Consider the following 144,179-nt stretch of genomic DNA (forward strand, 5'->3'; position numbering starts at 1 on the left):
TAAGATATGCATTTGATGTGTTAGGAACTGGAAGTGACAGGAGAAATGACTTTTCCTCTGTCCAAAAGACTTGCAATGTTTAGTGTTAAATGCTTAATATATAAAAGTGAAAATACTGAGGGTGGGGGATAGGCTGTTGAAGGAGTGAAAATACTAAATGCTTAGAATAATTTTAGCAGCTTTGTTGAGACACAATTCACATGCAATGTGCTTTATCCATTTAAAGCATGTTCTGGTAGTCAGCAGAGAGTTCACCTGGTTAGTGCCCCTGCTTTGTTGTGTGCTTGACCCAGGTTCCAGCCTACCACACCGGAAAAAGTATCTATGTTGTGATATCTCTCCTTTAACTCCGTCTCCCTGTCTATTTCTTCCTATCTGAAAAAGTTGGCGGAGAGCAATGAAACCCCAGCAGTGACAAGGGCCAGGCGGTGGTGCCCCTGGTTAAACTCAAACATTAAGGTGCACAAAAACCCCCGGTTCAAGTCCCTAGTCCCCACCTGCAGGGCAAAGCAGGACTGCAGGTGTCTCTCTGTGTCTTTACCTCTTTCTCTGTCAAATAAATAAGCATTTTAAAACAGGTAAACAAACAAAACCCCAGCAAATTATTTGTATTTATTGAATTTGAGTCCAGAAAAGTAGGGCCCATGCCTTTTCATGCATGTGGCCCAGAGTCAGACCTCAGCACCACATGGGAATGCCACAGCATCAAAGACATCTCCAGTACCTCTGGGGTCTCTGGGTTTGATGCATCTGAATGGCTAAACCTAGATGCAAAAGAAATTACTGAGAACAGGTCTAGGTAGTTGAGCATCAAATAGAGCACTCATGTTGCAATGCACAAGGACTCAGGTTCATGTCCCCAGTCCCCACCTGCAGAGTGGGGAAGCTTTACACACAGTGAAGCAGTGCTATAGGTATTCCTTTTCCTCTCCTTCTCTCTCTCTCCTTTCTCTTTCAGTGTCTCTATACAAAAATAAATAAAACAAATCTATATCTGTATCTATATCTATATGAAAGGAAGGAACAAAGGAAATGAGGGAGGGAGAAGGGAGGGAGGGAAGAAATGACTAGTGAAAGGGCAATAGCATACTTGTTATACAAAAAGACTTTCATACCTGAGACTCCAGAGTCCTAGATTCCATCCCCACCACCATAAGCCAGAGCTGAGCAAATGCCCTGGGATCTCTTCCCCACCCCCACCCCCATGCGCACATACACATTCATTAAAATAAAAACAAGTGGCTCAATGCACAAGGACCAGCTTAATAATCCCAGTTCAAGCCCCCGGCTCCCTACTTGCAGGGGAGTTGCTTCACAAGCTGTGAAACAGATCTGCAGGTGTCTATCTTTCTCTCCCCCTCTCTGTCTTCCCCTCCTCTCTCCCTTTCTCTCTGTCCTATCCAACAACAACGACATCACTAATAACAACAATAACTACAATAATAAAAAGACAATAAGGACAACAAAGGGAAAATAAATAAATAAAATAAAAAATTAAAATAAAAACAGATACATTTTTTTCCAAAAAGGAAAAAGCTTTAAAAAAATAAATGACTGGCTTTTTTTTTTTTTTTTTAATATAGAGTGGTAGCCAGACTTGGTCTCTTAAGACTCAAATGGTGAGGAATTCTCTAAATATAGGAAGACAGTTTAGAGAATGAGCAGCTGAAGAAACTGCAAATGTCCCTGACACGTAGGAAGCATCTGGTATCCTGTACACATCTGAATCAGAGCTTAGTTTTATCCATCTTAGAAAATTACTCTAAAGCTTGCTGTCTTGCCTTTTTTTCTGTTGTCAGGATCAAAAGTTACATTCGGTCAATTTCTTATAACAAATCTTTTTACTGGGATATATATATACATATGTGTATATATGATATATGTATGATAATAATAATTATTATTATTGTTATTATTATTATTATTTTTACCAGTGCACTGCTCAGCTCTGGCTTATGGTTGTGTGGGGAATTGAACCTGGAACTATGGAGCAGCAGGCATGAGAGTCTCTTTGAATAACCATTAGGCTATTTCCCCCACCCGCAAATCCTTTTATTAAGTTAAGAATGCAGACAGCAAAATCTCAGCACCTGATCTTCTTTTTCAGTTTTACATTGTTGTGTTTACTTTTTTTTAATTGTGTGTTTTTGGGTTTTTTTTTGGTTTGGTTGGCTATTTATTTATTTTTACCAGAGCACTGCTCAGCTCTGGCTTATAATGGTGCAGAGGATTGAACCTGGGACCTCACAGCCTCAGGCATGAGAGTCTCTTTGCATAAGCAGTATGCGATCTCCCCCTCCTTGTAGTGTTTACAATAGAATTGTGAAACAAGTCTTTTCATAATTGCAAGATTAACTATGACCCACCTCCAGGACTCTATAATAGTTTGATTCTTATTCTGAGCCAGTACTTACAGGTTGATCGCTTTTCAAAGTTTATTTGCTGTTACCTTTCTTCCTCTAAACTGACACAGTTAGATTTTCTTTTTGAAAGTATGTAATTTGTGGCTTAAGGAGATGACTCAGCAGTAGAGCAACCTCTCACGTGTCAGGCCCTGCCTTCCTTCCTCTCGCCACACGCGATAAACAAAAGCCAATGACTAAAGCTTTATGGATGGTGGAGCAGTGCTTTATTCTCTCTCTCTCCCTATCTCTCTCATTAAAAACTAGGTTAAAAACTGAAAGGAAAAATATATATACATTGCTTAGCGGTCCAGGAGGTGACACAGTGGATAAAAGTGTTGGACTCTCAAGCATGAGATCCTAAATTCAATCCCTGGCAGCACATGTACCAGAGTGATGTCTGGCTCTTTCTCTCTCCTCCTATCCCTCTCACTAATAAATAAATAAAACATTAAAAAATATATTGCTTAAATTACTATAAAGTATATATATAATCAGAACAAGAGCAAAGTACAAGAAAAATTCTTTATCATTTGTTAACCAAATCCTGGGTTAATAATGATTTTTTGTTTTGTTTTGTTAGTAAAAGCATCAGTGTATCTAGATTCCTTTACTTCTCATATAAGTAGGAGAATTGTTTATCTGTTAGTTACTAATATATATATATTAATATTTATTTATTCCCTTTTGTTGCCTTTGTTGTTTTATTGTTGTAGTTACTATTGTTGTCGTCAGTGTTGGATAGGACAGAGAGAAATGAAGAGAGGAGGGGAAGACAGGGGGAGAGAAAGACAGTCACCTGCTTCACTGCTTGTGAAGCGCCTCCCCTGCAGATGGGGAGGGGGGGGGCTCAAACCAGTATCCTTACACTGGTTCTTGCACTTTGCACCACCTGCACTTAACCCGCTGCACTACCGCCCACCTCACATCTGTATATATTTTGTTGTTGGCTAGATCCATTCTGTTTATGCTATAAGAACTCAAAATTTCGGCAACGGTTCCAGATGCCACCAGGATGCTGGCTAGGCTTCCCTGGATTAAAGACCCCACCAATGTGTCCTGGAGCTCAGCTTCCCCAGAGTCACACCCTACTAGGGAAAGAGAGAGGCAGACTGGGGGTATGGACCGACCAGTCAACGCCCATGTTCAGCGGGGAAGCAATTACAGAAGCCAGACCTTCTACCTTCTGCATCCCTCAACGACCCTGGGTCCATGCTCCCAGAGGGATAGAGAATGGGAAAGCTATCAGGGGAGGGGGTGGGTTATGGGGATTGGGTGTTGGGAATTGTGTGGAGTTGTACCCCTCCTACCTTATGCTTTTGTTCACTAATCCTTTCTTAAATAAAAAATTAAAAAAAAAAAAAGAACTCAAAATTTTTATATATTGTTTTCTTCCTACTATATTTGCCCATTCAATCTTGGCTGCTTTCGTTAGGCAGGCAGACAGTATAAAGATACTTTTTTCTTGCATCTTTAGTGGAACAAATCTCAGAATCTTATTCAGTTTTGCTAATACTTTAGCTTTTAAATGAAAAAAACTGCATTTGAGTTTTTACTACTGTTTCACATTAAATGTACCTCTTTCCATCTCCTTGGGCTTTATAGTAGAACACACTATATTTACTTAATGATTCTTTATCTCATTTCTGCCCCCTACCCCCACCCTACCAGAATGGATGAAAACAACTTAGCATAGGAATTAGGTACTTGCCTATCATTAGACAACTATCAATTATATAACGGGCTAGATTCCAGACCTACTAATTTTCCTGGACAGAGGAGAAATGATGTTTTAAGTAAGATAACAGACATCATTGAAATAGAACATTGTGGGTGGGAAAGCGGAGGAGATAATTTGTGCAATTTCCTTTCAAATTTTAAAAAATATATATGGCCCAGGGTGCTGCTGAAGCTTGTTCTTGTCTCTTTTTAGGAAAGGCAAACATCTGTGACTTCCCCAAGCCAGAGACTGCAGAGAGAAGGTAATGTGCAAGGGAAGGGGGGGGGGGGGGGACGGACACCAGGCAGATGGCAGAGGCATAGCAGGGGAGGCAGGGGTGGGAGTAGGGGTGCTAATTAGCTTTTTTTTTTTTTTGCTTCACCAAAAGCCAGTGGCAAGCAGATGGTTATACCCTTCATACCACCCATTTTCTGCCCAGTAGTAGTTGTTGATCTTGTGGTCATACAGAAAGTATTAACTTTTTTTTTTCTTTTCAAAATATGGAAGTAGCAGAGGGACAAATTAAATCTAGATTTAAATATTATGTTTATATAGATGTTAGCTCTTCTATCTTTTGCAATAACTATATGCCTATTCTTATTTTGTCGACACTAGCTGAAAATGATTGCTTCTATTTCTATTATTAAAAGCAAACTAAATTGTATTAATCAAATTACACCTGGATATCTTAAAAAAAAAAAAAAAGGACAAGGTGGTAAAACTGGCTATGAAGTCCTGGTTTTTTTTTTCTATGAAGTCCTAATTTTTTTTTCTATGAAGTCCTAATTTAACAATCATAGCATCCTCTGAAAAGTGGGCTTACAGATAATTATAAGAAGATTCTGCAAAGCACATGTAAGAGGTACTAACATTGACCTTTCCTGCTTTGCCCTGCTATTTTCTCTTGGGTGGTGACCCAATTATGATCATTTCATAATTTCTCTAGAGTTGTCACAATAACATTCACTAAAGTTAATTAAATGGAGCCAAATTATAGTAAATCATTTGATACAAGTACTGTTTAATATTTATATCATTATTGATTCTATGCGAGCATAAACATTAGTGAACATGGTAAAGCATGACAGCTAACATTTTCACAATGCAAGCACTGATTTTTCTCAGTATTGGTATAATGATTTTTTTATACTAAATTAAAAGTTGCTTTTAAAATTGGGAATCCAAGTGCCTGTATTTCCTTTTGTAGAAGGGGAAGGAATAAGATTCACTGAGCACCTGTGAACCAGATACATTTTTTTTTCAAAGAGTTTTGTTTATTTATGAGAAAGATAAGGAGGAGTAAGAAAGAACCAGACATCACTCTGGCACATGTGCTGCCAGGGATGAAACTCGGGACCTCATGCTTGAGAGTCCAGAGTTTTATCACTGCTCCACCTCCCGGACCACAAACCAAATACATTTTTACACACATTTCTGTATTTAATCTTTTCAACGGTTGTATAAGGAAGTTCTCTCTTTTTCTTTTCTTTCTTTCTTTCTTTTTTTTATTTTTACAGAGGAGGAAATGGAGGCTCACAGATATTAAGTAACTTGCTGGAGGTCGCATTGTAAGTAACTGAGCCAGATTCACATACAGGCATTCCAGACTAATGGCTGTACAGTCCTGCTTTTATTCTTCCTGAATCTCAGTATCTATATTGGCCACCCAAATAGTCTATTTCATTTGTCCAGTGCTGGTAAAAATCAACCATTATATATTTAAAGCACATTCTCTTTCTCATTCCTAGTACTCTTGGGTGGTGACCCAGTTATGATCATTTCATAATTTCTCTAGAGTTGTCACAATAGTATTCACTAAAAGTTAATTAAATGGGACTAAGTTATAGTAAATCATTTGATACAAGTGCTATTTAATATTTATATCATTATTGATTCTATGCCAGCATAAACATTAGTGAACATGGCAAAGCATGACAGCTAACATTTTTTAAATGTTCCAGAAAGAGGTCTGGAAACCGTGTTACAATAGCTTGACTTTGCTACAATCAAAATCATCTTTGGAGCTTTAAAAGAAAAGTGAGAGATCTGGGGAAACAGTATAATAGTTAGTTCTCAGCTTCAATCCCCAGCACCACCATAAACCAGAATTAAACAGGGCCCTGATAAAAATAAAATAAAATAAAATAAAAATGGGAAATGAAACAGTGTATGCTGTTAACCACATACACAGCAGTAATTCTGTTCCTATAGTGCTATTTTGTAATCCCCTTCTACCAAATTTCCAACCTTCACATTAACCCAGGCTTGATAACATGTGATACTCTTGTATTTGCCATTTATCATATTGACTGCACTTTTTTTTTCTTTAATATCTAGCTATAGGTCTGAAGTTACCTGCACTCCATGTGAGGCAGGTGATGCATCTTCTAGCTATTTTTCTCATTGACTAGTATGTCACACTCAATTTTAAAATAGACATTCTTCACTTCTAGGAGGTAGCTTAATGGGTAGAGCACAAGCTTTACAGGCCTCTGGTTCACTCCCCAGAACTGCATCTGCTTAAACAGTGCCCTGACTTCTCTCTCCCTCCTCTCCATCCCTCTTTCTCTCATGAAATAAATACTTATTTTTAAATATATATATAATTTTAAAGATATTTATTTATTACATGTGAAAAAGTTTCACATAAGATACAGAGAGACAGAGATAGAGATAGATAGATAGATAGATAGATAGATAGACAGACAGACAGACATCAGAACACCACTCTGGCACATGCTACACTGAGAATCAAACTGGGAATCTCAAACATGCAAGTCTGAAGCTGTATCTCCCTGGCTGCTAGATCTGTATTTTAAATGTAGCTGATACATTCCTTTTATTTGGATTCAGTTTTTTAAAAAATTATCTTTATTTATTGGATAGAGACAGAAATCAAGAAGGAGGGATAGGGGAGAGAGAAAGAGAGACACCTGCAGCACTACTTCACCACTTGCAAAGCTTTCCCCGCAGGTGGGGACCAAGGGCTCAAACCCAGGTCCTTGCACATTGTAACATGTGCGCATAACCAGGTTTACAACCACCCGATACCTGATACATTTCTTTAATTTCTTTATCAACAATATGACAACTTTTTCTGGGAACACTTAAGGACACAGTAAATTTGATACCAATTAGACTGTTAGTATAAGGAGAAAAAGTGTTACTTTGTGTGTTGTTATTTACTATATCTTGGTATTATTTTAGCAATAGACAGTTACTAATATCAACATTACATGCCAGACATGTCATTTTCAAACAAGAGGAATAGAACATTATTCTTACATTGTTTAGCGAAACTTTAAGACTAGCTCTGACTCATGCCTACTAGCGTTTTACACAAAAGAAGTATGCAGAAATATCTTTTAGATAAGGTAGACTCATAATGAGAAATTTGTGAAAGGCCAGGGTATTTAGATCATGCATTGTCAGGTATTTCTCTACTTGACATGGGTCCCTGTGGGCCGAAAGGTAACAGAGCTTATCATCTGCAGTGTCGCCAAGCACATTCTGGATCCTTGAAGAGTTTTATGATTTGGTTAAAATGGCAGATCAAAGAGCTGTGTACTGAGTTTCCACATGACTGTTGTATTTATAATGTAGTGGGGGGTTCTTAGGAGGGATGACATGGCAACCATTGTAGCGTGAAGCCGACATTTTGAATCTACTTTACTTAAAAAAAAGAAAAACACTGGACTCACCCTTCTGACTTCCCTTTTCCTTATGACAACTGAGATCTTACTTCTCTACCCTCTCACTTTAGATCAACCCAACTCTTCTTTACGGGAAGAATATAGTAAATGGAAAAAAAAAAAAAAACTAAGATGTTAAGATTAGAGAAATGAAACCAATTTATTTTAAATGGCAACAGGTTTCTGAAGATCTTATGAAAGCTTGATTCAAGTTACCACAGGGTGATTTTTTTCCAAGTTGCCACAGTGACAGAACTATTGTGCTATAATGGCTGTCACGGTGGGTTGTCTGACCTAGTTTTTCTGGTATGCAATTGTATACACTTTTTTTTTTTTTTTTTTTGGAGAGAGGGATTTATTTGAGTTCTAGGCCCATCAAGTCTGTTTGGGAATCTCAGGACTCCCTGATTAGGGCCCCAGCTGGTGGAATGGCCTGATAGTGACTAAAGCATCATTGTTAAAGTATACACATTTTTACAGGTCTGGGTGTAACTCAAGAAGCCCAGTTGAACTAAGGGAATGAGTGATATACTGAACTTCTTTTGGTTCTCCACAGCAACGTCTCAAAACTTTATCACCCCATGACTTCTTTTATAGATATCAAGCTTTCATCTGCCCTCAGATCTGAGAAATCCCCTTAGAAACATGAGGCTTTCTGTCTGCACCACATGCAGGTTGGAACCACAACTTTTTGCAAAGCCTGTCTAGCTAAGATTTATTCAGATGTCTAAGTATGTAGAAGTTAAGATGTAAGTACGTTGAAGACAACAGATAATTACCAATATAAATATAAAATTGTATTATTAAAAGGGTTTACAGATCATCGTACTACCCTAGACTTTTTTTTCCCCTCTTCCTTTCCTTTCACATACCCATCTCCCCCTGAAAAGTCCCGTTCTAATCTTATTGAATTAAACTTGTGGTGTCTTTAGTTGTTGAAAAAAATCATTATATTAAAGAATGTAGATTCTTATATTACTTGAGATCAGTAGTCACTTGACCCACATGAGGCCAGGACCTATTTTCATGTTTTATTTTATCATAGCAAAATTCACATAGAGAGGTTTACAGAATTAGATATAAGTGTAATGTATTTTGATAATGACTTGTCTTTGTGCCCATAGCTCTATCATTTCAAAAAAGTTCCTTAATATCTGCTTCTAATCACTTCTCACTCTTATAGACAAAAGTTCTGATTTCTTTTACATAGATTAAATTACTTGAACTTTATATAAATGTATCATATAAACATCCTCTTTCATAAGGCTGAGCAGTGGTACATCTGGTTGGGCACACACATTACAGTACTCAAGGACCTGGGCTCAAGTCCAGTGTTCCCACCTGCAGGGGGAAAGCTTCATGAATGGTTAAACAGGGCTGTAGGTATCTCTGTCTCTCTCCCTTCTCTCCTTCTCTGTTCCTCACTTATCAATTTCTCTCTGTCTATCCAAAAAATAATTATAAAATCTACTCTTTAATTTTTTTTTAGAGATTTACTTATTTATTATTATTATTATTTTGCCTCCGGGGTTCTCACTGGGGTTCAGTGACAGCATTATGAATCTACTGTTCCTAATGGACTTTTTTTCCTTTTTATTGGCTAGGACAGAGAGAAATTGAGAGTGGGAGGGGTAGGTAGAAAGGGAGAGAAACAGAGAGACCTGCTTCACCCCTTGTGAAACAATCCCCCCTGCAGGTGGGAAGCCAAGGGCTTGAACTGGGATCTTTGCGCACATCCTAGCACTTCATACTGTGTGCACTCAGCCTGGTGCACCACTGCCTGACCCCCTGGAGATTTATTTGATTTCATGAAATAAAGAGAGAGGAAAGAGAGACCAGAGCAGCATTCTGACAAATGCAGTGCAGACAATAATCTCAGGACCTTAGGCTTGCAAGTCTAAAGCCTTGCCACTGAGACACTACTGAGTGGCAACATACAGTCTTTATACCTAGAATCATCTATGTTGTTGTGTATATATATATCTGTAATTCATTCTTCTTAATTTTTGAGTGATAGGACATGATTTATTCTGGTGAGGAACATTTGGATTGTTTCCAGTTTTGACTTATGAATGAAATTATTATAAAATTTTTTTAGATGTTGCTTCATTGTTTAAATTATATGAGGGAAATAGAGTTTCAAGTGTTAGAGAGAGAAGAGAGGCAAGACTGCCGGGTGCATGGGAACCTCAGGCATCTAAGTCCCATGCTTTACCAGTTAAGCTAGTGTCTTGGCCACAGTTATACATTTCTAGTCTTTTAGTAGACATGTGATTTCACTTGGCAGCAGGATTTCAGTACTAAAAGGTAGCTACATTTTTAACTTTATAACAATCTGTAAATAATTTTTCTGAAGTACTTGTATGATTTTAAACTCCCATCAGCAATATATTGGGAGTTTCAGTTGCTCATTTACTTAATAAACATCTGGATCACAGAGGTCCCTAACTACTTTTCAGTATCATCTCTTTCCAGAGACTTTGTCAGAATTTTTTTTTTTTTTGATAATACCAAAACCCCAGGTATGTGAGTATCCAAATTTGGATAATTCTTACTCAGTTTCCAATATGCATAGTCAGCACATACACATACAAATATCTCATACTAAATCTAGAGTCACATATGTTATGGGATAGTTCTGGGAATCTGGTATGCAAGGCTAACCTTTGTAATCGAAACCACTTACTGAATTAAGTCTTTCCCACTTCAAAGTCCAGCTCAAATCCCACTTTTTCAAACATATTCTTTCATGTTATCCTATCCCAAAGAGAAGGTTTAGTAAATTCTAAATATCTAGTTAATGGTATAGGTCTTGGAGACACCAGAGGACCAACAGATGTTTGTTGGGTTGAAATTACAACATCCTTGGACTTGGTGTTGATGCACCTGTAGAATGTGCCAATTACTATGAGCAAGGACCAGAGTTTAAGGGAGTGGTGGGGCGGGGAACTTCATGAATGGTGAAGTGGTGCTGCACTATGTCCTCCTTCCCTCTCAGTTTCTCTCTCTCTAAAATAAAAAAAAAAAAGCCACTTTTGGAGTGGTGAGTTTGACATGTAGGCACTTCACACTACCCTTGGTGGCAAATAAATAATATATTAGCAGCCCAAGTGATTTAATACTTGCCATAGTGTCACTCCTTTTGACTTCTGTTGTTTGTTACTTGATTGCTTAGCTTCTTTACACAAGTTTTTCATTTAAACACAGTGTATTTATTGAAGGAACTACCACTTTTCATTCTTAAAAGTTTCTTGTGTAACATGCAATGCTTCACACAGAAGAGCTGCTAACATTTTTTCTGTTGAGGGCCTGGTGGTGGTGAACCTTGTTAGTGCACATGTTACTTACTATTCATAAGGATCTGGGTTCAAACCTCTGCTCGCCAAATGGAGGAGGGACGCGTCATGAGTGGTGAAACAGGTCTGCAGGTGCCTATCTTTTCTCTCTCCTTCTCTATCTCCCCCTCCTCTCTCAATTTCTCTGTCTTTTTTTAAATGGTTAATTCACCTAAATTTTATTTTATTTTATTTTATTTTATTTTATTTTATTTTATTTTATTTTTTACCAGAGCACTGTTCAGCTCTGGTTTATAGTGGTATGGAGGATTCAACCTGGGATGCTGGAGCCTCAGGCATGAGAGTCTGTTTGCATAACCATGATGCTATCTACTCTCTGCCCAATTTCTCTGTTTTATCCAATAAAATAGAAAGAAAAAAAGGGGCAGGGGGAATGGCTGCCGGGAGCAGTGGATTCGTAGTGACAGCATAGAGCACCAGCAATCAAAAAAAATAAATAAATAAATAAAATTTTTCTGTTTAACTGGTTTTCTATTTCTGTTTTGCCTTAGGCAATGTATAACTACTATGTTACGATTTATCTTAAGTAGTTTACTCGTCTTAATGGTATGGCTAAGGCAATTTTGTCAATGTTCCAGTTTTCTTGACTAATGTAAACCAGGTCAGAAATTAGAATTGTTGACTAAATCTCACCTCCCTGACCACCTTGTTTAATTTCTTGTTTAAAGCATCTCCTATTCATGTGTGGTTAGAAATAAAAGGCACACCATAAGATTAGGGATTCCATCTGGGGCTTCCCTCTAATTATCCCTGCGGACTGCAGGTTGCCACTTACAGGTCTCCACAGTGTTGGATGCATTTCCCAGTCCCCTGAGACTGACATCATTCCAAACTCTGCTCAGAGATCATCTTGTCTCAACATGAGTCCTTCCTCCCCAACACAACAGAACTGCCTGTCTGGTCCTTGGTGCACTCCTTATATTCCTGTCTCTTTAGAACCTGATACTTTGAAGCAAATTTTATTTTTGTAGATGTTTGCCTGTCTACAATTGGTTTGTTGAAATCTTCAAAGGGACTGTGATTTATTTATTTTTTATTTTCTATTATTTGTTTTAATTAATTAATTTATTTATTTATTTGCCTCCAGGGTTATTGCTGGGTCTCGGTGCCTGCACCACTAATCCACTGCTCTTGGAGACTATTTTTTTTTCCTTTTTGTTGCCCTAGTTGTGGTTATTTTATTATTATTATTGTTATTGATGTCATTGTTGTTGAATAGGACAGAGAGAAATGGAGAGAGGAGGGGAAGACAGAGGGGGAGAGAAAGATAGACACCTGCAGACCTGCTTCACCAATTGTGAAGTGAACCCGCCTGCAGGTGGGGAGCCGGGGATTCTTTGGGCAGTCCCTGCGCTTTGCGCCACATGTGCTTAACTCGCTGCTATCGCCAGACCCCCTAAAGGGACTGTGATTTAAATACAAATCTAAACTGGTCCATGATATTATGTGTTTACAATCCCATGTCTTCACGATGTTTGTCTTTACTACTTAGGCTTTTATTCCAACACAGTTTCTTTCTATAAAGCTGATTTCTAAGTATCCCTATTTAAACATTTTTAGTAGCTCATACTGTAATAAATCTAAGAAAGAAAAGATTTGCCTGTTTTAGTCCTGTTCCCAGACCTCAGTTAAGCTATGTCCTATGTCCAGGACTAAGCCCCAAAGTCCACCTCTGATAGACAGGAGCAGAGGAGAGTCAAGAATTATGACTGCTTTCACCAAACTACATGGGGCAGGATTCCATAAAGGAAGACTTTGGGCTGGAGACATCAAATAAATAGTGGTAGCATATCAGACTTGCTATCACTTGAACCTGAGACCCAATCAAAAGCCCCAGATTCAATTCCTACACCATATGTCAGAACAGAGCAATACTCTGATATCTCTCTCCTGCTCATGAAAATCAAACTTAACAAAAGAAAGAAAGAAGAGAAAAGAAAAGAAGGAAGTCGGGCAGTAGCACAGCGGGTTAAGTGCATGTGGCATAAAGTGCAAGGACCTGAGTAAGGATCCCAGTTCGAGCCCCCCAGCTCCTCACCTGCAGGGGAGTCACTTCGAGCAGACCTGCAGGTGTCTGTCTTTCTCTCCCCATCTCTGTCTTCCCCATCTCTCGCCATTTCTCTCTGTCCTACCCAACAACAACATCAATAACAACAACAATAATAACTACAACAATAAAACAAGGGCAAAAAAAGGGAGTAAATATTAAAAAATAAAATTAAAAAATAAAGAAAGAAAAGGAGAGGAAAGGAAAAAAAAAAGATGAGAACTTGAATCCAAAAAGTGATGAAATGATACTGGTCAAACAAAATAACACTTTAACATTGCAGGAAGATAAGAGAATTCAAGTCCTTTACTTGTTTAGATTTCTCCAGAGATTTGTACATTTTTTTTGAAGAGTTAAAATAGCAACCCCGTAGCTGGCACAGTGGGTTGTCTGATTGCAATGTGCTGTTTCAGATAATAGTATATAATGTGGGACAGGGAGATAGTACACTGATTATGCAAAAAAGACTTTTATGCCTCAGGTTCCAATGTCCAAGGTTCAATTCTCAGCACCACAGTAAGTCAGAACTGATCCATGCTCTGGTAAAAACACAACACAACACAACACAACACAACACAACACAACACAACACAACACAATAAAACCAAGCCTTCTTAAAAGAGTACTAGAGTTAGGCGGTAGCAAAGTGGGCTAAGTGCATGTGGCGCAAAGTACAAAGACCAGCATAAGGATCCTGGTTGGAGGCCCCAGCTCTCCACCTGCAGGGGATTTGCTTCATAAGCGGTGAAGCAGGTCTGCAGGTGCCTGTCTATCTTTCTCTCCCTCTCTCTGTCTTTCCCTCTTCCCTCCATTTCTCTCTGTCCTATCCAACGACGACGACATCAATAACAACAATAATAACTACAACAATAAAACAAGGGCAACAAAAGGGAATATATATATATATATATATATATCCTCAAGGGTTATTGCTGGGGCTCAGTGCCTGCACCATGAATCCACTGCTCCTGAAGGCCATCCCCCCCCTTTGGTGCTCTTGTTGTTGTAGCCTTGTTGTGGTTATTATTGTTGTTGTTGATGTCGATCGTTGTTGGACAGGACAGAGAGAAATTGAGAGAGGAGGAGAAGAGGGGGGGGGGAGGCGGGGGGCGGGGAGAGACAAAGACAGACCTGTTTCACCGCCTATAAAGCGCCTTCCCTGCAGGTGGGGATCTGGGGCTCAAACCGGGGTCCTTATGCTGGTCCTTGTGCTTTGCGCCACGTGTGCTTAACCCGCTGAGCTACTGCCCGACCCCCATAAATACTTTTTAAAAAGGGCATTAGAGTGGTCCGGGAGGTGACATAGTGATAAAGCTTTGGACTGTCAAGCATGAGGTCCTGAGTTAGATCCCTGGCAGCACATGTGCCAGAGTGATGTCTGGTTCTTTTTCTCTCCTCCTGTCTTTCTCATTAATAAATAAATAAATAAATAAATAAATAAATAAATAAAAAAAATATTTTTTAAAAAAGGGTATTAGACTGAGAACTCCATTGAGAGTTCATTCATGAAGTTGGGAATTAAAGAAATCATTCCTAAAATCACTTCACATTCCATTTCAGAACTTTAACAAAGGGCAAACATTATTTTTACAGTGTTCAAATTTAAGAATTCTAAGAGACTGGGGAGGTTGTATAATGGTTATCCTAAGGACTTTCATGCCTGAGGCTCTGAGGTCCCAGATCTGTATCTCCAGAACCACCATCAGTCACAGCTGAGCAGTTCTGTGGTCTCTCTCTGTCTCTCTCTCTCTCTCTTCACATCCAAGTACCAACAAGGCCCAATCCTGTTTAGTTTATGAGATTAACCTAGATTGGATGTGTTTAGGGTGGTATGGCCATAAATGGTCTCTCTCTTTCTATATTTCTGTCACTAAAATGAATTAATTAAAAAAAAGTTTGAGGCAAAGTGATAAAAATGAAAACCAAACTTAAATTGTTTATATTTCAATCCTGAATCCCTAATCCTCACTTTGTTGTTTTTCCTTATTCCTCTCTTCCTCAGTATTTTCAAGATATTTTCAATAATTACAGTTAGCCAAGCATCCAAACATTTATTAACTCCCATACCAACTCAGAAATATAATTAAAAAAGATTTTAACAGAAAGATGCAAACTGTAAGACGTGAGAACTATGGTGTTTATCTTTAAGAGGTGGGAGGTTAGGGATACAGAACTTGGGTGGTGGGTGTGGTGTGAAACTAAACACTGTAATTGTACAATCTTGTAACCTACTACTAATACCAAATAAAAAATGGATAAAAGGATTTACAAAAAATAAATGTGTTAACCCATGAAAATAATAATGAAGGTTTTTTGTTGTTGTTGTCGTTGCTGCATTAATTCTTTACAAGGCTAGGTAGGGAAGGAGGTATTTTACATACCATGACATGATATGGAATCATTAATCCGATATTATCATTATCATAAAGTGTCCAAAAATCTCAGAGAATGATATGCAGTCTGGTGCCTTTCACTAATTCTTATGTACATGACTTGATTAACATTTAAAGAACATCCTTTCTTCCATTAGGACAACTAACCTGTAATCACAGATGTGCTTCTGATAGTGAAGTGGCCTTCTAAGGCGAAGAGTGAGGCTCTTATTTGAAATTCTTGGGTTCAAATACAACCCAGTCACCTGCTAGTCAACAGCCTTGAGAAAATTACCACGTAAAATGAATTTTTCAAGGCATGAATCCAGTTTCCACCCCACAGGGCAGCTGTGAGGACGGATAACTCACTAAAATCCCAGTTGTAGGTCACGTAAGTTCCAGTAAATGTTTCTGCCTATAAATTAGGACTCTGGCTAAAATTTATCAAAGGGATTAATGGACATTCGATGAGAACTAGTCAAACACACCTTCGGGGAATTGTTTTGAAAGAAAATCAATTTTAGGGGACTGGACGGTGGAGCACCCCGTTAAGTGCACATATTACTAAACCCTCCGTTCCCCAACTGAATTCAGCGAGGAGGCTTCAGGAGTGGTGAAGCAGGTCTGCAGGAGTCTATCTCTCCCTCTATCTCCCTGTCTTCTCTCAGTTTCTCTCTATCCTATTTAATAATAATAATAATGCCGATAATAAACTAAAAAGAAAAAAATAAGAAAATCAATTTTATGGGGCAAGATAGAATAATGGTCATGCAAAGAGACTCTCATGCCTGAGGTTCCAAAGTCCCAGGTTCAATCCCCCGCACCAGCATAAACCAGAGCTGAGCAATGCTCTTGTGGGGGGTGAGGGGGGGATAATTTTAAAAATTTTCACAAGTTCAGATGTTGATACATCGGACTTTGGGAAGCCTATTAGCAATTCGCGCCATTGTCCAATCACGTTTCTCAAAATCACTTATGGGGTGCTTTAGATTTTATAAACTTAAATGATTTTTATTATTATTATTATTTCCTCCTCCTCACCTCCTTCCATCCACTCAGAAGAGGGCAGTGAGGTGGGGGAGAAGGTTGGAGCAATAGGGGGCTTGGTTAAAAGTGTCTTTATGTATAAGCAGCCAGAAATCGAGAGGGAAGGGAATGATAGACAGGGAGCGAGAGAGACACATGCAGCACCACTTCACTCCTTGGGGGGCTCGAACCGAGGTCCTTGCGCATTGTAAACCTGTGCGCTCAGCCCGGTGCGCCACCACCCAGCCCCAATATTTTGATTTTTTTTTTTTTAAACCAGGGGATTGAACCTGGGACTTTGAAACCTCAGGCACCAGAGTCTCTTTGCATAACCATTACGCTAGCTACCCCCACCCTCCAACCCAGGCTTTTATAAAAGCTTTTAAAGGTTGAGAGAGGAGGGAGGGTCAGGGGTCGCTAACTAGCATCAGTGGCGAGACATTTAAAATCGAAGCTGTGTGTGTGTATGTGATATGTATCTGTCGGCTTCAAGACACACTATCTGATTGAGAAGCGCTTGAATACATGGTTTCCATCCGCAGAGCATAAACACCGGCTTGCAGCTTCCAAACGCTCGCCCAGAGGATTTTGAAATCCCGACACCGGCGCCCATTACGTAACCGCAACCACCCCCCCACCCCCCCCCCCGGCCTCTGCGCGCACGCGCGGCCGGGCCTCAGGGCCGTTCAGCGAGCCCGGTATCCCACGGGGCGGGGATACGGCTGTACGTCCCCGCCGCCTCGGCCACACGCAGTCCGCTGGTGCCGCTTCGGGGACGTTTATATTTGAATCTCTCTTGAGTGTAGGCGCGGACCCGCCCCGGAAACCTCGAGGACTCTTCCCGCCACCCAGCCAGCCCGGCCCCTCCAGGGGTCCCCGCGGAGTAGTGGGAGGGTCCACGGCCGCGGGCGAACGCACAACCCGGAGTGGTTTTTTTTTTTGGCTGCCCTGAAACCAACCCCGCCACGCCCAGCCCGGCGCGCCCAGCCGACGGTTGCTGGAGGGCTGGATTTTGAATTTGTAGGCCTTGCCCCAGAGGCGCCGGAGCGCGCCGCGCGCTTCCCATTGGTCGCCGGAGGTCACGTGCCGGTCGCCATGTTGGGGAGTGCGACTCTGGGGCTGGCGCCACCTCCGCCCCCACCTCCCCCCCCCAGCCGCCCGGCTCCCCTCCCGCCCCCCCCACCCCCGCCCTCCGCTACGCGCCGCCTGCGAGGAAACAAAGTGCTGCGGGCGGGAGACTCGGCGGCGGCGGCGGCGTGCAGACCTTGCTCGGCATTCCGGGTCACCCTCTCCCCTGCCTTCCCCTGTGTGTGTGTGTGTGTGTCTGCGTGCGCGTGTTTCCTTACAAAGGGCCTTTTACGATTGATTGATTCGCAGCCCTCCCCCTTTGCCCTTTGTGTGTTGTAACCCGGCTCCCGCCATCCCAGGTGCTTCTCCCTTCCTCCCCAGGGTCGCAGTTCTTGTGCCTTTGCCGTCTTCCCCCACGCCCCCCCCACCCCTCCCTCCCGTCCCGGCTTCACCCCCATCGCCTCATCCCGGGGCTCCCCGTTCCGCAAATCGCCACCGATCGCTCCGCCGCCCGCCATGGCGACCGCGACCCCCTTGCCGCTGCGGTCGGGCAGCCGCGCCAGCGCCCCCGCCACGCCGCTGAGCCCCACGAGGCTGTCGCGGCTGCAGGAGAAGGAGGAGCTGCGGGAGCTCAATGACCGCCTGGCCGTGTACATCGACAAGGTGCGCAGCCTGGAGACGGAGAACAGCGCGCTGCAGCTGCAGGTGACGGAACGCGAGGAGGTGCGCGGCCGCGAGCTCACCGGCCTCAAGGCGCTTTACGAGACGGAGCTGGCGGACGCGCGCCGCGCCCTGGACGACACGGCCCGCGAGCGCGCCAAGCTGCAGATCGAGCTGGGCAAGTTCAAGGCCGAGCACGACCAGCTGCTGCTCAAGTGAGTGTCCGCCTGTTGCCTTGCTAGGGAACGTGTGTGTGTGTGTGTGTGTGGCGCCGACATCCCGAGGTTCTGGCCCCCCGTGGATGGATGGAGAGAGCGAGAGCTCGGGGAGGATGGGGATATGAGGTGCGCAATCTTGATCTCCAAGATGGAAAGAAAAAAAAAGGGGAGGGGGTTTGCAGAAAGGGGAGCCCAAGAGAGGCGTATAGTGACGAGAATGGGACCAGGATATACATTTCCTCGGTCCTGGGAAGGGTTAGGGGGGCAGTTTAGGATCCGCCGAAATGCGCGCCCCGGGGGTTGGTGAGGAGGCGCGTCCCCGGCTGCGGGGCCTGGACTGGGGGGGGTGGTGGTGGTGGTGGGGCTTCCTCCCGCCGGGGCCCAGGTGCGGGGAGCAGGCGCCCGGGCGCGCTCCATTGCGCCCCCCGGTTTCCGGCGGACGGGGAGACAATGCATCTGGGTGCGGGTCCGACCGGCCCGGAGGACTGGCCGCCGGCCTGCAGAATGAATGAGTTGTGCGCGGGCTCTTGGGAAGGAAGGGGAGGGACCTCTCTCTTGCCTGCGTCCGGGTCTCCCGGGGGTGGGTCCTGCTTTGGCGCGCTCAATTCTTGGCCGGGTGACTTTTTTTTTCCTTCCGCTGAGGTTTCTGCGCCTGCCTTGGACTAGGAAGGGAGGGGAGAGAAGGGGTGGGATCTGAACTGCGCGCCTGCTCTGGGCTGGCTGGGTCTTGCTGTTGGCTTTAGCATTTTCTAGAGGGAAGCTGCTTTTCTGTGAGACACTCTCCAGCCACCACCCCCCTAAGCTGGGGTTTTTGCGTGTTATGGGCACTGATCTGCGGACTGCCTGCCTCCTATCCCTTCAGTTCCCTCGCTACTCCCCCTCACCCTCCCCCCCCAGCTTTTGCACTCCCTTAATATGGTCGATCTTTCTCGTAATTGAGACCCCCGAGGCCTTTGCCCGCGTCTGTCATTGTGCTGACAGGCCAGGGCAGGTGAGAGTGTTGGGGCGAGGGTGAGGCCGTAATTATTCCTCTTAAGTGTGTGAGGGTTTCAGTTCACAAGGATAGAATTACAGTCTTCGCTGATGCATACCTTGAGTTTCTGATGAGCAACGTGGCATACTTGGTATCAGTAGCAGTTAGTGTGACGGCCGGTCTTGGGACATTTGCTAAATTTGTGTTTATAGTCCATGATCTCTCCATCCTTATCGCCTTCCCATTTCTAGAGATAGATGACTCTGGGTTCCGCTGTTTGACACTGTGGGTCTTTATCGGAATCCACATGGATGCCCTTGTTTTTATCTCTGATTTCGATATTGTTCGTCCCCTGAGTGTACCTATTAGTCTATGTGGGTGTCCCTTGCCTCATTTCTGTGATTTTGATATTGATTCTTTTCTTATTCACTTATTTACTAACGAGAGACAGAAGAGCTAAACAACATCATGTGGCCCGTGCCATGCCGTGAATCAAATTCGGGACTTGGCTGATAGTTTTTATCCATTGTGCCACTTCCTAGGCTGCTGGCTAACTTTTTGTTGATAACCTGTGTCAGTGTCTCCCTGTTGGTCTTTGATTTTGTAAGCGACTCTCTACTTCAGAATTCTGTTATTAAATGATACGAAAAGGGGTCTTTTAAAAAAATGACTTCGAGAGAGAGGCCGGCCATAGCACCCTAGCATGTGTGAGTGTGGGAATGCAGCCTGCGGATAAGCATGACAATCTTGTGTTCTATCACAAGTATATGCATTTGGACAAAACAGAATAGATTGGCTTATAGTCAAAACATAAGTTTACTGCTGCTTTTCAGGATGCAGCTACATTTAACTGTTTCTGTTTTAATTTCTTTGAGTATTTAGTTCCATAGAAGAAATTATGATGTGTGTATTTCTTGAATCTGTGACCTTTGGAGTCATCTTTTGACAAAGGTCAGTTCACTCACAGGTCTTACTACATCTTTCTCCAAATTGTTACTGAGTTTCTTCATAGTATCTCATATGCCACTGCTTGTAAGACTTGGGGTTAGTGTGTGTGTGTGTGTGTGTAAACCACCAGGGCCAACTCTGGGATCTATTACCATTTTAGAAATGTTAAAATGTGGTACTGATTATTGATTATATGCCAGTCATTCTCTGGAAGATTTCGAGATTTAACAATACAAAGAAAAAAAACCTACCACCCTTATGTACTGAGTATATACGGCAGGGGAGTTACTCAGCAAACCAAATACATTTTACCTGATGTGAAGCATTTTTTTTTATGCATCCCCCCACCCCCTTTCCAGAAGAAAACACCACTGAAGATTTTTCACATAGTAACAGTGCCATCTTGCTGACTATGGTTGTAAAATGTTCTGTGTGGATTTTAAAGTGCTTACTGGTTTCAGAAGAATTAAAAAGTGCTAGATAACAGTATGTGTGTTGATTCACTGATAACATATCTGTGGTATAATACTAGGAAATTACAGATGTTAAGGGCGTAAAAGTAAAGCAGAGTGAAGGAATGCTATGGTTAAAGAGTGCTTGTCTGAATAGTTGGCTCTTGAAAATAATATCCTCTGAGATGTTAGGTAGTGTGTTGGAATTATGTTTATACATTCTTTTTGTCAGAGTTAGAAGCCATTGGTTATTCAAAATACGCCAGGTAATGGCTTGTTTCATATTTCAACCACTATTTTTCTTATACAATTTCCTTTTTAATAGCCTCTCATTTTACTTATGCTGAAGGCAATTTTTTTTTTCTATAGGCAATATCTTTAAACCCAAGAGTATCCTTTTCCCGCTGGAACTCCTAAGGTGCTGTATAGCTGACAGTCTAAGAATTTACCTAATTCAGGCCCAGTTTCCTCCAGCATTCCAGGTTTTCCTTTGCTTGGTTTCTTTTTTTCATTTTGTTGTAGAAATCTTTAAGAAACTTATTCAGGTGTGATGGCTGGAAGTAAACTTTCAGAGTATCTTAAACTTGCTTGATATTTGGGCTAGGTATAGAACATTTGGAAAGTATTATATTGTTTCACTGTCTTCTAGCACTTCTAGCCAGTCACACTTTCTTTTGGTAATTACTTTTTATTTTCCCCATAGAAGTTTAAGTTTGCTTTTATCCTAGATATCAGGAATTGTGCTGTGGTAGTTAGAGATGCTGATTCTTTTTTATTTTTTTTTTAAGAGTGGTCTCTTTAGCATAGAAAACTTTATTTCATGTTCTTCTCATTCTTTCTGTTTGGGATGTTAAGCCCTTTGGTCTCTTGTAATTTTTTTTTTTTTTTTTTTAGACTTTTCTCCAGCTTAGTAGTGATAACTTTAAGTCAGAAATGACAAAATTTCATGGCCCAGTAAGTATTGCAGTGACTGCAGTGTTAGACTTAAAAGATTAAGCTTCCAAGTTCAGTCCCTCACATTGCACATGCCAACGTGGTGTTCTCATTCTTTCTCTCTCTCTCTCTTCCTTTCCTATCATTAATAAAAAATATTTTTTAAAGAAATAATGTGATCCCGAAATAGTCTTTCCGCCGGGTAATTCTTTCTTATTCAGCTGTTTTTCTTTTTAGCATATGTGGCATGCCTTCAGGGATGCAGGTTCTCCTCTGCTCACTGAGCCCTGGTTGCCAGCTTCTTCCTGTTTTATTTCTTTGTACTGCCCATTGCTGGGGGAGCTCACTGTCCTGGGACTTTTTTTTTTTTTTTTTTTGCCATCGCCTCGCCGTCCCCGGCCAAGCCTTCGGGTCCCCCCGCGCTGCTCGGCCCGCAGCCCGGGCCCGGCCCCCCTTCAGCCGCCCCCCCGGGACCGCGGCCGCTACCGCTGCCGCCGCCGCCCCCTGGGACTTTTTTCTTATAGTGAGAGACAGTAAAGCCCTAACAAGCTTCTAAAAGCATTAAAATGCTTCCCCCAGTGCCATAGAGGTGTATAGTGCCTGAAGCTTAGTTCCATGTTTGGCAAACCAGACACTCTCAGGTGAACTATCTCTCTGGCCCTTTCCTCTTTTTTTTTTTTTTTTAAAAGATTTAATTTACTGATTAATAGGATAAGAGGAGAGAGAAAGAACCAGACATCACTCTGGTCTGGGACATATGCTGCCAGGCATTGAACTTGGGACCTCCTCCTTGAGAGCCCAACACCTACTTTATCAATTGTGCCATTTCCTTGACCAAAGCCCCACCCTCTTTTTTTTTTTTTTCTTTAAAGATTTTATTTATTTATGAGAAAGATAGGAGGAGAGAGAAAGAACCAGGCATCACTTTGTCACATGTGCTGCCGGGAACGGGGACCGAACTCCAGACCTCATGCTTGAGAGTCCAAAGCTTTATCACTGTGCCATCTTCTGGACCACAGCCCCACCCTCTTTTAAGGGTGCATTTTTTTTTTTTTGATATGTTTGAGGATAATTAGTGTTTTTCTGTCTGAAAAATCAGTCTAGGGGTGAAGATCTGGAATAACAAAACAAGCAAAAAAAAAAAAACTCTCAAAAAGTAAAAGTTTTATAATTAGTTCTGCTACTTGATTTCTTTTTCCCTTCCCAGATCACCTATTTTTATTGTATGACTTTCTTTTTTCTTCCTACTGATTTCACTGTCACATTCATAATGAATCACTAGTCGCCTACAGTTGCAAAAGAATGACTAGACAGTAACTGAGCGTTCCTACTGCTGCTTAGAGACTTCCTTTACCTCGTCTCTGAATGGAATAGTAAATTAAGACACCTATATGTGAATGAAATGTTATGTCCGGTAGCAAAACATTTGAAATGTTTTGTCTTTAACCTAAGTGCTGAGGACCAGATACAAAGGCGTTCCATGAATTAATCTTGCCTTTCCCTTTTAAGCCCTTGTTTGCTATTGGGATGTATGTTTCAGTTTTAGGAATTTGTTGCATTTCATTTAGAAACTTGGCTGATGTCTCCTGATGCCTTTTCTTGCATATGCTGTGGGCTCATATTACAGTGTTTATTCTGCTGTCTTACATTCCTTGGGAGGGATATTACCTTGGAAATCAGTTATTTTTGAGCAATGATTGAAGTAGAGTTTGTAAGATGAAAGGAAAAAATGTTTTGTTGTCTGGGGCACAGCTCTCCTATTTTAAGACTAGTTTTCTGTATTTAACTTTTTACTAGGAGTCAAAGTCTTTGCAATTAGTGTGTCATTTATGTGGACTAAGATTAAGGAAACAGACTTGAGAGAATTATAGATTCCAAAGTTTATTTAGTCCCTCTGGCTTCTTACCACACAACAAGCCTCAAAGACAGAATTCATGGAAACACTGTGTCCTGCTGGAGAAAAGTTGACAGTAGCTTCTGGATCTATAGGAAGGCAGACTGCATATCTACAACATAGCTACTTTAATTCAGCCTAAGCATGTTTTCTTGGATTTGTTTAATGATGGAGAGTTTCCAAGCACAATCATGAATACCATCAACTAGCACTTTAAAAAAAATGAAGAAACAATTGACTTTCTTTCAGTTTATCCTCATGATCATATGTTAAGAGATTTAACAGTTTTACAAAATTACATGATTTCAGGGGTTAGATGTGTTTTCTAAGTAAAAGAAATTCCAATATTAAAGCCGGTAATGGGATACGTATACCAACACCCTAGTGGGGTATGGGGAATACTTCATTGTGAAGCAGATTTGTGAGTGATAACCAATAATCATGGTGCTCGAAAAAGACAACTAAAAATAACCTCGCTTCCATTCAGGTCAGATTTTGTTACCAAGTTAACTAAAGAAAATTTTGATTTTAGAACTCTGGAAGTACATGCAAGAGATATTATATTTTAACGCCAGAGCACTGATTGGCTTTAGTTTATGGTAGTGCAGGGGATTGAACCTGGGACTTTAGAGCCTCAGGCACAAGAGCTTGTTTGCATAACCATTATGCTAGCTATCTCCACCCTGTGCACATATACTTTAAAATTGACTATTTACTAGGTTCAGTTGAGTTACCAGACTAGGAGTTGTCTTTTATTCTTCATTTAGTTTACGAAACATGTTAAAGCTTGAAAAACTATAAAATTATCTCTTAAGTGTATCCTTAGGAGATTTACAAATTCATTAGTAAAATGTAGTGGGGGCCTCTTTGGTATGTAACTAGTATATTGGATGCAGTAGGACTGTCGAGCATACTGAGCAAGTTCAGTGTCCATTTATTCATTCATTCACTTGCTGGTACTGGAGATCAAACACAGGGCCTCATACATGCAGGGTGTGTATTTTAAATATATGTTTATTTGTGAGAGACGGGGGAAAAGAGAACCAGAGAATGAATTACTGTGACAGTATGAGGCTGGCCATCAAATTTGGGACCTCATGTTTGAGGGTCCAGTGCCACCTACTGGGCTGCTCCTAGTTTGCATCTGTGTTTTCACACTGAGCTATACCTTAACAACTGAAGATGTTCCCCCGGAAAAACAAACAAGCAAACAACAGATTAATGCTTTCTGGGTGTTGGGTCTCAGAGGTACTTTTTTCAAATTAATCTTTGAGATAATTGTATGAAAATGGCATGGTGGTATAGTGATGCAGAGAATTGAACCTGGGGACTTTGGAACCTCAGGCATGAGAGTCTTTGCATAACCATTATGCTATCTCTCCTGCATTACTCCTCTAATTTTGCTTATGCCAATACATTTGTAAGAATCAGGCGTGGGGGGGGGGTTGGGCGGGATAAGCGCACTTGTATAACTCAAAGCAAAGCGCAAGGATACAGGTTCCAGCCCCCCAGATCCCCACCTGTAGGAAGGCCACTTCACAAGTGGTGAAGCAGGTCTGCAGGTTTTATCTTTCTCTACCCTTCTCTGTCTTCCCTATCTCTCTCGATTTCTCTCTGTCCTATCCAACAACAACAGCTCTAACAACAATAACAGCTAATGACAAAGGCAACACCAAAGGTAACAAAATGGGAAAAATAGCCTCCAAGAGCAGTGGATTCGTAGTACTGTCACTGAACCCCAGCAATAACCCTGGAGACAAAAAAAAAAAAAAAGAGAGAGAGAGAGAGAGAGAGAGAGAGAATCAGGCCCCCAGTAATTAAACTGACTTAACACTTCCTCCCCATGCTTTCAAAGGATGTTTGGTAGATAACTTGGTCTACTATACCCAGATTGAAGGAAGTAACACAGAGCTAGTGATAAAGTACTATAACAATATGCCTGCGAACAAGCCCTGGCCCTCTCAACTTACATTGAAAATGGATTCCAGAAGAATTTAAAGACGGGTGCTGTCTTTGTTGATCTCACAGCAGCCTATGACACGGTCTGGCACCGTGGTCTCCTAGTCAAGATCTCAAAATGCCTGCCTCCATGGGTGGCCAACACTATATCATTTCTTCTCCAAAACAGAAGATTCCGGGTGCATCTGGGTGACAAGTCTAGCAGATGGAGACTTGTCTCAAGTGGCCTCCCCCGGGGCTCTGTTCTGGCTCCTACGCTATTTAATATTTACATCAATGACCTTCCAGAAACTTCTTCAAGGAAGTTCATCTACGCCGATGACATCTGCTGTGCAACTCAGGCATCCAAGTTCGACATCCTCGAGGAAACACTCACGAAAGACATGTCTCTGATATCTGATTACTGTAAAAAATGGCGACTAATCCCTAGCACTGCAAAAACGGTATCATCTGTTTTCCATCTACACTATGCCTCAGCCTCGCGTGAGCTTAATGTGCAGCTTGACGATGCGAGAATCCGGCATGAAGCCCAGCCGGTCTATCTTGGCGTTACTCTCGATCGCTCGCACCCTGTCATTTCATGAACATCTCATAAAAACTGCAGCAAAGGTGGGCGCGAGGAATAACATCATTGCAAGACTGACCAGCTCCTCATGGGGCATGAGCGCTTCCACACTACGATCATCATCTCTGGCATTATGCTATTCCACTGCAGAATACTGTGCCCCAGTATGATTCCGTAGCCCCCATGTCCACTTGGTCGATTCCAAATTATATTCCTCCATGAGGATAATTTCTGGAACCATCCGTTCCACCCTGGTTCCATGGCTGCCAGTTCTTAGCAACATCGCCCCGCCAGATATTTGTCGGGATGCGGCATCATCCAAGTTCATTTCCCACGTCTACGCTCAACCGGACCTGCCAATATGCGCGGATATCTTCGCCCACCCTGTTCAACGCTTGACGTCTCGTCATCCAATCTGGTCTCCTACGCCTACACTGATCTTCTCTGTTCCAGACTCTTGGAAACAGAGTTGGCAGTCAGCTGAGGTCAAGAACAAACACCTCATCACAGACCCCTGCAAGCGTCAACCCGGCTTTGACCTAGCACGTTATGATTGGGCCCTCCTCAATCGCTATCGAACAGGCCATGGCCGGTGCGCCGCTATGTTCCATCGCTGGGGAGCCAGAGACGACCCGAACTGCCCCTGTGGCTCCAGACAGACTATGACCCACTACGACTGCCACCTCTCCAGATTCAAAGGAGGTCTCGAAACTTTATATCAGGCTCAACCTGACGCTGTTGACTGGCTACGGAAGAAGGGCAAACGCTAGAAGAAGAACAATATGCTGCTGACTCTTTCTCCTCCACCAAGTCTGTTATATTCTTTCATTTGTCACCTCTGATATGTCTGAGTTAGAGATCTTTAGAATTTTATTTTTTATTTTTTACTATATTTATTTATTGGATAGAGACAGCCAGAAATCAAGAGGGAAGGGGGAGGAAGAGAGAGAGACTGACCTGCAGCCCTGCTTCACCACTCATGAAGCTTCCCCCCTGCAGGTGGGGACCTGGGGCTCAAACCTGGGTCCTTGCGCACAGTAACGTGTGCACTCAACCAGGTCACTGGCCCCTAATCTTTGGAATTTTATGTCGTCATTGTAGATGTGTTTTTTCTTTTTTTGCCTTTATATCTTATTTTTAAAATTTTTTTTAGTTTTTATTTTATATAAAAAAAGGAAACACTGACAAAACCATAGGATAAGAGGGGTACAACTCCACACAATTCCCACCACCAGAACTCCCTATCCCATCCCCTCCCTTGATAGCTGTGTAGATGTGTTTTATGCAAAGTTGCCATTTGTGTTTAGACATGAATATCTTACATAGAATGACTGGTTTTTCAAGTCTGTTTGGGTGTTACATTTGGAAATGGTGCCAGTGTTTGTTTCTCATATTGGTAGTTCAAAGGAATTTTAAAAGAAATTAAAATCTGTAGATAGTGGCCCGGGAGGTGACGCAGAGAGAGCCCTGTTGAAGCTTCCTCTCTGCATGTGGGGGCGGGAGACTTGAACTCAGGTCCTTGTCGTTTTTTTCTTCTCACATTTGTGGAACAAGTATTATTATATGCCAGGCCTTGAACTAGATAGATACTTGGAATAGAGAGGACACTCAGTCTTATCAAGTTGCATATAGTCTTATGGAGAAAACAGAGCAAATAGGTCAGTATTGTGATACTTGAAGACAGTGTATCCAAGTGTCATAGCAGTGTTCCCCTGGTTCTGTGGAGGAGGACTACCAGGGTCACCAGGAGCCTTGTGAAGTGCAGAGAGGCATCTTAGAGGAGTTGTAGAAGCAGCTGAGAGGGAAGAAATTGACTTATAGGTAGAAAGCGTTAGGAGGTGTTTTGAATGACAAATAGTTGATATAACTGGAGCCATATATGTTTGTATGTATATATATGAGATGTGTGTATATATGTGTATATATATATATATATATATGCATGCATGCTCTGGGCTGACCTTTTTAGATAGAGATAATGAGAGAGGGAGAAGACACCACGGCTTGGAACTTTCCTCAGTGTAGTGGGAGTTGGGCTCGAACCTGGATGTCACTTACGCCAAAGCAGATGCCTTCCCAGGTGAGCGATCTTGCAGACCAAGAAGGGTTGTGTTTTAGGAGTCTCAAGAATTTCAGGCAGAAAGTGACATAATCAGTTTGTGTTTTCTGTGTAGAATAAACAGAGTTAGAAGTAAAAGCACAGGCCTTCACCTTGGGCAGTTAGTGATGAAACAGTGCTGCTGGTGTCTCCTTTTCTTCTCAATTTTTCTCTGTCGTATCAAATAAGTCAATATATATATATATACACACACACACACACACACACACACACACACACACACACACATATATATATATATATATATATATTACCAGAGCACACTGCTCAGCTCTGCCTGATAGCGATTGAACCTGGGACTTTGGACCCTCTGGCATGAAAGTCTCTCTGCACAACCATTATGCTATCAACCCCTGCCCTAAATAAGTCAAATTTGTAAAAGGCCAGAAAAAGAGATATCAGGAGAGAGCCTGGAGTGACTCTTTCCACTCTTGGGTTCCTGTGGAGATAGTGCTGCTTCTGACAGATTGGGGAGAGGTGGGTGTGAACTCTATACCAGATTAGGGTGAGTGAATGAATGGTGTTGACATTAAGTTGGTGCTGTCAGCTAGACATTTGGAATACATCTGTAATAGTGTTAATAGTTGATCTGGAATTAAAGATTAAGCAACATGGACATTCTTGGGGGTAGAGAGAAAAGAAATACAAAAGTCTAAGACATGGAAACCATTTACATATAATTTACATTCCATTAAATAAAGGGAAAAAATCATGGCTGAAGTGATTAATAACGGGGAGAAGTGGGAGTGAGTCAAGTCATGGAACAGAGTGTGTGTAGGGTGGTAGTATGGTTTTGGTTTGGCATGTTTGAAGGTGTTCATTGGTGTTGGTGCCTGGGGGAAGAGAAGGTGTTAGGCTTATGAAGACAGTTGGGTCAAAGCCACTGACTGTAAATACGGAAGGAATGGCAAGGAAGAGATCCCAAGTTTAGACCCATTAGATGACCATGCTGGCTATGAAAGGGAAAAGATGTTCCTTTTTAAAAAAAATTTATTTATTGCAGGAAATTATGATTTACAAGACAGTTACTGTCACTTGGAGTACTTTTTCTTACCTCCTACGATAGGTGTCTGTGTATGCACCACTTTCACAACCAGCTGAAGTCTTCCTAGCTCCAGAGTTTTGCCATGTATACTTGTTTTACTGTGTCCCTTGCTCCGCTCACCTGTGGCCATAAAACAGACTTGATGGATTTTGTTCACTGATGGCGTAAGGGTTTCTAGGCCAGTGTCTGGCATACACAATAAAACTATTTCCACTGCCATCTTTTTCCCCATAAGTAATTTTTTTTTTGGGGGGCGGGGGGACTCAAAGCTATATATGCCCAAGCTGCACTGTTGTGCTTCTGTATATGAGTGGATTTACATTGTTCAAAGAAATAGTCTCATGGTCAGGTTTCAGTCTTAGTGTTTTTCTAGTATTTAGTAGGATTTCTATTAGGACCTGGCCTTGCTCTGATTGTGTTCTTCCCAATTTGATGATAACTCAGTTTATTGTATGGGTAGTAGAATTTTGGCACTAGCAGAAGTTATTCTTCGTAACTTTTGAGGTTGTCCAAATCATTATTACTTTTTTCTTGTGACAGAGAAGATCCTCATTAATGAGAGTTGTGATCGCACGACTGTGTGTGTATTTAGTTATCTTTTTTATTTTTTTTCTTGGAATCTGGATCTCACTACTAATGGGGATGACTTAAAAAAATATGGTAGAGCGACAGAGAAAGGGAGAGACATCATAGCACCAGAGCTCCCTGTTGGAATCTGTGGTGCCAGGGCATGAATTGGGGTTCTGCACCTGACAAGGCAAGAGTCCCTCCCTACCTGGCGAGCTGTCTCTCTGGCACCTTCAATTATCTTATCTGAACTTCTGGGAAATTTGTTAATTTTCTGCTGTAGAACTGTCCTTTCTTCCTTGGGAAGAGAAGATAATTTGAGGACAGTAGAGAAACTGAAGAATAATGTTGGCATAATTGCATTTAATATGTAGTTTGAATCAATCATGACATTGTTTGGTTTTAGGAAGATTTTTATTTGGGTGAAGGAACAACTCTTATCTTAAATTCAGAATGAAGCATCAACCATGACTAAATAATAAAAAGCTGCTGTTGTTTCTAAGCCCTGCCTGTGAAGAAATATAGCCCCAGATGTTGGGTTATTTGATAGTCACTTGAATAATTGTACTGTGCTGTGTGGTGCTCAGCTGCCACCAGACATTTGTGGAGGAGAGCCTTGCAGTGGATTGAGCTCAAACAGCTGGACTTGGTTGGCCTGGCTGTGTAGAGAGGGTTTTGAAACCCTCCTTTTCTGGATGTAATTTGAAATAACATAGACTGGCTTCTGCTTTGTTATGCGATTATAGGTGAAAAGCTAAATGACTTTTCCCTTTCATCCCCTGTAATTTATTTGTTTTTCTAAGTAAGAATAGTTTTGAAGTGAAATGCTACTGATGAGTGCTGAACATAGCATAGGGGGGTTGGAAATCATCAGCATGGAGTACTTGTTCTTTGCTCTTCCTTCATTACCTTATTCCCACTAGGAGTACTGTATGTATGTCTATATATGTTGAGTATTCTGAATTTTTATTTTTATTTTTTATTTTTTACCAGAGTACTGCTCAACTGTGGCATATTGTGCAGGGAGTGTTTGGAATATGTGAACCGGGGAGCCTATAGTTGTTTCTCAAAAACACTAGGAAATGTTACTAGTTTTTTTTTTTTTTTTGTTTGTTTGTTTTTAATCAGAGCACTGATCAGCTCTGGCTTTTGGTGGTGTGGGGAATTGAACCTGGGACTTCGGAGTCTCAGGCAAGAGAGTCTCTTTGCATAACCATTATGCTATCTACCCCCACCTTCTAGGAAATGTTCTAAGCATCTAGAATGCATAGTTTGTTTTTTTTTTACTGACACTATTGTATTTACTGTCATGTAAAACATTAATCCCCCAGTAAAGGGAAAAAATTAAAAAAAAAACCTCTCACTTATAAAATGAGTCTTGTAATCCTTGCACATAGAGTTTTTAATGACTGCTACCTCACTAGACTGACTGTCTCATAGTATTTTTGCTATAGAATATTATGAATGAAGTTAGAAACTTCCTTGACACTGGTCCAGCTTTGATTCCATTAAGTTGTTACCTCTTAAACCAGATAGTTGCCCCACCTTCCTTTTTAATCTTTAGAAAATGAATATTATTTATCTGATTTTTTTCAAGTGTGTAACTTTTGAAAGTATATTCTTAAATATTTATTCCCTTTTGTTGCCCTTGTTTTTTTAATTGTTGTAGTTATTATTGTTGTTATTGATGTTGTTGTTGGATAGGACAAGAGAAAAATAGAGGAGGGGAAGACAGAAAGGGCGGGGGGAGAAAGACACCTGGAGACCTGCTTCACCGCTTGTGAAGCGACTCCACTGCAGGCAGAGAGCCAGGGGCTCGAACCGGGATCCTTACGTCGGTCCTTGCATTTTGCTCCACCTGCGCTTAATCTGCTGCCCTACCGTTCCGACTCCCTGAAAATCTATATTCTTAATTATCAGTATTCTACATAGATGATTTTTTCCATAAAGCACCTATTTCTTTTTTCTTTTTTAAAAATATTTATTTATTTTCCCTTTTGTTGCCCTTAACATTGTTGTGGTTATTGATGTCATTGTTGTTGGATAGGACAGAGAGAAATGGAGAGAGGAGGGGAAGACGGGGGAGAGAAAGACAGACACCTACAGACCTGCTTGTGAATGCTTGTGAAGCGACTCCCCTGCAGGTGGGCTCAAACTGGGATCCTTATGCTGGTCCTTGTGCTTTGCGCCATATGCGCTTAACTCGCTGCACCACCGCCTGACTCCCAAAGCACCTATTTCTAACAGATCAAATTGATTTAGCAAAGTTTATTGAGCACAGAAATTCTTGCCCTTTTCTACTCTTGCATATTTGTATTATAGTAATTATTGGTAAGTTTCATGAAATAATACTTAATAGCCAGACACTAACTCTGTATACTTTTTTCTAGGTAACTAATTAATTTCTCTGCCAACTAAGAGACCATCTAGAATTTAGGACTCTTATTTTAAAATTCTTTGTAGCTATATTTCTGTATATGAAAATCAAAGAATCAAGGACAAAGTATTTGAGGCAAATGAACACAAATTCTTTGCTTGCAGGTATGTTGTAGTTGGTTTACAGTAACTGAACAGAGCTTTCTTTTGTAGTTGGAATATAGGCCAAAGAGACATTTCCTTCAGCTGAGTATTAGCGATATGAACTGGTCTATGTGATAGAAACCACAAGGAATTCTTGATAGGAGAATGATAATACCAGTATTTAATTAAAATGGCTCTAATGAGTTTAATTATGTTTTAAGTTTTCATTCCCTACATTTACTTATTTCCACAGTATTTGTACCCTATTTGAGGGATCAATCTGATTTTCAGTTGTTTTCAATTATAAATTGCTAGTTTAATTTTCATTTTCTTTTTCTTTTTTTTTATTTTGCTAGTTTAATTTTCAAGCAGATACTGCTATGCTTACTAGGTTTTGAATGATAATCTGTTTATATAGATATGCCCTTACTTAAAAATGCACGCTATAGATACTACCTGGTTTCTGTATTCCCCAGAGTTCCGTTGAGTAGCCATTTACGGCAGTTTTATAGTTGCATGCATTTCTAGTCACCTTAATCGGGAGGGGTTAGTCTGGAGTGGGGATGTAGACAGATGAAGAATACTCAGAGGAAGACCAAGTCATCCCGAACAGATCAGGCAAAGTTCACACAAATAATGAGTACTGCATTCAGGTAGTTCAGTCCAAAAGTCAGGGTTGTAATGATGATACTAAAAAAAAAAAAAAAAAAAAAATCAAGATCATAGAGCTGCCAAGTTGAATACCCAAGATAGTTAAAGCAGTGAAATGCAGTGATACTGCTCATGGTGAGAGGCAGTCAGGAGCAGCAATTCAGAAAGTTGCCTTGTAGGTTAGTCTCACAGGCCTTAGGGAAGGCTAGTCAGGGAGGAGCACAGTTAATATACTAGGTCCTGCTGGGAAAGTCCATCCTTAACGGTTTCACTCACACTGTGTCTGCTATTCTTGACTCACTGCTGTAGAATGTTAGGATTGTGAATGTATGCCTTCCAACTGATTTCCTCCTCCTCCTCTTCCTCTTTCTGTTCTTTTCTTTAATAGTGGTCATATAATTGATTAGACCTAGGTGCATGATAGTGACTGTTGAAATTCAAATTATTTACTTAAGATGAAAGTTTGCTTTGTTTGTTAAGAGAGAAATTCTTAGGATGAAGTATCATTTGCATCCTGTGAAGCTTTTTTTTCCTGTTAACCAGTGGAGTTGTGATTCTCCTGTAAACACAGTAAATGGGTATGTTTTCTGACTTAAACTCCCCGGTGTGCATTTTTCTAACACTAGATCCGCATATTGAATTTCAGTGAAAACTGATCTGATTGTAGGAGTAATTTAGTTAGGCAGGTCAGTGATACTGGACTCATCCGGGGGAAATACAGTAAAGGTAAAATGCACTCTAAGTCATTGTTACTCTTTGTTTAGTGAAGGCTGGAGGCAAATCACCTGTGTTTATTTTAGGTCATTAGTTCTGTAAGTTTCTGCATCTTGCCCATGTGCTGACAACTAGAGCAGAAATCTCTGCATTATATTTTATGAATGGAAAAGATTAACAGTCAAACAACTACAAGATTCTCTTCAAGATGTTAACTTGCTGCCCGGTCCCCATATGCCCTTGGTTTTGATAACTCATGTGGCATATAAAACTCAGTGACACATGACTTCTTGTCAAATTAAAGACATCTCTATAATCTCACGACTTTATTTTTTTTCCCCAGACTCCATCTATCAAGGTTAGGAAATTGGTAAGGTGATAGGGAGTGCATCAGGGAATGTGAATTTTAGAAAGTACAGAATTAACGTGATTGTTTTCTTCTGAGTGATTTAGATGCACTGTCTTAATTTTTGGCCTCTCATATTTCCCATATACCACAAGCACATTATCTTTCACTTCTGGTTTAATGATTGGATTAGGAACTATGTATGATACATATATTACTGTTCACTGAGTCAGTGAAATTAACACACCTTCTTATAAAAATTTGGCATGATTTGAAAACATCACTATCATCTTGGTGGACTATTTTGGCTTCTGGGAGGTACAGGTGTCACTCTTCCCATGAATAATATGCTGCATTGAAAAGGAAGGGCCACGTTATTAACAGAGATTTAATTTATTTATTTGCCTGCAGGGGTCGCATGCCTGCGTGATTGTGCTGCTGGCAGTGGACTTTTTAAGCAATAGATAGTTCAGAGAGGAGAGACCATACAGTGCTCCACCATTCATGGAACTTTCCTTTTTTTCTTTCCTTTTTTTTCATGTAACTTGTCTTGCACGGTGCTCGCATGTGGTGCTGGACTCAACTCCAGGTCCCCACGCATGGCCAAGTGCGCTCCCCTGGATGAGCTAGCCTAGCTCTGGACATTAGTTTCACTCTATTTATTTTGGAATACTTAGAATTTCACGTGTAGAAGATCTCACTGCTATTGACTCTTTCATTGGGGTAGATGAGATATCACAGCATAAGCTTCTTAAAAAATATTAACTAGTTATTTTAATGAGAGACACACAAAGACTATGTATATGAGAGAGAGAGAGAGACAGAGACCAGAGCACTGCTCAGCTCTGGTTTGTGGTGGTGCTGGGGACTGAACCTGGAACCTTGGAGCCTCAGGCATGAAAGTCTTTTTTGCGTAACCATTGTGCTATCTCCCCAGCCCACACGAGCTTCTTGTGGTGCCATCAAGCTTCTCATGTGATGCTGAGGTTTCAGCTTGAGCCATGTGCATGGCAGGATGCACTTTACCAGATGAGATGCTTCTCCAGGACCCACGATCAGAGATTTAAAATCTGTAGTTGTAGCCCTCTAGAAGGAGGTGCAGTGACTGACTAGCTTGAGGTGCTGAGTTTTATCCCCAGCATCACATGTGCTAGAGCTCTCCCTCCTGCCAAATAAATAAATATACAAACCAGTGGTAGAGTAAGCTGTTTTGTTATTGCTATGTAAGTGGTTTGAGTCAGTACCTTTTATAAATGTTTGGTGGTCGGTCACCTTTGTTTTAAAACTGAATGTATTCTGCTATGTGCCCAGCCTAGCTCCCCTCATTTATGTAGAGGGGTAGCATAATGACCAGCCCCACCACAAGCAGCATTCTGTGTTCTGAGGGCACCCAGCTTTCAGGCCCAGTATTTGTATGAACTACACTTTTTAAATTCAGATTAATGACTATGGATTCTTTTTTTTTTTCTGCCTCCAGGGTTATCACTGAGTCTCTGTGCCTGCACTGCTAATTCACTTCTCCTGGAGGCTATTTTTTTCCTTTTTGTTGCCCTTGTCGTTGTTGTTGTTATTATTATCGTTCTTATTGCTGTCATTGTTGGATAGGACAGAGAGGACGGGAAGACAAAGAGGGGAAGAGAGATTCTTTATCATGCTAACTTTTCTTCCTCCTAAACAAGCTTTTAATGAAAGACTGCCATCTTGTGGTATTTTTTTAAAATACAGGCCCAATGAAAAAAAACGTTAAGATTGCTGAGATTTTATGCTTTGTGATGTCAAAAATGAGTAAGAAATGAATAATATTAAATGTTATCATTAAATTATATTTAATGATCTTTTACAGTTTGTTTCTTCATTAAGTCATATCTTAAGACATGTAGCCCATTTTCAAATATCAGTAGTGATAAAGACTTATACAACATGTTTAACTATGTGCAGGTATTAAGAATCTTGATAATTATCATTGATTTTTTTAGAGTCACTAGTAAAAACAATTTTTTGGACAAAAGTACTTTTAGTACTTCAGTGTTGTTTTCACCAGGATGGCTTCACGGACGGGTAACAGACGAACAGGGACTCATGGCTGGGTTGTACGCAGTATCTCTTTATTCATTCAGGACACAGCACAATCTAAGCCGAGCTAAGCTAAACTAAACTACAATCTTGTCCTTATAAATATACTAGCCCAGTAAGGTGGGAACAGGATGCAACGCAGAGAGGGTGGAGAGAAAAGTGACTGGTGAAAATCAGGGTATGACAAGGAGAGGGGGGGGAGCAGGCAAGAATTCTACCACTGAACCACCAATGCCCTGGAGGGAGGGTGGTGCTTGTTAACAGAGGTTATGTAAATAGAATGAAGTGGTTATGTAAATAGAATAGTGTTAAGCAGGGGGGATTAAACTAATGAAACAGAAGGGGTTTTTAGAAGTAGAATTAGAAACATACCAACACTTCAGGGTTATCACTGGGGCTTGGTGCCTGCACTATGAATCTACTGCGCCTGTCAGCCATTTTTTTCCATTTCATTAGATAGGACAGAATTTGAGAGAGAAAGGACAGATCAAGAAGAAGAGAAAAGGATAAACACCTGCAGACCTGCTTCACTGCTTGTGGAGTCCTCGCTGCAGGTGGGGAGCTGGAGGCTTGAACCCAGATCCTTGTGCTGTGTGCTTAACTGGTTATACCACTAATAAAATATTTCTAAGAAAACTTTATAATGCAGAATCTTATTTAATAAGGGGAATTTTCTATTATTTTATTTTGGTTAGGGACATAGAAGTTGAGAGGGAAGGGGGAGAAAGGGAAAGAGACTCCTGCAGTACTATTTTACTGCTTGTGAAGCTTCCCCACTACAGGTGGGGGACCAGGGGCTTGAACACGGATTCTTGCACACTGCAGTGTGTATGCTCAACCAGGTGCACCACTGCTTGGTTAAAAGGAAACTTTCATTCAAAGCTCATTTTTGGGGATGTGAGGGCGATCTGGCTGCAACATCTGTCACCCCATTGATCGCCATTATTGATTCAGCTGATCTGACTGGCTAGGTGGGTGTCCCCTTCCTCCCTCACCTCTCTTTGTGCGGCTGTCTCTCCCGAAGCACTCCGTCGAAGAGGCCGGCCTTCCTCGAATAGAGACAGACCGGTCTTCGGTTCAGGGTATATGAGTAGCTGCGCTCCCCTGCTAGAACCTCCAAACAAGCTCTCAAAGCTCATTTTGGGGTAGTTAATAGCATAAACTGAAATAATTTTTCTTAGAGGTATTAGGGAGGGTCACATTTATAGTTAGGCAGAATCTTAAAATCATCTTATGTAAGAAACAAAATGCTTTGCAAGACTGGGAGGTCAACTCATAATAAAAAGGACACTTGGCTCATAGACTCTGAAGCTAATGTTAAACTATGGCAATGTTCAGGAAATGGGAAGCCAGGGATCTGGGTGTGTTTGCTGTGATGGCACAGGAATTTTGGTGGGGTGTGTGGTTAGATCTGTATATATGTTCATAGGTGGAAAGCCAGACCAAAGTTTTAAAGTGCTGGGAGGGGGTGTTGGCACACGTTACCATGTGCAGGGACCCATGTGCAGGGGTGGGGGGGAGCTTCACGAGAGGTGAAGCAGGTCTGCAGGTATCCATTAATCTTTATCTCTCCTTTTCCATCTCCCCATCCCTCTCAATTTCCCTCTTCTATCAAATGAAATAGAAAAAAAAAAAGTGGGGTAGGGAATGGCTGCTGGGAGCAGTAGATTCATAGTGCTAACACTTAGCCCCAGCAAATAACCCTCATGATAATTAAAACAAAAACAGTTTTTTTTACTGTATTACAAATCGATCTTAAAGCGATCAAAATGCTGTTTTTTTAAGAAGATTATTAAGCCACGGGAAAAAATAACTTTGTTAGTTACATTTTATAACTTGATTTATACCTCTTAAGTCTTGGTTTATAATATTGTAGTTAAATTGTAATTTTCTGCCTCTCCAAAAATGCCATCTCTTATTTAAATATGGGCTTTTTTTGTTGAACACAGAAGACAACAAAGTTTCTGGCATGTTGGCTCTATTTATTCGCCAAAAACTCTTGGATTGCTACTCTAAATTTAGTAGGTTGTGCCAGCCTTTGAAAAACAAATTTTTTTTTGGGTGGGGGCCGGGTGCCGGGGATCAAACATAGGGCCCTGCATGTCAGTGTATGTGGTACACACCACTCTGCTACATCCCAGTTCCGGTGGCCACGTTTATTTAAACTGCCTCTTTTGCAGGCTGGGTGGTGGTGCACCTTGTTTCTTGTGTCACCATGTGTGATGACCTGGTTCTGAGCCCCCCCCCTTCCTACCTGTAGGGCAGTGTTTCACGAGTGGTGAAGCAGATCTTCAGGTGTCTGTCTTTCTCTCTATTATCCTTCCCCTCTAAATTCACTGTCCTATCAAGTATAATAGAAAGAAAGAAAAAAGAAAAGGGAAATATAGCCACTGGGAGCAGCGATTCAAGTGCCGACACTGAGACCCAGTGATAACACTGGTGACAATAAAAACAATAAACTGCCTCTGTTGTTTCCCCTTTAAGTAGGGATTGGGGGGGGAGAACTTGATTTTTTACTGTTGCAAATGTTTTACAGTTACGCTAAGAAAGAATCTGATCTGAGTGGAGCCCAGATCAAGCTTCGAGAATATGAAGCGGCACTGAATTCTAAGGATGCGGCCCTGGCTACCGCTCTTAGTGATAAGAAGTGCCTAGAGGGAGATTTGGAGGATCTGAAGGATCAGGTTGCCCAGGTAAGACCTGACTCTGCCCTTGGCTTGAAACTGCCCCATCTCTACTGACTCATTATTGATTTTGGTCTTTTTTTATGTTCACATTTAGTTATGTTACTTGCTTCTTTTTGCTTTTTAAAATTCTATTTTTGTGACTTATCTGAAGGAAAGTAGCTAACCTGGAGAGCATCTTTCTTTCCCGCACTGAATCTGAATCTGAATCATGTAGTCCCGCTGCGGCTTTTGCTCCCTCTGTTCATTCAGTCTCTTGCCCTCAAAGCCTGTTTAGGAAAGAGGTGATGCGGTGTGTTCTTCGCCCGCCCAGGAGAAGTGAAAGTGATAGCTGAAATTGTTGGTTTGAATGTTGAAACGTGAATCACATATTTGTGTGGCATTTACTGCTGCCCATCACCAAATCTCAACAGGGTTTTGATGGGACCAGTCTAATACACAGTTGTGATAAAGATGCAAACAGTGCCCCTAGAGGCGGTACAGATACGACTGCTGTGTCACGTGTGTCATTAGGTGGCAAAGAGAAAGGCTTGTCTAATCCAGTGTTGTGATCTGTGAGCACTGGGTGGTTGATAGTCTGACACTCAACAACAGATGCTTATAGCATTGACAGGTAGATAGAAAGTCTGTTACTTGATTTAATCCACAGGTATCTTGTAGTCATTACTAAATGATTGCTGTGTAAGTTTTTAAATCAATTCTTTTCTCCAATATGATAGTTGGAAGCCTCCTTAGCTGCTGCCAAGAAGCAGTTAGCAGATGAAACCTTACTTAAAGTGGATTTGGAGAATCGCTGTCAGAGTCTCACTGAGGACTTGGAATTTCGTAAAAGCATGTATGAGGAGGTAACTATAAAGATCTGGGAGGATCTCGGGGAGTCGGGTGGTAGCGCAGTGGGTTAAGCACATGTGGTGCGAAGCACAAGGACCAGCATACGGAGCCTGCTTCGGGCCCCCAGCTCCCCACCTGCAGGGGAGTCGCTTCACAAGTGCTTAAGCAGGTCTGCAGGTGTCTGTCTTTCTCTCCCCTCTCCATCTTCCCCTCCTTTCTCCATTTCTTTCTATCCTATCTAATGACGACATCAAATAACAAAAACAATAATAACTACAACAGCAATAAAAAAATAAAACAAGGGCAACAAAAGATCTGGGAGGATCCCAAGAGACTTCTTAAGATTGTGTGAAAAATGGGAGAAAAGTTCAAGGTACATTACCGAGGGTAATAATGCTGAAATTCAGATAAGATTCTACTTCGTCTAAGTTAGCATGACTTGGTCACAGCAGCTACTGTTTTTTCAGCTGTAGAAAGAATTTATTTCAGTTGTCTTTTTACTGCCTAGCAAATCACTCCAGAGTTCAGCAAATTAATATCTCAGTTCCAGAAGGTGAGGAATCAGCGGAGGCAGCCTCAGAGTCTCTCATGATGTTCTGGTCAGCCTTCCAACCTGGCTGAGCAGAACTGCTTCATCCTCATTCATGAGACTGAGGGCAGGAGGTGTCAGTGGGTTCCCCTATAGGTCTATGCATGTAGGATTAGCTCCAAGAGTCAGTGATTGCTGATCAGGCAGAAGCCACACTATCACTTGTAGTCTCACAATGCAAGTGGCGTATCATCACTGTCCATCACACAGACCAAGCATGAAACAGTGGGGGAGGGGATCACAATAGGAGGCAGCAGTCATCAGGGGCATCTTGAAGGTGGGCTATTCCTAACATCTATGGGTATGTAGCTGGATTTAAAATTTGCCACTGATAAGCCATAGCTGCTGTGATCAAACCTTGGATGTCAGCCACAACTGTAGCCAAAAAAGCAGTAGTAAGTTTGAAGAAACAAAAAATGTCTATTTTCTCAAAATTGAAAGAATTGGAATTAATTCAGGTTAGACAAAATTCAGCTAAATAAATACTTAATGTTTAAGAAGTAGTATTTGAAGTACCTAACAGATTTAATAATAGAAATTTATTGTGAAAGGTAGAAAAGTTTAATTGTAGAAAATGTAATTTAGGTCTATCTTTATAACAGTGTAGTATTTTAAGTCACATTTTCCTTCTAATCAGCAGAATAGCTCCTCTGGACTATGTACTTGCCTTGCCATGTGTATAACCCAGGTTCAAACCAGGCCCCCAGTGCCTTAATGGAAGCATTGGTGTTGTGATGCTCTTTTCTCTCCCTTATTCTCTCTGTATCTGAAAAAGTCAACCTAGAGGAGTAAAAAAAAGCCTGTTGCGACAGTAAAATAAAAATCAATAAAATCCCCCCCATCTGCTACTTAGTCTTGGTGTTGCCTGTGAACATCTGTATCTTTAAAGCAGTAGCGGGTTTTTAAGTGTTTTGCCAGTCACCGATTCTACATAATAACTGAAAAGTAATAAGAGGTTTCTTAATTTCAGGGTGTTGGGGTAGCATTTTTAAAATTCATTGTGCCTTTTTTGAGAAACTTAGAAAATACATTTTAAAAAGATGACAGAGGACCTAGTGGGGGTTGTTTGTTCTATGAAAAACTGAGAAATGTTATGCATGTACAAACTATTGTATTTACTGCTGAATGTAGAACATTAATTCCCCAATAAAGAAATTAAGAAAAAGAAAATACATTAAAACACTCCTCAGTTTTTAATGTGTGAGATGTAATTCTATTCAATAACTAGACAACAGATAAGTATTGTGAATGATTAAGAGGGAAAGAAAGAGGAAGGAAAAAGTGAGGAAGAGGAAGGGTGGTAGACAAAGGATAATACCGTGAGCATTTGCTCAGTATTTGTTGAGTTGAAATTTTGGTTTGCGTGTTTTCATAATTTTAGCATCTTTATTAAATAAATGTGAGCACTAGGAGGCTGATAGCAGGATTACAAGTTGTCCTATTCTCATTCTGTCAAGCCTTATACAGTAAGGTGATACAGAAAACAAACTGAGTTGTAGCTCCCTCTTGTGGCGTATTTAGTTATTGCTACTAGCTGGAATGGGAATTTTAGTCTTGGGCATGTATTACTGGTCATTCTAGTTTTAAACAGTTTTTTAAAACATAGTGTAATATCCTATTGATTCTGTTCTTGAATAATAGTGTCATTTGATATAATAAAATAATGTTTGCAAGATTCTATATTGATAGCTTAGTTCCATAAATAAGTTAGTTTGCTCTAAGGTAAATTTTTTTGTTTTTTTTTTAAAGTATTAAATTAAGGTTTATTAATGAAAGAACAGGAATATCACTCTTGTCTGTGTGATGCCAGGGTTCAAACTCAGTACTTCCAGGGACCACACCCCAGACTATGAAAATGCAAAGTGTGTGTGTGTATACGTGCACGCACGCCACCAGGCTTGTTGCTAGGCTCAGTGCCTGTATCTGCCACTCTTGGTGGCCATCCCTAGCCCCCACACTTCTTTTTTTACTTGCTAGACAGAAATATTAGGAAGGGAGGGAGCCGAGAGAGACACCTGCAGTACTGTTTTACCAGTCATGAAGCCCCCCCCCCCCCCCCCACACACACACACACATTTGGGAATAGGGACTTGAACCCAAGTTCCTGTGCCAGGCAACTTATGCACTCAACCAGGTGTGCCACCACACAGCTCCCCCAAATAAAAAAGTTTTAAGCATAAAATCTTTTAGAATTTATTTATTTAGTTAGTCACTTATTCATTCATGAGAGAGATAGGAGAGAAAGAACCAGACATTACTCTGGTACATGTGCTGTCGGGGACCGAACTTGGGATCTCGTGGTTGAGAATCCGATGCCTTATCCACTACGCCACCTCCCGGACCACATAAAGCACAAAATTTTAATCCCCCAATAAAGAAAAAAATTAAAAAAACAATGTTTTTAGTGCAAGTTGTTTTGACTGGTTAGTTTGACTTTACATGTAGGACCCCCCCCCCCCCCACCAATACTGTCCTTAGATCATCAATAAAATCTTGGGGAAATTAAGTGTACATAGTGATCCTTGACTGCGTGGTACTTTAAATAACTCTTAGATACCGGTTTTTGTTTTTGTCTGTCTGTGGAGAAATAGCTATACCACAGAAAAGAACCTCGAACCCATAGGGTTTGAAATGATACCATTGCTCTCTTTTTAGGTCCTTATCAAAAAGTTGTTAGCTGTTAGAAAACAAAGGAGATAAAAAAAATAAGTATTGAAGTGTCTGTGCTAGCATGACACCATAGAAATGTTTGTGCTAGCATGGTGGGTAAAACTCGATGACCCTGTTGTCACTTAGATTTGTACTGGACTAGCCATCGTAACTTGGTTTTATGGTATTTTTCTTGCTTAGGAGATAAATGAGACCAGGAGGAAACATGAGACCCGCTTGGTAGAGGTGGATTCTGGGCGTCAGATTGAGTACGAGTATAAGCTGGCTCAAGCCCTTCATGAGATGAGAGAGCAGCACGATGCCCAGGTGAAGCTGTACAAGGAAGAGCTGGAGCAGACTTATCACGCCAAGGTGGGCACACTCTTTTGAGCATTGATCAGGTGCCTTGAAGAACATGACTCGATGTTTGCTTTATCCTAGTTTTCTTAAATGAATTCTCTGTATTTCTGTGAATATAGAAAATGGATTTTTTAAAAGTAGTTTTCTATGGATTGTTTGGGGTGTGTGTGGGAGAATTTCAGTTTCAATAGAGATAAGTATTTTGCCTTTTTGCCCCATTGGTTAGTCATCTTGTTGTAATAGTTGAACCCAGGCTACCTCAAAATCTTTAAAAAAAAAATGTACTAGGATAATCCTGTTATCATTTAGTAGTAAGTGATTTGGTTTCATCTAGTTCTGACTTACTGTGCTTTGTGGTCACCACACTTTAGGCAGTAGTGAACTGAAGTCTTCTATTTCTTCTGTTGCTACTATTCATATAGACAAGGTTACAGAAACTTCTGTCTTGCATTAAACAGACCATGTAAAAATTCATAAAAATTGTCAATGTAAGTAAATACTTTCCTAGCAAATGTTCTCATTTCAAACACACAATTTGATTAGTAAGAGTTAGTAAAGACTTCTTTGCCTCATGCTGTTCATGCTGATATTGACCACTCTGTGACGTACTAGTTGGTGGAAAGGAACCATCTTTTTTTAAGCCCAATCCTCGGTTGTCCAACATTTACTCAGTACAAAGCAGCAGTGAAGGAACTATAATGGAGAGGAATCAGTCACATAACTTGTGGCTTTTCACTAGGAAGGAAATGCCATACATAAAATTGTGTGTCCAAGACACACACACGAAAAAAATGATACAGGTAATTTGATGAACCAGCAATTACCTGAACATAAAACAACCCCCCACTCAAAGGAAGTATTATTCTTCCATTGTTTCTGCTTATTTCATACACTAAAATAGTTTAATGGGGGTAAAGGTATGGGATATTTCTTTTCCTACAGTTACCACCACAGTCTGATTGCTCTTGTCTTGGCTGTTTATTAACTGTATTATCTGAGACTTTAGACAAAAGATTGAACTAACTTTGGGTAAAGACCCAGGTGTATTAGCAGTGTTAAAGATCAGATACTGGGTTGTGATATGGAAAGAAAGACAAGGTAGTTCACATCACGCTAGTGGCCTCATGATGCTTTTCCTGTTACTTCATCAGCCAGTTACAGGCAAGACTTCAGAATGAAACGAAATGCCTTGACATGAACCATGCTTCCTCATTTGTCTTCACATTCATCAGATAGGACTGACTTGATTTGCTCCTTCTCTTAGCTTGAAAATGCCAGACTGTCTTCAGAGATGAATACATCTTCTGTCAACAGTGCCAGAGAAGAACTGATGGAGAGTCGCATGAGAATCGAGAGCCTTTCATCTCAACTTTCTAATCTACAGAAAGAGGTAAGTGGGGGGGATGGCAGTTGAGCTTGAAGTCCACCTTCAATGTGGTGGGCTATCTGCTTTATGCTGCTTGGTGGTTACATCTCTTTCTGTTGGGTTGTTGGAAAAGTCATGGCTCACTTTTGCATAGAAACATGCATCATGACTCTTTGGACAACCCAGTATTTTACAAGAGGGAAGGTATTCGCACAACGGCTCCCCATATGTTTTCGTTTTGCAGTGTAGAAGCATACTCTGAGCAAAGACCATCATTATTCCTAAATAAATTTGGTTACATACACACAGCTAAGGGAGTTGTTTTTGAGTTAGCAATCTGCTGGTTCGTTTCCACTGCCCAGGCTTTTAGATATATCTTACATAGTGTATCCAAGAGAGAGAGAAACAGCGCCACTCTGCAGTGGGATGCTACAGCGTCCGTGGCATGCTTGAGATCTAATACTTTATCGGGTTGCCACCTCATGGACAGCACAAGAATTCTTTTTAGGTGGTAAATCCTTTATGTTTCTCTGTTCTGTCACTGTCTTCTCATTTTCTCTCTGTCTTGCCATCTATCAATAAGAAAAACAAAAGGGGAAAAAAAGATTTAAATTATTTTACACCTGTTTGGTCCTGATAGTTTTTTGAAGTTTTCATATAACAGCAAAGCTGTAAGAACTTTTGAGTTCATTTAGTCTAATCATAAACCTAAGTGAATTTAGTACCCAGAGACCAACAAATGGATTTTTTTATTAGTGATTTAATAGTGATTGAAAAGACTGGTTAAGAGGGGTACAGTTCCATACATTTCCCACCACCAGAGTTCCATATCCGTTTCCCTCCATTTGAGGCTTCCCTGTTCATAAAGGGATTTTTCTACTAGTTCTCTCTCTCTCTCTTTAAATACTTCTCTTCAAAGAAGACTTTCTTTTAGAAATTTAGTGGATAGTTGTTTCCGTTGCACTATCTTAACAGATGTCTCTTCGTATGCAAGACAAAACAACAAAACCTTTCTCTTACTTTGAATTGATACCACTTTTCTCATTTAACAAATTAATTCCCTACCCTTCTAACTGCTACTTAATCCACTTGGTTTTCCTAGTTACAAATGCTTTACAGATGAGACTGACATGTGCCTGTTGTTAAATACAGTATGCTGTTAACCTTGGTAGCCACTCTTTTGACCCAGGCGTAGTGAGTGCTCTTCCATTTCCCTGCTAGTTTTGTTCCCATCCATGTGGGTTAGTGGTTAGTGGTTTCAAATGATGTCAGGCACTACTCTGGGACTTTTGGCTGGAATAGTTTAGTTTCTCTGTTGGGCAAGGAAGGGTGAATTCTTTCCTTTATTACTGGTACCAGACTTTATGGTAGAAACCATCCCCATTTCTTATTCTTGGTAAGAATCAGACACATCTCTACAAACTCATGTTTACCAATTTGAAGTAAAACTCAACAAGTATTTCATTAATGTGAGTCATACAACTAAACGGAAATTCTATGGCCTAACAGGCAGCATGATGAAACTGTATGACTCAACAAATACTATTAAGATATATACAGAAGGAAAATATTGAGACCCTTTGCTGTATATATATTTTCAGTTATATTTATTTATTTTCCCTTTTGTTGCCCTTGTGTTTTATTGTTGTTATAGCTATTATTGTTGTTGTTATTGATGTCATTGTTGTTGGATAGGACAGAGAGAAATCGAAAGAGGAGGGGAAGACAGAGAGGGGGAGAGAAAGATAGACACCTGCAGACCTGCTTCACTGCCTGTGAAGCGACTCCCCTGCAGGTGGGGAGCTGGGGGCTTGAACTGGGATCCTTACGCTGGTCCTTGCGCTTCACACCACGTGCGCTTAACCCGCTGTGCTACTGCCCGACTCGCCCCTGATGTATATCTTTCTAAAAGCTAAAATTTATCAACTAGTAAAATAATGCCAAACTGTTTCTACCATAAAATCTGATAACAAATGCAGTATTCATGAAGAGCTCCTCTATAAAATTTGGCCTGTCCTCCTGTGAGAAATAACTACTTAAAAAAAAAAAAAGAAAAAAAAAAAACTACTAATGGTAATACAATAATGTATCTGTATAGTGTATAGAGTTTTTTTTTTTTTAAGCCATCCATGCACATTTAATTTTTATACAACAGACAGCTACTTCTCACTCTGCAGCTAATTCTGATGCTAAGGACCGTCTTTAAGTTGATTGTTTTAGTGATAATTCTGTTGGGAAATAACAAGGTAGTTATGCAATGAGCCACAGTTGCTAAGATGAACTTTCTCATTTAGGATGTATGCTTTCACATTGTTTCAATACCAAATTCAAAGCACAGTGTGCAGTCTTTGAGCAGGAGGGATCTTAGTACTCTCCATAGAGTAGCCAGAAGCTTTTGTCTTTGGTTTCTGAATAAATAGTTCCAGGTGATTCTCCAAAAACATTTTCACCCACCCTCAGTCCACTTTTGTCAATGAGATGTATTTTTAGGTCTTCAATTTTGTTAATGTATGCTTTTGAACTAAGCCTCTTAGTGGAACCAAACTTGATTTTTACTAAAACTACAGTTTAAAAATGTTTTTTTTTTTTAAAGTCAGATGGAGAAAAGGTACTTGTATACTTGATGGCATTTATACTGGGTGAATACATTGTCTTATAAGCAAAGCTTCCTGAAAGCTGTGTTTTGCGTTTAAGTAATTTATTTTTTTAATTTCTTAAAAGTAAAACCTCTTACTCTAATGTAGAAATTTGATAGAGTTCTGTTTATTTCGCAGTGTAGAAAATGGTTTAAAGTAGCAGGTTTGTGCTAATGTTGGAATGTTCCTAGAAAGTAAATGTGTTTCCTTGAATCTGAAGTCTAGAGCATGTTTGGAGAGGATTCAAGAATTGGAGGACTTGCTTGCTAAAGAAAGAGATAACTCTCGGCGCATGCTGTCTGACAAAGAGAGAGAGATGGCAGAAATAAGGGATCAGATGCAACAACAGCTGAATGATTATGAGCAACTGCTTGATGTTAAGTTAGCTCTGGACATGGAAATCAGTGCTTACCGGAAACTCTTAGAAGGGGAGGAAGAGAGGTAAGTAATATTGGTGTCAGCCTACTCTGTAGTCATTTTTTTTGTCCTACTCTATTTTTAGAAAATCCATTAATTTATATATATATAAAAAAGTGCTCCTTTTGACTTAAACACAAGTGAAAGGATTGGTTTGCTTTTTCCCTTAGCAATTAAGGTGGCTTTTAAATTTCTGTATAAGTACCGTGCACTAACCGATTGCGCCACTGGAGCTCCTTAAATTTGCATTTCTTTTAACACCTAAGTGTAGAGGTAGTTAGGAGCTGATCTTATTTCTGCTTCAACACGGATGTGCCTAAAGTTAATCTTATTATTTTAAAGACTGGGCGTTTTTAGGATGGAATCCTCTGTTTTTGTTGAGATTTTAAATGTTTTGGTAATGTGTTGTAAAAAAGTACGTTGGGGGCCAGGAAATAGACTTTACCTTTGGGCTTGAGCACCAGGCCACCACGTTACAAATGGAGGGTGGGCTTCAAGAACAGTGAAACAGTGCTGTGGTTACTCTCCTCTGTTCCCGCCTCTGTCTTCTACCACTATCTGAAGGAAAATAGTCTTTTGTAGGTAGTGGTGCTTTTACTTCTCTCTTTCCTTCCTTCTTTCTCTTCCAAATTCCTTCCCACCCTTCTTTGCTATTATGAGAGCACTGTTTAGCTCTAGTTTAAGGTGGTACTGAGGATTGAACCTGAGACCCCAGGCAGGAATCTTTTTGTATAGCTACTATGATGTCTCCCCAGCTTCTTGTAGACAGTGGATTCATTCAGGTATGAAGTCCCAGGGAAGTTTTGGATGACAAAAGCAAAAAAAAAACAAACAAAAAAGCTAATTGTAACTGTTTATTGGCGGTGGTAGAGGAAAGATTTCTCTCTCTGCTCCAGACTTTGTTCCTGGTGAAAATATTCCAGTTATTTTCTTAAAGGAACCTTGATTTTGATGCTCTTAGCATAAATAAATTCATCTTATTGAGATGTATGTGTTCTATCTCATAGATGTTTGGTAACGTTCTGCTTTAGAAATGTATCTGAAGCATGTTAGTATCCTTTTTTAGGATCAAAAGGAGGGTGGAAGTGTTTCCTGTGGAGAACATTTTCTTTTCTCCCTGTAGATTGAAGCTCTCCCCAAGCCCTTCTTCTCGAGTGACAGTATCTCGAGCATCCTCCAGTCGAAGTGTGCGAACAACCAGAGGAAAGCGGAAGAGGGTCGACGTTGAAGAGTCGGAGGCCAGCAGTAGTGTTAGCATCTCCCATTCTGCATCAGCCACAGGGAATGTCTGCATTGAAGAGATCGATGTGGATGGGAAATTTATCCGCCTGAAGAACACTTCTGAACAGGTCAAACATTTTTGGACGCAGTCCCTCCCCCTCTGCCAGCAAAATTTTGCTGGTTGGACTATTTTGTAGTTGTAAGAGTTGCTTGGTCTTTATTTGGATTTAGTGTTCTTCACAGGATAAGTCCCTTTCCTTCCGTGTGTGTGTGTGTGTGCGTGTGCGTGTGCGTGTGCGTGCGCGCACACGCACGCGCGCTGGAACTTGAACCGGGCCTTCATACACACAGTGTGCCCTCTACCATCAAGCTACACCTCTATCCTCTTTCCTCCTTTTTTACTTAAGTCCACCAGGTGAAACACACATTAAAATAGAGGACTTGTGGAGGTGTGGCTATGGAGTAAAATAGGCAGAGAGTGCACCATTTGTGTAGAAGAAAAAAGGATTTCTTTCCTTGTTTGTTCACTGGCCTTCTCTGAGAGGCAGAGCTTTTCACACTTGGTTGTTTTTTGTAGTGGTCTTCCTAGGGATTAGTATTTCTATTTTTGCAACCAGATTTGTGGAAAAATTTGAATGAGTAGGTTTAAATAGTGCCTATTCTTTCATAGCTATCAACTGTACAAAGAAGCTTTGATTCTTAAATATGCTGATAATATATTTTTCTTTAATCAAATGAGTGAATGAAGAGCAGTACAAAGCTTTGTCTTTGATTTTCTTTTTTCTTTCTTATTCTAACATGTCATGCAGTCTCCTCAGCCTTGAAATGATTTGATTAAACATAAGCAACATGGTCATAGGGAATGCTCAAGTTTCATGGCAGGGTTCTCCTGAGCTGAGTAGTGAAGGTCTTCCTTGACTAGGCACCTTGGAACTGGGGCCACAGAGGAGTGTGAGAGAATTCCTGAAGGCAGGACTGGAGGTGCAGTGGGATGGAAACCACTTACCTTTGGCATCATTATGAATGTCACTCCTTTCCTCAAAAGGCTTTTAAAACTACTCTGCAGGGCCAGGCAAAGTGGCACCCCTGGCTAAATGTATACATTACAGGACACAAGGACCCAGGTTTTCAAGCCGCTCCCTACCTGCAGGGGGAAAGCTTCACGAGTGCTGAAGCAGGGCTGCAGGTGTCTGTCTCTTTCTCTGCCTTCCCCTCCCATTTCAGTTTCTTTCTGTCTGTATCCAGTAGTAAATAAATAAAAATATCAAATAGAAAACAACTACCTTGCATGTGGTGAAAAATTAATTTGATTGGCTGGAGGAGTGCCAGAAATTCTGATAGTAAGAGAATAGACAAAAAAATATTGTACTCATGCCTCTCACAGCTGAAGAATGCCTTCCTGCTCTCTTGTACTTTGGCTATTTTTCAAAAGGCACGGCAGCCCTGTGTGGAGCTATCCTGAAGCTGGCTTTTAGCCTGGTTTATTTTTGTCTTGGAGTCTGAGGTGACTAAATTCATTTAATTGCTTTACTCTCCTGCACCTTCCCTCAGATGTCAGGCAGCTCTGGGCAACTTAGGAGCCAGAGTTCATAGTTCTCCCCCAGGACGGGCTTATTTTCTCATGGAGCCTTTTCTATTCCCTTGTGCTTTAGGGTAAGAGTAAAATGTGAGTGGCTCCTGTTCTGGCAGCAACTATGCCCATTTTCTTTGGTGTATATTCTTTTTCTTTATGATTTATCTTCTTTAAAGCTCCCTAATAATTAGTTAACTGCAGTATGGTGAAGGCTACTGTTCTGATGAATGATGTGTTTTTTTCTTACTGATAATGCTATAACTTTCTGTATATCGGTGGTGACCTGTTTTATGTTGTGAATAGGATCAACCAATGGGAGGCTGGGAGATGATCAGAAAAATTGGAGACACATCAGTCAGTTACAAATATACCTCAAGATATGTGCTGAAGGCCGGCCAGACTGTTACAGTAAGTGGTTGTACTCAACTTAGCTTAACTGTCTTAACTGTTAAAATAATTAAATATTAACTTAATATTTTAGAAGTGTTTATTTTAATGCCTCTGACATTAGGGAATTACAGGTGTTACTAAAGGTTTGAAATTTTTTTTTTTTAAAGATTTTATTTATTCATGAGAAATTATAGGAGAGAGAGGGAACCAGGCGTCAGTATGGTACATGTGCCGCCGGGGATTGAACTCGGGACCTCATGCTTGAGAGTCCAGAGCCTTACTACTGTCCACCACCTGGACCACAAAAAATTTCTCTTATTGAGAGTGCTGATTGACTGCTAAAAGTAAAAGAAATTGGATTTTTTTTTTTTTTTTTTGGTCTATAGATAGAAAATAGCTATCTCCTGGTATAGACCAGTATAATTCAAGATATCGCTTGGCATAAAGAACTGCTAGGAAGACAATCTGTTAATTGCTCGAGCATATCTTCAAACAACAAATTTTCAATCTGTGTGACTCATTAGAATTACCTAGACAATGTTTTGTTTAAGTCAGTCATCTCTTTCATGGTGGGGCATCAGGACCTGTGTTTTGAACAAAAGTTATTTGTTGATCGGCACTGTTGTAAAGAATCACTCCTTTAACTCTCTACTTCCCCCCCAAAAAAAATCACTCCTTTAAATGATTAGCAAGGCTAGCAAATTTAAATTGAGAGAGATTGAGGCTTTATGACATTCTGTTTTGAGTTCTGGTTTTCTTGGTATATTTGGAAGAACCATATCTTGAATAGTTAACTGTTAGGTCACCTTTTTAGAGAAGTGTGCTTCATTAAACATATTACTTGGCTTTTACTTAGTAGATTTAGCAAATATTAAAACGTTAACAGTGATAGATATTACTTTTAATACTTCCTACTCTGATGGAAAAATTTACTTATATGCTCTTGAAGTGGTCCATTTCAGGACAGTCCCATCTCTAAGGTGGGACATAATAGCCTTAAAAATTCATTCTAGTGGTTAAAGAAGTTATAACACACACACAGACACACACACACACACACACACACACACACACACACACACACACACAAACTGGCATAAAACTCAAGTGGAGGACATAACATTTTCTCTTATCCTAAAACTTGGGTGGAACTTGAAGGAATCATGTTAAACAAAATCAGTCAGTTAAATGAGATGTCCGGAGGATGTATACAAGGTAATGTCACTCATAAGTGGGACTTGAAAGGGAAAATACAGATAAAACTTAGTGGTCTGTTAAAAGCAGCAGATTCAAGGATTCTAAAGGAGTGGGAGAGGACTGACTACATAGGTAGGTGGAAACTCAGTGACCTGTTAGGGAGGAAGAGGACAAGCTGGAGGCTATGGTGTGTCCATACAATCGTGGGGAATATATGAATGAAATTATGTGTACCCATAACAACACCATTTCCCCAGTAAAATGGTCTTTTTAAAAAATCCAATCTAAATTTTGCCATAAACCAAAGTGGGCTGGCTGTGATCATTTTAAGAAGTCACTGTTTTCATCCTGAAATACTGTAGAGGTGATTGTCTCCTTTTATGGATTCTGTTAAAAAAAAAAAAACGAACATATTTTAAATTTCATCACTGGCACAGACCTAATCTAGTGTTAAGATCAAAGATTCAAAACAAGATAGAAAGTTCTTTTTAAAAAAAAAAAGTTTATAGAACCTGGTGCCACATTATGAGCATACCAGGTGCTAATTTTGTAATAGTGGGTGAGAGTGGGAACAGATACCCCAACGGCACTACCCTTCTTTCTCTTTAGTAATTATTATAGTGAGAGGAAATTGCTCAGTCTTATTATCTGTCTTATGGAAGCTGCATAATGTGGAAAGAACCTGACATTTTAATTCAGAAGATTCAGATCTGAGTGTGCTCTAATGTGAAACCATTATGCCAATCATCTGCTTTTTCCACTGGATATAGTTCTTTGGGGACTAAATAGATACATATTCTTTAGGTCTAGTGGGGAACTAAATTATCATATAAAACATAATGCATTTCCCCCCCTTTAGTTGCTGGCATTAAATGTGATAAGCTCTTTGGAACATGCTGTAATGATGATTAGTCTGCCTACAAAATTGTCCAAGGCAATATAGCAAAGATCAGCTTAAAACTCTAGAACAAAACGAGAGCTGCATATGTGATACAGATTTTCTTAGAGTAGTAACTTTTGAAAAAAGCAAAAACAAAACATATGGTCCCTTTTAAAAGATCACTTTAAAAATATTATTTGTTTTAACGAAAGAGGTACAGAGAAAGATAACAGAGAGAGACAGCACTGTTCAGCTCTGGCTTATGATGCTGCTGCGAATCGAACCTGGGCGCCCAGAGCCTTAGGCATGAACGTCTTTTGCATAACCATTATGCTGTCTCTGCAGTGCCAAGAGCAGTATATATATAATTTTTTTTTTTTAAGTAGGAAGTTGGCCCTGAATCAAGGCTAGCAGTTTGCTGACGGTGTTGGTTTCAAGCAGGAGCCTACAGAAATGTCTTTCTATGGTCTGTTGGCCATTTTAGAACTTTGACAATGTAATGGTCAATTCATTAGGAAGAAACATATGAATAATTGGCAGTAGTTGTGTACTTAACTAAACTTATATCTGTAGCTGATTAATACTGGGACTCTAAAATAAAGAGCTCCTTGATAAAATGTAGAATTCTACCAAATTTTGTTGTTAATTGCCCCCAAAAGGAAAAGAAAAGGTAGAAAAGTTAGGCAATTCACTTGGTTTAACCTAGCAGATCCAGAATATTTGTATTTTAACATGTGATCAATACACAAGTCTCATTAGTTTCACTTTACCTTTTTTTTTTTTTTTAAAAAAATTATTTCCTTTTGTTGCCCTTGCCTTATTGTAGTTACTGATTTCACTGTTGTTGATAGGACAGAGAAATGGAGAGAGGTGGGGAAGACAGAGTGGGAGAGAAAGATAGACAGACACCTGTAGACCTGCTTCACTGCTTGTGAAGCAACTCCCCTACAGATGGGGAGACGGGGATTCGAACCAGGATCCTTATGCAAGTCCTTGCGCTTTGCGCTATGTGCACTTAACCTGCTGCGTTACTGCCCGACACCCTCATTTTACCTTTTTTTTTTTTTTTTACTTTTTTATTGTTGTAGTTATTATTATTATTGATGTCGTTGTTGTTGGATAAGACAGAAATGGAGAGAGGATGGGAAGACAGAGGAGGGAGAGAAAGACACCTGCAGAAGACCTGCTTCACTGTCTGTTAAGTGACTCCTCTGTAGGTGTGGAGCTGGGGGCTCCAATTGGGATCCTTATGCTGGTTCTTGCACTTTGCACTATCTACGCTTAACCTGCTGTGCTACCACCCAATTCCCCCTCATTTTACCTTTTAAAAACACTTGGTTCTTCAAATGTACAGATATCAACGTATCTCAGTTCTGACTAACCACATTTCTAGAGCTCAGTAAGCCACATGGCTGTGATACTGAGCAGAAAAGCTCTAGAACATGTTAGTTCCAGGTTAAATTATCCAGTTAAGACATGTACCCATTACTGACATTTAAGACTAACGTGACTACATACTTCCACAGGGAATAGTAAAAGGTATTGTGAGAAATTAGGAAGACACCAGTGTTCCCTACAACCTTAAGGGCAACTTTGATTTAGTTCTTCTGTCCAGTTTCATTCCTTTCCACGTGTGTTGCTGATGGAAGGCATGGAAGTTTTATGTGAACACCCAGAAAGGACACTTTCCTAATCAGTAATCCATAGATTTTTCTCCCCATATTAAAATACACTTTCCTATGTCATCTTCAATCTTTTTTTTTCTTTTTTCTGCCAGAGAACTACTTAACTCTGGTTTATGCTTAACTCCTGGGGATTGAACCTGTGACTTTAAATGCCTTAAGACATGAAGATCTTTTTTATAACCATTATGCTATCTCCCCAGCCCATTATTCCATTCTTATTATAAAATAATGTATGGGTCACAAAAACTTTCCTATTTCCATATGATTCTTTTGAGAGATCAGGATGGTAGTATTAGACTTACAAATAAGCGTATTGAGTTTCATGGAGGTGAAAAGATTTGTCCAAGACTCAAACCGAGGCTTTCTCCATTCTACTCATACTCTGCTGCCATAACAGTTCATTGAACATGTGGCTGAATTTCCATGCTGATGAGAAGAGAAACAGTCATTTTTGTTCTATCTTAATAGCTGTCAAATTTGCCCTTGACCATTTGTGATTTATACATTTCCTGTATTTTTGGAGTTCAATCTTAGATGCACTCAGGGTATTGTGACATTGTCCTAATAGAAGTAACAATTTTCTGTGCTGCAGATGAGGAAAGTGAGCTCTTCAAAGACCATAGTCAAGGATTTAGAAACTGTAGAATAATAGATTGCTAATAAGAGCTAGTACTTGCTGAGTGACCAGCCCTCTGTGGTAACCACTTGTTTTTTCACAATGTCATGTAAGTTCCATTTTTGTTCCACTTTATGGATAGTGAAAGTAAAATGACCTTGTCAAGGTCATCTGATAGGCAGTGAAGCTAAGATTTTATTTTTAATCTCTTGTTTTTGTAGGAATTTTTTCTCTCCTATTTTATTAGTCATTTAATAGTGTTTTTTCGGGTTTTGTTTTGTTTTTCACAAAATCACAAGTTATCAGGTGTATAATTTCACGACCATGTATGGATAATGTACATCACCCTAGAGAAGGGAGGATTTAAGCATCTTCACTTGAGAGTTGTGTGTGTTCATCTTTATTTATCAGATGATTGGATAGGGAAATCTGAAGCCTTGAGAGTCTGTAGGTTCTAGACATGTAGCTTCTTAGAGCAGGTCTGAAGCTAGGGTATATGGTTGGGAGAGTTTTAGAATCATGTACAAGAGGTTCAGGTGTTACTGTGTTGCTGTTGTTGGCAGGTTGGTGAGCTCTGGGCTCTGAGTAGACTGATGATTTTTTCTTTTTCTAGATATGGGCTGCAAATGCTGGTGTCACAGCCAGTCCACCCACAGACCTCATCTGGAAGAACCAGAACTCTTGGGGCACTGGTGAAGATGTGAAGGTTATATTGAAGAATTCTCAGGGAGAGGTATGATCATTTTACTAATACCTTTGCCAATGGCAGTTGTCCCTGAATTACGCATGTACGGTTTCTTTTCAGAAATCATATTGAAATGTAAAGCAACTTATTGCTTAAAAATGGCCAAGACTGCTGAGTAAATGAAAATAATGTTGTACTCAGAGTTTAGGTGAAACATGAGTGTTCATAGGATACTGGTTATTAGCATGGACTCCAGGATGTGCCCTGTTTTAAAAAATCTGTTATTCACAGCAAAGAATAAGAAAGCAGGGGCCAAAGGGTGGTACACTTGGTGGGAGCGCACATATTCCAGGGAATAAGGACCCAAGTTCAAGCCCCTAGACCCCAGCCTTCAGGGGTGAAAGCTTCATAAGCAGCAAAACAATGCTGCGGGCATCTCTACCCCCTCCTCCCATCTCTCAACTTCTTTGTCTCTATCCTAAATAAATAAATAAATAAATAAATAAATAAATAAAAATTTTGAAAAGAATAAAACATTATAATAAGTATATCACTATAATATATTAGTGTATTAGATAATTTAAAAAATCTGTTATTCACTTGTTCCTGATTTTGAGCAAGATCCTTCACCTCCCGTAGTGTTGTTTTAAAATGAAAGTAACAAGATAATCCTGGGCCAACGCACGCAACTGTATTTAGCCACTAATAAAAGCTTATGCTGTTGATTTTGTTATTCATATGGGACATTCATCAAACTTTGGTGTGCACATCTGTTTATGTTTTTAGTGTCAGTCCTAGAATTACTTTTTCCCCCCTAGATTTAAGTATATCTTATTTATTACATTTGAGACAGTTTCTTGAGAGGGAGAGGGAGAGGGAGAGGAGGAGGGAGAGGAGGAGGGAGAGGGAGAGGCCGAGAGAGAGAGGCCGAGAGAGAGAGGCCGAGAGAGAGGCCGAGACCAGATTATTACTCTGACACTTGTACTGGGGACCAAACGGGAGACTGAAGGGATTTAAGTCTAAGGTTCTGCTAGTTGAGCCACTTCCCCAACTGCTCTGATTGTTTTCAGTAGACTTTACTTTTTGGAGCGGTTTTAGTGTGCGTACTTAAACACGCGCACACACCACGGTCCCACTCAGCTCTTGCATGTGATTGAATCCGTGACTTAAGGTATAGGTCCTTAACTGCTGAGCTATCTCTTTCCTACCTCTGCTATCACTTAAAAAAAACACTGTGGCGCCCCCCCCCCCCCCCATACTGAGAGATGGAAAAGTCTTTGCCAAACAGGAGGGGTTGTTGGTCAAATATAAGTAACCTCCTCGAGGCTCCTCCCAAGCTCCTGACTTGCCAGGTGCTCACCTCATACCCCACACAGTGCTTGCCAGGCTGGCCTCCCTAAAGTGCTGAGCATGCTGAGGGTGAGGACCTGGTCTGCCCTTCCTGGCAGTGTGCCTGGCACTTAGTAAGCGTTCAGTACGAATTTACTGGAGAATACATTTAAACAGCCAAACACTTAACCACTGTTTAAGTTCAGAGATAGAATTAGCAACATTTACTAAAGGAGCCTGACTTGTTTGCATAAGAAGTCCTGTGCCTGGCTCTATTCCATCCATTCTTCATGGCAGCTGTCTGCTGGTGATCAGGCTGCTCTTCCTAAGGAGTTATTTACTGAGTGAACAGTGTCCCATCTCCCGCTGAGGATGAAAATGAAAATGCATTTATTTGTTTTCACTGTGGACCTCACTAATACAACTGTGTGAAATAAATACTTGAGTACATTTGGCAACTTCGCCTCTGATTACCTTTTAGCTTCTAAGTAGGTGAGCAGTTTACAAAAACCTTCAATCATTCAGAAATTTCCAAGTGCTGGACCTTTGCCTTTTCTCTGTGGAAACCCTTTCTTGTCTCTTATCTTCAGTACTGTAGAGTCATTCTGTCTGTTGCTGGTGCTGCCACCCAAAGGCTGGAAATTTTTACAGCTTCCATATGGGGAGAGCCTGATAAGAACTCGAAACATTGCCACGAGTGGTAGTTTGCTCATACTGAAGAGCAACTTTTTTTTTCTTTTTAAAATTTATTTATTTAAAAAAGGATACATTAACAAAACCATAGGATAGGAGGTGTACAACTCCACACAATTCCCATCACCCGATCTCCATATCCCATCCCCTCCCCTGATAGCTTTCCCATTCTCTATCTCTCTGGGAGTATGCACCCAAGGTCATTGTGGGTTGCAGAAGGTGGAAGGTCTGGCTTCTGTAATTGCTTCTCTACTGAACATGGGCATTGACTGGTCGATCCATACTCCCAGTCTTTGTCTCTCTTTCCCTAGTAGGGTGGGTCTCTGGGGAAGCAGAGCTCCAGGACACATTGGTGGCATCGTCTGTCCAAGGAAGTCTGGTCAGCATCATGCTGGCATCTGGAACCTGGTGACTGAAAAGAGAGTTAACATACAAAGCCAAACAAATTGTTGAACAGTTATGGACCTAAAGGCTGGAATAGTGCAGATGAAGTGTTGGGGGGTACTCACTGCAGACTGTTGTGTACTTTTACTGGAGAGCAATTTTTCTTAGGCAGATGAAATGTACTTCCGTAAGCCGTGGAATCTAGTTACTGTGTATAGCATTTCTTTCTCTGAAAACATGTTCCAAGTTAGAAATAGATCTTATAAGAAGATACTTGGAATGCAGCAGGCTTAAAAATCCAGAAAATAAGAGACAGTTTGTGCAGAATAGATACCATGAATGGGATATGTCTTGAGGTCATATTACTGACAACATTTCAGTGACTGAAGCTAACTGAAGCTGTCATTTTAAACTACTTGTTAAGTTTTAGACCACACTTTAACTGACATAACATTGTAAACTTCCTTTATTTGGTTGTTTTTCTTGATTGACCTTACAACATGCTACGGAGTAAAATTAGATGCTCTGTGGCACTCTGTAGGCTTGTTGTCTAATCATCAGGTTAGCCTTGTGCTTAAACAAAAACACCCATACATTTGTGCAAGTCAGCATTCTCTGTGGGAAGGCTATCTGAATTTAGTCTTCAAAAGAAAATGGAAATCGTTACTTCCTGTGGTACCTCCAGTGGATAGGAGACCCACTTCATGTGCAGAACACAATGGAACCCCACCATCGTGTTACCAGTAAATATGTGTCTCTGTGTGGTTCCATTTGGTTCAAGAGGGACCAGTGGCTGGAAAGATTGAAAGGAGCTTACTCTTTTATTTTGCTCATCAGGTATTCCTGTTTCCACTCTGGTTCCTGGGTCCCAGCAGTTTGCTTCATTTTATTCAACATTTGTTTAGTACCTTTTCTTTGCTAGGAGCAGAGATCTTTAAGCCAAATTCATATTGAACATTACAAGGCATTTAGTGTCCCAAATCATTTACAGAATTCTTTTTAGTAACAGAATGGGATGGAAAGCAATGGAAACATCTCAGCAGGTATTTTAAATCAGATACCAGTAGCTTACTTGCTGGGAATACGGAAGATAAGAATTGCTACTGATTATGCAAAAAAATCCCCTGCAGTACCTAAAGCTACTGGTGTGCAAAACCCCCCCCCCCCCCAATAAACCTGATGCTGGGCCGTTGTTTCTTAAAGGTTCCTCTTTCCACAGTCTTAGTGATTTTTAAGGATGACTTTAACTTATGTCAAAAACTGCTCTTATTTTTAGGAGGTTGCACAAAGAAGTACAGTCTTTAAAACAACCATACCCGAAGAGGAAGAAGAAGAAGAGGCAGCTGAAGTACTTGTGGAAGAAGAACTTTTCCACCAGCAGGTATTATTTGAACCTACTACTTGTTTGCTTTTTATTACTCAAACTAGGAAGCCCCATAGCAGTAGCTCCCCCCCCCCCCCGACTTCTAGGTGAACCAGATTAAGGATACACCATTTGGTGCTTGTTTTCCTGAGAGGATAATTGAGATTGTACATTAGGGCACTGGGTGAACATTTCTCTTTTAAATTTTATTTCTCAGGTGTGGGAGATAGCTCATCTAGTGTAAGACCCTGAATTCGAGCCTACGCATCACAGGAAGTCACCATATATGGTAGAAGAGTGTTGTGGTGTTGTATCTCTCTGTGTCCTTAAATTGGACCAAGGTGGTTACTCAGTGGCATTGTGCATGCAGGAGGCCCAGAGTTTATTCTCCCGTGCCATATGAAAATTTTTCTGATCAAATCCACATATGTCAGTTATAAACAGTCATGCTTGGACTGGGATGGATGTTCGAATTTTTCCTGAAGGTTCTGCAGCTGAAGAGTGTAGACCAATGAATTATACCAAACACCTGCATATCAACTTAAAACAAAGGGTTATATTAAATTCAGTAGAAAACAAAGTTCTTGCTATTACTAAGATCTTAATCATCTAATTGCAAGATAAATTTTTTAGCTGATGCTTGGGTTTTTGAGAGCCCTTGAAATAAAGACACTCCAAATTTGATTTAAATTAATTAAGCTGGAATTAGTAATAACTAAGGAGCCTTCAGTTTGTATTCTCAAGCTGAGTTCAATCACTAAGCAAAATCCTATTTTTAAGACTTCATTCTCATATCACCATATTTATATTCTATATTCATTTTACTTTATTAAAGCCCAAAAGTTGAGAAATACTCGAGATGGGTTATATGAGAGAGGGTGAGTTTTTGACTTGGATACTTCCTCATACCTTTGGAAGAAATATTTAATAAATACTTAGTTTCAGCAAGGAACAAGTTTAGGATCTGTTTCTTGCCTTCAGTGGGTAACATCCTAATAGCTGGAAGTGAAATGACAGTAGGTTTCAAAACATGAATCAGGTGCTGGCAGAGTTTCTCCAGGCCACCAGACTGGAGGAGAAGATCTCTAGGAAGGGGTGGTGACATACCCAGTTAAGCGCACATGTTATGATGCGCATGGACCTGGGTTTGAGCCCCTGCTCCCCACCTGCAGCTGGGACACTTCAAAAATGGTGAAGTAGGTCTGCAGGTGTCTTTGTCTCTCCTTCTCTATCTCCCCCTCCCTCTGAATTTCTCTCTTTTCTCTCAAAAAAAAAAAAAAAAAAAGGCTGTCAGGAGCAGTGGATTTGTGGTGCTGGCACCGAGCCCCAGTGATAACCCTGGAGGGAAAAAAAAAAAAACTCTTGGAAATATGGTTGTCCAGATTTTTCTTAAAGTTGTCTAAAATGCTGGGGCCAGATAGTGGCACACGTACTACAGTGTGCAAAGACCCAGGTTCAAGCCTTTGGTCCCTATATGCAGGGGGAACGCTTTGCAAATACAGCACTCTCTCTTTCTCCCTCTCTGTCTCCCCCTACCTTTTAAATTTATGGCTGTCTCTGTCTAATAAATAGATAACAAATATTTTTAAAAAATTATTTGGGACCAGGCGGTGGCACAACGGGTTAAGCGCACACATTATAAGGACCTGGGTTCAAGCCTCTGTTCCCTACCTGCAGAAACTTTATGAGTGGTGAAGCAGGGATGCAGGTGTCTGTCTCCTTCTGTCTATGACCTCATCTCCTCTCAATTTCTTTCTATCTCTACCCAATAATAAATATATAAAGAAAAATAGCTTCTGTATACTTAAGAGCAAGAACTAGAAACAGTATCAGAGATGGGCTCGGGGGAGTTTGCAGAGATGCCTTGGGTCTGTATAAATGGGTACTCACCAAGGCAGAGTGACTGAACAGGAAGGGTGACAGAAGGGAAGGAGGGGAGGGGGGAAGGGAGGGAAATCAAATCAAAAGATGTTTTAGCTTTTGTGATCAGAGAAATGACATCAAGGTTTAAAAGCGGGTAGATGGAAGGGCAGAACAGCTATTTTTACTTAGATTAGAAAATGACTCTAATGGGCTATCCAGTTGATTAGGTTCTTGGTGACCTTCAAGAAGCCAATTTTAGTTCATTCAAGTGTTGAATCACATCACATGGTAAGTGTTTAAGGAGTTAGTGAATGATAGAGAAATGGATAAGTGTTTAAGGAGTTAGCGAATGATAGAGAAATGGATAGAGGGAGTCATTTTAACTTTACATTTGAGGAATAACCCAAAATAAGTGCTTTGGGGTCTGGAAGAACTCAGCGCATCATAATTTCTAATGTTGCTGATAATGGAATATGTCTGTTGATCTCCTCTTTCTGAAATAATACAGGTTATTGTACAGTGGTTTTCAACTGTAGCTACATATTAGTATTACTTAACATTTAATTCAGATAATCTCTAGTTAAATATGACATTCTCACTTCACTGATGATCAGAGAAACTTTGTCTTATATTTTGAGAGGGGGAAAGATAGGGCTTGAGGGTGGTGGGTGAGATACAGATACCAAATCCCTTCTTCACTACCCATGAAATAAATACCCTTAGTGCTATTTGATGCTTCCCTGTGGCACTGGGGCTTGAACTCAGTGTTTTGTTTTACTCAGTGAGCCACCTCTAGCCATGATCATTAAACAACAACAACAAAAACCCTTAGGATATGAGTGTATGCTAGTAGATGAGAATCACTGTGTTGGTATTTATTGGAGATTTCTAAGGGGGGGAAAAAAATCTCAAAAGGGGGTGGGAATGAAGTTAGGTAATGTGGATTTATGGTATCTCTTTTTCTACTTTAAATACTTCTTAGTATTGATCTCCCTTTTTCTTTTTTTCTCACCAGGGAACTCCAAGAGCATCTAATAAAAGCTGTGCAATTATGTAAACTTCTCAAGTCAACCGTCTTCCTCAAAATAAAGAAGTATGGTAATCCTTACCTACATACAGTGCAGAGCCTTCTCAGAAGCACAGAATATTTTTATATTTCCTTTATGTGAATTTTTAAGCTGCGAATTGATGGCCTTAATTTCCTTTTTTTGACACTGAAAGTTTTGTAAAAGAAATCATATCCATACACTTTGTTGCAAGATGTGAATTATCAACACTGAACTAACTGTACTGTTTGGGAAGGGTCCCTCACATTTTTTGACTTTTTTTTAATGCGTATGTGTGAGGTTTTTTTTTTTTGTTGTTGTTGTTGTAGTTTTTTTTTTTTTTCTTTTCTTTTTTTAAGTTCTTATGAGAAGGGGAAGGGAGGGTAAATAAACCACTGTGTGTCTGGGTATTATTTGAAGATTGCTCCATCTAGACCAGCAATCTGCTCTTGATTATTCTCTGCTATATATATAACGGTGCTGTGAGGGAGGGGGAAGCATTTTTCAACATACTGAACTTTTGTACTGAATTTTTTTGTAATAAACAATCAAGGCTACTTTTTTTTTTTTAAATAGAAAAGAGGAATTTTCTAAGAAGGCAATATTAACCTAATCATCATGTAAGCACTCTGGATGAAGGAATCTGCAAAATCTTGTCTTATGGTTACTTCTCATAGATTCTTGATTCAAAAGGGGAGGGGGGAGGGGAGAATGGCTCAAAAATGCATTCATTAGCTTTGTTTTTTAAGATAGTGTAACTTGCTTAAATTTCTTATGTGACATTAACAAATAAAAAGCTGTTTTTAATAGTAATTTACTGTCTTGTAACTTCAAAAACAGATTTCGAGGGGAGAGAAATATTGTTTCTGCTTTTTATAGAAACATAATTTGGCTTGTTTGAACTAGATTATTTTTTTAAGGCTTTTACAATGAGAAAGGAAAACACACACAAATTATTTTGGGGTCTCTCCCTCCCTTCTTACTCTGTTTTCATTAGTACTGTAATAACATTAATGCACTATTTTGAATGAGTTGTTTTACCTTGTGTGTTGCATGGTTAGCCTATTAATAAACCCTTTCAAAATCTATTAACATAGGAAAGGCAAAGAGGAACCTAGGGGAAGTGAGTGAAGACACAGGAATATGATCCTTTTAAGGGAATAAAAACGAGATATTTCTTAGAATCTAGTTTTTCTGTCATTTAAAATAGGGAAAAGATACTGTTTGAAAGATTAATAAAAGAGTAAGGTAAGAATGATATAGGTAGATTGCTTATTCTGTATGGTTATAATTAAGATGTTAGGTGTTATGGGTTCTGAGAATTTTGTCTTGTCATTGCTTTAGCAATGGGAGCTGGCCTTGTAGAAAATGGAATAGCAGAGCTTCTCCTAACAGATGATAACATTTCAGAAGCTGAGGATAGTGTTTGCTTTTCTTTTAAAAATATTCCTGCAGTAAAGTAAGCTGTGTAAAGACCACCAGCTTTCACTTGCGAATAACTCACAAAGCCCCAGAATTACTATACTCTGCAGATTTACTGCACAGTCTGATAACATTACAGACACATGATAAATGCTGGGTTAGAAATTCTGTCTGGTGAAGCAGATAAAATGATAACTTTTCAACACAGATTTATCTTCAGAATGGGAATGGTAGTAACACAGTATATGGCCAGCCTTGGCAGTGAAAAGTTGTGCAACACGATGGAGTCTTGTCATCAAAATATACTCTAGGTACTTTATTGTTGGATTAGGTTGTAGAAATCAACATTCCAGCTACATCTTAAACACTGGCAGTTGCTGTCCAGAAAACAATGTGCTGTAATGAAACTCAGGACTCAATTAATAACTTAGAGTGGTGTCTCTGAATGTGTGGCCATGGATTGTTGACTATATTTACACTTAAACTACATGAGGCTTTCTGAAAGCTGAACTGAAGCTGCAGCACCTCTCATAGACCAGATACAGCACAAACTACCAGCCTTTTGCTACAGAAGGTGGTGGAGGGTGGTGATACAGTGCGGAAGAGTTCATTTCCGGGCCTTTCAGAACCTTCCCAGGCTCTCTGGGACCCTCTCTCACTGAGCCTTTTCTTCACTTTAACTTCACTTCTGTACAGTTTCTACCTCATAGCGTAATAAAGAAGTATGGAACCTGCCAAAAAATAAATCTTTTTAAAAATATTTCTGGGGTATTAGAATATTTAGTAACAAAGACAAATTTATTTCCTTCCCATCTTATTTTCTCTTTAGGTGTTTTTTGTTTTGTTTTTGTTTTTGTTTTTTTATTTTGCTTCCAGGGTTATCACTGGGACTCAGTGCCTTCACTAAGAATCCATTGCTCCTGGAGGCTGTTTTTCCATTTTGTTGTCCTTGTTGTGGTTGTTGTTATAGCTGTTGTTGTTGGATAGGACAGAGAGAAATGGAGAGAGGAGGGGAAGACAGAGAGGAGGAGAGAAAGATAGACACCTGCAGACCTGCTTCACTGTGAAGCGACTCCCTTGCAGGTATGGAGCCGGGGGCTTGAACCTGGGTCTTTACACATACTTGTGCTTTGTGCCACATGCACTTAACCTGCTGCGCACGTGTATATTTAGGGGATTACAATTATCCTAAACCATGTCAAACTTGTGGGTCACCTCCAGGATTTCACCACTCTGGGCTGACTTTCAGATAGAGAGTGAGAGGCAGAGAGAAACATGAAAGAAACTACAGCCCTGAAACATTTTTCAATATGGCAGCAAGGTCTGGATTGAATCTGGATTACATACATGGGAAAATAGTCCAGTACCCAGGTGGGCTATTTTGCTGGCTGTCCTCAATAATTTTTCTGTTAATTTCATTCCCTTTCATCACATCTTACTTTACAGATACATTTGAATGCTTTTTTTTTCTTTTTCCTCATAAAAACACATACTAATTATATGGGAAACTGGGGAATGTTATGCATGTACAAACTATTGTATTTACTGTTGAATGTAAAACATTAATTCCCCAATAAAGAAATAAAATAAAAACATATTAAGAGGAGACATTGAAAAGACTGTAATTCTGGTGGTGAGTGTGTCTCACATGCCATACACTACCCACAAATTCATTTGGTCTGACCCTGCCTTATAGGCAGGACTCAAAATTCAATAATTCTAGGAGTTTCCCCCCCTTTTGTTGCCCTTGTTTTCTTTTTATTGTTGTTGTTATCGTTGTTGTTATTGATGTCATTGTTAGATAGGACAGAGAGAAATGGAAAGAGGAAGGGAAGATGGGGAGAGAAAGACACCTGCAGACCTTTTTCACTACCTGTGAAGCGACTCCCCTGCAGGTGGGGAGCCGGGGGCTCGAACCGGTATCCTTACGCCAGTCCTTGCACTTTTTTTTTTTTTTTAACTATTATGCTTATTTATTGGATAGAGACATCCAGAAGTTGAGAGGGAAGTGGGTGATAGAGAGGGAGAGAGACACTTAGAACACTGTTCTATCACTCATGAAGCTTTCTCCATCCAGGTGGGGACTGGGGACTCGAACCCAGGTCCTTGTGCCTTGCAGCCTGTGAGCTCAATCAGGTGCACCACCACATGGCCTCCCCAATTTTAAAAAAAATCTTTTTATGTGAACATTTTAAGTTGATAATTTTGTAGGGCTCACGAATGTTAAGAATATCTAGATGACCCTTGGTAGGAAGAAAGGCTTCCAGCCCTGCTTTAGATAGTTCATGATTCTCTAGCTTAGATTTCTAAATAAAACGTGGAGCTTTTTTTTTAAAGTTGTATTTTATGAAGTAGCAGCATAGTTCAGAGTTTTAGGGAAGAATGACTCCTAGGGTTCGAACTTTTGAGTTGTATGATTTACTATGTACTTTGCAAAGTCTGATATTCTGAAATGGATAAAAGCCTTACCTCTCCTACCAAAAAAATAGAGAAAGAGGGAGGGAATGCTATGTAGAAGGAAGTAGGTGACCTAAATTAGCATTCTGTATTCCTGCTACTTGCCTGCTTTTTAGCTAATGGGGCATTCAGAGCCAAATTGATAGAAAGGAAAATATTTAGACAGAATATGTAGAAAACTAAAATTTTAGGTTGTTGGAAGGAAAGTTTCACACCAGCAGCGCTGAATATGAAGAATGAAAAGTACTAGCAGGAAGGAGGGAATAATACTGGAAATAGAAGTTGCTTTATTGTTTTAAAGGGTCAGTTTGAGGGCAGATACCATGTCATGTGAGCTAGGCCAGACCAGCACCAGATTACTTTAGAGACATGCTGCGTATCCAGAGTGCCATTCCCTTACTTGCTCCCCCTTGCTCGCAGGTGTCTGCAGTCATGGTTTTCTTTTTCCCTTAGCAGCACAGTAAATCCTACGTTCCGCTGACATTTCTTCAAAGACAAAATGTACCTCTCAATTTAAGGAGACAGCCTGTTAGACGCTCAGTTACTTTATAAACAATAAAACACATATTTGTCTAGATTTATTTATTATGTGAGTGCTTCCTCCACCAATCAGAATTATAATTCTTGGTTTAAATGCTAGCCAAATTTGCTCTGAGAGCAATGTAGCCCCCCGCCCCATTTCAGTGGTCTTGATACTTTGACTGCCTTTTCAAATGGGCCCCATACTCTATAGATTTATCTGTGCTTTGCCATTGTATTGGTTTGTTTGATTTTAAAATAAAATCTTCACTTCATACGCCTTTTTCCCTGACCCCCTTTGATGCCTAGCTTATGTGCCCGAAATCCTGTCACAGTAGTACCTGTCAGCCTTCTGAATTTCTCCACAGATCCAGCTCTGGACATAGATCTCCTTGTTCAATTGCTACAGGCTGGAAGTACCCTCTCAAGTATGTGAGAGGACACTCTGTTTTATGACTCGATCTGCATGGCTATTTTTAGACTGTCTAGTTTGGCCTATTGAATGCACACAATTCTTTTCTGCATCATCCTGTGTCGTGTGACTTAAGTGCAGTTAAAAGGGCTAACTGAAGTGTCCTCTGTACCCACGCCAGGGAACATATGTCACTGTGAAGAGTTCTCACCACTGGCAGAAATGGACCAAGAATGAGCCTCAGAGATTGTTCATTATCCTGCCGCCCCCGCTCCATTCTCCACATTTGAGTCAGGGAAACACTGTTTTATGCTCGAGAATCCTGGTAGCTGGTATTTTTCGAAAGCCTGGGTTGTGCTCTTGCTTCCTCTTTATTGCCAAGCCCCTACCTCTCCTCTTTATTTCTTTATTTTCTGAGCCTTGCACATGCATGCTTACACCACTCTCTGACGATTCTCATTCACGGAGACGGAGTGGGACAGACCAAAGTGCTGGAGCTTATTCTGGTGCAAAGGTCATACAGTGTGGTGCTTGCGATTGAACCTGGGCTGTCTCATAGGGCAGAAGCCTCACCTGCAAAGCTCTCTCTCTAGGCTTCTGTCTTCCAGTCCATGATCCAGGAAGATCAGAAAATTGCTATGGACCATTTCATTTCCTCAGCTGCTCAATTGAACCACTGCTCCAAGTTTTTGTCTTTCTAAGAGAAAACCTGCAGGGAGTTTGAAAACGAAGAGCCAGAAACATTCATTGAATATCTTTTACATAGTTCTTATCCTGTGACTTAAAAGAAAACATGGGTCTGGACTAAACTCAGAGTTTGCCAGGAAGACAGGGCTTGTGTTTACGAATCTTGAAAGTGTCCTTTCATGGAAAAGGAAGGATTGGGGTATCTGAGGGGTGCTTTGGGGTGCTCACTGTGATCTCATGTCAAATTCCTCCAGGAGCCTGAAGCATTTGTACTGTGCACCTGGGGAAACTCGGGGACTCCAATGAGGAGGCTGGCAAGGAGTTTCTGGAAATGTAGTGCAGGTCTGATACTATGAGGGGAACACAAAATGTCACAGAGGGTTTATTTCTCACACAGGAGAAAAAAGGCAATGCATTGATGAGTTTGATAAAAAGGAAGAAGGGTGGGGGTATAGCATAATGGTTATATAAAGAGTCTCTTCATACCTGAGTCTCTAAAGTCCCAGGTTCAGACCCCCACAGTGCCATAAATCAGAGCTGAGCAGTGTTCTGGTCAAAAATGAAAAAAAGAAAAGAATCACACCTTTATTGAGTTTTCTGTTTGTTTTGTTTTTGCTCCCAGGGTTATCGCTGGGGCTCAGTGCCTGCACCATGAATCCACTGCTTCTGTAGACTTTTTTTCCCCTTTTGTTACCCTGGTTTTATCATTGTTGTGGTTACTGTTATTATTATTGATGTGATTATTATTGGATAAGACAGAGAGGAGGGTAAGACGGGGAGAGAAAGACACCTGCAGACCTGCTTCACTGCTTGTGAAGCAACCCCTTGCAGGTGGGGAGCTGGGGGCTCAAACCGGGATCCTTAAGCCCATCCTTGTACTTTGTGCCATGTCCTGTTAACCCGCTGCAGTACTGCCTGACCCCCACCTTTACTGAGTTTTCACAGACAATCTGCTCAGGGTTTTCATGTCAAGTGTTACCTAGTACCTCACTGGTGTAGTGTATTCACTTTGTTTAGTAGATGGGGTAAAGCATCCAGAGATACATCATTTATTCACTCATTCGTTGCTTCTATAGACACTGAGCAAACAGGGAAGTTGGTTTTGCCAGGTGCTACCTATCAAGACACCAGGATGAGAGTTCAGCTTGTAGGGAGCTCACTCAGTCTGTTCACACAGGTCTCTTGTAGCCATGCCTGTTCTACCCTAGGCAGCTGTCTGAATTTACCTAAGTTGACAAATTAAAGTGGCACTGTTCTTCGTCAAAATGAATGGGAATATTTGTCAGGTAATCACTAAATCCTTATTTCAAACGAGTTGTGTCTGTTCCTCAAATTAGTGGGAAATTAAATGCTATTTGCAAAGTACGGTTTAGAAGAAGAGATTCTACTTCCTGCAGATCAAATGTTTGTTGTTTGTTCCTCTAAATCATTTTATTAGGAATTACAGTTTACTTTCTTTTGGGTTGAGTGCACATGTTACAGTGTACAAGGACCGGGGTTGAATCCCCTGGTCCCCACCTGCAGGGGGAAAGCTTCAAGAATGGTGAAGCAGTGCTGCAGGTGTCTCTTTGTCTCTCTCCCTCTGTATCACCCCTTTCCATCTCTTACTTCTGGCTGTCTCTACCCAATGAATAAACATAAAAAATTTGAGAATAAAGGGGGAAAGAGACAGGCCTGCAGCCCTGCTTCACCACTCACAAAGCTTCTCCCCAGCAGGTGGCAACCAAGGGCTTGAACTTGGGTCCTTGCTCATTGTAATGTCAGGTTAACCAGGTGTACCACTGCCAGGCTCCTCTATTTTTTCTTTTCTTTTTTTGGTCTGCTCACTGTAATTTACTGTTCTGGCAAAAGCAGCAAACTTTGCTCTGTGGCCTCAGTGTATTTAAAGATACACTTTTCCTGATAACTAGGAAGAAAAGTGTTCTGACTTAAGCTGTGATATATAGTCACACTCGGTTATTGTAATTATAAAATTAAAGGATTTCAGAGGAGGTGCTGCTTCTTGGATTGGGTTTAGACAATCAGGGTTTATTACACGGCGGCACAGCAGTATGGGCCCATATATATCAGACACAGCAAGATAGGCAATTATCAGCAGGGCTAAATTACCAGGTTTCAGCCACACGTGTACAAGTCATGGGAAGCAGCCATGATGGGCACCAAAGACAGGAAACAGGAAAGTAGGGAGCAGGAAGATGACAGCCGCTTCCACCAGTTTCGCTTAAATCAGGATGCACCCACAATCCCTTGTTTGTGTGAATTTGTATTATGCACTATCCTCCTTGGGCTGATGTCAGCCGTATGCTAATTACATTTGCCAGCCCCCACCATATGCTAATGAAATACTAAAGTCCAAGTGCTGTGTCATAACACCAGGTCGGCTAAGCAACAGCAGGAGAATATCTGACACAGCAGAAAGTTGGGCCTTGGTAAAGCAAGTGTTAAAATGTATCTGAAATCTGTTGGAAATGAAACAGTAAGGCTGGGAGATGAAGCTTTAAGGGTTAATCAAATTTGACTTTCATGCCTGACGCTCTGAGATACCATGTTCAATCCTTGGCACCACCGTAAGCAAGAGCTGAGCAGTGCTCTGTTGAATGAAGAAATCAGAGTGATAATGACCTAGGTGGGTGTTTTAATACACCCATAGGAATCCCAGTGGGCATTGGGGGGAAGACTGAGTAACAGGAATTACTGGAAATGGTGATTCAGTTCTGATTAGTAAGAAGGTAAAATTGTTTAAAAATGATAACTGTTCTTGAAAACATGCCAAGTGTAGTCATGACTTCTGTCCCAAATTTGTACTTTTCCCACACAGAAGAGCCTTCTCCATAGACAGGCTGCAAATAGAACAAACAGTCCTTGAACTATGAATGGAAAACCCCCAGTGAGAGCAAGATGAGTGACTTAAGTTGCTATCACTTAGGGGTGAGATTCTGAAAAAGCTAACATTATGTCTTCTCGGCTTCCTTGCCCAGTAATTAAAAGTTCTTTTGGTTTGGCAGGATAGCTCACCAGGGAAGGCCCTTGCCTTGCCATGGGTACCACCTGATGGGGGGTGGGCCCATTGCCCCGGAAATCCAGGCCATTGTTTCCATGAGAGTTTGAGTGGGTCGACCCCAGCCCCCCCCACACACACACATGGGTTGAGATATGGCAGGTCCCTCCTGACCTGTGGAATTTATGACTTGGACCCCCCCCCCCCAGACATGGGCGCCTCTCTATACATGTCACCCTTTTTAAACAAAGACCATAAATTACTGTCTATGGCTAATTTGAAAACCATCAGCAAACATCCTGATTGCTCAGCTGCCTACCCCCTTACCCCTGCCCTGAAGTGCCTGCAATCTACCTCCAGAAAAATACACATTGTGAAACCTGTATGGTAACCTTTTACTTGTGATCAGATAGTCTGTAGGTCAAAATGTGACTATGCATTGTGTTGCTCTGTGTTTGGGTTAATAATTACCTCAAACCTCCCCCCCCCCCAAGCAATGGGTATATTTGCCTATCCTTTCCCCCAATAAACGAGTTGTCCCACTGAGGCTCTCCCGGAGCTGACTGTTTGTCTCTATGAGCACTTGCCCTCCATACTCCCAGAGGGTGGCTCTGACCTACGTTGCCCAAGGGCTGGGGAGGCGGGGGACCCGGAGCGACCTGCAACCATCCATGTTCAAAACCACCCCCAATGTACTGAGGAAGCCTTTGGTGCCGTAGTTCTTTCCCTTTCTGTCTTCGTGTCTATCTGAAAAAGTTAGCCTGAAACTGTGAAGCCTGAGCAATGGTAGCTTCTGCCTCAGCCTCCCAATTTTCTTTAGTGTGGGGTAAAAATTAAATAGTTCACATGGAGAGATGATACCAGTAGGTCTAGATGAATCGGGGTTTAACACTTAACAACTTCAAAGTTTTTTTTTTTTTTTTTAAGGAACTTGGAAAAGTGAGACTTATGAAATGGGCTGCTCGTTGTGTCTGTTGGCTTTTAAGTGAAAATAGTGGTATTTAAAGCTAAGCTTTTTTTCCCCTGGCTTGCTGTAACTGCTGGACTTTATTTAGGATAAAGTCTGAAAGCACCTGAGAATCTGAAGTTTCTGGGTTGAAAGCTACCAAGTTTGAGAAATAGATAAAATAGATTCTTTAATTTAATTTTTTTTTTTGTTTTTGTTTTGAGAATTGGATATTCTAGGGAGGGGATGGCTTTCTTGGTCTGCTTTGCAAACTGCATTTGGGCTTTTCCATTTTAGACAACTATCAGCTCCCCTGTGAGGTAGTATCTATTGTAGTTACTCTAAATCACAGGTTATGTCTTCACCCGAGGTTCTCCCCCGCCCTTGTTTCTAATAAGTAGCATTTGTTAGCTGTCAGCACTTAAGACTGGCCAAATTGGCATCTTTGTCTCCACTGCTTAAAGTGAAAGATGATAGTGACAGTAGAGGTGCCCCAGTGTGTTCAGGCTGAGATAGGAAATAGAAAGGATTTCTGGAGTGGGTTTGGCAAAGTACTTTGACTTTTCCATTGAGATCCGAACACAAAATCTGGCTTGTGCCAGTTGGCCATCTTTCTGTCAGTGCTCTCCCAGTGCTCCAGGCTGGAGCTGTTAGATCAGAGCTGCTCTTTCTCTCAGAACACCCCACCAGTGATGATATCTTTGACAGTGACTGGGCTGATTTCATATTTTCATTCAAAAAAAAAAAATTCAAAGCCTAAAACCGGGAAAAAGCACTGATGTGACAAAGCCTCTGTATATTAAAGCAACTTGTGACTCAATCAGGGTGGACTTCCCCTTTCTTCCCCACCAGGTTGCTAGAAGTAGCTCTGAGTCTTTGGAAAATGCTGCGTTGTGAAATGAAGGCAGCTGGTGTGTTTTGCCCACCCTTGGCACACAAATCCTAAATTACAGTAATTAATTCAGACCTTTGGGGGGGTGGGGTGGGTATCTCGTGCTCTTTTTGACACTTTGGATGGTCAAGACTGACCTGATGTGAATGACTGGTTGGGTGTGATTTTGAAACAAGTCAGTGTTCACTGATTGTCTCTAGGGGGAGCAAGGAAGCTGATGGGATTCCCAAAGGTGATTGTTTGCAGTGGATCCTCTAGAGTTCCAAGAAGACATGGGAAGTGCAGGAAGTAAGGACAAATGTGTGCTACTTGCTAAGTGATGTGTGTCCCAGCTGAGTGTCTTCATCTTACATCTGTGAGAGCTGCCAGGCAGCTGTGGAGTTAGATTCATTCTCATCTCTGTAGTCCACTGACCCTGATGGGAAATGTGGCCACTTCTTTTCTTTTTTTTTTAAATTTATTCCCTTTTGTTGCCCTTGTTGTAGTTGACATTGATGTCATCGTTGTTGGATAGGACAGGGAGAAATGGAGAGAGGAGGGGAAGACAGAGAGAGGAAGAGAAAGACACCTGCAGACCTACTTCACTGCCTGTGAAGCGACTCCCCTGCAGGTGGGGAGCTGTGACTCGAACCGGGGTCCTTACGCCAGCCCATGCACTTTGCGCCACATGTGCTTAACCTGCTGCGCTACCGCCCGACTCCCAATGTGGCCACTTCTTCCCTGGACCAGCTGCTTCATGTTTGCCCTGTACAAGCAACCCTGCCTGTCTCCAGGCATTTCTTCTTGAGTGATGCTGAAGTAGGTCACATGGCACTGTCATTTGGAGGGTGGGAGCTGGAAGAGGAGGGCTCCGAGGGTTTCCTCACAGTGCTCTCTGTATTTGTGTCTCCGTTGAGAAATAAGTACTTGTGCACGTGTGTGTGTGGGGGGGTATTTTCTGGTTAAGAATAACTTGGTAATTTTTTTTCTCTTGAAGAATTCCACATTTGCTTCTGTCAAGATGTTTTTTAAGTTCACTTTCAACCTCAGGTGGCTTTGATTCACAAAGCTTCTCTTTCAGTGATTAGTCTGCTGTATCTGGGTGGGACTACAAGGCACTCTCTCCTTGTCCCAGGCTGGAATGGGTCATGGTGCACATGCCCTCCAAGTGAGCCTTCCATGAGCCTGCCAGGTCTAGCTCAATAGCTGCTTCTAAACAATCAGAACTCAGAATTTTTTTTTTTTTTTAAATAAGATGGGATGAGACTATTTCATAGAGCTTCCCCTGGTGCTATCCTCAGTACTCCCATGTGGTGCTGGGGCTTGAACTGTGGCCTTGTATATTGTGCATCCTACCAGGGAAGCGATCTGTGGCCACAGAAATCTTGCTTAGGGCAGATTTGCTTGTTGGTGTGCAGCTGCTTCCCATGATAACAAAGTTGACTTTGTGACAGGCAGAATACTAAAAGCAAGCTAATGAAAATCTTCCCTCAGACCACTGAGCCCCCACTCATTGCTCCAAATCAATCCTTCTGTATGGACAAATGCTTCCAAGGAGTTCCAGGGGGAATCTCATATACTTCTCTGTAGTTTTAAAGTGGGGCGGATGCCTCATTTCCACAGTAGGGTGGCTGGTGACAACCTCATGTTCTGAGACCAGTCCATCAGCTTACTTAAGATTGAGAGCATCATTCTTAGTCTTTTTTATTATTCTTTACCTTCTCTCCAAAGCTATGGCATCATTGCCAGTAGTGTCTGAGGTAATTTCATCCCGGTGGGGCAGCATCAAAAAGCTAACTCTCGTACATACAATATCCCAATGAAAAAAATGACTAACAACCTAATAGCCTCTACCTCAAACTCACCCTCTGTCTTGTGTGCTGACGTGGAGCCTCCTGCACCTCCTAACAGCCCTGCCTTGGCTTCCTGACTGAGAAGAACAGAGCTCTTTTTAGAATTGTGTCAGGCAGCTGTGTCCAACTTTTATTTGTTGGAATATTTTTACAGTGCCATAGCTTAGACAGACACACATACACACACACACACACACACACACACACACACACACACACACACGGAGAAGAAAACTGTATTTAAGCTCAGGCACCCATGCATGATCTACTTTTGATAAAGTATCCAAATACTTTATGGTCAGTTTGCTTCATACATACTTTCACCTCTACTCTGTCATCTACTGAGTTACTTTCAAGTCAGTCCCAGATGGGCTTGCAAAATTTCTTCACAAGTCCTTTAGAAAGCATTTCTGCCCCCGGCTCCCCACCTGCAGGGGGGTCGCTTCACAGGCGGTGAAGCAGGTCTGCAGGTATCTATCTATCTCCCCCTCTGTCTTCCCCTCCTCTCCATTTCTCTCTGTCCTATCCAACAACAACAATAACTACAACAGTAAAACAAGGGTGACAAAAGGGAATAAAATAAATATTTAAAAGTAAATAAATAAACAAAAGAAAGCATTTCTGTGTGATCCAGGAGTTGGTGCAGTGGATAAAGCGTTGGACTCAAGTGTGAGATGATCATACGTTCAACCCTGGAAGCACGCGTACCAGAGTGATGGTGTCCTCTCTTTCCTTCTGTCCTTCTCATTAATAAAATAATGTTTAAAAAGAAAGCATTTCTAAAAGGCAAGAACTTTAAAAAAAAAATCACAATTCTGTTCTATGCAATCCAGATAGTATTTCTCAACCTGATTCAGTGCTCCGATTTTCTTGGCAGTGTCAGTCATGATTTTTCGTTTTCTCCCCACACATGGGCTTTCTGAATCAGGGTCCAAAGCTAAGTCCATACTACATCTGCTGGTACAATTATAAGTCTCCTAAATGAGTCATCCTGCTCAAAGTGCCAACAGTGCTCCTGAAACCATGTTGTTATTGAGTGGTTGATGCACCCCTCTGTTTCCTATCAGCTAACAGATAGCAAGCAGTACTTGATCAGATTCATGTTTACTTTTCGGCCCAGAATGTCACACAGGTATCTCTGTGCCCTATTACTTCACAGTAGGCAGTGCCTGAGGTTGGCTTTCCTCTTCTCTGTGATGTGGAGACTGGCCTATGTAATATTCAGGTGTGGAGAATCTGTTTTTTTCCATTACAAAGCTCCCCATCAGCTAGTGGTTTCTGCCATCCATTGATCATCATTACACAGAGTGAATATTCCATTTAGATTCCATCATCGTTTCTCCATTTGTTAGTTACAAGTCTTCAATCTTACTCCAAGATCAGTATACACAATACCTTTTTAAAAAGCAGTTATCAGAACAGCATGGTTTTTTTTTTTTTTTTTTTTTTTTTGGCTTGCTTCACCAGTGACTGGGAACATGTTTATTTAAGTGGCATTATAGATTAATGAATTTTAAAGTTGGTGATGTGTACACTTGGTTGCAGCTGTTCTCCTGGATGCCCCCCCTTAGGCTGATGGGAACCTTTTGAAGTCAGATTCAGATGCAGCCACCCACCAGTCTGTGACAAGATATTCCAGAATCATCCATTTCCTGTCCCTGACCTAGAGTCAAACACTTCTCCAGTGGCACCTGATTCTTTTTAGTAGGAAAAACAGTCTTTAGAGACCACAATTAAGTATACTTAGTTTTAACAGTTTGCATAGTGCACCAGTATGAAGTACATAGGAGGGTTCTAAGTCTTATACATGGGCACAATTGCATTAGACAAAATATCCTGTCCACTACACACACACACACACACACACACACACACAGACACACACACACATACACCAGCATGTTGCTTGGAAGCCCCTTTTTTTGTAGGCTTTGCCTGCATGAGATTCTCAGTCTTCATCAGGGATGAAACTGATTTGCCAACAAATGTTAGTCTTCTTCCTCACCCTATCAGGCTTCACAGGAAGGTAGCTGAGGCTGCAGAACTGCAAGAATTCTCAGTGCTCCAGAGGTTGCTTTTGCCTCTGCATATGCTACCATCCCAGTGGGCTGTACCATCCCCTCATGGAATGGTACATGCCTTTGGGATGTTTTTCTTCAAATCGAGGTCTAATACATGATTTGCTAATATGGTTTTAGGATGATGCTACCCATAAAGACTCAAGTCCTGTCCCTTCGCACAGACCATGAATAGAGCCACCAATATCCAGACAATAGTGATAATAGTCATTTACTATAGACTGTCCCACACTTTTAAGTTGTCTTCATGATCAGATCCAGGTTTGGTGGCTAGCCAGGTTTGCCCCTAGCTGTAGGGAGCTTGCCCCGTGTGGTCAGACACCTATCCACAGGGTGACCTGTGGCTTTCACTGAGCCACCTGGCATCTGTATTTCTGAACTAGAGATGTTGAATCTGGTGGTCCTGTCTACTAGGCAGGAGCAAGAAAATGGAAGATAAGTGATGGAGAAAAACTAGTGACATTTGATTGTCAAATAGCTTCATATATTAGCATACATATATATTGCAAATAGTCCTAAATGCCCATCTGAGGTTCCTGTTTAAAAGAATAGAAAAACAGTTCCATTTGTATTGTAAAAGTAAAGCTACTCAGGTGGGGGAAATATAATGGTTATGCAAACCTTTCATGCCTAAGGCTCCAACGTTGTAGGTTTAATCTTCTACACCATCATAAGTCAGAACTGTGCTGTGCTCTAGCAAAACAAAAAAAAAAAAAAGGAAAGCTACTCACTAGGAGCGCCCTCATCACTGGCCTCTCATCGCCTCCCTGGCTGGTCTGTGACCAGTGTTCTGCCGAGTTGCACTCACAGCAGCTCCTCAAATTTGTCTCCAACAAATCAAAAAATTTACTCGAAGGAAAAAAAAAAAAATCTAACATCAGCAGCCTCTAAGCCCTATCTGAAAACAAAATGCAGTTCATGTGTCTAGTAAGTTTTGCTTATTTGCAGCTGGGTTGAAAGTCATAGAATACTTCTGTGAACTAGGAGGGAAGACAGAGTGTGTGATTAGTTGTTTTTATATAGAGTTGACCTGTGTGGTGAGACCCTTTCCTGCTAATCACTTCATTGTCCTTTGCAAATGCAGGGTCCCTAACAACCAGGAAATTAGATGAGGTAAAACAGAATTTTAGAGTAAGGAAGCACTTCACAGATTTCAACATTACCATTTTTCTTTTGAGTGAAATCGAGGCCAGATTCTCGCTTTATAAGCAAAGGTAAAATGACTGAAGCAGCCTGGGGCACTAGAGCCAAGGCCAAGTACGTCTGTCTGCCCTGCTGTGTCCTTTGCAGTAAGTCCTGAGTTCTAAGGCCATGTGGAGTTTGCCCGTTAGCCCTCTGTGCTTCAAAGGCAAGTGGACTGCTATCTAGACAGATGGGACCTGAAAGCAGAAGTACACAATAGTCTGCAGTGAGGACCCTCCAACACTTCATCTGCACTATTCCAGCCTTTAGATCCGTAATTGTTCAACAATTTGTTTGGCTTTATATGTTAACTCTCTTTTCAGCCACCAGGATCCAGATGCCAGCAGGATGCCGACCAGACTTCCCTGCACAGACAACCCCATCAATGTGTCCTGGAGCTCCACTTCCCCAGAGCCCCACCCTAACTAGGGAAAGAGAGAGACAGGCTGGGAGTATGGATCGACCAGTCAGCGCCCATGTTCAGCAGGGAAGCAATTACAGAAGCCAGACCTTCCACCTTTTGCAACCCACAATGATCTTGACTCCATACTCTAAGAGGGATAAAGAATGAGAAAGCTGTCAGGGGGAGGGGATGGGATATGGAGACTGGGTGGCTGGAATTGTGTGGAGTTGTACCCCTCCTATCCTACTGTTTTGTTAATGTCTCCTTTTTAAAATAAATAACTAAAAAAAAACAAAAACAGATGGGACTTACAAAACAGTGATCAGGGCAGAAATATGCGAATAGTCCCAGAGAGTCACTGCCACAGTGAGGACAATGGAGAGAGCTTGAGTTGAAATGTAGCACTGGAGTCTCTCTCCCCTGATGTGTGTGTGTGGCCCAGGAGGGATCTGACTTCCCCATTCTGATATGCATCACTAGCCAAGGTGGTCAAGGTTCCTAGGAGAATATGAGGTCACAGAAAAGAATAATGAGACATGAAAGTGGGGGTGTAGCTCAGTGGTAAAGGGTATGCGTTGAATACACAAGGTCTTGGTTCAGTTCCCAAAACCGCCAACCGCTCGTGGAAATAGATACATTAGGATCAAGATTAACACAATTATAAAATAGATATTGATGGATCAGATTTGTCAATTTAAGGAGATTTACAGATTACATTTTTTAAATTATATATTTTAAATATCTTAGAATATTTAGTGGTATGTTATCTACAGGAGACAAAGATGATATAGAAATATTTAATATTAATACCAAATTTTAAGCATAAGCATGAATATAGAATATAATTTGGTAAAAAGTGTCAAGATGATACGAAGATACATCCTATTGCTATATTCTCAAATATGCTATATTCTCTACCATATGTACTAATATATAGTATATGCACATATATACTATCTATCGGGAGGAATATATAAATAAACTATAAGGTATCCTTTATAATAGCACAGCTGTAAACTAGGAGGTAGAAACAAAGGATGAGTCAAGAACTTTAATGAAGAAGGTACAAACTCCTTCAACAACAATGAAACAACCCAATTAAAATCAGCAGCCAACATAAAAAGATGCTCGTCATCACTATCAAATCAAGTCACTTACTCTGCACATCAAAACCACAGAGCTGCCACTTCCCATCTGAGGATGGTTTAAGTCAAAATGAATCATAACAAGTACAAAGGAAGATGTGGAGAGATAGGAACCCAGAGTTACTCTTGGTGGGACATGTAAATTGATGCAACAATTTTGGAAGACAGTATGGAGCTGCATCAAGAAGTTAAATTTTTTAAAATAATTTATTTTTAAATTAAATCTTTCTCTACCAGAGTACTGTTTAACTCTGGTTTATGGTGGTGTGGGGGATTGAACTTAGGACCTTAAAGCCTCAGGCATGAAAGTCTTATATAACCATTATGCTGTCCCCCCATAATTTTTAAAAATATATATATTATTTATTTTCCCTTTTGTTGCCCTTGTTTTATTGTTGTAGTTATTATTGTTACTGATGTTGTCATTGTTAGATAGGACAGAGAATTGGAGAGATGAAGGGAAGACAGAGAGGGGGAGAGAAAGATAGATACCTGCAGACTTGCTTCACCGCCTATGAAGCGACTCCCCTGCAGGTGGGGAGCCCGGGGCTCGAACCAGGATCCTTACTCCGGTCCTTGCACTTCGCGCCACATGCGCTTAACCCGTTGCGCTACTGCCCGACTCCCACCATAAAATTTTATGATCCAGCAATTTGACTTCTGGATGTCCACACAGTATTGCTGGTGGGGTCAGAGAGTTGAAGGTAAAGTTAAAGGAATGGAAAACAAGGTGTAACTCCAGGCAGCCATCAGAAACAGTGTTCTAGGTACAGTAACTCTGGATTCCAGGTAGATCGCAAATGCATAAGGTTAAGAGAGGGGAAAGAATGAGATTCGTAGCACAATCACTTCAGTGTAAATTAAGACAAACACAAAGCAAAGTTTTTGTAAAGAGATGTAGACAGTTTAGACACCAAACCTATTTTTTTATACACCAGAACTAACGAAGAAAAGAGGAGATTAGAATTTCAAGATGAAAGGGGAAGTATCAATACAAGCTACAAGGCATCACAACATAGTGGTTAAAAGAAAATGGATTTAAGAGCCAGTTCTGCCTCTTGCAGGTTCTTATCTTGGACACGTAATCGTCTCTGGTTGTCTGCCTCCTTCTCCAGCCCCCAGTTTTCAAAGACTGACCCTAAACGTTTGTCCCCCTCCCTCCCTTCCCCTTCCTTCCCCCTCTCCTCTCCTTTCCAGAGGAAGAGAGACCACAGTATAGAAATTTCCTTCATTACTGTGGGGCTTGGGCTGTGCACCTGCCAAAGGAACATACTAATCAAATGAGGTCTCTTTTTAAATTTTTTCTTCTTCTCCTTTTTTTTTTTTTTTTTAATATTTTATTTATTCATGAGAAAGAGAGGAGGAGAGAGAGAAAGAACCAGACATCACTCTGGTACATGTGCGGCAGGGGATTCAGGACCTCACGCTTGAGAATCCAATGCATTATCCACTGTGCCACCCCCACTTTTTTCTTTTTTTTTTTTCTTTTACTGGCCTTGGAGGTGGTTTGTTAGGCAGCAACAGATGAGGTTGTGAAGGCTAACGGAAATAACTTTCAAAATGCTAAATGATGCTTGGCTCTTGGGAAGTACATACACTGAAATACTGTACATGTCTGTGGAATAAAATAGAACAGGGATCTGTATAGGTGAAGGTGACAGAAATGGTAGTAAGGACTAAAGTGATTAATTCAATTCTTTACATCTGGTGCTGACAGTGATAAGAGTTAAACCTGGGAGTCGGGCAGTAGCGCAGCGGGTTAAGCCCACGCGGCGCAAAGCACAAGGACCAATGTAAGGACCAATGTAGGGCCTCCGGCTCATCACCTATAGGAAAGTCGCTTCACAGGTGGTGAAGCAGTTCTGCAGGTGTCTGTCTTTCCCTCCCCCTCTCTGTCTTCTCCTCTCTCCATTTCTCTCTGTCCTATCCGATGACAACACCAATATCAACAACAATAATAACTATAACAATAAAACAACAAGGGCAACAAAAGGGAATAAATATTTTTTAAAATAGAGTTAAACCTTTGATAGAATTCATATAGTCATTATTCTTTGATGAGTTGACTAGGGATCCAACAGGTGACAAATGGGTCCAAAGAAGTTTCTCAGAACAAATCAGGGTACTCCAAGAAGATCTGTTGTCTCTGCACTGAATTTAGAGCCTCCTCGAAGGCACGAGAGACATGTGCTTGGTAACTCATGAGCCTCTCAGTTCTGGGAACACAGACAACTGATGGACTATATTTGTTTTCCTCAGTAGTTCTACTTCCAGAATGAGCACGTTTTAGAAAAAAATTTAAATCTGTGATGAATTCTCAATTAACCCAGCATCAGGAAATGCAAAGAAATTGAAATCTATACATAATTCAAAGCTCTCAATCAAGTCTGTAATTTTAGCCTCCAGAAGGGTCTCTTCCACTTCTTTCTATTCCCAAGTATAGCATGCCCAATAAATGAATATTGGTTATTTATAAAATCATTCCTCTTTTCCTTCTTTTGAAAAGGGTTTAAATTATCTGTTCATGGTCCTTCAAGTCATTTACCAAACTCATTTGTCAAAAGTCAAAGTCCAGGCTAGAACTGGCAAAATAACCTAGACACTAGCAAAATTGAGTGGAGGGAAGATGAGGAAGGGGAATGTACCACCGTTTATTCATGAATTACTCAGAGCTAAGCTTTCTAAGTCTTAAGGACTGAGGTAGGTATTGTCTCCATCTTGCAGAAGCAAAAACTGAGGTTTAAGTACTTGGGATCATTTATCTACAATACAGAGTTAGGATTGAAGCCCATGGGAGTCGGACTTATGTCTGGTTCTCTGCACCGTTGCTCTGGAAAGAGCCAGATCAATCCCACAATAGCTAAGCAAGCCAGGGAAAGGCAACATATCCACAAATTAACTCCTACACACTGAGATGTGTGCAAAGTAAAAAAAAAAAAAAGAAAAAAAGTGAACTGTAAGACACAAATCCCAAAGGAGTGAATCCTAGACTATAACAACCTTAACATTCCTGCAAAACTGACACATTTTGGAGAACATCACCTGACGTGTACGTGGAGCCATGCCACCGGCTTCGCAGCAGCAGGCCTCAGGCCCGCAGGGAGCCTGCCAGTCAGTGGCAGTTTGTTCCATCCAAACCTCTCATCCTAAAATAATCCTGAGCCCTGTCCCCACCTACTGCCCCAGGCCCCACCCCACTTAAGCTGTAGACCTGCAACCATACCTTTCATGTCCAGCACTGGGGCTTAAAAGCTGTGCGCCTCATCTTAGAGGAACTCCTGGCAACAGGATGGTATAAAGTGGAAGGGGCAGGTACCTACTTCCTTTCCAACATTTTTTCTCTCCCTCAGGTTCTTTTGGCCTTGTATTGCTCCATGGTGAAGGCAAGTTGAAAACACATTCTGGAGGGTCGGGTGGTGGCGTACCGGCTTAAGCGCACATAGTAAGAAGCATAAGGACCCGCGCAAGGATCCCAGTTTGAGCCCCGGCTCCCCACCTGCAGGGGGTTGCTTCACAAGTGGTGAAGCAGGTCTGCAGGTGTCTTTCTCTTTCTCTATCTTCGCCTCCCCTCTCAATTTCTCTCTGTCCTATCAAAGAAAAAAAATCGAGAAAAAATGGTAGGAGCAGTGGATTTGTAGTATAGACACTGAGCCCCAGCAATAACCCACCCTCAAGGCAGAAAAAAAAAAAAAGACACATAATGCATGTGCCATGCTTCTTTGGAAGCTGTGTGGTGTCAGGGACGGCCAAGACAGACCCAGAGCCAGTAGAGTCCCTGCCAAAACACAGACCCTGGGAAGAGCTGGGACCTCCAGCTGGCCACAAGCCAAAGTGCCAGCAGCTGGGTTGCTGAGTCACTCCCATGCTCCTCTTTGGCTCCTTCGAGTCCCCAGATAAGTTACTTTCATTGCAAATGAAATGGCTGTGGCTATAGCCCAGCTGAAAGTGAAATTTCCCCAGCACTCAGGGCACAGGAAGGGAAACCGGGATATGGAATACAAATACAAGTAGCATCTAAATTCTGTGTTTATTTTTCCTTAATTGGGTTTTACAGCTCATCTGAGCTTCTGCTCAGTTCGCTGAGAAGCCATAGACTTTGTATGATGGCACTGTGTTCTCTGTCTTTCCCCAGAGAACATATACCAAAAAAAAAAAAAAAAAAAGGCACAGGCACAGGGCAGGTGAGAACACATTGACTGGGCTTGTTTCGGTTGTCAGCTTCCCCTCCGGCTTCACTGTGATACACATTTATTTGTTTCTAATAGTCACGAGAAAAGTAGCTGGAGGAAGATACAGTAAGGCGCACAAAGAAGACTGTGCTCCATCTTGTTCCTTTCCCACTTCATTCTTGATCTTTCAAAAAAGAAAGAACGTCTGGTAACTTGTGAAGCACTTTAGCACCAGTCAGCAAAAGCCATCCCTTCTTCCAGGCAGACACAGCTAGGCTTGGTGATGACGCAGAGCAGGGACTCCAGTCACCGCCTACCTCCTCCCGTCTTGGATGGCACCCTGTATGTATGCTACTGTTCCCTAGACTCTCCCACCTTGAACAACCTCAGGGTTATAGAACCAAGAGGGAACGAAGTATCCTCCATGAACATTTGAACCCCAGATGGAGGGAGGTACTGGTGTTATTCTTGCTGCTTAGACAATCCAACCTGCCACCCCCCACATGCACCTTCTCCTTGCTTTTGGCCTCTGCCTTATTTCCCAGGGCGGGGGCAGGAGGTGCAAATAAGAGGGACTGAGAAAGGCATGGCACAGGAACAGTACTAATTATGTGCTGCTAGGACCTGTCTGTATTTGATAGTTAACATCATTATATCTTTCTTATCTCATGACCTAAGAGAGCAAGACATCTCTGCAATCAAACTCAACAAGAAACGATCCTGGGAATCTTCAGCTCTTTAGATCATGGAAGAAAAAGGGATGAGAAAGGATATGGCCTTCTCATGAATGCTTGTGCCATTCAGTTGAGAGGTGTCACTGGTTTGCCTGACAGCTCAGGGACCAAGGCTGGGGAGGCATCATTTATCAAGTATATTACAGGAGTGCAATTCACAAGCTCCCAAGTCGGACTCTTGGCTCTGGAAATTTAATGTGTGACAGCTGCGTGCAGCCAGTGGCGTCCAGCATTTTAAAAAGGTCAATTAAGAAACAGTTGATGGTGGTGCGGCTAATGACAGCCCAGAGGGGTGAGCAGGGCCGAGTAAACAGAAGGGCTGAGGCGTATATTACTGGAATTGAAGTGTCGAAGTGAAGCTTGGTGGGGAGGAAATCTATTGTCACAGGCCATAAAGCACATCTGAGTTTTGCAGCATAGAGCAAGCTGTACAGCTGTTTCCCTCCCCAGGCAGCATGGGGAGCAGTCTGTGAATGGAGGGCATAGCAGACAAAGGCGACACCTGCATCGGTTGGTCGGCTTGATCAATCTGCAGACCAAAGTCATCACCGCCTGCTTCTGTGCACTTTCCACTCTCCCACTTGGGGGCCATAAGGCAGACGTTGGAGTGACAGTGAAAATGTGGGTCATGGTCTAGAAATCCATATTTTAAGCATTTCCTAAAAGCTGGGTTCTGCCTCCTCTTTCCAAGCAGTGTGGGTGGGCTGCAGACGGCGGTAGGAGCCTGAATGCTAACCCAAGCTCAGACAACACAGCTGCTCCTTGGCTCCCGTGGACACACACACTAATGCAGGGTACAGTCAGACCCTTTGCGTGGTGACAGATAAAAGGGGCACGAAGCCTTAGAAAAGGTCTATTTCAGTCTCTGACAGAATTGGCTTGTGGCTGGGGGAAGGCACTGTGTGGGGCTCTTTTTTTTATTTTTGAAATTCAGACAAAGGGGTCTTATACTGCTACGACAGTTTTTTGTTTCGCCCCACATCTACCTGTCAAGCTAGAAATTCAATAGAGCAATGGGAATGCTAATTGAAATGCAAAACAGGTCCAGAGTTCCTAGAATGTCTCATGATCCTCCAGTTCATTGTGAAAGCAGAATTAAGACATATACTGAGATGGGAGTAAGAACACCAACATTTTTGCTTTATCTTTCCCCCTTCTTTGTAAAATCTACTTGGGGAAACTTCACAGGTTTTATGATTAAAAAAAAAAGTATTACAATCCATGGGGTTTGTCTTTCACACACTGGATATTTATTATTAGAAAATAGTTTCTATTAGCTGTCAGTACCAAACAAGTTGAAAAGGAGCGTGCTTCTCACCATATATTTTTTTTCCCCTCCTCAATGAAATTTAAATAAACAGCTCATTTTGGGAAGAGTTATCACTCCTTTTTTTTTCCTTTAAAAACTGATCAATTAAATAAAGTTTAGTACAAAACATCCTTCAAATATGACTTATTCTGCGGTCATTATGCTGTTTCCTTGAGTAAGGGACAAGAGAAAAAAAAAGATGAAAAAAACAAAACAAAACAACCCAGAAAGCCACTCACTCAAGCTATCAACCCAAAGAGTCTACAGCAGAAATTGGGAAACAAAAATAACTCAAACCAACCCCATCCAAACCAAGAAACCAGTTTTAACATTGGCTTTTTTGATTTTGATTATCATCTAAGTTTAATATATATATATATATATTTTTTATGTATTTGAAATAGGAATAAAAAAGGAAGAATTGAATTGCATTCTTAGCAGGACAATCTTCCTCATGTGTTAAAGAGGTGATCATAAAATTCCATACAGTATCTGCTAAATAAACATGTTTGGCAGCTTAGCAAATATCATATGATTGCAGCATCCATGGTTTGAAGTAAAACAGCATTTGCTTTCTTCTGGCAGGGTTTGCTTGCTGGGGTGATGTGCTAACACAGCTCCAGATATTCTCAGACCCACAAGCTCAAGAATAGGTTTGTGGGGAGGGGGTTCAGTGCATAGCCCCAGTGCAGAAACTTCCAAACCCTAGACAACAAATCAACTAACCAACCAACCAACCAACCATATAAATATCAAACAATTGTCTCCTTTGAGTTCCTCTTGACAGAATGGAGGCCCAGCAAGGACTGCTGGTTAGAAGGTATGTTGACAGACTTTGGAATGAGAAGAATCACTCTCTGATTGGTCCGACGCCATTCGTTGTACAATCGACAGTGGTACCTAAATGACACCTGGGGTTGAGAGAAGAAAAATAAGGGAAAGTTTCCAATAAGAAGAGGCTGATGATCAATCCAGGAAACAAATATGTCATTTAAAGTAGCTCCGGGGAGTCGGGCGGTAGTGCAGCGATTAAGCGCAGGTGGCGCAAAGCATAAGGTCTGGCATAGGATCCTGGTTCAAGCCCCCGGCTCCCCACCTGCAGGGGAGTTGCTTCACAGGTGGTGAAGCAGGTCTGCAGGTGTCTGTCTTTCTCTCCCCGTCTGTCTCCCCCTCCTCTCTCTATTTCTCTCTGTCCTATTCAACAATGACAACAATAATAATAATAATTACAACAATGGCAACAAAAAGGAAAATGAATAAATAAATATTAAAAAAAATAAATAAAGTAGCTCCGAATAGCCGGCAGCTGTACAGCTGAGCAAGAATGCCTAGTGCTGGGAGACAGGACACTAGCTGAATAGCACCCACGTCTGGACATGTGGGCGGGGCTCCCAGGATGGCTGCCTTATTCCTCCTCATGGTAAATGAAGTCAGGAAAAGAACAGAAAATAAAGTTCCAGGGGGGCTGGGTGGTGGTACACCCAGTTAAGCACACTAGTACTAAGTGCAAGGACCTACTGTGAGGATCTGGGCTTGAATCCCTGGCTCCCTACCTGCAGGGGGGGAAGCTTCACAAGTGGTGAAGCAGGTCTGCAGGTCTCTCTCTCCCCTTCTTCTCTCAATTTCTCTCTGTCTTATGCAATAAAGTGGAAAAAATGGCCACCAGGAGCAGTGGATTTGTAATGCTGGCACTGAGCCCCAGTGATAACCCTGGAGGCAAAAAAAAAAAAAAAAAAAGAAGAGAAAGAAAGAAAAGAAAATGAAGTTTCTCCGGAGTCTGGATATATTTTATAGTATCACTTCTTTTTAAAAAATATTTATTAATTTATTCCCTTTTGTTGCCCTTGTTGTTTTATTGTTGTAGTTATTATTGTTATTGATGTCATCGTTGTTGGATAGGACAGAGAGAGAAGGAGAGAGGAGGGAAAGACAGAGAGGGGGAGAGAAAGATAGACACCTGCAGACCTGCTTCACCACTTGTGAAGCGACTCCCCCTGCAGCTGGGAGCTCGACCGGGATCCTTAAGCCGGTCCTTGTGCTTTGCGCCACCTGTGCTTAACCCGCTGTGCTACCACCCGACTCCCATCACTTCTTTTTTTAAATTTTTAATTTATTTTTTATTATTGGATAGAAACAGAGAGAACTTGAGAGGTGAGGGGAGATAGAGTGGGAGAGAGAGACACACCTGTACCTACCCCTTGCTTTCCCCCCGCAGGTGAGGACCAGGGACTTGAACCTGGGTCTTTGTGCCCTGTAACGTGTGTGCTTAACCACCTAATGGGTGCGCCACCGCCTGGTCCCGTCGTATTACTTCTTAATAAAGTAAAAATTGTGAAGAAGGCTGACTGGAGACAGCTGGGCTTGGCACCAGCTCTTATCTAGCTGTAGAGCCTGTATAATATGTTTTCCAGGTCCCACAGAGTCCTCTGTGCTGAGTAAGAAGAATGAGAAAGCTTGATGTATCCTCCTGCAGGTGGGTCACTATAACAGAAAGGATGCCTTCCACACTGACAATGAATACTGCACAATCTCTACAACCATGTTAGAAGACTTGAATGGGTGAGCCCCAGTCACCTCTAGCTCCAGCACCCTATGGCTTCCAGTGGTCACCAACACCCTTGATATGTTCTTGAGGCTAGGTGCTTCCTAGGTGCCTGGTGCTACCTCAGCATGGTACCTAGTCATCAAGTGCTCTGCACATCAGTGTACTGTTCCTTTTCCCCCTCACACCATGGCACTAGAAGCAGGCTGTATGATATTTATTTTCATCTGTCCAATATCCATCATGAAGCCTGCCACAGAGGAATTTGCTCAGTAGTTTGCTGAGTCAATCAGAAATACCTTATGATTTTTAAAAATTGCGATATTACTTCAATTTATTCAATGCAGGGGAACCTGGCGTGATGACCAACACGGATAGAAACAGAAGGGGTCTTTTAGAAGCAGAATTAGCCAAAGGAGAAATGATGACCAACAAGCTTCTCATGTAACTGTCCTGGGGTTTGCTTTGGAGAAGATGGGCATAAAGTATGAATGGACTGTCCAGGAAACTCAATCTGCCTTTTGAAAATATACAAACTGCCTTTAAGAAGTCAGCTCCATTTTGAGTAGGAAAATTCTGGGAAGGATGGAGCCTATAAGCTTAGGGTGAGCCAAGAATGGGACTGTTTCATCTGAGGTGATGGGTTGTGCTGACTGCAGTACAGGGTCCACAGTGGTCAGAGCTGATAGAACTAATGATTGGACATCAGCCTTTCTCAAAGTAGGGGGGAGTATAGGCCCTTAAAAAAAAAAAAAAAGAAAAATGGGCTGTTAGTCTTCATGGCAGGATCATAACATTCAAGCCACTCACTCAGATTTCTGAGGCTAGAAAGCAGATGCCATAGGCTGACTGCCAGAGAGATTTAGAGATATATTTATATGTATATGTATGTATATTAAACTCACACAGATGTGCTTTTCTCCAAAAGAGCCTGACCATGCCAAAGTGAATCAGATTTCTCTCTCTCTCACTTTTTTTTTTTTTTAACCTTGAGGGTGCTACTCATGAATGTAAGACAGGTAGGTGAGGGAACCTGTAGTTTGGAGCCAAGGATAGGGAAGAGGTTGAATACAAACAAGGACTGATGAAGAGCTTTGGCATGCCATGTGGAACTATGACAGGAAAGCTGAATTTCAGATCAAGAGTCCTCTTGCCCATGACAGTAAAGTGGGGTTTATGTCTGGCATTTACAAGTGGTCAGGCAGCTGTAGATACATACGGGCAGTCGCTTCCTGTACAGCACAGAACAGCTGTGGGCTCTGGGGCTAGGCATGCTAGGTTTAAAGCCCCATTTTAGTGGCTCTGTGATTCTGGGAGGGTTGCTTGCCACTCCCAAGCTTTTGCTTTCCTTATTTGTAAAGTGTGAATAATGATATCTGAGCTAATGCAAAACCAAAAACCAAACCAGTACAGTGCCTCACACATTAGTTTTCTTCTTCTTCTTCTTTTTTTTATGTGCTAAACATGGAAAAAAAAAAAGAAGAGATTTTGGTGACACTCCTTAGACATGAGAAGGGAGATGAGGAGAGGCTGAGTGAGCTTTTTCTCTTATGGCACTGCTCAGTGTGGGGGTGTTGGGTGAAACTGCATCATCTGGGAGCTTGTTATTGTATCAGAATCTGGGGATCCCAGATCTAAGGACCCAGACCTAAGGAATCAGAGCGTGCATTTTAACAAGATCCCCAGGTGAGTACAGTTTATATTCAAGCTTGAGAAGCACTGCTTCAAGGAGCACAGGGAATCAATGACTTAGCAAGTTTCTTGGTTCCTTAGCCCAGAAATGCAAAAATTGGCCCACTTATACAGGCAAATAAAAGAGACCTTATTTGCTTTAATCTGCCTTAATTGCTGTCATAACCATCACTATCTGCTGGCAAATAATAAGAAAACATCATATGAAAAAGACCGCTTATAGGGGCTAGGTGGTGGTGCACCTGGTTACGTTCATGTATTACAGTACGCAAGGATCCAGGTTTAAGCCCCTGGTGCCCACCTGCAGGAGTAAAGCTTCAAAAGTGATGAAGCAGGGCTGCAGGTGTCTCTCTCTGTCTCTTTCCCTCTCTATTCCCCCCACAAAGTTTCTGTCTTTATCCAATAATACATAAATTAAATATTTAAAAAAAGACTGCTTATCAGGAAAAAGAAAGGGGCCTGGTTACAGTGCAGAAGGGGCCACAGTTTTGCGCCTGTCCTGGGTTAATGCTGGCTCCCTGCCTCCATCAGCTCTAAGACACAGCCTTCCTGCAATGGGACAGCACGGAAAAGAAAAAAAGAGAGGAGAGAAGAGAGGAGAGGAGAGGAGAGGAGAGGAGAGGAGAGGAGAGGAGAGGAGAGGAGAGGAGAGGAGAAGAAGGGTGGGGGCAGATGGAGTGGGGAAAAGATTTGGTCTAGACAAGTAAAGAAACACTAGGAGAAAAATAAATCTTAGCCAAAAAGAAATCAGAACTGGGGCTAGGTGGTGGCGCTCCTGGTTGAGCGCACATTACAATGCACAAGACCCAGCTTTGAGCCCACTGGTCCCCACTTGAAGGTGGAAAGCTTTGAGAGTGGTGAAGCAGGGCTGCAGGTGTCTCTTTATCTCTCTCCCTCTCTATCTCCCTCTCCCCTCTCAATATCTGCCTGTCTCTCTCCAATAAATAAACAAAAATTTAAATTAGAAACAAACAAAAAAAAAGAAATCAGAGCCATAGCATAGTTAGGTATTTCATTGAAATAGTTGGTAAATTTCTCCAGTTTCAAAGAGAGAGGAGGGAGAAAGGGCACTGAGTTACCATTATACCTTATGGGATGGGCTTCTTGGAGTGTACTCATTTATTCATGCAAAGGATATATATTAACTTCCTATATGAGCAAGTTATTATTTTTATTTTATAGGACAGAGAGCAATTGAGAGGGGGAGGGAGGTAGGGAGAAAGACAGTTGCAGTACTGCTCTACTCCTCGTGCAGACCCCCCCCCCATCCTCCCCTCCACCCCTGCACACAGGTAGGGACTAGGGCCTCACACCTAGGTTCTTGTACCTGGTAATATCTGTGTTCAACCACCTGGCTCCTAATGGACCAGTTCTGTACAAAGGGTTGTGATCACATGGATGGCACAAGAGTTGGAAGATATACGCATTCTCCTGTCCCCATCACAGAGGGGAAAGACTGTGGTCAAAGGCTTGCTGCAAAATCATGGCAGGCTTTGGGAAATACTCTCTTTATGTATTTTTATTCTGGTCTTTCTCTCTGGAGGTTACAGTGCAACCAAAGCACATCGACAAGTTCAGGCCTTTGTAAGATGCCTTTCTAGAAATGGACCCAGTTCACTGATGCCTGATGGCAACATGGTGGGAGCAAATGGACCATGCAGAAATACCCAGCAGTCACAGTGGACACCCTCAGACTACCTTGGATGTTTGGGTGTGCTTCAACCACCCCTTGGGGCAAGTGTCTTACTGGAGATTTTCCGCCTTTATAATGAGAATATAAATGATTAGCCCAAGGGACTGGCAGTCAGCTTGATGCACAGAGTATTCATTCTGTACTGTGATTTAACTCGTTTTTGGATTGGACACTGGCTTCACCACTGACACAGTGAGGAGATGGGAGGACTTCCGGGGAGTGGGGGTGGGGTGGGGGTGGTCACTGCACTAGGGTGTCCCAATTCTTGCACTCTAAATTAGAAGTAATTCAAATTCCACTAGGGGAACGTGGACACTTAACTAAAGGCTCAGTTCTCATTTAGCTCTTGTGGTGTCTGTCAATGAGCTTCAAATGGTTTGGAGATGGCTAAGCCTTGTTTGGCATCCTGGGATCCCCAACACTTGTTTCCACACAGTAGGTTCTGAACGGGCAGGAGTCCTGGAGTGTGTGTCAAGACAGGGTCCTTGTGACCATGTGAGCTGACAAGGAAGTGGCAAGGCCCTTTCAGGTGCACAGCATGGGTGTACATCCCTCGTCACAGTGCTGCCAACACCACCAAGGCCTTTCCAGAAAGGCTCCTCTGAGGAGCTAGGCTGGATTGACACCGTGTTTGTTTATCTAAGACATTTTCACAGCATATTCTCCTTAAGCTTGACAGCTTGTTTACAATGCGGTGCTGCCGTAGGGCAGTTTCCAAGTGCTGTCAGCCTCTGAATTACAGCTCTTGCCAGGGCGTTCAGTACAGCATTTATCTGGGAAGAAGTTAGTCTAGATTCAGCAAGCTATTGCTGAGCTGATGCTGCCGTAGCATGTTTTTCACATCAGTCAAGGGGGGGGAGATGTGCCTTTTTTTCCCTCCAGCTGCTTTGCGTTTTCTAGAAGGTGGGAGGAAGCTGGGGGAGCTGGGCAGCTGCAGGAAGAGAACCCCTGCCAATTCTAGGCAGTCTGATACGTGTTCCTGATGTTATACTGCCAAGTACTCACAATAGCCACTGACCCAGGGGTTATCAATGTTTCCTCTCCTTTCTTCTGTCTCTCTCTCTCTCTCATCCTCTCTCTCTCTCTTTTCACCAGAGGAACGATGACTTGAGAAGTTAAATATATTGTTTGAAGCCACTAGTATGGCCACAGATATTAGGAAGCTGAAGTTCTGAATTCAGGCCTGTGAATTCCAAATATATACACCTTTGTAATATGCAGCACTACCCTCTCTGAGTCATTTCTGAAATGAACTATATTCTTATTTTCCTGAAAGGGCCACTTGAGGTACCTTTCCTGCCCAACCTTCCTTTCACATGAATCAGATGAAACTGTCTGTAGATAATTCTTTGCTTTCTTCCCTTTTGCCTTCCGCCATGCCCCCTGGACTTTATTTTCTTTCTTGTTAGGTAACTGTGTGCTTTACAAAGCAGGGTTTCCAAACCTAACAACTGTTTGGGAATACCAATGTTGAGGTTTACATCTTCATCTTAGGAGCTGTTCTATGAAAAAACACACATTACAGGAGTCGGGAGGTAGTGCAGCAAGTTAAACACACGTGGTGCGAAGTGCAAGGGCCGGCTTAACAATCCCAGTTCAAGCCCCCAGCTCCCTACCTGCAGGGGTGTTGCTTCACAGGCAGTGAAGCAGGTCTGCAGGTGTCTATCTTTCTCTCCCCCTCTTTGTCTTACCTTCCTCTCTCCAATTCTCTCTGTCCTAACGACGACATGAATAACAATAATAGTAACTACAACAACAAAAAATAAAAAACAACAAGGGCAACAAAAGGGAAAATAAATAAATAAACAAACATACATTAGGGGTGGGGTAGAGAGCATAATGGTTATGCAAAGAATCTCATGCCTTAGGCTCCAAAGTCCTAGGTTCAATCCCCCCACACCACCATACACTAGATCTGAGCAGTGCTCTGGTAAAAATAAATAAATAAATAAATAAATAACGGCAACAATAACAATAACTACGACAACAAAGGCAACAGCAAGGGCAACAAAATGGGAAAAATGGCCTCCAGGAGCAGTGGATTCATAGTGCAGGCACTGAGTCCCAGAAATAACCCTGGAGGCAAAAAAAAAAGTAGCAAAAAAATAAATAAATAAATATTAAACCTCTAAACATGGCAAAAACTTACATTAAATTCTTCACTGAAGTGTTTTCTCCTGTACTCATTCATTTCAATCTCATATCCTGGGGAAAATGGCAGGATGGGTATTACTTTAAGCCCCCACTCTGAGGACACAGAGGCTCAGAGAAATCAAGTGACTTTAGATAGTGCTAGTGAGACTATTTAATTTCTTTTTTTGTAAACCTCCTCCCATCACAGCAACCTTTGGACTTCTGAATAAGCATCACTGTTTGATTCACAAGCAATCAGACATACTATAGAAGCATCGACTTTTAAACGGGGCTACAGTTTGTCTGGGGGCTTCATTAAGCTTGGCACAAAAGCCTGAATTAACTAGTGAACTCAAATAAAGTTGGCAGATCACAGCACTCTCTGTTTACCAACGGAGCTTAAACCTTGTCTCTCTCACTGAGACAGGAATGCGGGTTCCCCACTCACTGCTTAAACACTTTCACCTAAAGAGAGATAGAGACTTGGAAGATCCACAGAGATGAATAAGAGGGAGATGAGCAGGCGGTTGTCTCTGCTGGTGGAACAAGGCTTAGGAGACAGAGGAAGGAAGGAAGTGTGAGTGACAGAAATTTCTACATGCTGACACCGAGCTATGGGATATGGGAATGGTACACGTAAGACAGGAAATACATATTGAGTAACAATGAGATGTGTTTAGATTAGAAATGAGCAGGCACAGGGGAGTAATGCCAGGAAACAGGAGGCCCAGTTTCTGAGAATATTCTAGAGGATGGTGTTGAGGTCCCAGAGACAGCCATAAAAAGAGATAAAATGCCACACTTTGTGGGTGCTGCCAACTGGTGCCCAAACAATCAGCTTCCTCGTGAGCTGAGAGAGAAAATGGAAAGAAATGAAAAATGTGAGATACTTAAAAAATTCTTGCTTGTGTATAGCAGGAACACTTATTGGGAAATGTTTTCTATTTGGTGATGGCTTCTCAGCTAGATGAATTAGTGTTTGTCTGGGCTGTACAGCTAATATCTCAACACATAGAATAATCATCAGTAGGGAGTCAGGCGGTAGCGCAGCGGGTTAAGCGCACGTGGTGCAAAGCACAAGGACTGGTGTAAGGATCCTGGTTCGAGCCCCCGGCTCCCCACCTGCAGAGGAGTTGCTTCACAGGTGGTGAAGCAGGTCTGCAGGTGTCTATCTTTCTCTCCCCCTCTCTGTCTTCCCCTCCTCTCTCCATTTCTCTCTGTCCTATTTAACAATGATGACATCAATAACAACAATAACTACAACAGCAATGAAAAACAACAAGGGCAACAAAAGGGAAAATAAATTTGAAAAAAGGGAATAATCATCAATTCCACTCAACAAAGACTTTAGGCTGTGTCAGAGTATAAGAAGAAAATAACCAGCAGGAGGGACTTAACCAAGAGAAAGAAAACGCCGCATTTCTTAACAAATGGAGTCCTAGACTACTAGGGGACAGAGATGTTCAGGATGTGGGTGCTTAGATTGATGGATTCTCAGAAGCTGGGGTTCTGGTTTTCTTTTCTTTTTCTTTTTTTGTTCTTTCTTTCATTCATTTTTTTTTTTTTTTACTTGATCTGCTCTTTCATGTTTAGGCAGATAGATACACAGTCTCTCTCTCTCTCTCACCAGCCTTTGAGGATCTGTCTTCCAGAGAAGCAATTACAGAAGCCAGACCTTCCACCTTCTGCACCCCATAATAATCCCAGAGGGATAAAGAATAGGAAAGCTTCCAATGGAGGGGATGGGATACAGAACTCTGGTGGTGGGAATTCTGTGAAATTGTACCCCCCTTGTCTTACGGTCTTATTGGTCATTATTCAATCGATTAAAAAATACCTTTTTTTTTTTTTTTTTTTTTGCCTGAGCGCTGCTCAGCTCTGGCTTATGGTGGTGCAGGGGACTGAACCTGAGACTTCAGAGCCTCAGTCATGAGAGTCTCTTTGCATAGCCATTATCTATCAACCTCCCACCCAGGTCTGTCTTCTTCTACCTGGTAGATGAGATGTGCCACAGACAAGAGGGAAGGCTGTGCCAACGGTGATATTGCCAATTCCAGCTGGCCTGAACCCCCAGACCTTGGGCCATACTTACTAGTGTCCAAAAGAGGTAAATGGTGAAGAGTGCGACAGTCAGTGCAATCAGTCCAACGGCTTCAAGCCGACTACTAAAGTGCAGGTGGTCCACGGCGCCCCGCAGGCACAGCCAACCTGAGATGGTGGCCAGGGGAGTGATGAACAAGAAGCACACCATGTCTCCAAACAGAGTCCGCTTCTCATGCTGGGGTCCTGGGTTTCTGAGCCACTGTGAGGGGCGGGGGAGGGGAGACAAGTTAGAAAAAGGTGGAAAGTGTGGAATGGAGAAATACTGCTCTCAAGTTGTTTTTGTCTTTAGAATCTGGACAAAGAGACTTCTGATCTGTTGTGAGATCACTAAGAAGCAGCGAGGGCTTGTTGCCATGCCTGGGTCCCTGAGTAGTCATGATTATGATAATAATATGACAATAGTGATTACAACAACAATAAGAACGATAATGAAAGTGTCCTTGGCTATAAAAGGACTGCTGTTTTGGAAATAGTTTAGTGGTTATTATTTGAATTGCTATGACCCTATGTGGAAAGCAAAGATTTTTCTTTTAGAAGTAACAGTTGAGGTACAAGGAGTTCTGTTATGTAGCCAGTCTTTCAGTGGGTGCAAGTCATCAGGGCCATATTACACAAACCCTGCACAGTCCCAGGAAAGAGTAGTTTTTAAGACTGGGACCTGGGCTAGGAAGATAGTATATGCAAAATTAATTTCATTTCTGAGGGCACCAAAGAAGAAAGACATGAGCTCTGATACCTTATGAGATTAAAAACAATTTTCTTTGAGGGGCCAGGTGGTGCTGCACCTGGTTGAGCACATGTTACATACAATGCTTAAGGACCCAGGTTCGAGACCCTGGTCCCTACCTGCAGGAGGAAAGCTTCCCAAGTGGTGAAGCAGATCTACATGTGTCTGTCACTCTCCCTCCCTTTCTCCCCCCTCCTCTCAATTTCTGGTTGTTTCTATGCAATAAATAAAGAATTAAAAAAAAAAAAACTTTGGTATACCTGAGGCTTTGGATCACATGATGGGAGTTTATATTTACTGTTTATACCTTATTTATGCTGGACATTTATTTTTGCCTGGGGAGTAGGGACTGGAGTCTGAGCAGCTGAAATTAGTCATTCAGTCTATGTGACTGACCCTCGTAAACACCCTGCACAAAAAAGCTTGAGTGGGTTCCCCTGTTTTTTTTTTTATTTAATAGGGGATTAGTGGTTTATAGTCAACAGTAAAATACAATAGTTTGTACATGTATAACATTTTCACATAACAATACAACCCTTCTCCCCACCCCAGAGTCTTTTTCTTGGTGCTATACACCAGCTCCAGTCCAAATTCTGCTTAGAGTTTTCCCTTCTGATCTTGTTTTTCAACTTTCGTCTATGAGTGAGATCATCCCATATTCATACTTTGGTTTTTGATTTATCTTACTTAACATTATATCTTCGAGCTCTATCCAAGATGGGGTGAAGAAGGTAAATTCACCATGAACCCGAGACTTTGGAACCTCAGGAATCTGGATCTCTTTGCTTAAATATTATGCCATCTACCCCTGTTCACATTTCTCAGTTTTCCACATAACAATTCAACCCCCCTCTAGGTCCTCCTCTGCCATTATGTTCCAGGACTTGAACTCCCTCCTCCCCACCCCAGAGCCCTTTACTTTGGTGCAATACACCAGACCTAGCCCAAGTTCTGTTTTGTGTTTATTGTTCAACTTCCCCCCCTTTTTTCCTTTTAATAATTGGATTAATTTCATTGAAGATGCCTTAAAATTTAGATGGAAAAGAATTCTGCCAATATTTTCCTTTAAGTATTTGATAGTTTCTGGTCTAACATCTTAGGGGGGCTGAAGGAAGAAACAGAAGACCTGCAAAGAGGGTAAGAAAATTGGAACAAAACAAAACACAACTCTATGAGTGTCAGCAAAAGCCTCAAGGAGGAGAAAGAAGAATGGGAGGAAACAAACAACTACAGATGAAAAGTGTTTCATACCAAAACAATCTAGTGCAAATACTGTTAACCCTGCTATGTGTTGTCATGCCACATCGGATCTCAACAACTTCAGAGAAATTCAGAGCTCTTATTAGTTAACACTGTCTTGCCTAAATACTATGGACATTGCTACAACGTGGAGAATAGAAGTTGGGTATTAATATCCTAATTTTACAGAGGGTCAGCAAGGTGCAAAGATTGCTGCAGGTGCCGTGCAGATCCAACTGAAAAGAGGTCAAGGATATCTAGCCAAACAGTAGCTGTTGTTGATGATGGAATCATGAGCGATCTTTTATTTTTATTTACTTATTTTTTGTCAGAAAAGAAACTTGTTTGAATGTGCTATTATTTATTATTTAAAATATTTTTTATATTTATTTTCCCTTTTTTTGCCCTTTTTTATTGTTGTTGTAGTTATTATTGTTGTTGTTACTGATGTCGTCGTTGTTGGATAGGACAGAGAGAAATGGAGAGAGGAAGGGAAGACAGAGGGAGAGAGAAAGAGAGACACCTGCAGACCTGCTTCACCGTCTGTGAAGTGACTCCCCTGCAGGTGGGGAGCCGGGGGCTCGAAATGGGTTCCTTACGCGGGTCCTTGCGCCTTGCGTCACATGCACTTAACCCGCTGGGCTACCGCCCAACTCCCGCTATTATTTTTTTTTTAAATTTAAACAAGACTTCACTAGTCTAGAACTTTAAATAGTGGTTCCAAAACGAACTCCCCTGAAGTTCAGATTTTCCCTGGAAGCAGATCTGAAGCCCAGTCTTCGTGTCTCTGATCTCTCCTTTGTTGGAAACAGTAGGTTTTCAGTAAACATGTGACAGATATACACAGACATGTGGACCTTACTGGGTCATTTTTTTCTCAATTTCTTTTGCTTGGGAATGTTATTTGTTAAAAATTAATACAGCACTTTACTTATCTATGTGGCCCTTGACATTATCCAGTGAAATGACTCATGTATGCAAGGAGGTAGTTATGAATCACTAGTTACCACTTTTTGATATAAAGTAAATGGCAAAGGCAAAGTAAAAATTACCATTGCTTGTTTCCAGTTTCCTGCCTGCTACTTGTTCTTTGAATGTCTATCTTTTGGAGAAATTTCAGGCCATATATGTTCACTATCAAGTACTAGGATTTTACCTTATTAGCACACTTTTTGGGGATGGGGTTCAGGTTACTCTTTGTATATTTGCTAGTGGCCAATTTATGTATAAGGTTTTTAAAACAGGTACCATTATGTTAAAAATATGTGACTTCTTCAGAACTCTGAGCACAGATCCTGTGAACAAGATCAGTGATAGTAACCTACTGTCTGGAAAATGAAAGACAACACATCTTGTGCCATGCCAAGAACTTCTACCAGGGCAGAGGTAGATAGCATAATGACTGTGCAAAGAGACTCTCATGCTTGAGGCTCCAAAGTCCCAGGTTCAATTCTCTGCACCACCATAAGCCAGAGCTGAGCAGTGCTCTGGCTAAACACACACACACACACACACCCAACCAAACAAAAAACGTCTACCAAAGTATCCAAATATTTTGATACAGATTTTCATGGATGCAGAATTTATGAGAAAAGAAAATCTGATCATAGTGCAAATCTTCAGCAATAAAGGGCTGTCCAAATAAATAATAGAATTAATTTTAAAATATATTCATTTCAACAGATTACATTTAAAAACTTTTACTGACATGACCTACTGCTGAGCAGACAAAGAATTCTACTGGGTAGAGTGTATAGTTGTATGCTATATATAGAAAGATATTTGAGTTGATATTGGTGTTACAATGACACGCAGATATAGTGAATGGATACAGACAAACACCAGAAAGATATCTAGAAAAATACTGAATAGTAGCTATTCTTAGTGGTCTTGCATAACTTTCTTTTCTCTAGATAATGTCCTTGCTTCTCTATAGTGAGTACAGACCACTTGTATAGATATATGTGGATATCTTAGTTGTGTATAAAAAGATCTTGAAAGACACCCGCACACAGGGTGAGATACCGAAAAAGATGAGGAAGTGGTGGGGGGAGGGAGGTGTCATGCTAGTGCAGAGCAAACTCAAGAAAAAAAAAAAATCGATGACAGGGCAGATTTAGTGCTATAAATTGAGTTTATTATGCAGTATCTCACCGAGTCTTCACAACAACCTGGTGAAGCAGGTGCTAACATTATCCCATTTTTATAGGTGAAGACACCTGGGGATCAGAGTTTACTAACTTGCCAAAGGCTAGGAAGCAAGTGGGTGTTAAAGAGGGGGGGATTGTGGTCTGGGAGGTGGCACAGATATAATGCTTTGGACTCTCAAGCATGAGGTCCCGAGTTCAATCCCCGGCAGCACATGTGTCAGAGTGATGTCTGGTTCTTTCTCTCTTCTCCTATCTTTCTCATAAATAAATAAAGACTTAAAAAAAAAAAGAGAGAGGGGATTCAAACTAGTCTTGGTTTTCTGTTCCTTGTGCTCACAGTTATAGTTCTTCTCTGCATCAAATGGTGTGTTTGTATGTGCAGTAGATTTCTGTAAAATGTCATTTAAACTGGATATGGTAAGTATCCATAGCTCATGGTATGAAAAGGAATACAATAGTTGCCTTGGTTTGAGATATCAACTAATTTATTATGCCACTAATTTATTATGCCCCCCCCCCCATGTCTCTCTCTGCAGTGCTTGAGCACATGAGAAATTCTACCACAACTGAGATGGTTTTTCATTCATTTAAAACAATTTAGATAGAGAAAGAGAGAGCCAGAGAGCCAAAAAGGAGGGGAAAGACATCACAGCACTGCTCCACTATCTGTGGAACTTCCCTCAGTGCTACTGTAGTCCCATGTGGTGCCTGGGCTTGGCCAAAGGGACTCATCCATGGTAAGGCATCCACTCTGCTGGGTGAGCTGTCTCTCAGACCTTGAAGAGTCTTTAGTTGACCCTTAGTGCTCAATCTATAAGGGTTGGTTAGCTGTATTTGAAAAGCTGAGGTCAATGAGAATACTATTTTGTATGGCACCTTTTACCTTGTGAACAGCACACATAGCTGCTAGAGGACCAGTGCACAGCCCAGGGCTCCATTTCTGCCTTTTGTTCTCTGATTCCATCAAAACCACGCAGCAGAGACTATGCTTCTGAAAAGTAGTGAGCTGCCTATTTTTCTGTGATGATCTCATTCCAGTTGCTAGTTTGTTCCTAACTATGAGATCAATCTGCTCTTGGAAATAGGTACAAAAACCAGCTGAACAGACAAAACAGAAACCCTCACCTTAGGGCCTGGGATGGCAGAGGGAACTACAGTGGTTTGTTAGTACCAGTGACAGACAGAATCACTTTGCGGCTGTAAATGTGCGTCTGCGTTAAGCTGGACACTTGCAGTTACTTTCAAGGTGGGTTAACTGTTGGTTCAGATCTGATTACAGTGTCGATTTGTTAAATCCATTACTGGTAGGTAGAGGTGAAGAGGATGCGGTGCTAGAGGACATCAGATCCTGCCTTTCAGGCTTTAAGTTAATCGGCTTAACTCCTCAAGGTAGACAGGACACTGAGCAGGTCAGTTTATACTAGAACCACATTACACTCTGGTGGCTAAAACTGCTGATCGATTATAACCTTCCCCATGAATCTCTCCAGCGAGAAACCTTCATGAGAATAAAAGAAACTGATGGGGTGGGGGGGACTAACAACAGACAGAACTAGACTAAATTTATGGAACCGGAAACTATATAACCTTTTTAAAATGCTGAAATAAAGAGGAAAGATTAAGGGAAAAAAGAAAAAGAAAAAGAAGACCTGTTTCTCACAATGTCTATTCACTTGGATTTATCTGCCTGACTATCTCCTGTTTCTCTGACACTTGGCAGATTTGTGAAGCAAGTGCTTGCCTTTTTGGAATGGGTCTTACTCTTGGTGTCCGATACATTCTATATTAAGCTGTCTTGCTCATCCACGGAGCTGCAATTGAATAGGGCAATGCAATGGTCTGAAGATGTGTGGCAGGTAGGCCCTTTGCCCGATTTAAAACTGAAGAGGAGACCTAAAAGCAGTGTATTTCAGTTACTTTGAAACACAACAGAGGACAAAAACAAACAAACAAACAAACAAAAAAACCCGCCTACCAGTGTTTTAAATTCCCAAACAGCTCTACAAACCGTCAATGAAATTTCAGGGCTGCTGAAGTCACCCAGAAAGAAATTCTGACTCCAAGGGAACTCAGGAGAGGCTTGCTCCAGGTATCCATCAAGCGAGGCTGAAAGCAATGCACCGCAAAGGAAGACTTCACAGAGCATTTGTTCAGAAGCCTAAACTGTCAGTCTCCAATCTTGGCGTCTCTCCAATGCTCCAGATGTGCATATTCAACAGTCCATTCAACATCCACACTTGTGACTAAGAGACACCTCAAACTCAATTTGTCTAACGCAGAATTCTTGAATTAGCACTTAGTTCACAACCCTTTCTTTAATCTCCTCTGTATCGGTAAATGACACCACCATTCACTTAGGTGCTCAGTCATTTTGTTTCCTATCTTCACATATCTAGCTCTTCAATAAGCCTTGTTGTCACACCCTTTGACAAAGATCTGGAACCTGGGCACTTTTCTCCATTTCTACTACCACCATCTCTGGGCCACCATCATTTTCTTTTCTTTTTTTTTAAATTAAAAAAAATATTTATTTATTCCCTTTTGTTGCCCTTGTTGTTTTATTGTTGTAGTTATTGTTGTTATTGATGCCGCTATTGTTGGATAGGGTGGAGAGAAGTGGAAAGAGGAGGGGAAGACAGAGAGGGGGAGAGAAAGACAGACACCTGTAGACCTGCTTCACCGCCTGTGAAGCAACTCCCCTGCAGGTGGGGAGCCGGGGGCTTGAACTGGGATCCTTACACCGGTCCTTGTGTTTTGCGCCACACGCGCTTAACCCGCTCTGCTACCGCCTGACTCCCGCCACCATCATTTTCTATTTGGTGGAGGGGGCTGTGGGGTGGGAGTGGTAAGAGCTCCTCTAGCTCCACTCTGGCCTACAGCCCAGTTGTAAACCGAGTCAGAATGACCTTGTAAAAACAAATCAGATCATGTTGCTCCTTTGCTTAAATTTTCCAATGGTTAGGATCAAGTCCAGGGTCTTTTAAAATTTTTATTATTATTTTATACCAGTGCACTGTTTAGCTCTAGCTTATGGTGGTAATTTGGACCTCAGAACCTTAGGAATTAAAGTCATCTTTTTTTTTTTTTTTTTTTTTTTTAAACTAGAGCATTGTTCAGGTCTGGCTTTTATAAAGTGGTGCAGGGGACTGAATGAACCTGGGCCTTTGGAGCCTCAGGCATGGGAGTCTCTTTTTGCATAACCATTATGCTACCTATCCCCACCCTGAAAGTCATTCTATATAACTATTATGCTATCTTTCTGGGCCCTCAGAGTGTCTCCCCCCACCCCCAATTATGTGAGAAAAAGACTAGAGCACTGCATTTTGTCTTCTTTTTCACTTTCTTTTCTTTTTTGGATAGAAGCAGAAAGAAAGTACAGCATCACCATTTCCTTCAAAGCGGTGGGGGCTGGGTTTAAACCTGGATCACACACTGCTCTGTCATTTTTTCAATGTGTTACCAGAAATTGAATCCAAGGCCTTTTGCATATAAAACATGTAGCCCACTGCTGAGCCACTGCTCTGACCCCTTCAGAGTCTGTATCTACAACAGAGCACTGCTTGGCCATGGCATATGGTGGTGGCAGGCATCAAACCTGGGAATGTAGGCATGCAAGTCTGCTGTGATACTGCTATGATATCTCCTAGACCCCTGCCTACTTTTCTGGCCATGTCTTCCACTACCTGGCACCCTCCACTTCCAAACGTCACATGTGGCTGTTCCTATATGGAGAAGAGACTTCGCCCATATTTTCCCACAGTTGGCTCTTTCTCATCATTAAATCTCTGCTCAAAAGATAATTTCCTCACTGAAGACACTCCTTGTACTTGGAAACACTGTTTGGCTATATTTTCTGTAGAGTACAGAACATTCTGTGAATGACATTGTTTACTTTTCTTTTACTTGTTTGGGTTTATATTTTTGTTTTGCACTTCAGTGAGACTTCCATGATGGCAAAGGACTTCATTTTTGTTTATTCTTGTATATTTTGATCTGAACAGTGCTAGAGCATAGTAGGTGCTTAATGAAAACGAATGAATATTCAATTGAGATAGCCCTTGCCAGAAATGCCAGAAATAGTGACCTCCCCAATTCCTAAACTGTAATCTAGCTGCCAAAGATATGCAAAAATAAAATGTATAAAATATATTTAAAATTAATAATGTTTGTTATATGGCTAATAAAAGTTAATATTTAATAAGTACCTGAAAAAAAAAAACAGAAACAGGATTAGTCAGACTAACTTGATTCATAAGCAGTAACTTTGTATGCAAACTCTGCATCCTCAAGTTCACTGCTTTTAGATATCTAGACTATGGATAGCAATTTTTTTAATTGGATAGAGACAGAGAGATCAAGAGAGAGTAAGAGATAGGGAGTGAGAAAGAGATACCTGTAGCCCTGCTTCACCGCTTGTGAAGCTTCCCCACTACAGATAGGAACTGAGGGCTTGGGTCCTTATGTATGGTAACGTGTCTGGACCTCTACCCTATAGGTAGGGTTGGGGGCTTAAACCCCTGTCCTTGCTCATGGTAACATGTGTACTCAACAGGTGCACCACTGCCTGGCCCCAATAAATCAACTATTAAAGAAAAAAAGGGGGAGAACTAGGGGTAGGGTGGGGAGGAGGGGTGGGCAGCAGTCCACATGGTTAAACACACATAGTACTATGCTCAAGGATCCAGGTTCAAGCTCCCACTTGCCACCTGCAGTGGGGATACTTCACAAGTGGTGAAGCAGGTCTGCAGGTGTCTATCTTTCCCTCTTCTCTCTGTCTCCCCTCCCTCTCTCAATTTCTCTCTGTCGTATAGAATAAAATGATGGGGGAGAAAAAAAGAAAAGAAAGAAAGAAAGAAAGAAAGAAAGAAAGAAAGAAAGAAAGAAAGAAAGAAAAAGGCCACCAGGAGTGCTAGCATGAAGGACCAGCAAATGGAGGCAGAGAGAGAGAGAGAGAGAGAGAGAGAGAGAGGAATCACAGATATTTCATATCATATCCCCACTGCAGCAGGTATCTTGACATATCACTACTTCATAGTCAGCTATTAAATCTGCCACTCAATATGTTAAAGAGGCATTTACACTTTATATCACAACTCTCTTCTAGATATTTGGCATTTTGTTGTTTTGGCATGTGTTTGCATTATTATGTATTCTATCTTATGCAATTAAAAACATGATTCTGAGAAGGGATCAGTGTGGGTCAACAGACTACCCAAAAAGGCTACACCAGAGGCTTTAGCGTCTCGCATCAAACTCCTTTGATCATTCATTGACCGCTTGTCTGCAGTGCTTATTTCAGTTTCAGAAAGACCAAATTGGTCCTTGCTTCATAGTCTTTGCAGTGACTGCTCCTTCACACTGGAACTCATCCCAGGATTATGTCCTTTTCTTTTCTTAAATCTCAGTTTGGTTCAAATATCAGTTTTCAGCAGGACCTTCACAAATACCACACAATTTTTTTTAACCCTACTCATATTTTACTGCAATCATTTGCTTTTCTCTTTACAATTTTTATCACTATCAGAAATAACATATTTTTCTCTCTCCTTTTGTCATTTCCAGGACTTGACAGTTCTGGTCTTTTTCGAACAGAGAGACAGAGACAGGAAGAGATAGGGATATATACTGTAGTTTACCCTAAGTGCAGTATTTGTACTTGGGTCATGTGCTAAAGTAAGCTATCTTGTTGGTCCCAGGAATAACCTCTTTGTTCTCTTATAGAAATAATAATTTTCCCCCTTATCTTATCTGCTCTATACCTAGCAGATAACCTCTGCCTGTATATAACATTTTTCTGGTCTGCCCACAGTTATATCCCTATTTCTTAAAATTCTTAATTTATACTTAAAAGTATTAGTAAAAGAAATAAACACATTCTTCCAAATCAGAGGCGTATTTTTAGTAGAAATCAAATGATATATATATATATATATATATATATATATATATATATATACTCAAACCAACTCTTCTGATTAAATATAAAGTAAAGCATTTTTTTTGCCAGATACATGCTTAGTTCTGGCATTCACAGCTGTGATTTGGCTGAAGCATAAGTCATATTCAAGGATACCCTGAAGATTTATGACATTCCCTGGAGGACTTGGGTCAATAAGCCAATTAATGAGCTATAATGCTCCATAAACACAATCCTTGTGTCTAGGACATTATAATTTGAATCTGGCATTATTTAAACTAATGCCATACAGACTCACAGTAATGGCTTGAAATTTACCAAAGATAAGAATAGCAGCACAGCATATTAGATAGCAAAACAATTTTATAAACTCACAACTTGAGATATAAGCAAACTGGGAATGATTTTACTCTAATTATTTTAGATCATCACTTATTGAAGTGATTATAGCCAAATGGAAATTGCTTATCTGAAATATGAGAATATTCTGTAGAATTGTGTGGCATGTGAGCAGTGGAAAGCCAGAAACATAGGAAAGGGTAGATAAATAAGAGAGGAAGGAGAGTGATAAAACGAATTTCTAGAAGGAATTGAAAAATGAACTACATGATGCTAAACAGAGAAGTTATATATTCTGGGTGACAATGGGTTCATGCTAGGTAGTCGTTTTAGTCATTTGTAAGCAGGACACAAACAGTAGTTCCCAGACCCTGGCAGTACTGAAGTCCAATGCCCTCTCTGTTGTTCTACTATTGGAGCCTAAGTTTCTGAATGTTTAGGTAGTTACTTCCAGAAAAAGCACAAATGGTACCAGAACAATGTACTATGAGTTCTTAGAACAAAGGACAAAAGGTGAGAATATAACAACAACATGAGTTAAGATAATAAATTCTTATTTTTATAATTGTAAGGTTAATAGGAGTAGAAAAGAGGAAACACTTCAAAACTAGAACCTCAAAATAGGACCAATTAAAAAAAAATCCATCCCCAATACAAAAAAGTCCTTTCCACATAGTGAGAAAGTGAGTATGACAACTCTTGTTTGGGGAGGTTGCTCATTTCATGTGGTAAGGGCCTGGGTTTTTTTGACCCCTAGCAGTATATGACTGTGTGATGTTCTGGTTTTTCTCTCTCACTAAATAAATAAATTAGTTAAGGGCAGGACGGGGTAGATAGCATAGTGGTTATGCTAAGAGACCTTCATGACTGAGGCTCCAAAGTCTCATGTTCAATTCCCTGAACCACCATAAGTCAGAGTTGAGCAGTACTGTGGTAAACAAAATGAAAATACAGAAATAAAAAAAATATTTTTAAAAAGAATCAAATTGAATATATATATTCAATATATATTTAATCTTTTATCTTATATCTTTTTTTATATATTGAATATATATATATAAAAAGAAAGAAGTAAAGTCTCTAGGCAGAATGTCGTAGAAAGATTTCAATGAAAGCGGCTGGGTGGTGGCACACTTGGTTGAGCACCCATGTTACAAATGTGCAAGGACCCAGGTTCACGGCCCTGGCCCCAACCTGCAGGGGGAAAGCTTTGCAAGTAGTGAAACAGGGCTGCAGCTGTCTCTCTGTCTCTCTCCCTTTCTGTCTTCCCCTACCCTCTTGATTTCTGGCTGTCTCTATCCAATAAATAAAGATAATAAAAATATTTTTTAAAAGGAAGGATTTCAATGAAATACAATATAGTTGTAACTAGAGGATAAAAAAAATATAATAAAGTCTCACCAAGGCCACATATACCTAAAGTAGGCAAGAATGGGAAGACTCTGAAAAAGGGGAGGAGTGGGGCATTTCTATTAGATGGAAGGACCATGAGAAGAGAGAAACTTTCAGACTTCTAGTATCTATAATCTAAAATTTGCTCTAGGGAAAGAATATTTCCAAATATTCAGGAAGATCTGGCTGATCTTGCTGACTTTAGACACAACCTAGAAAAGAATGAATCTGGAGTCACTCAAAATTGTATTTGAGGCAATGGTTTAATTTCATGAGATGCAGTGCCTGATGGCACCTCTTTTTGCTTATTTGTTCAACACTCTCTGTCTTTAAATATTAAAGGTGCCTATCAGCAGTCAAGTAATTTAGATTGTGCTTCACACTCCATGCCTCAGCTGTTTAAGATTTCCAAGATTACATACATGTCCTTAGCTTCCTCACATCTAGATTAAAGAACTTCTTTTTTTGGGGGTGGCATGGTGGTACGCCTAGTTGAGCACACACATTATAGTGAGCAAGGACCCAGGTTCAAGCCCCTGGTCTCCACCTGCAAGGGGAAGCTTCACCAGTGGTGAAGCAGGGCTACAGTTATGGCTCTCCCTCTCTATCTCCTCCTTCCCTCTCAATTTCTGTCTGTACCCAAGAAATAAATGAAAACCAAAAAATAATAATTTTTTTAAAAAAAGAACTTTCTTTTTTGTCCAGGACAACCCAGTAATTTTGCCCAATCTTTTATACTGAGAGACAGAGAGGAGCAGAGCAAAGGAGGGACATCAAAACATTGCTCCACCAACCATGCAGATTCTCCTGCTTTTGTCTTTGGTATTCTCATGTGCTGGGGATGAAACCAGGCTTCATGCATGTGCGCTACCTGCTACCTCTTAGGTCCACCAGCCATCTGCTTTTCTTGTTCCCCTGGATACCTGTGAGATTCAGATTATCAGAATGCCAGGTAAAAGTATGCCATGGTGTTTTATGAGGGGTGTGTGTGACAATGTTTTCTATTTTGCATAACCATTAGGTTATCTCCCCCACCACAATGTTTTCTATATCATTGGCTGACAGTACTTTGTTTTTTTTAAAAATCATATTAAATATTTGAAGACCATGTTGTTATAAATCTCATGGAGTTGTCTTTAGGAAAATTTTTCTGAAGGAGTAGAGGCCATATCTCAAATGACACAGGTCATGACATCAGGGACTAAGATTTTTATAGACGGACAAGCAGCAGACCAGCTGGATGAAGATAGTTCTTGCCTGTGGGAAAGTTCCCTTTCAACTAGGAGACATACATACATTTTCAGCTTGAGCAATCTCGAGACTTGTCTACCCCTCCCCCACTTACCCCCCTATGTGTCACCATAGCAGGATTAAACCAACCATGGCAGAATCCAAGTTAATAACTAGCCCAGTTCTGTATGTGTGCTAGCTGAATCGTTGGCTTTCCATTCAGTACGAGTAGATCATATCCACTGTTGTGGCACCTACAGAATAATAAATGTGGCCCTTCTCACACAAGAGAAAAGTGCATTCAGTATTGAGAAACTTTCTTCTATTTCATACTGAAAATATTGATCAGGGGTGCTTCCAGAGGGCATATAGTTTTGGAAAACCTGTTTTTTTTTTTTTTTTTTGCAACTGTATTTGACCACTGGATACTTGTGCGTTTCAGGAGCAAGATTCAGGTTTTTATCCTATTCTCAGACCATTCTGAGGGAGGGTGAGAACCACTGTTCTAGAACATTTCTCTAAACTGTAAGATACGTTGTGGTCCAGTCCGACTTCCTGAGCTTTGATGATGGGCAGTTAGGATTTGATTGCCTTCTGAGAATTTCCCATTTTTCCTTAGACCCTGGTTAAAAAACAGCCTAAGGCATGACAAGTGATATTAAAAAAATTATATATATATATAGTTGTAGGGCAGCAGAATTATAAAAGCAATCAAAATAAATTGATGTGTTTAAAGGAAGAAAGGGACTTCCATAGAGCAAAGATGGCAAAAACCTCAGACAAAATAAAAATCAATGTACAAATGATTTTCAAACAGCAAAAGAGTAAAAAATGAACAGATTTTTAATCACATAAATTATAATAAGAAAAAGAGAACTCTTTTTTAGTGGGGAGAAGACTGCTGACATCTTTGTGCTCATTTCCTCATTTCTGAAATGGAAATGGTTAAATACATATGAATAGTAGAATATTATAGTGTCTAGAATAGTAGCACAGGATAACAACTTAATAAGGGATAGTAGGAATAGGAATGGAAGTATTGTGTTAAGTTAAATAGAATGTAAAGAAATAAAAAAAGCACCCAAAATTATAGCAAGGGAAGTTAAATACACTTTCTGTCTTGCAAACATTTTGAAGGAATATGGAAAATGTTCAGAACAAGCAACTCTATGGAGCTATAAAGGAGATTAATGGATGGTTAGGACTGAGGAAAATGTATAGGGGATGAAGGATTAGAGGTAAAGACTGAACTGTGTGATATTTCCTTTTAGGGTGATGAAAATTTTCTAAAATTAATTATAGTGATGATTATACAACTGTGAAGACATATATTAAATACCAATAACTTGTACAGTTCAAATAGGTTAACTGTATGGCATGTGAATTATATATCATTAATGCTATTTTTAAGATCCGAGGCTGGAAAAACCCTTTGGTGTAAAACAAAACTAAACAAAAGTCCTCAAATACTCCAGAGATTTCCCTAGATTCTCTCAATCTTGCATGAATTATTGCTTGTAGATATTCCCTTTTGCCTTGACACATATTTATTTTTTTTAGAGCTTCATGTTGCTTTTCATTTCTTTTTTTAAATTTCTTTAATGGGGAATTAATGTTTTACATTCAACAGTAAATACAATAGTTTGTGCATGCATAACATTTCCCAGTTTTCCATATAAAAATTCAACCCCCACTAGGTCCTTTGTCATCCTTCTTGGATCTGTATTCTCCCCACCCACCCAACCCAGAGTCTTTTATTTGGTGCAATATGCCAATTCCAGTTCAGGTTCTACTTGTGTTTTCTTTTCTGATCTTGCTTTTCAACTTCTGCCTGAGAGTGAGATCATCCCATATTCATCCTTCTGTTTCTGACTTATTTCACTTAACATGAATTTTTCAAGGTCCATCCAAGATTGGATGAAAACAGTGAAGTCACCATTTTTTATAGCTGAGTAGTATATATATATACCACAATTTGCTCAGCCACTCATCTGTTGTTGGACACCTGGGTTGCTTCCAGGTTTTGGCTATTACAAATTGTGCTAAGAACATATGTGTACACAGGTCGTTTTGGATGGGTGTGTTTGGTTCCTTAGGATATAACCCCAGGGGAGGAATTGCAGGATCATAGGGTAGGTCCATTTCTAGCCTTCTGAGAGTTCTCCATACTTCTCTCCACAGAGTTTGGACCAATTGACATTCCCACCAGCAGTGCAGGAGGGTTCCTTTGCCCCCACAACCTCTCCAGCATTTGCTGCTGTTACCTTTTCTGATGTATGACATTCTCCAGGAGTGAAGTGTTATCTCATTGTTGTCTTGATTTGCATTTCTCTGACAATCAGAGACTTGGAGCATTTTTTCATGTGTTTCTCAGCCTTTTGGATCTCTTCTGTGGTGAATATTCTGTCCATGTCCTCCCCCCATTTTTGGATGGGATTATTTGTTGTCTTGTTGTTGAGATTTGCAAGTTCTTTATATATTCTGGTTATTAGCCTCTTTTCTGGTGTATGACATGTAAATATCTGTTGGCTGTGACACGGAGGAAAGATAGAGGAGATCCGGAGTGGAGAGGGAACACAATTCTTTATTCGCGCGGGCACCTCACAGTTGGGTGAGAGCGCAGCAGTTCGGGCCACATGGAGCTAGCCAAAATGGCCACCTCCTGTTATGCGCCGCACCCTTCGATTCACTGATGTGAAAAACAGGCAAGAGAAACCAAGATGTGGTCCAGAGCAAAATGTTCCAGAGACAAAGAAACTGTCTCATGAAGAAGAGTAGAGGTTTTGGGAAACCTTTTCATAAGTAGAAAGGCAGCCCATAGTGGATAGGTAGCCAAACGCTTTACTTATCTGTGGATGGGCCGGTTAGGCCCCACGTTGGGCGTCAGGTGTCATACTGCGATGTGGAGGAGAGAGAGCGAGCGAAGAATCAGAACAGAGAGGGAACACAATTCTTTATTTGCATGGGCACCTCAGAGTTGGGTGAGAGCGCAGGGGTTCGGGCCATGTGGAGCTAGCCAAAATGGCCGCCTTGAGCAGCACCCTTTTCTGCATCTAACCACTGAGGTGAAAACTGGGCGAGAGAGAGGGGCGGAAGAAGAAGGGATTTATAGGGCAAAAACTGAGAGTGATGAGCCAGGACAGGATTGGTTGGGAAGGGCACTTAGAGAATATCGTATTAACTCTCGCGGGAACTGCCACTAGCCTGAGGGGGCAACATGGCGGAACAGGCGCTCCGAGAATGTCCCAACTCTTGCGGGAACTGACACTAGCCTGAGGGGACATCTGCACAGCAAAGATCTTCTCCCTTTCTGTGAGGGGTCTCTTGGTTTGGGTAGTAGTTTCTTTAGATGTGCAGAAGCTTTTTAATTTGATGTAGGCCCATAGGTTTATGCTTGTCTTAGTCTTCTTTGTAATTGGATTCGTTTCATTGAAGATGTCTTTTAAAATTTATTTGGAAAAGAGTTCTGCCAATATTTTCCTCTAAGTATCTGATAGCTTCTGGTCTAACATCCAAGTCCTTGATCCACTTGGAATTTACTTTTGTATTTGGTGAGATATAGTGGTTCAGTTTCATTCTTCTGCATGTTTCAACCCATTTTCTCCAACACCATTTGTTGAAGAGACTCTGCTATACCCATTTAATAGTCTGGGCCCTTTTGTCAAAGATTAGATGTCCATAGGTGTGGGGGCTTACTTCTGGGCTCTCAATTCTCTTCCACTGGTCAGAATGTCTATTCATGTTCTAGTACCAAGCAGTTTTGATGACAATGGCCCTATAATACAGTTTATTATCACACTGGGAGTGTGATGCCTCCAGTTCTATTCTTTCTTCTCTTTCTTCTCAAGATTGTTTTGGCAATTCTAGGTCTTTTCTGGTTCCAGATAAACATTTGTAGCATTTGTTGTATTCTCCTAAAAATGTGCTTAGGATGTTGATGGGGATAGCTTTAAATCTGTATATGGTTCTGGGTAATATATTCATTTTGATGATGTTATTTCTTCCAACCCATGAAGATGGAATATCTTTCCACTTCTTTGTGTCTTTTTCAATTTCCTTGAGTAGTGACTCATAATTTTCAGTATACAAGTCTTTCATTTCTTTGGCTAGAGTTACTCCTAGATATTTTATTGTTGATCTCTGTCCCCTGGTGTCCCTCCCTGCCACTGCTCCAGATTCTGAGGGCAGTAGCAATGGACACTCAGAGTTACACTTAGTGAATCTCTGGGGAGTTCTCTCCTCCCTTCAGCCATCCCCTTGTTGGTGGAACAGACTGGAGGTGGTGTCTCTGATAAACTGCTGGACTGTTACCAGCCACTTAATCTCTCTCTAGGCTCCTCTCTGTTCACCAGCCACACGTGTTTGCACTCACTGGTGATTTGGTGGGTTCCTGAAGTCGTTCTAGTCCTGTCTTGTTTCGGTCCCAGGTGGTCTCTTTTGGTATTCCTAGTTGATACAGGAGAGGAGAGGAGAGAAACAGATCTGCTGCTGCTTGTAGCCCCACCTCTGGAAGTCCCACATCTTCATTTAATGAGTGTGTGTGTATCTATCTATAGTAAATAGCTAAAAATGTGTATGCTTTAATGAATGAATGGCTTCTGGGTTTCACTTTAAAATCACAGATTTTTAAGTAGATGAGCCAATGTTTAGAAAAATACTAGAGTCATTTTATTTCTTCCATATTTTTTGCCTTTTCTCCCATGACCCACTAGCCTTAATGCAAAGAGCATGGCTTTCCTTGCCATTATTTTTTGGGATACTGAGTATTTTCTGTTCATCTCCCAATTTCTGTTTTTATGGGTCCCCTCTCATACAAGTCCATAGATGCCTATAAACAATTTTTACACCTTTTCTGATGCTTCTACTTGCCAACACTTCATATATACTGTATTAGTCATATTCCCTCAGAACCCTAAAAGATTTTGAATCTCACAAGTTATCCCAACTTTCTTTGGAGTATTATTATTAATGATGAGGTAGTGATAAAAATGAGTAGAAAATATTTCCTACTTTTAATCTAACCTCAGTCTTCACAACCCAATCTTTTTTTATACATTTATTTAAGTTACACACCTAGGAATTAAAGCTGGTGTCTGGTGTCCTACACTAAAGGCTCTACTTTCTTCCTTTCCTAGCTTTCCTGTACAGACCCATCACAGTGTGAAATTACCCATCTAACTTTGCAATAATTAATTGCAGGGAAACCATTCCATTTTCCCAAATCTCATATGGTTCCTATTTCTTCAAGAATGAAGTCAGACTGTGGTGAAGTATACACAGAAATATACATTCGTGAAAAACAGGGGAGAAAAGCCAAGTTGTAAACTCAGACAGTGCTTCTTCTATCTGCCTCCAATCTTCTTCACCCTTCTAAGGAGTGAATTGAAGCAATTATACAAATAACTTAGGAGAAAATCCAGTGCTTTCTTTCTGAGTTGCAAAACAAGTTTAACCAATCTGAATTATCTAGCTGACAGTCTTTCAAAAATCACCTCAAAAGTGTGTATAACCACATTATGAGTGATAAACCTTCAGAACCACTCATGAAAGGAAGAAAAAGGCTTTGAGCAATTTTGAGTTCTCCAAATTTTCTAATAACATCTCTCCTCTAGGGAAAAATCTCGGGAGAAACTGATGACATAATTACTTGGGAAAATGAAAACTCATGTGTAGAAAAGGAGTAACTAGGGGAGTCGGACGGTAATGCAGCAGGTTAAGTGCACGTGGTGCAAAGTGCAAAGACCTGCGTAAGGATCCCAGTTAGAGCCCCTGGCTCCCCACCTGCAGGGGAGTCACTTCACACACGGTGAAGCAGGTCTGCAGGTGTCTATCTTTCTCTCCCCCTCTCTGTCTTCCCCTCCTCTTTCGATTTCTCTCTGTCCTATCAAACAACGACGACATCAATAACAACAACGATAACTACAACAACAACAACAACAACAACAACAAAAAACAACAAGAGCAACAAAAGGGAATAAATAAATAATAGAAAAATATTTAGAAAAAAAGAAAAGGAGTAACTAGGTGAGAAGAATAAAAGAAGGGGTAAAATCTCTTGGAAATGAGGAATGACTAGTTTCTCAATTAGACTAGAGTGTAAAGAAGTACAGAGAATTGCTACTATATTATTTCAGCACTCAATTTGGCACAGTATATATTTTTTCACTTAAAAAATTTCTTTATTGGGGGATTAATGGTTTATAGTTGACAGAAAACTACAATAGTTTGTACATGCATAACATCTCCAAATTTCCCACATAACAATACAACTCCTGGGAGTTGGGCGGTAGCGCAGTGGGTTAAGCTCACGTGGCGCAAAGAGCCAGGACCTGTGTAAAGATCTGGGTTCAAGCCCCCGGCTCCCCACCTGCAGGGGAGTCGCTTCACAGGCGGTGAAGCAGGTCTGCAGGTGTCTATCTTTCTCTCCCCCTCTGTCTTCCCCTCCTCTCTCTAGTTCTCTCTGTCTTATCTAACAACAACAACATCAATAACAACAATAATGACAACAATAAAACAAGGGTAACAAAAGGGAATAAATAAATATTAAAAAAAACACAAAGAAACAATACAACCCCTACTAGGTCCTCCTCTGCCATCATGTTCCAGGACCTGAATTACGCCGCCCCCCCCCACACAGTCTTTTACTTTAGTGCAATACATTAACTCCAGTCCAAGTTCTGCTTAGTGTTTTCCCTCCTATCTTGCTTTTCAACTTCTGTCTTTGAGTGAGATCATCCCATATTCATCCTTCTGTTTCTGACTTATCCCACTTAACATGGTTCCTTCAAGCTCTATCCAAGATGGGGTGAAAAAAGGTGAAATCACTATTTTTAATAGCTGAGTAGTATTCCATTTTCTATATAGACCACAACTTGCTCAGCCACTCATCTGTTGTTGGACACCTGGGTTACTTCCAGATTTGGGCTATTACAAACTGGCACAGTATTTTTTTTAAAGGGGTGGGGGTGACTTTACTTTTTAGAGCAGTTTCTAGGTCCATAGTATAGCTAAGTTGAAAATATAGTGTTCTTTTTCAAATTAAAACAAAATATTTTCATTTTCCCTTTTGTTGACCTTATTGTTTTTTATTGTTGTTGTAGTTATTATTGTAGTTCTTATTGATGTCATTGTTGTTGGATAGGACAGAGAGAAATGGAGAGAGGAGGGGAAGACAGAGAGGGGGAGAGAAAGATAGATACCTACAGACCTGCTTCACTGCCTGTGAAGCGATTCCCCTGCAGGTGGGGAGCTGGGGGCTTGAACCAGGATCCTTACACAGGTGCTTGCACTTCGTACCACGTGCACTTAACCCGTTGCGCTACTGCCCAACTCCCAGAGATTTCTTATATATCCTCTGACTCACTACATGCATAGCCTCCTCCATCATCAACATCCCCTGTCAGAAGGGGAAATCTGTTATAAACAGTGAAACTATGATGACACATCAATATCATCCAATGTCTATAGTTTACATTAGGATTGATTCTTGATGTACAACTTAAGGGTTTGGACAAATGTATGACGTGTATCCACCTTTATAGTACTACAATTTTGCATTTAATAGATGAACTCAACCTCAAAAGGAAATAAATATACTATAAACCATTAAGCCCCCAATAAAGTCATTAAAAAAAAAAGAGGAAGTCATGGTTTTAACTATCCTATTAAAATTTTTTCTTTTTCACTTTCTATAACCTGTGCACCACCACTTGGCCCTCTTTTTCACTTTCTGAGGTATATCTAATCCCTTCAGAAGACTAGGTCTCGGTAAGGAGGCCCAAGTTATGTATGTTCTTGTCAGTGAGAGACTGTATTTTCAAACCAGGAAGGAGGAAGCCAGATGTGACAGAAAAAGCATGAACTACAGGGCCTGACAGACTCAGTTCTTATTCTTCTGCTTTCTCCACTTACTTGCCTGTGACTAAAATGTAATCTCTTGAGCCCCAGCATCCTTACTTACAACTTGAATTTCTCTTATAGTGATACCTGAGGCATTGAAATAAGATGATTATGGATGGAGGAGAGGACTAAATATAGCACAGGTAATTTAAACTGACTTCATTACTGCTATTGTATTGGAGTGTCAACATCAAGATCATGTTTATTCTGGGACTTCTGGAGGCAGGGCTACGGAGCAGCAGCAGCTGTGTTTTTCTCCTCTCCTTTCCCGGGTCAACTAGGAATACCAAAGAAGACCACCTGGGACTGCAACAAGACAGAACTGGAATGACTTCAGGAACACACCAAATCACCATTGAGTGCAAACACATGTGGCTCATGGACAGAGAGGAGCCGAGTGAGAGATTATGTAGCTGGTAACAGTCCGGCAGTTTACCAGTTGAGACACCACCACCAGTCTGTTCCACCAACAAGAAGACGGCTGAAGGGAGGAGAGGACTCCCCTGAGACTCACCAAATGCAACTGTGAGTCTCCACTGCTAATATCCAGAATCTGGAGCAGCGCAGGAGAGGCCCTGTGCTTAAACCAGGGGACAGTGAACTAACTTGGAAACTCAGGAGAAGATCTATACCTTGGTGGCCTAGTGGTGGGGCTGTGAGAGTCCCTTTGCATAACCACTGCATAAAACTCTCCCCCACCCTGCTTTATCTCTTGGTCAGGAGTGAGGGATTAAGCTAAGAAGCCTACTTATAGTTTAAAAGCTCTCAGGCTCCCATAGCATACAGGGAAGAAAAAGCACAAAAGAGGCTTTTAAGCCACTGAGCTCCAAATCAGGGATTAAAATACTATTGAAATAACTGTCAATTTCCACAACAGTGAACTCTTTAATTACCTTACCTAGACACAAGTCAATCCAGGAAAGAGTGATCAGTGATTTGAAAAGTACTGAGAGAGAGACCTCATAATATACTATATAAAATGGTTAAACCAACAAGAAGAAATATTGGAGAAATGAGCCAGGACAAGAGTCCTGCTAAAAGCCCCACAAAGGTTGAAGCACAAAATAATGAGGTCAATATCCAATACTAGTTAAGGAAATAATCACAGGAGTGAGTAAAGAGTTTGAAAGAATTGTCATTAGATATGCAGAAACAACAAATGAGACTCTGGAAGAAAACACTAATTATCTCAAGGTTATCAGAGAGCTGAAAGCTGAAATAGCTGAGTTAAGAACACAACTAGCTGAACAAACTGAACAAGCTAAAACAGTATCAGAACAGGGTAACAAAATAGATGAACTCCAGAAAACAGTAGAGAGGTGACAGAATAGAGTCAATGAGGCTAAAGACAGAATTAGCAAGATCAAGGATGAATTTGAGACAACTAAAAAAGAAGTAAGAGATCTCAAAAAGAGATTAAGATATTCTGAAAACAACAACAGAGACCTATGAGATGACTTCAAAAGAAGTAATATATGCATTATTGGCTTACCAGAGGAAGAAAGAGAGGGAGGGGAAGAAAGCATTCTTCAGGACATAATAGCTAAAAACTTCTCTAGTCTAGACAATATCAAAGACATAAAGATTCAAGAAGCCCAGAGGGTCCCAAACAGAATTAACACAGACTTAAAGACACCAAGGCACATCATATTTAGAATGGAAAGGAATAAAGATAAAGAAAGGATCCTGAAGGCTGCAAGAGAAAAACAAAGAGTCACCTACAGAGGAAAACCCATAAGATTAGCAGCAGACTTCTCCACACTCTTCTGGGCTCTTCGACAGGCCAGAAGAGAATGACAAGATATCTATCCAGTGCTCAGTGAGAAAGGCTTTCAACCAAGAATACTGTATCCCGCTAGACTGTCATTCAGACTAGATGGAGGCATAAAAAAACCTTCTCAGACAAGCAACAGTTGAAGGAATCAACTATCACCAAGCCTGCCCTGAAAGATGTTCTGAAAGGTCTCCTATAAATAGTCAGACCACCATAAACATGCCAAATATCAGAACACTCTAAAACTCTACAAGAATGGCATTAAAATATCTTCAATCTTTGATATCAATAAATGTCAGTGGCCTGAATTCACCTATTAAAAGCCACAGAGTAGGAAGATGGATCAGAAAACACAATCCAACAATATGCTGTCTACAGGAAATCCACCTAACTCAGCAAGACAAACACAGACTTAAAGTGATAGGATGGAAAAATATCGTACAAGCCAATGGCCCCCCCAAAAGGGGCAGGAACAGCTATTCTCATATCTGACACAATACACTTTAAAATAGATAAGATTTAAAAAGATAGGAATGGACAGTACTTAATGTTCAGAGGATCAGTCAATCAAGAGGACTTAACAATTATTAACATCTATGCACCCAATGAGAAGCCATCTAAATACACCAAACATCTACTGAAAGAGCTATAGCAATATATTAACAGCAACACAGTCATAGTAGGGGACTTCAACACCCTACTCTCTCAACTTGACAGATGATCCAGGCAGAAAATCAATAAAGACATGAGGGAGCTAAAAGAAGAGATAGATAAACTAGAACTATTGGACATTTTCAGAGTCATTCATGCCAAGAAACTGGAAGACACATTTTACTCAAGTCCACATGGTCATTCTCAAGGACAGACCATATGTTAGGCCACAAAGACAGCATTAGCAAATTCAAAAGCATTGAAATCATCCCTGAGAAAGCATCTTCTCAGAGCACAGTAGAATTCAACTAACACTTAACAATCAACGAAAGATTAGCAATAGTCCCAAAATGATGAAGCTCAACAGTACATTCCTTAACAACTACTGGGTCAAAGAGGAAATAAAGGAAGAAATCAAAATGTTTTTGAGAGTTCCATGAAAATGAAGAAACAAGCTCTCAAAATATTTGGGACACAGCTAAGGCAGTACTGAGAGGGAAGTTCAATGCCATACAAGTACACATTAGGAAACAAGAAAAAGCACAAATAAATAGCCTGATTGCACATCTTACATACCTAGAAGAAGAACAACAAAGGAACCCTAAAGCAACCAGAAGGACAGAAATCACTAAAGTTAGGGCAGAAATCAGTAACATTGAAAATAAGAAAACCATACAAAAGATCATGAAAGTAAATGTTGGTTTTTCGAAAGAGTGAACAAAATCAACAAACCTTTAGTCAGACTCACAAAACAAAACCCAAATAAATCAGGTTGTAAATGAAAGAGGAAGTATCACAACAGACACCACAGGAATTCAACATATCATGCAAGGCTTCTATGAACAACTATATGCCACCAAGCTAGAGAACCTGGAAGAAATGGATGATTTCCTAGAAACCTACAAACTTCCAAAATTAATTAAAGAGGAATTAGATAACATGAACAAGCCCATCACAGCTAATGAAATTGAAACAGTTATCAAAAACCTTCCCCAAAATAAAAGTCCTGGACCAGATGGATTTACAAATGAATTCTACAAAATCATCAAAGAAGAACTAATACCTCTACTTTTATGTCTTCCAGAAGATTGAAGACACTGGAATACTGCCTTTCAGTTTCTGTGAAGCCAACATCACTTTGATACCAAAAGCAGACAGGGACACAACCAAAAAAGAAAACTACAGACCAGTATCTCTGATGAGCATAGATACTAAAATATTGAACAAAATTCTAGCCAACTAGATACAGTAGTATATTAAAAGATTGTTCATCATGACCAAGAGGGGTTTATCCCAGGCATGCAAGGTTGGTTTAATATATGTAAATCAATCAATGTGATCCACCACATCAACGAAAGCAAGACCAAAACCCACATGATCATATCAATAGATGCAGAGAAAGCCTTTGACAAAATACAACATCCCTTTATAATCAAAACACAACAAAAATGGGAATAGATGGAAAATTCCTGAAGATAGTGGAGTCTATATATAGCAAATCTGCAGCTAACATCATACTCAATGGTGAAAAACTAGAAGCATTTCCCCTCAGGTCAGGTACTAGACAGGGCTGCCCACTATCACCATTACTATTCAACATAGTGTTGGAAGTTCTTGCCATAGTAATCAGGCAGGAGCAAGGAATTAAAGGCATACAGATTGGAAGAGAAGAAGTCAAACTCTCTCTATTTGCACTTGACATGATATTATACATAGAAAAATCTAAGGAATCCAGCCAGAAGCTTTTGGAAATCATCAGGCAATACAGTAAGGTGTCAGGATACAAAATTAACATTCAAAAGTCAATGGCATTCCTTTATGCAAACACTTAAGTTAGAAGAAGATGAAATCCAGAAATCAATTCCTTTTACTATAGCAACAAAATAATAAAATATCTAGGAGTAAACCTAACCAAAGAAGTGAAAGACTTGTATACTGAAAAATATGAGTCACTACTCAAGGAAATTGAAAAAGACACAAAGAAGTGGAAAGATATTCCATCTTCATGGGTTGGAAGAATTAACATCATCAAAATGAATATATTACCCAGAACCATATACAAATTTAAAGCTATCCCCATCAAGATCCCAAACACATTTTTTAGGAGAACAGAACAAATGCTACAAATGTTTATCTGGAATTACAAAAGACCTAGAATTGCCAAAACAATCTTGAGAAAAAAAGAACAGAACCGGAGGCATCACACTCCCAGATCTCAAACTGTATTATAGGGCCATTGTCATCAAAACTGCTTGGTACTGGAACATGAATAAACACACTAACCAGTGGAAGAGAACTGAGAGCCCAGAAGTAAGCCCCCACACCTATGGACATCTAATCTTTGACAAAGGGGCCCAGACTATTAAATGGGTATAGCAGAGTCTCTTCAACAAATGGTTTGGAGAAAATGGGTTGAAACATGCAGAAGAATGAAACTGAACCACTATATCTCACCAAATACAAAAGTAAATTCCAAGTGGATCAAGGACTTGGATGTTAGACCAGAAACTATCAGATACTTAGAGGAAAATATTGGCAGAATTCTTTTCCAAATAAATTTTAAAAGACATCTTCAATGAAACGAATCCAATTACAAAGAAGACTAAGGCAAGCATAAACTTATGGGCCTACATCAAATTAAAAAGCCTCTGCAGAGCAAAGGAAACCACTATCCAAACCAAGAGATTCCCCACAGAATGGGAGAAGATCTTTACATGTCATACATCAGACAAGAGACTAATAACCAGAATATATAAAGAGCTTGCCAAACTCAACAAGAAAACAAATAACCTCATCCAAAAATGGGGGGAGGACATGGACAGAATATTCACCACAGAAGAGACCTAAAAGGCCAAGAAACACATGAAAAATGCTCCAAGTCTTTGATTGTCAAAGAAATGCAAATAAAGAGAAAAGTGAGATACCATTTCATTCCTGTGAGAATGTCATACACCAGAAAAGGTAACAGTAGCAAATGCTGGAGAGGTTGTGGGGGCAAAGGAACCCTCCTGCACTGCTGGTGGGAATGTCAATTGGTCCAAACTCTGTGGAGAGAAGTATGGAGAACTCTCAGAAGGCTAGAAATGGACCTACCCTATGATCCTGCAATTCCTCTCCTGGGGTTATATCCTAAGGAACCCAACACACCCATCTAAAAAGATCTGTGTACACATATGTTCTTAGCAGCACAATTTGTAATAGCCAAAACCTGGAAGCAACCCAGGTGTCCAACAACAGATGAGTGGCTGAGCCGGTTTTGATATATATACACAATGGAATACTACTCAGCTATAAAAAATGGTGACTTGACCATTTTCAGCCTATCTTGGATGGACCTTGAAAAATTCATGTTAAGTGAAATAAGTCAGAAACAGAAGGATGAATATGGGATGATCTCACTCTGTGGCAGAAATTGAAAAACAAGATCAGAAGAGAAAACACAAGTAGAACCTGAACTGGAATTGGCATATTGCACCAAAGTAAAAGACTCTGGGGGTGGTATTGGTGGGGTCAGAATATAGGTCAAGAAGGATGACAGAGGACCTAGTGGGGGTTGTATTGTTATATGGAAAATTGAGAAATGTTATGCATGTATAAACTACTGTATTTACTGTCAAATGTAAAACATTAATTCCCCAATAAAGAAATAAAAAAAATCACGTCTATTCTGGAAGATTAAATTCTTAGCTCAGATAGGTACAGCAGGTGTTATTCAGTGAATAAAGGACCGCTCATCTCCCACTGAGTTAACTGAAGATGGTTTGCCACTTCGCTCATTCAAATATAATTGTCCATCAGGCAGCATTTAACAATAATCATATACTGCTCACAATATTTCACATTATTATTTGTTTAAAAATGTGCATTCATTCTTTGGAGAGAGAGGAGGGCTGGGAGAAGCCCTCAGCAGAGAGTTTTATACATATTCTATTACTCTACATCTGAAGCCTGCACTAGGGATTCTGCAATTTCCCTTCAGATCAACCCAGCACCTTGTACCTGCACAGAGCAGCTCCTGTGAGCTAATTGTGCCTTGTTATTTCAGCAAGACAGAAGAAAGATGATTGCCAGTTGTCGTCATTGAATGACATTTCACTCTTCCTCCATCAGATTTGTCTTTGTAAAACTCGCCTGCCAGCTGCTCAGGGATATGTTTACCTTCACTGCTACCATCCCACACTCCCATATAATAACTTCTAATTGTCTGCCTTTCAAAGAAATGGACCCCTTGGTGACCAACACTTGTACTATTTGTTCATGCCTATGCAATTACCTCATAGGGCCCAGAATTTTTCAGCATTATCTGTCTCAATTTGTTCACTCTCTCTTATTCTTGGTCATAGGTACTTCAGGAAAAGCTAACTGAATTTTCTCTTATATTTGAGAACCTGAGGATGAATTTGAGAAGACTAGACACTTCTCTGCTCCCCTCAAGATGCTGCTCTCTTGAAACCTATGTTGCTCATAAAATGCTCACACCTGTTAATTTCGGGTGATAGATACACACCTGTCTCATAGACTAGTCTTTGTTGATATATATATATATATTATATATATATATACACATATATACGTATATATATGCTGGGAATACTGTGAGAACCAGGTTGAATATATATATATATATATATATTCTTCCTGGCCTTGTATTTTAAAATTAAATACAAAATAATTAAAATAAGAATTCTGTGAGAAGTACTTTTTTATGCTTGTCTCTGCTCCTTGGAATTCTCAGATGGAGAGGACAGAGAGTCTACATGAACTGAAAAAGGTGCTTTTAGGAATGTGCATTCTCATTTGTATTTCAACTCAGGTTCATTGAAAGTATCAGTAGAATTTAAAACAATAGAATTTAGTCATGTAACCTCTTTTTATGCATGCAGCTTAATTTCCCCTCCAAATTAATCCTTTACCAGCAGTGTATGGGTTGAAAACATAGGCACCAAACAGCTCACTTCCATCTGGCATGGCCATGTGAACACTTCAGTTGGCTTGCTTTTTTAATGAAGTAATTTTTATTGAAGCAAGCTGTGAATTTAGTAGATACCTTAAGCAGCTTCTATGTAACTAAGCTTTAAGAAACAAAGCAACTGCTAAATTAGCCACCAAAACCAAGAGTGAACAATTGCAGAATTAAGGATTATTGGACTTTGGTTAGTAGACAGGCCCTGCGTACCACCAAGCATGTTGTCCCAAATATGTGTGGAGGCCAGGCTGCTTGCAATGACATTATCAGAGGTTGAGGCTCAGTCTATTTTACCCTGAAAGAAAGGTGTTGATAGAAAGACATGCAATGATATTAGAGATTTCTTTTTTTCTGTTTTCAAAGAGAGGCACAGAAATGACAAGAGAGTGAAAGAGGCCACAGCAAAGAAGCTTTCTTCAACTTGATGGGGGTTGGGCTTGAACCTGGGCCATGCACATGGCAAAGCAGTGCACCCACTACCCAAGTGATCTATTTTGCCAGCCCTATTAGAAACTGTTTTCAAAAGTGAGAGAAATAACCCCATTCTGGAATCTCAAATGTAAAAAAGCAGACAGGTCTTCTAAAAGAATGAGGAGGCTTGGGTAAGTGTAAGCAGATGGCGAGACTTGGGGAACAGGAGAGGGCACGCACCACCTAAAGACACTCATGCTTTAGTTAACTCAATAAAGCACGACTGTTTGCATGAGTGAGGTCACCAGTTTGTGAGCTCTGTTTTATTGTACTGGTGAGGAAACTGAGGCAGAAAGGAAAAATGACAAAACCTGTTCAAGTTCTCACTGTAGGTCATGCGTGACTGAAGTCAGCTCACTGCAAATTGCTACAGAATAGCAGCTACAGTTATGTTTATGCTGGCTGGAAAATCACTGGCCAGGATTCACTTAGTGGGAGGGTCTTCATTCTGTTAATCACAAAACAGACTCAGAGTCTCTCGAAGCACTCCTGTTCTTGATATTTAACATTTTTTTTGTCCTTCATATGGCAAGTCCTTACACTGTCTTTCAAGGACTTAGACTTCCCTAGAGGAGCTGGGAGAATTGCCTCAGGCAGCCAGAGCTGGAGAGGAAGGAACTAAAGTCTGGGCATCAGAACAGGAAGAACCTGTTCTTGCAGCTCTGGAGTGTTGGTGAATGTGGGAATTCTCAGAATATTAAACCAAATCCTCTCATATCCCATGTTTATATGTTGGGGTTTAGCCTTCTCTTCTATCAGGTCCCTCAAATCACAACCAGGAGGAAGGGCATGAATGCTGTCCCTAGAGACATGATTCCTTCCTTACTGTAGGATCCTGAATTTACAGCTTCTTTTTTTTTTGTAATTTTTTATATTTATTTATTTATTTATTTTTCCTTTTGTTGCTCTTTTTTTCATTGTTGCTGTAGTTACTGTTGTTGTTGACATCATTGTTGTTGGATAGGACAGAGAAATGGAGAGAGGAGGGGAAGACAGAGGGGGGGAAGAGAAAGACAGACACCCGCAGACCTGCTTCACTACCTGTGAAGCGACTCCCCTAGGTGAGGAGTCGGGGGCTTGAACTGGGATCCTTAAGCTGGCCCTTGCGCTTTCATGACACGTGCGCTTAACCCACTGTGCTACTGCCTGGCTCCCGACCTTACAGCTTCTATAGCCTGTTTCTTCATCTACCAAGTGGGCAGTATCATCTTCCTCCCATCCAAGATTTTAGTGAAGGGTATGTTCGTGCTTAGATTCCTAAAAGTCTGACAAATTGTATCTGGCCCTGAACCCTTCTTTAAACCACACTTCTCTAACTCTGGCCAATGTTTTCCTGCCAAGACCTGCAGAACACTTTTTCTCTTCACTGATTACAGTGCATACTGGGTTCCAACTACCTGCCATTCTTCAAAACTTGAATAAGGATTGACAGGTGGGCAGAAATGAGGATTTGTAAGAGTCACAGCATTTACTGAGTAGGTCAAAGCAGTGTTGCTAGTTTATACTTATATAGGCTCTGCTCAACTGAGTCTGTGTTGAACTGCAATAGTAAAGAACTAATCTTTTTGATTTACACTCATAAGTTAAAAATTCAATATATGGCTTGCATTCATCCATTTATTTAATGAACAGATGCTTCTTGATTGCCTAACAAATGTGGTGATTATGGTCTAGTTACCTTACTCACTGGGCTGCCGGTGAGTTAGAATGAAGAGGATGATCTTCTAAGAAGTGAAATAGGTATTCCTCACCACTGTGAAGCTCCTTGAATTTATATCCCTTGCGGAGTCATGCCCTCATTAAACTAATGCTACAAGAGTTTGATGATGAAAAGAAATATTATCAAACAAAAAAGCTAATTTTCTTCCTTAAATGAATATATTGAAACCAAAAATAAGGATGGAGGTAGATAGCATAATGGTTATGCAAAGAGACTCCCATGCCTGAGGCTCCAAAGTCCCAGATTCAGTCCTCTGCACTTCCATAAACCAGAGCTGAGCAGTGCTCTGGTAATAATAATAATAATATAAAAAAACCCTTTACAGTAATCAAGCAGTGTCCCCACATCAGTCTGATATATACATATTGTAAAGATCTAAGTGAAGTCTTATGCCTATTAAATAGCAGTGTCATGGTGCAAAGTGGTTTCTCTAAAGCAGTCCAACTCTGTTTACTGCAGTGTAACTGTAGATTACACTGAATCCAGGGCATGCTTTAATATGAATTTCCTTCAGTGACTTAAAAAAATTATAAATAAAAAGTAGAAAAAAAAAACCCCGTTAATCCTCTTCTTCTTAGTTTTACATCCTATTATTCTGGGTAACTGATATGTGTGAAAACATTCTCAGTTTCAATTTAGCTAAATCTCTGACTCACAGGGAACAGCTTTTAAATTGTTCATACAGTTCTTATCAATCAGCCAAACCTGTGTAAAGGAAATAGAAATACAGAAAGATAATCACTCTTTCTGTGAAACATCACCATGCTTCTTGATCAAAAGAAGATCAGATCCTAGGGAACTTTTACTCTAGGTTTCCACTGTTGCCTGGCTGTTTCATTTTAACCACGACATTGTTGATTTGATCTATTACTTCATGAGTTTCCTGGGCAAGGGTGAGTGTTACTGATATATGTGTTAGGAAAGTCTAACGGCAGATATTCCCATCACTAAAAACTGATGTTGCAAGCAAGCTATTTACTTCTCTGGGAAACTGCTCAATCATGGCAATAGGATGAAATCAAGGCACACATTTTGGGGAACTAAGTGCGGTGTTTTTTTTTTTTTTATTATTGGTTTGTTATAAAAGAATAGTATCAGAATTGAACCTGTGGAGAGAAACGAAGACAACTAAAAATGAGTTGGAAGGAGACCATAAAATCACCCAGTTGGTCATTCAGTGAATCCTTTTGTGGACAGTAGATGCCTATTTACTATATTCTACCAAGCTATAATTCTAAAGGCTAACTCATCTGACAGATTGCCAGTGAGTATGTTTTCCATCATCAACAAAAAATATGTAGCCTTCATGAGAAAAGTGCGAGACGTGGAAGTATGAAAGGTGTGTGTGTGTGTGTGTGTGTGTGTGTGTGTTCTATTTGCTCTCCCCTTTTTCTATGTACATTCTGAATCTTTTCAAGTGCAGGAGATTCACTCACCTTTGAGTACATTAGATAGTTTTAGTGTAGCTCTCTTGGGTTGAAACTAGTTCTTGTCATACAGGCTACTAAATACCAAGAAAATATACAGTGTATAGAATTGACAATGAACTTATCAGAAAAGAGCAAATAATTCAATCTGGCTATTAGGTAGGCAATTAGATAAGTGTATGAGCACACACACACACACATACACACACACACACTTACTGAAGTATACATTATATATCATACACTAGTCTCATTTTAAGTGCAAAATGATTTTCTTTTTTAGTGTAAGAATTCTAGTTTTACAAAGGTAAATGTTATCATGTATATCCTCTTGCTTAGTGCAGCTCAGAGAAAATGAGGCACACTTCCCTGATAATGATAAAGTATGGGAGGTGCCCAGTCTGGAGGAGCTAATAAAAACCAATCCAATTTGGGGGGGAGTGGTTGGGTGGTGGAGCACCTGACTGAGCACCCATTACCATGTGCAAGCACACAGGCTCAAGTGTCTGGTGGGGGTGAAGCTTCAAGAGCAGTGAAGCAGTGATGCAGGTGTTTCTCTTCTCTCTATCTCTCCCACCCCTCTCAATTTTTCTCTGTCCTATCAAATAAAAAGTGAAAGAAAGAAAGAAAACAAACCAGTTCAGTGATTTGGTCATTATCAGTAGAAATTCACCTTTTTGGGGAGGGGGGATAAAAGACTTTCCATAGCAGCCAATGTATAGAGACCAGTTCTGAACTCCTGACCTCCTTCAAATGAATGCCCATATTCTAGTTACAGGGAGTGCAGAAAAGTGAAAGGGCCTAGACCTCGAATAAATCCCTCTCTCCATTGTTACTGGTCATCTCTATCAGGAACAACACAATAGACCCCTTTGTGGCCCCCCATAGAACCTTGCCCTCAACTTGGATAAACAATGGTAGAAAATGGTCCATCCTCAGAAGGGAGGCTGGACAATATACTCTATGCTATACCTGAGCAAGATGGGTCCTGATATTGGGGCAGCTTGGAATGTTCCTACTTATGACCACAGAATGTAAGCTCAAATCTACAGTGGTGCAGAGGTCATATAGGCTCCCAAGCTGATTATGGGACCCAGATCACATCATATCGATGGGGTTTATAATCAACAATATTTATACACTTTTCCCATATTTGGGAGCTACTCTCTTCCCTGATCCAGCTTTCTGGTCCTTCTGCGAGCCATGACATCATCTCCCCAGACAATAATTAGGATCTACCTGCATATCAGATTACAGGCTCAGGCAAAACAAACAAACAAAAAACCCCAACAACAACAACAACAACAACAAAAACCATTAGTATAGCCACAGGTCCTTTGGAATATAACTAAAATATGCCTACTAGCTATCTACAAAACAGAGAACCCCCACTCCCAACTTTTCATCTGCACAATTCCAGCCTTTAGGTCCATGACTGATCAACAATTTGTTTGGTTTGTATGTTAACTCTCTTTTCAACCACCAGGTTCCAGATGCTAGCATGATGCCGACCAGACTTTCCTGGACAGACAACCCCACCAATGTGTCCTGGAGCTCTGCTTCCCCAGAGCCCTTCTCCAATAGGGAAAGAGAAAGACAGGCTGGGAGTATGGATCGACCTGTCAACACATGTTTAGCGGGGAAACAATTACAGAAGCCAGACCTTCCATCATCTGCATCCCACAATGATCTTGGGTCCATACTCCCAGAGGGTTAAAGAATAGGAAAGCTATCAGGGGCGGGGATGGGATACAGAATTCTGGTAGTGGGAATTGTGTGAAGCTGAACCCTCTTATCATATGGTTTTGTCAATGTTTCCTTTTTATAAATAAAAATTTTTTTAAAAAGTGAAAGTGAAGTAGTGTTAAGCATTACTTCCAGTAACTGACTGACTTCCAGTTAATCAGTGTAACCAGTGGTGTTAAGGAGGGAGGAGGGTCGTATTGAATGAAAGACTGAGAGAGTTTACTGAAATGTGGGAGCCTGCAGTGTTAAAGCAATTCCAAATAATGTTAATGTCTGGGTGCTGACAAAGAAAATTTATAAATGACTTTTTGACCACTTCCTCTAGCAACATAAGCTGTTATTATCACATTGATTTTGAAGTTAAATTGGGAATTTAATTAAATGTTATGGAATTTTCTTATGTTAATGAGAAGGCAGACCCAACTGGCAAATAAAGTTAATGGTCAAAGCAATTAAAATAGTGAAAACGAGAAATAAAATAACAGTAGTCTTAATGCTTAACTCCAACAGGCAAGTTTTGCTGAGTTCCTAAAAAGATTAATGTTTATCTTACAAGTAGAACCTGAACTGGAATTGGCATATTGCACCAAAGTAAAAGACTCTGGTGTGGGCAGGCAGGGAGAATACAGGTCCAAAAATGATGACAGAGGACCTAGTGTGGGTTGTATTATTGCATAGAAAACTAGGAAATGTTATTCAGGTACAAACTATTGTATTTACTGTTGAATGTAAAACATTAATTCCCCAATAAAGAAATAAAAAAATTAATGTTTATCTTGAGCTAGGGATATTGGGAAGCCATGCACACTCTGAATAGAACTGCCCTTTGGTGAGGGTGGAAAAGTCAATTAGTAATGTTATTTGTTAAAAAAAAAAAAAAATCCACTTGCACCTGGTCCTCATTTGTTCTATAGCTGAGAAATCAAAGACAACTTCTTTTTATTGCTTGTGGTCAAACAGCAAGTTCATTTCACCATGGGATGATGAAATGGCCAGCCTCCCCCAGCTTGAGAAGTTTTCCTTTTCACTCTCAACTTGTTCAATCATCATTAACTCTGAAAAAATGTCACATTACATTTGTGCAATGAAAGTTTCACCACCAGTGACCGTTTGGGAGAAGTTTTTGTAGACAAGGCCTTAAATCTTGCAGAGTATCTCATACATCCTTAAGGTCATTCCCCTTGTTTCCTTGCTTCATGGCAGTTGTCTAAGATCCAGGAGTCTGTCTGCAGCCTGACATAATGTGAAGAAATCTCTGTCTCTATGTGTGTGCGTGCGGGGCGGGGGGGGAGGGATTACATTTCCCTCTCTGAGATTGAAAGGATTCACTGGGTGACTTGACACAAGCAAAGTATCTGGGGGAAACTAAGGCATATGCTTATTCATGTGCAGTAACACGCACATGTGCACACACACCCTTCTTTGTTGTATACTATGCACATACACACTAAGATTTTTTTTTTAATCAAGCTAAAGTACAAGTTGTTGTTACAGGGGAGATACTAGATACAGCACATGATAAGCACTTTTTTTGGTTTTTTTTGGCCTCCAGTGTTATTGCTGGGGCTCAGTTTCAACACTATGAATCCAGTGCTCTTGGAGGCCAGTTTGTCCTTCCTTCCTCCCTTCCTTCCCCCTTTCCTCCTTTCCTTCCTTCTTTTCTCCCTCCCTCCCTCCCTTCCTTTTTTATTCTTTATAGGATAGGACAGAGAGAAATTGAGAGAGGAGGGAAAGATGGAGAGAGGAAGAGAAACATAGACACCTGCAGACCTGCTTCACCACTTGTGAAGTGACCTCTCTAAAGGTGGGGAGCTGAGGGCTCAAACCATGATCGTTGCGCCAGTTTTTGCACTTCGTACTATGTATGCTTAACTCAGTGTGCTACCACTCAAACCCTAGCACTTTTTTTTTTTTCTCTGAGAAACTTGCTTCCTTGGAAAAGCTGCAATATCAATTTGGGGAGGTTCCAAAAAGTTTCTGAAAAGAAGAAGTAGACTTCTTTTAACTTCTGCCACTGAGCTTGAGAAACCTTCATCTTCTTTTCTATTTAATGATATTTCCCCCTCTGCAAAGAAGTTCTGAAATGTAAATCCCAATGAACTTGGCATAGGGCCAAAGCCCTGATGGGTCCTCTACAAATATGAATTTCTGAAAGTCAATATCAAGCAGCAAGATAGTTAAATTAAGAGGTCATTTGATACAGTGTCTTTTTTTTTTTTTTTAAAGCACTGAGTGTATTGGGTTAAGTCAAGTAAATTTTCTGCCATTTGGCAAGCAAGTCATCGCTATAACAGGCCTAGTTACAGTTCCTGCTTAAAATTTCAAGGTCAAAACCAAAATAATATATCTATATCTCCAGAGTTTTAGTGCAGAGACGCAACAGACTATTTTACAATAGTCTCCAAAAGTGGTTTCTTAATTTTGGGCTAGTTGAATGTCTCAGTTTTGCTGTGTCAGTTGCTGAGATAAAGAGTAAATCACCAGCAGGGCTGGATTATAGGCACAGTGTTGTGTGCTTTATATCTAGATGTGACTAATAATATATGTGAATGTTTACCTTGCCCAAGTCTAACTTTTTAATTTTTTTTTTAGGTTTTATTTATTTATTTATTCCCTTTTGTTGCCTTTGTTGTTTTATTGTTGTAGTTACCACTTATGTCATTATTGTGGGATAAGCCAGAGAGAAATGGGAGAGAGGAGGGGAAGACAGAGGAGGGGGAGAGAAAGATAGACACCTGCAGAATTGCTTTACTGCCTGTGAAGCAACTCCCTTGCAGGTGGGGAGCTGGAGGCTTGAACCTGGATCCTTATGCTGGTCCTTGTGCTTTGCGCCACGTGTGCTTAACCCGCTGTGCTACCACCCAACTCCCCCAAATCTAATTTTTAATTGACTAAAAGAAATGGGAGGAGGACTAAGGATGATAATAAGAAAAATACTGATTTTTCAATTCCCTGAGCTAATATAAAACCAGACTCCTGGGCCGAAAAAAAAGTTATGTGGTTCCTAAACCATAAAAGAGAATGTTTTACTACTTAAATGGCTATGTTGATAGCACTACCTTTTAAAGAAAAGAGATCCCAATAATAGGTTAATAACAGAAAGAAAAACAAAAACAAAAACCAACAAACAAAAAAGAAACAATATGAGTAATTTCCCAGGAGCCTTTTTTTAAACTCAAACACTCACACCTGTATCCAGTTATTCTTCTAACTGCCTTATGAATATTGGCTCAGTAATCCTGACAGTAATTCTAAGAAGTAAAGTAACTTGCCCAAGGTCACAGAGCTTTTCAAATTCAGGAAGTTTGGGTCCATATCCATTAAACTTCACAATTAGTTTTTTTCCATGAAGACGTCTCAGAACATGCACCCCAAATAGCCATCTCCCTGATGCGTCAAGATAGCTGAAATGTTTGATCTATTTGTTCCATTTTTGCAGGGATAAAAAAAAAAAAAAGGTGATCAAGCCTCTCAACTTTCCCTTTCTTCTCACACTGATTTCTCTTACTCTTCTCTCTACCTTGTGGAAGTCATCCATCTACAGTTGGCTCCTATGTGAGCCAGCAAACTATTTTGGTCTCTCTCTCTCTCTCTCATTCCCGCGTCCTTCTCACTCCCTCTCCCCCCACCTCATACACATATACACTTTTCTCATCCCTCCCTTCCCATAGCCATTACTGTGCTTCAGTGAAGCTACACAGGGTTTGTGATCCAGGCATAAAAAGCAGACATCATTTGCTCATTAGAGCTAAGTTTTCAGGACGTGCCCCAATTACTGACCTCTACTAACGGCCTGGGTTTGCGCTCCACTGCAAACCTGAAGTGGCAGAGTTCACAGTAGCTGGTGTTTGAGGATGACAGCCAGTGCTCCAGGCAGCTCCGATGAATTGTCCCCAAGGTCCCTGTACATTCACACGGAGAAAGCAAGTCCTCTTGGCTGCTCCCTTCATGGCAGATTCTGCACATTGGCCGGTCATTAAAGGGGCTACAGGAGAAGGAGAAACACCTCTGGTCACCGAGCTGGAAATCATTGCCAAGTGGATGGTCCTCTAGCTCTGTGTCCTATGGACCCTCCACAGTGGCACTGTTCAGAATGAATACATGCTTTAAAAGCTACAACAGGACTGCAGAGATCTGCAGAGATGCTCAGCATATAGAACATGGGATCCAGGCTGTAGCCCTGATACCACATGGGAGGAGCTATGGCACCAGAGGTGCTGTGAAGTCTCTTTATATGAATGAAAAGTGGCACAGAGCAGTGAAATCATGCATATGTGGATTCTGGGTCCATAAAAGTAATTAACTAGATAAATAAATTTCGCCCTCCATCTACATTTGCATTTGGCAGTAGAGACCACTTTCCAGGATACTTGAGCATTTATTTTGTTAACACAGAGAAATAGGGAGCATTCAATCAAAGACACCAGGTGTGGTAGGGCCAAAAGTGAGTGAAACTGAGCAATGTGTAATTTTGCCTTCAACAGCGGTGTAGTTCAAGTTAACTACCAATCAACAGAACAAAATTGACAACAACAACAGCAACAACAAAAAACAATCCCTCATCATCAAGAATAGAAAGTGCTTTTGAAATGACACCAATTGCAGCTTCTAGACAAACTGAGTCTTTTGAATCAGACCAAACTCTTGTCTATTCAGAGATTCCTTTCCTGTTCCTTTTCAACAGGGTGAGAGAATGAGAGGAAGAAAGTTAACTGGCAGCTAACTCCCAGGATATCACACACAACTGAAGTCTGAGCTAGAGCACAAAGCTCGGTGGCAGAATGATCCTTTGAAATTTCCTGGGATGACCTTGCTCTCACCATAAAGCAGCAATGGTGGGGATAGCCCCAGTCTCTTAAGGGAGGCTGGGTCATCCTGCCCTGCCACTCTAGGAAGACTGGTCCTGAAATGAGTGCAGTCTGAAATGTTTCTAGGTGTGGCCATCAACTGTGAGCTCAGACCAATAAGGACTCAGAGGTTACACAGGCTCTGGTGCTAAATATAAATATATATATGGGCCCTGGATCTGGTAAACAGTTAATTTTATTCATAATTATTTTCAAGAATGGGAGCTACTTTCTGCCCTAATGCAACTTTTGAGTTCTTTTCTCTAATCTGACACCATTTTATCAGACAATATTTTTGTCCAACTCCATGTTAGCTATCAAACACAAACAAAAAACTACGATAGTTGTGGGCCCCTTGGAACATGCCTAGAATGGACTTCCAAGCTTCTTTCCACCCCAAGATCCCTGTTCTCATGTGCTGTATCCCTACTTTTTGTTTCCAGTGCATTAATCGTTTTGTCATGCTTTATATTTTGATGCCTTTCAGCCACCAAGTTGCAGACATTATTATGATTCCGTTCTGACTTCCCTGAGCAGGTGACCTCACCAATGTGTGTTGAAACTTTACTGCTTCAGAGCTCTACACTACTAGGGAAAGATAAAAGCAGGCTGGGGATATGGATCAACCTGCTAACACCCATGTACAGTGGAGAAGCAATTACAGAAGCCAGAACTCCCACCTGCTGCACCCTAAAAATAATTTTGATCCATACTCCCAGTGGGGGAGAACTGATAAGGGGAAGCTATCTAGAGGGCTCTGAACTCCAACTCTATCAGGAACCAGAGAGAGAGGAGGAAACATTTGCATGTAATAACGTGTATGTGTGACTTGGAAAGGAAGAGAAGATGGGACCTATATACATAAAAGAGGGCCAAATATATACAAATACAGACAGATGCTTACAGAAACAACAGTTAAGCCATAACAGCAACTTTGTGAGAACTGCTGTAGCTTACAGTGGAGGGAATGGGGATCCAGAATTCTAGTGGTGGGAATGGTGCGGAGTTGTACCCCTGTTATCTTGTAATTTTGTAAATCAATATTAAATCACTAATAAAGAAAAACGAGAGAGAGAGAGAGAGAGAGAGAGAGAGAGAGAATGTTTTCAGGGATGTCAAAGACCTGCACTGAAAGCAAGTAATGAATATGACCCACCAAATTTAGGGTTGTCTCATTCTACAGTTGGGTTTTTGGTTTGGAAAAGCACCCGGCACATTTCATGAGCTCAACATCTTAGTGGTTGATGAGGCAAAACCTGAAGTCCAGATGCCTGAGCTTCAGCCTAGCTCTGCTAACCAGCACCTTTAATTTGGGGCCCATATAAACATCTCTTTGTATTTCATCATCTCAGAAATAGGCACAATGGATAGTGTCATCACCTCTCAGAGAGGTGGAAAGACATGTTGACTCCTTCAAATTTCTTGTCTTTTTGATATTTGCACAGGCTGAAAGTAGAAGGCATATGAACAATGCTTACAACATGCTTGGGAGTGTAAAGTTGTATCTGATAGCCACCTTATCCATGTTGGAAGCAAAAGACATTGCTGTGGTCCCACTAACAGTCCTGCTGTAAGTGTATGCAGGTACTTGCAGGCCTGTATTTATACTGGAGTGGTTGTCTGGATCATTCAGACAGAAGTAAAAGGTTAAGGTATGAGTGACCCAAAACTTCAAGGTTAGAAGGTTATCACTAATATCAGGGAGAAAAGTCAATATAGACATACATTTTCCATGTATCAATTGGTATTCCACTTACTTGTTCTGAAAGACAACTGGAGAAACCAAGGGGCATTTGACTGGAGAGCATGTGACTCTTAGTCAGTGATTGGGCAGCAACATCACAAGCGGAGACCCCCACCAGAAACAAAATGGTGCCCTGCATAGCTTGTCTCTGGCTGTTCAGCACAAGTTCATCACTCATAGGAGATAAGCTGTGGGGGATTTAACAAAGGTACTTCACAGGACAAAACATGTATGAAAGATCATGGACAGGAATCCATGAGGAGCAAAAAAGAAAAAACTTCTAAGTGGGGATATTTCAGTGAGAAAACTCACCCCAGGAAGTAACAAACTCTCCCATCAGGCAGTGCAAATTAGAAATCTAGTCACACTGGCTTCATTGCCTGAAATCAGGTATGTTCTTCATCCTGTTTCTACCTTTGTTAGAGCCCGGAAACAACAAAAGTGTAATTACAGTGGTAATGTCAAAATAACAAATGTAAAGCCTTGTCTCTTGTAAGATCCTTTCCTGCTTGGCTCTCTGCAAGTGTGACAGTAAGAAAAAAAAAAAACTTGGCAAGGGAGTCGGGCGGTAGCGCATTGGGTTAAGCATAGGTGGCACGAAGAGCAAGGACCGGCATAAGGATCCGGGTTCGAGCCCCTGGCTCCCCACCTGCCGGGGAGTCACTTCACAGGCTGTAAAGCAGATCTGCAGGTGTCTATCTTTTTCTCCCCCTCTGTCTTCCCCTCCTCTCTCCATTTCTCTCTGTCCTAACAATGACATCAATAACAACAATAACTACAACAACAATTAAAAAACCAAGGGCAAAACAAGGGAAAATAAATAAAAAAATTAAAAATTAAAAAAAAAACGAAATTTGGCAACATGAAATTTTAGCTTTATACCCCATTGCTATAGAAACTGAGATGATAGAACTTGTGTAGTTTTACTTTGTTCCTTAGGACTTTTTCTCACCTGACACAAAAAGTTGAGACTAACTACATCCCCCTTTAGCATTTTCCATCTGACAGAGTCCTTCGTGTCAATTACAGATTCATTTATTTAAATCATGGTACTACCTCTGGGTGGCTAGAGTCCGCACTACTGTTGACAGCAGCTGCCCGTCCTTGGCTGAAACTTGCATGACATACTGTGGCTGCCCATTCACTAGGCTGCCACAGTCCTCCACAGTCTTCACCACAGGCGCAGCCGAGTTGGTGCAGTCTGGCAGTACTTCAGGCAGGTGACTGCAGCGGCTTGTTGTCATGGTAACAGACAGCAATTACTCTGCTAATGGCTTCCACTTTCATACAGGATTTCCATCTAAGAGAGATCAGAAAACAGTTTGCTTTGGCTGGGTTGTTAATAGAAAATGGAGAATTATAGGCTACCAACAACACCATTCATGTCATTATTTAATATAAATAACAGGTGAGCCTAGACATGGTGCATTATCTTGTTACCGTTTAATCCTTGTATGTGTACAGACACACACACACACACACACACACACACACACACAAAACATGGTAGGTGGCTCTCAAGGCAGTGTACATAAACATTTAGGAGCCTTGCTCTCCAAGAGAGGAGGGAATGAATGATAGCTCTAAAGCTAGCTCTGAAGAGAAGATAGGCAGTTCTCCCACTCTGGGCCAGAGAAGCAATAAGTCTTTGTTGACACTCTCTCTAAAAGTTACTAGAAACATTATTAAAACTAGCCTCAACTATTTCTTCTTGTAGGCAATTTATTTCCCATTCAGCTTCATTTGAAAATACTAAGATTAGAAACAGAGAGAGAAAAAGAAAAAATAAAAATGATTCTGCCCAAGCAGCACCTTTGAGAACATTATTCACTCATTGAACATATCTTCAATTCATGTATCACCTTTATGTCTTTTGCTATATCTGTATCCCACAATGCAATTATCTACCTCAGATATCTTGAAACTTAACTTCCTTTTAAAACTTAACCTATTTTAGACTTGTCTCCAATAAATGAGTTTAGACTTGTCATGAGATGACAAGTTTGTTGAGCTGCTTATATTCTTTTATAATGAATATTACAACAAATGCATTAGCACTAAGTTGTTCAGGGACATGGCATCATCATAAGGGAGCACACAGGAGAACACAAGAAACTGACTAGTGAGATCTCTTCTGCCTATTAAAAGTAATCCAGTCTCAATCAGGGGCTTAGCTCTTTGACACATAGTCTATCATATAAACTGCAAGGAATTATGTTCGTAATCTGTGCAGTGCAGACTTGGATCATGACTGACTTCAAGTTCAATGTATTGCAATCCACAGGAGTAAGGAACCCAACTGCATTCAGTAACAGTAGCTTGTATGTGATATTTAAGAAATGGGGCCTTCACAGAAACTAGCACAAGTAATCATTTCTAAAGGTGAGATAACAGTTTCACAGCTCATAGGGGCCATTTCTGACCAGCCTGAGTTCCTCAACCTATCATGGGTCAGTAGACAACAGCATGACTGGTTGTCAGGCTGAGTTCTTATCGGTAACCAGCCCATGTGGCCAAGGTGCCAGATTCAAAATACTCCATTTCCACCCCAAGAAGACTTTTGGAATTTCTCATAGATCTGTTTTCCCCCAGATATATGTTTCCTTTTTTCCTTTTTTTTTTTTTTAATTTATAAAAAGGAAACACTGACAAAAACCATAGGATAAGAAGGGTACAATTCCACACAATTCCCACCACTCTGTATCCCATCCCCTCCCCGATAGCTTTCCTATTCTTTAACCCCTCTGGGAGTATGGACCCAGGGTCATTATGGGATGCAGAAGGTGGGATATCTGGCTTCTGTAATTGCTTCCCCATTGAACATGGGCGTTGACAGGTCGATCTATACTCCATACCTGTCTCTTTCTTTTCCTAGTGGGGCAGGGCTCTGAGGAAGCGGAGATCCAGGACATACTGGTGGGATCGTCTGCCCAGGGAAGTCCAGTTGGCATCATGGTAGCATCTGGAACACATATCTGGCTGGTACCAGATGTTCCAGATATGTGTTTCTATGTATAACATTTGAACTGTCTTCTTCAGGAGAAGACAGGATCCTCTCAACTTTCAAAACAATGCACATCAACTGGTTATTCTCAGGAGGATGTGGTGTTTCCAGATGAACTTGAATAGACATCCTCCCCCCACCCCCACCTCAACACATGTCAGATAGGCCTGACTGAGACAAATGAATGTGGATGGAACCCATTATACACCCTCAGACATTCCCTGCCTCTCATGCTGCAGTGGCTGGCTGGCCCAATTTCAGCATGTTCCCTTTCCATCCTCTTTGGCTGGTCTTCCTATTCTATGTCATTGTCATGACTTTGGTGACACTGGATACTGAGCATTCAGGAACACAGACTACTGATTTAGTTTTACTTTATGAATAGGATTTGTTGCCTTTTTTATATTTAAAAAGCAAGAAGTATATTTGTATACAAAGAACACAATAGCACAAAGAAAACAACACTCATTCACAACTCCCTCTCCACCCTCCCCCACCCACTCATAGCCCCTGTAAACTTTTTAGTGGATATCTTTTAAATTTTTGACAGGATAAGCAGGATGCAGTTGATTTGTACCTGGGGCCAGAGAGTTTTTCTCCTTTCTTTCTTTCTTTCTTTCTTTCTTTTCTTTCTTTCTCTCTCTTTCTTTCTTTCTTTCTTTTCTTTCTTTCTCTCTCTTTCTTTCTTTCTTTCTTTCTTTCTTTCTTTCTTTCTTTCTCTTAGCTGAGTTATGGTTGCTTTCAGGCAACAGAACAAAAGCATGTTCAAAAACTGTCTTCTAAAACTATGCCTACCCCACCTTCTTACTGCCCTTATAAAATCTCATTGACATGATTTTTAAATTCTCATAATGCCTCACAGTCACAGAGTGTAACTTCCTGGCACAGTTCTCTTGCTTCACAAGGCAGCCATAGATTAAGAGCCAGGGATGTGTTGGCAGGAAAAGCAGACACAGTGACCTTCTTGCTGCATGGAATCATTATGTCTGGGTGTACTCTGAGAGTCTATTTTCAGGTTTTGCATAACTCCAACTCAGAAGGCCAAATACTCCCTCCCTATACTTGATGGAACTGGAAGGAAGTAGGGGAGGGTGTACAGTGTGAAAATGAGACAAAAATGGCCAGTTTTTAGGCTACTCTTAGTGAAGGAACTAAGAGAGATTTAATGTTTCCAAATTCACCCACTTATAATCTAGATTGCCTAGGTAAGTCTTTACCAAAGAAAGTAGCCCTGAAGGTATAACCTGAACCTACAGTAAAATGCTCTTGAAATAGTTTTAGAAGTAGAGTTTCCCCTAAAAGAATTTTGGTCCATACTCCCAGAAGGGGAAAATGATTGGGGAAGATAACCAGAGGGTTCTGAATTCCAATTACAGTGGGATCTCAAATGTTTTTCATCAGGAATCTTTGCTTTTATACCATCACTGAAAGGGAAGCAGATCTGGTAAACACCAGAGGAATTTAGGCACTAGTTCACTTATCTGAGTGAGAAGAGGAAAAAAGGAAGGACATCCTGAAGTATTAATTGGTGTAGATATGACTTAGAAAGGAAGTGGAGGCAAGACCATAGAAGTGAATAAAAATGGACAAAAAAATATATACATAGAGATATAGAGATATAGATATGTAGAGTCAACCTGTCTCTGTGACCTTGGGAGAATTACTGCAGTTTCCACCAGAGAAAGGATGGGGATACAGAAGTTTGGTAATGGGAAAGGTGTGAAATGACACCCCTACTACCTTATACTTGTGTAAATCACTACTGAATTTAAGTAGGGGGTAAGAGTACTGATCTGCTCTGGAATATGTGACAGCGGGGCTCAAACTTGGGGCCTCACCAAGTAAATCCTGTGCTTTGCCTATTATGTTATTAACCCAACTGCTATAATTTCACTTTTTGATGATAAAGTTACCCATTTGAACAACAAAGATTTGACCTGCATAGGTCCATTTATACACAGACTTTCTTTTCTTTTTAAAAAATATTTATTTATTCCCTTTTGTTGACTTTTTTTATTGTTGTAGTTATTATTGTTGTTGATGTTGTCATTGTTGGATAGGACAGAGAGAAATAGAGAGAGGAGGGAATAAAAAAGAGAGGGAGAGAAAGATAGACACCTGCAGACCTGCTTCACCACTTATGAAGCGACTCCCTTGCAGGTGGGGAGCCAGGAGCTGAAACCAGGACCCTTACACTGGTCCTTGCGCTTTGCGCCATGTGTGCTCAACCTGTTGTGCTACTGCCCAACTCCCCAGACTTTCTTTTCTATTCATGGATTTTCTTTTCAAAGATTCAACCAAATGTGAGTGTGTATGTGTGTGTGTTGGTGCCACTAACTCCCACCTGTTCAAGTACCAACTGTACTTCATTTTACTTTTTTCCTCAAAGGCAAGAAGGATGTTATCATCCATCTGATAATTTTATTCCATTCCCAGTGGCTGTCAGCCACTGAGTGGGGTTATAAAGGAACAAAAGGAATCTTTACCTTTCCTTCTCCTGAAAGGAAGTTCTGTGTTTTTTTGTACTCCCTCTCCCCCATCTGCCCTCCTGCCCCATGAGGAGGAAGGAGTTGAGGCTTCACTTATAAACAATTTCACTGTTTCTGGACTGTGCTTTCACTCATATAGGCAGAGAGACACCACAGTCCCAGAGCTTCCCCAGCACTACTGCACCTCCTATTTGCCATTTTCCGGGGTTAAAACATGAACCTTGTGCATGGCAAAGCAGGCATCCTACCCAATGACATAGCTCTCCTGGAAGGATGAATATGGGATGAGCTCACTCACAGACAGAAGTTGAGAAATAAGAACAGAAGGGGAAACAAAAAGCAGAACTTGAGCTGGTTTTGGCGTATTGCGCCAAAGTAAAGGACTCTGGGAATGGGGAGGCTTTCAGTTCCTGGTGCGTGATAATAGGCAGGGAGGTTAGAGTGTTTTGCAGAAAACTGAAAAATTCTACACATGTACCAACATCTGTCTTTACTATTGACTGTCATCCATTAATCCCCCAATTTTAAAAAGAAAAAAAGAAATACCTTTCTGGTCCTCTGGGGTTTTCTCTTGTGCTGTGTCTTCAGAACCCTATACCCAGCTTAAGACCCAATTAAATAAAATAATATTCTGGTTCAACACTCACTGAAGAAACTAAGACTGACATGCAACTCATGAGTCCCAACATTCCTAAATGATGTTCATCTTGCATTAAAAGTGGGGCGGGGAGACGAACACAGAACATGGACACCTTTGAACATGCTAGAGAGGGCTGAATTGATTCCTGTCCCAGAATGGAGACTCTAATCTATATATTCAAGTGGAGCAGGAAAGATGGAATTTTATCTCACCAATTTTAGCCAAAAGGATGTTTAGAAGCTTTCAGGCTGCATGCACCATTTGACATGCACCTGTTGCCCCCAGGGTAGTGACAAATGGCCCCTGCCTTTCCCTGCCTCATTCAAAGCCACCTGGGAAAACAGGAGGCTGTTGCTGAGGATGCTAGAAAGAGATGAGCTGTCATTTTGCAGTCTTGCACTGGCCTTCTACTGATGTCCCTGCAAAATTTCAAGCACCATTCAACTGTTTCCTTAGCAATATTGCTGCTCTTGTGGGAAAGCAGCTTCTTAGTCCTCCCAAGAATTCTTCTCTCTAGGATTTCTTAGAACAGAAACATAGGGCTGGGAGGGAGTGGTATCTGTGTCAACCTCAACTTGCTCTGGTAGGACAGGCCTTTTGTTGGTTAGGCTTAACATTTTGTATAATTTCTTTCTGAGGCTGAAAATGAAAAAATGATTTGGCACTGGCAAATTTAGCTGCACACAGTGGGAAGAGTGGGAATAGGTGAGCAGTAAAAAAGGAGGGAGTAGTTAAAGAAATGAAAGCCTGATCACACAACTGTTAAGATAAAAAGATCAGTTTTTTTGGGGGGCAGGCAATGGTGCATCCAGTTAAGTGCTAACGTTAAGGACCCAGGTTTGAACCCCCATTCCCCACCTGCAGAAGGGATGCTTCATAAGTGGTGAAGTAGGTCTGCAGGTGACTCTCTGTCTCGCTAGCTCCCATCCCCCTCTCAATTTTTCTCTATCTTATCCCATTAAAAAACAGAAAGAAAAAAAAAAAGGCCACCAAGAGTGGTGGATTCACAGTGCTGGCATCAAGCCCTAGAGATAACACTGGCACCAGGAAAAAACAAAACAACAACAAACAAAATGAAAAGACTAGTTTGCTACACTGTGACCCCTCTAAAGGTTAGAGCACAGGCTTTACAGAAGTAAGTACCCAACTAGATTGCAGTTTGCCGCATGCCTAAACAGGTACCGCATGCCTATACAGGTAGTCATTTTCATGATAAGGAATGTGGTCTCAAGAGGATGTGTCCACAGCATGCTGGGATGCTGGGGCAGAAGAAAAATGAGGCCTGCTAGACTCCATGACCCTCTTGCTTCCACAACCTTCTCGTGGATTCACAAAGTTATTGGGAAGGTCCTGGTGTCAGAGGCCAACCATTCAAGCCTGTGCCCTAGCTCACCACTCACCAAGCTAAATCACTCAGTCTGTAAGTCTTTGCTGATATTTCTTGCATATTTGAAATCAGGTTGCTGATATTTCCTGAGGCACCTTACCTGTTTATTTTTAAAGCCTCAAATGACAGAATGCATCTATGTGCGCTTTGTCACTTGGAATGATCAGAGAAGGTCACTTTTTATTTTTTGATAGGGGAGAGCATGTGTACAATCTCCTCCCTGCCACAGATTATGCAGCTGAGCCTTTCACATTTGGGGTGATTGCAGGACCAGCACATGTAGAGTGCAGTGAGT

General features: G+C 40.9%; 2 protein-coding genes, 1 non-coding gene and 1 pseudogene across 3 annotated transcripts in view; 3 read left to right on the top strand and 1 right to left on the bottom strand.

Moving 5' to 3' along the window:
• Window positions 1–17,769: 17,769 nt before the first annotated feature.
• On the top strand, window positions 17,770–63,202 carry LMNB1 (lamin B1). The gene is made up of 11 exons (XM_007527798.2): window positions 17,770–18,558; window positions 38,857–39,013; window positions 39,724–39,849; window positions 43,275–43,445; window positions 44,698–44,823; window positions 47,656–47,876; window positions 48,976–49,201; window positions 50,950–51,054; window positions 56,028–56,147; window positions 59,782–59,886; window positions 62,747–63,202. The coding sequence occupies exons 1-11, from the start codon at window positions 18,200–18,202 to the stop codon at window positions 62,786–62,788; spliced, it is 1,758 nt and encodes a 585-aa protein (XP_007527860.1). The 5' UTR covers window positions 17,770–18,199; the 3' UTR covers window positions 62,789–63,202.
• On the top strand, window positions 39,466–39,589 carry LOC132537401 (small nucleolar RNA SNORA17; annotated as a pseudogene).
• Window positions 53,504–53,640, top strand: LOC132537385 (small nucleolar RNA SNORA2/SNORA34 family). Its single transcript, XR_009548823.1, has one exon. It is a non-coding gene; the product is annotated as a small nucleolar RNA SNORA2/SNORA34 family (small nucleolar RNA).
• Window positions 63,203–83,758: 20,556 nt separating the features above from the next.
• Window positions 83,759–144,179, bottom strand: part of MARCHF3 (membrane associated ring-CH-type finger 3) — a 194,892-nt gene continuing 134,471 nt past the window's right edge. Inside the window, exons 2-5 of the mRNA XM_007527809.3 lie at window positions 137,421–137,664; window positions 133,554–133,758; window positions 96,115–96,324; window positions 83,759–86,873 (exon numbers count right to left, since the gene is read on the bottom strand). Coding sequence (XP_007527871.1) covers window positions 86,715–86,873; window positions 96,115–96,324; window positions 133,554–133,758; window positions 137,421–137,608 — 762 coding nt within the window. The 5' untranslated portion in view covers window positions 137,609–137,664 and the 3' untranslated portion in view covers window positions 83,759–86,714. The remainder of the gene's footprint in view (window positions 86,874–96,114; window positions 96,325–133,553; window positions 133,759–137,420; window positions 137,665–144,179) is intronic.

Source organism: Erinaceus europaeus, chromosome 2, assembly GCF_950295315.1.
Source record: "Erinaceus europaeus chromosome 2, mEriEur2.1, whole genome shotgun sequence".
NCBI lineage: Eukaryota > Metazoa > Chordata > Mammalia > Eulipotyphla > Erinaceidae > Erinaceus > Erinaceus europaeus.

Bases quoted from the DNA above. Each gene is read 5' to 3' on its own strand.
- LMNB1 (XM_007527798.2), top strand. From the start codon at position 18,200: ATGGCGACCGCGACCCCCTTGCCGCTGCGGTCGGGCAGCCGCGCCAGC. The intron at 39,850-43,274 runs GTAACTATAAAG...TTTCTTGCTTAG, and splicing joins GTAAAAGCATGTATGAGGAG to GAGATAAATGAGACCAGGAG. The intron at 43,446-44,697 runs GTGGGCACACTC...TCCTTCTCTTAG, and splicing joins AGCAGACTTATCACGCCAAG to CTTGAAAATGCCAGACTGTC.